This window comes from Clytia hemisphaerica, unplaced genomic scaffold (genome assembly GCF_902728285.1).
Source record: "Clytia hemisphaerica strain Z4C2 unplaced genomic scaffold, Clytia hemisphaerica genome assembly, whole genome shotgun sequence".
In the NCBI taxonomy this organism is placed as follows: Eukaryota; Metazoa; Cnidaria; class Hydrozoa; order Leptothecata; family Clytiidae; genus Clytia; species Clytia hemisphaerica.
The window spans coordinates 381,849-510,278 of record NW_027103829.1 but is presented as its reverse complement, the minus strand read 5'-3'; the positions used below and the strand labels follow the sequence as shown (position 1 = coordinate 510,278).

Below are 128,430 nucleotides of genomic sequence, written 5' to 3'. Positions count from 1 at the left end.
TTGACTCAGCCTGTTCGGTAAACGTCACGAACATCACTTGCCTCGTATTCAAACAATTGCCATGGTGATTATGTCACTTGAGACATTAAATGATTTTTTTATGAGAAAGTAGTTTTAATAATAAAATCCGCTGGGAGTAAATCACCACGACAATAATTTCAAAACGAGGCAAGTGATGTTCGTAACGCATCTCTCATTATAACATAACAAAATATAAGCTAAGATTATGGTATAAGATTGCAAAAGAAACTGAAATTTCCAACCTTTAGACATACCTCAAGGGAAGAAATTTTGGCGAATTGAAATGAAAAATTGGTCAAAAAGCACTATTTTCAAGATTTTGAGACAAATAAGCTTTTAAAGAAACATTTTTGGAAAATCTATTTTTAGTTCGGTAAAGGATACACATCTACCGCAAAAGATTTTTCAAAATGTTTTTCTTCGCCGAAAATAAGCTCTTCAAAGTTGAAATACATACCCTTCTTCTCAAAAGTCTTCATTTTCTTCTTCATCGTCAAATTTTTTCATTGCGATTCTTAAATTTTCAGACTTAAGGATAATTGGCCGAACAGAAAATGTATAACATGCCATCGTTTTGTGGGCTACATCAAGTAGAAATTTATATTTTGTACGTGGCAAATATTAAAAATTCACTATGGTCTGAGCCCTTAAGGTAGGTTGACGCTAATTCGAACTCGAACCGGAAATTCGAATCATATAGAAAGTCATTCATATTGTGTTTTCTTGACGGGAACAAATTCAGCTTCTCAAAAGGGATTCCAACGTGAAAAGTTTTAATAAAACAAAAAGGTAGCTTTTATACCACTATATTTGAAGGTTTTATTAAAAAATTTGAAAATTTATAAATTCTAATACACGTTTCTTATCTAGGTGACAAAATATCAACACGTTCGTTTTCTAACTACATTGCCATTGTAAAGGGAATTCTACTTTTTTTTCTAAGACTAAAGTCAAAATAGTAGCAAACCTTACACATAGCGATTAAGAAAAATATTATTGAAACTGAGCTTTGCTAACAACAAGTAAGATTGCTGTCTTAAAGAATTATTCAAATGCAGAAAACATTTAGAAGCCGATTCCAAGAAATGTGCTTCTGAATAGAACCCATTCAAACACTCCACTTTCACGACGAAAAATTTGTAAAAAAAGTTCCAAAACTGAACCAATCGAAAGTTATATCCTACATAATATTCGCATAAAAACACATAGAGCTATATAAATATCAGAAAAATATACTAATTTTCTTTCTTTCGCTATCAATCTAATTCGAGGAAAATATGTGTGTAGAGTTGACATCACCAGACTTCAGTCGTTCACTCATACGAATGTAAACATTCAAGATACATCCTCAATTCTTTGTTTTCATTATCTTCCTCATGATAGTTCAAGTGATTTTGCTCGAAATACGATGTGCTAAAAAGTAAAGTAAAAGCAATGACTTAATGTTCCTATTGAAAATTTACCACCTGGGACAAAATCTTTTCTAAAGTCTGTTCACGATAAGTGTGCACTCTTTTTTCTTTTGCCTATAACTTTTGAAGGAATTCTTTAATCTTTATAAATTTGGTATCATTGGAAAGATATTAGTGAGTGGAACAATTTGAAAGAAAAAAATCTTTAAAAAAATTCTAAAAATGAAGATGAAAAGGAAGAAGAAAAAAATGAAGATATTGTAGAAAAGTGTTATAACTATCATTTTCACTGAAGTGAATACTTGATCATCGAACGTCATCACTGTGAAAAGATTTCTCAAAAATAATCATTTCGTCAAAAGATATTAAACAAAGTTACAAGCTGGTTGGCGTCTAAAAACGCTGTTTTTTGCTGTTTTCTGCTGTTTTTTGGGGTCAATAACTTATAAACTTTGTATCATAACTTTATATTGAATAAATATTTTGATAAAACTTTTTCACAGTGATGACCTCCTAATATCGAAGAATCTCCCCAGTGAAAACGAAAGTTATAGCACTTTTCTACAAGATCTTCATTTTTTTCTTCTTCATTTTCATCTTCATTTTTAGAATTTTTTTAAAGATTCTTTTCTTTCCAATTGTTCCACTCACTAATATCTTTCCAATGATACCAAATTTATAAAGATTGAAGAATTCCTTCAAAGGTTATAGGCAAAAGAAAAAAGAGTGCACACTTATCGTGAATAGACTTTAGTTCTTTTTTAACAGCGGCTCATTCGCTAATTCTTAAACAGAATAATTTGATTACCCCAGCTACCCATTCTAGTACTTTATTAATTCAATCAAGATTGAAATATTTAAAAATAAGAATTGCAGTCTTACATTGTTTTGGTATCCTTACAGCTTCGTCGTCTTTATACGTGACTTCATGTAACGCATCACGAAATTCGTATTTGATTTTCAACACTTTATCCTCGCCAATGCACGGGTCGTAAAATCCTGATAGTTGTGACTAAAACAATGAAAAATGAAACTTGATCGAGATAATTTCTGTCACCAAAAGAAAGACTGAAAGGGACATCAGACGTTTTATTTTGAGAATGCAACAATTTATAACAAATCCCGTAGCTCCAGCTATTATTTTGTGAAGCGGTGTAATCTCTTCAATGCAAAAATGTCTCTATCTTCAGAACATACCATCTTCACTTTTTAACAGAAATAGCCCCTTCAAGGCTTTGTTTAAGTTACCAAATACTTTTCTTGAGGATTGGTTTATCATTCAAACATATAATCGAAAATAAGCTAAAACACGGAAAAATAAACTATAAGCTCCCAGACCGATTTTTTTGTACGAGCTCGGATTGAATTTGTTTCGTTTGTTTATACCTTGGTGGCATCTGTTGCGAGAAGTTTGGAATCTTTAACCAGGCATTGCACAGGTACCGTCACATCGAAAACTCCTAATAGACTCTTGTCTGTCATTCTAAAGATTAATGAAATTAAAGATGAAACTTTGAAGCTTTAATCAAAATCAAATCAGAAAGTGTCATAAAAACAGTTTTTTAGCTATTTCGAAGTAAGCTTGAAGGAATAAACGAATATAACAGCTCACTGCATCAGGAACAACGTAAGTTTTTTATATCTGGTACGACGAATGTAGAAATTTAGGCGATTTTATAGCGATTTAACCGACGAAGAGGAAAATTTCGGTTTTTTTGTGAAAATCTGGTACAGCGGCCACCGTACCTGCCGTACCCGTTGCGTCGTGCCTGCTGCATTCAGGAAGAATGGAAGGAAATTCCAATCATCCCAACATCATAAGAACCGTTCAAAATTTCAACGAAAACATACCTATTAGAGTCTGGGACAAAGCGACCATACCAAGCTTCCAAAATAACGAGACCTATATAACCAACATTAGTAAAACAATTTATTTATTTTTATTATATGCCATGCGAAGCAGCAACGTTATACTGATTATACGAATTTTGCCATGATATGTGTTCACATATGCTTGTGATTAGGACAGTTTTTGGAAGGATTGTAGAGTTAATTTTAGGAGGTGACCTTAGAAGATAGACTTGTAGATTAGTAGAGTTGTAGATAGGAAATTTATATACAAGAAAAATCAGAGCGTGGAAATTGGTAAAAGAAACAGAGCACAAATTAAAAGAAATTTTTGACGCATACAACAATGATTATTTTCTAGACCTTATCAGACCTAAATTCGTAAATTTTGTACAATACAGCTTTTTGCGTGTGATTTCTTACCGTGTTTTTCTTGTTCAGTATCCACAGATCTTTGGTATTGAGGTAACATCACTTGTATCTGAAAAACAACGAGATAGATACAATATCAAATGATTTACAACGTACTCCGTTAAACTATTGACCAAGAATTTTTTAAGTCTAGCCTAGTAAAGTCTATTCATTCTTCATTATCAAATTTTCAGAAGTTTCTTCAAGGTTACATCAATGAACGGACTACTTTTTCTTGGAATAGACTTTAAAGACGCTGGTTTCTTACATAAAAACATTTAGTAGATTTTCCTTTCCACAGAGCATAATAGTGAATCGAGAGAGTTTTAGGCTTTTTTCATTTCTTACAATAGCTTCTGCTTCTTTTCGTTTTTCGGCGATCAGTTTTGCATTCTTCTCCCGCGTTTCCTTGATCTTCCTGTTGAAACGTGAAAGAAAACATTTTGATCAGATTCAAAAAAAGGTTGATCGGTTAATTTCCAAGCTAACATATGCTACCGTTTCGCTCTGATACGAAAAGAAGCCATTCTATTGGTTAAATTCAATTTATACGTCACTTCTAACATATAAAATGGTTTCATTTTGTTTCAGAGCGAGACATCTAGATTAAACAATTAGGAAGATACCAATTCAAATACTTGATCGAAAAACCTCATTCCATTTTTTTTGGCTAGATACAAGATTTGTAAAAGTCATGCGAAAAGCATTCAAGCCAGAATTTCGGAAAAATAGCAGAAAATCATCAAAAATGCGCAAACGCACGCACAAACGCATATTGATCCCTCAACTGGAAAGTAATTAAAATTTTCCTCTGTAATTCGATGTTTCTCTAATTCGAAGAACATTTCTGGTCCAATGGTCGAATTAGAGAGAGAGAGTCAATGGTAGTTTATTCTTCAGGTAACTTACTGTTCTCTTTGTTCTTTCAACATGGGGGCGATGAGGAGTGCTTTTACGGTGAAGAAGACTAGTACAGGTGCTATCGTTCCATAAAAAACTGCTGTAGGTGAAAACGTCTCCGCTAACATGATTGGGAAGTTGAATGTTTGTGTGTGACGGTGTAATCTAAAGATAGCAAAACATTTAAGTAATTCTCTTTTTCAGTTTTAGCTTTCTACACCTTACTAAATTTATGCCCATAACGATACAAGCGATGTCCGTATCAGTACTTAATATCCCTGACGTTGTACATCGCATTAAAAAATATCTCGTTGACCAAAACTCGTTCGTTGGTGTGATACTTTGATACATGTCACTCATTCACAATAACACCATTTCTTCTATAACAGTCTACAATTCAATAGATTCGAAATTATCCTAAGTGTTTTGTGTATTCTATTCGTTGTTAAAAAGTTATTAAAAAGTCTGCTTCACATACTTTATTTTGAGAGTAACACCGGTGATTTGTCCGACGCTCATGAAAGCACCAAGACGACTAAATGACGTAATTTTATGTTCGCAACCATAATCGAACACTAACCCCATCACACCAAACCTAAAACAAAAACAACAAAATTATAAAACTTATTAAAATTTATTAGGGCGATAAAGAAGCCAGATATAAAAGATACACATTATCGAGTATTCTCCGTTAAACTATTGACTTTGTTATTCTCCGAGATTATCCTGTTTACTGTGCGTAGAACACGCATGTCAGATTATCACATTTACCGCATCGTTTTAGAACAGAGCGTAGGTAAAATGTATGATCGGTTCTGAGATTAATTATCCAGCAATATTTGAGAGAAATATTATCAGAGATTCGGAAATTTTCTAAATAATCAAGCGAAAATGATTGCAACATACTTTAGAGCCACTTTCGTTTTGGTGTCGGGTCCAAATTTATGTGTATATGTCATCATGGCGAGCGAATGCGGTTTCCCGAGCTAAAGTTAGAGAGAAAGCAACAAAAACGTCTTATTTCATTCTTTATTTGTTGCGTGTTGTTGTTTTGAGTTTAATTTGCAGATGATCATAAATAAGAGCCAGTCCGAGAGAATTCAATCCCAAGCAAACCAAAAGAATAAAATTTGTTATTTTATTTGGGATATTTTGGCTTGATGAATGCTCGGACTTATATTGCAAGACTAACCGCATGATCACAACCCATATAAATCAAGACCCAAAAAATCTATGTTCAAAAGTGCTGTTATCAAACTATTCCCTCCTAGAACGTTTACAGGCGCGTGATCGAAGTGCATTCCAAAGGAAAATTGATGAGAAAGAAACCTCAAATTTTCAAAGGGGTAAATTTTGTCAAGGTTCTACTTTTAAACGTTTTAACGTTTTTAAATGATTTGATGGACACGAATAGAAGAAAGGTTAAGATAACGAAAGTGAATGAATGACTGACCTGCAGTTGTGCCATCATACTGTAATTTTCCGTATTTCTTGCAATGGTTGAAGTCATATATGAAGGCGAGCCAGCAGACCATGACAAATAACCCATCGTGTTCGGTGTTAACTGTCGTGCTACCACTATAAATTATTAACAACAAAATACAGATATTCAATGCGACACAAAGAGAGAAGTTTCTGAGGAAGAAGTCAGTCGGGAATATGTTCAAATTAGCCGATTGTCGGTTGCCTAGCCTGATCGATTACTTAGACGATAGCTTATTGCTTAAAATAACCGGTCATCAGTTGTTTAACTATATCGCCCAATTGGTCAGTAGTTATTCTATGTAGAAGTGGCGATTTTCCTCCTCTTTTGGTCATAAACTGAAATTAACCTCAAATGACCGCCGTTCAGTACAGAAATCAGCCATACTCGCTTTAAGTCTGCTATTTAGTTTTCCGAAAGCTTATCAGCTATAATTGGTTTTGGCCCAAATGAGTTTGAGATTTCCATTAACATTGGGCCCTTGGTATCTAGCCTAAGTTTTCACTAAATGGGTCTAGAAGGGCAAATCAGAAACAGCAGCTTGTACAAGATATTAAAATTTAAAAGGTTTATGATGGTATATCAAACGAAAGGGAAGGACAAGGAATTTTGGGTGAAAATCCAGATCATATTAACTGTAACACCATTTAAAAGTATTTGAGCTACCAAAAATATCCATTTTCGGATAAAATTGAACTGATCTTTAACTAGAAAGTTTCAAAAATATCCAAAAACGTATATGCGATGAATATGAAAACGTTCTTATTTTATGGTGATATCGTGCAATAAAAAGCGATGGGAACTGCTAGAAGCTTTCATCAAAAAGTGATAAAAAATTATTTCCTTCCAACTGTCTATCGCCCAGAAAAAGCCAATGCGTTATCTTATGCAGGATATTAGTTATATAATGCAAGAATGTTACCATTAAGAAAGAACGTACACTTAGAGTACGTCAGTTTAGAAATTCTACCTCAAAGTTGGTTAATTTCGCGTGGACGACAAAAATGTAAAAATCGACCTCTTTTTCACCCGATTTGTTGTTAAAAAATGTCTCAAAGTATTTAAGGTATCGAAAGATATTTCATCGGGCCAATACTTTAATGATGCTAAGAATAACAAGAAGCTTCATTGTATTTGAGATATACTCACATGACAGACAGGCAGCCAGACAGAGAATCTAAGATTCTAGCTCAAGCAAAGCTAAGATACCAGCCAAAAAGGAGACACGAAAATTGTCGAAAATTGTCAAAAATAGGTTTTTCTTAAAATTTGAGAGCTGAAAAAGAAAAATAAAAAAGAACTTACTGGCTTGAAGCCCTGCCGATAATTTGTGTTGTTGTAAGTTTGAATTGATAGACACTGTTCCAAACATCTTTTTACCAAGATTTCTGAATGCCTTGCATCGAAAGGTGGGTCCATTACCAACTCCAACCTCACCCTGAGAATAAAATGTTATAAAAGTTAAGGAATAGAGGATTCAGATTATATTTCAATTCGACGATATGACGAATAAAGTTTACTTTTTTTCTTTGCTAGTCTTTTGAGAATATTTCATTCTAAAACATCACTCTCGAAAATAACTAACTTGTCCATCATACCGCTGCATTCAAAATCTCACTGCCAGATTATCTGAAATGGATTTGGAAACGAAAATGAGGGAGTTCATGAACATAGTTTTTTAATCACCTCAGCCCATGTTTTATGTGAAATTAATCGCCGCATAGCAACATTGACACTTCCAACACCATTTCCGTTGCTATGACTCATGGTGCCAGTGATGATGGCTGTATTTTTCGTTGTTAGGGGAGCCTGAAAAAACAATGTGGTGGATAATATATATAATCCTCACCTAAATTCTTATACAAATTTTACATGAAAACATGTAGCCTTTGATTGTAAAGAGTCCCCTCAAATATGTATACGATCCATGAAGGTCAATGAACATACATGAAAAGTTTAAAACCCAGGTGAGATTTCTAAAGTCAAAAAATCACAACTAAGTTCTCCAATTCCAAAATTGATCTCACCAGCGGCACTCTAACTTGACCAACAGGAGACTAACCAAGAAAGACTTTAGACTCCTAGTAGACTCTTAGTTTTCAAGACGTTGTGCATGCAAAACGGATGCAACCTGTTACCTCAATAGATTGATTGACACTCATTCCACGGATCTCAATATTTGGTAACAAACTAAAAGAGGAGTTTGAGTGAAATTACAGTGGTGTTGAAAAACATTAAAACTAAAATAAAATTCAACTAAAAAAATGATAAAATGATATGTATTGACTGAATTGTCTGTCATGTCTTTTACACTGCCCACTTTCTCCAGTGGGATTGAGGGAGGAGGCTGGAGATTTTGAAGAAGAGAAGAACAAAAGTAAAGGGAAATAAATTGACCTACATGAGGCAGAAGGGAATCAAGTGATCCCTGAAATCCTTGAAGGAAACAACAGGAAATCAAAAAATAAAAAGACAAAAAATAAATCAGGCCAAATTTTAGTGACTTTAGGATGTTTACCTTTCTTCATCTTGGTAGTAAGGATCATCTGATTCTTCTTTACTGAATAAATCTGTTGCGTTGATTTGCATTGTGAAAGAGCCCTACAGTTGAAAATTAATGAAATTTTGGTTAATTATTCAGAATTTTGAAACAAAAGAGACTCTTCATATACTTAGAAGACTGAAGAACTTTTAAAACTGTAGAACCGATGGTTAAGCTTATCCAAGATCAACAAAATATTTTGTGAAAATGAAGGAGATGAACTCTAAAATGAGCTAAAAATGCAGGATAGGAACTTCTAGTGCCATTGGCATTATATGAGACGCCTCAAAATTTTCAGCCCTACTGGTAAGGATGGCCCTAGTAGCCACGAGATTGGAATTTTTCTTGGTTGGGACAATTAAGCATATTTGAAATAATAAAAAATATTTGGAAATATGAAGTTAACAGATTGATGGCATTCAATGGGTTAATGTGATCTCTTCTGCTGAAACACCCAAATCACAAACAACAACAAATTTTTTCTTTGACACATTTGCAAAAACACATCATATTGTATCTTAGCTTGTATCTCTGAAAAAAATTTTCCTTTTATATGATATAGAGGATCAATGAGTCTCTAAACTGGAATAAACATATATCAAGCATTGAAAATAAAGTCTCTAAAAATATAGGTATCTTATATAAAGCTAAACAGGTACTAGACATAGATTCCTTAAAAAAACTATACTTTGCTTTTATTCATAGCTACCTTAACTATTGCAACATAATATGGGGTAGTACTTTTAAAAGTAGTCTTAAAAAACTCTATAGTAAACAAAAACATGCATTGCGCATTATGTTTGGTGTAAACAAATTTGCTCCGATTAGTCATCGTTTCAAAGAATTGGGCGCACTTAATATTTATCAATTAAATATCTTGCAAACAATTTCTTTTATGGGTAGTGTCAAAACCAAGACTTGTCCAAAAGCGTTTTTAACCCAATTCCCGACAATATCACACAAATATCAAACAAGATATTCAAAGAATGCTTTTAAAATGCAGGACGCGAAATTAGCCGTAAAAAGGTTTGCAATCAAATACCGGGGTCCATTCATGTGGAATAATGTTCTTAGCAAAGAACTCAAAAAATCCTGCACAGAAAAATCTGAATTATGTTTCAATAAATCAACTAAAAAATATATAATGAATCTTGACATTGAGAAATATTTTTAATACTATCGTAAAAACCTCGAAATGTCTCTTTGTTAATAATTTTATCTTATACTTCTTTCTCTCTTTATTATTATATAAACTATATTACATTTATACTTTTTTTCACTACTTAGTCTGTAAATAAACAAACTTCGCTTCAAGGGGTTAGGTGAAAAGACAGCAATGTCTTCTTTTTACTCCTGCGAATGTTTTTTAGTTTAGGAAAGATTTTTACTTTATCATCAATATTAAGCAAAATTACGTTGTACTATTTTTAGATCTTTTTATCATTGCAAATACTATGCTACAAAAAAAAAAAAAAAAAAAAAAAAATCCGAGAACAACAACAACAAACAACAATAAAAACTTTATATTCACCTTTGGGTTTGTTTTTTGTTGAATACGCCTCTCCTCTGCATCTTTCTGTAATCGTTCATATTCTTCTCTGATCTATGATGTAGGGAGACAGAATAAGTATTTAGCAGAAAAGTTATCTATCCAATCACAATGTACTTTTGACCAACCTGGAACCGCCTCATTGATTGAATTGGAGAAATCCCTCTCCAGGTAATCCAAATAGTCTCTTTGTAAAGGCAGGCAGGACCAGGAAAGATGGTAAATAAAGGTCACAAACCTCGTGAGCAGTTCTCTTTCTTTCCACAACCTGTTTAAAATATCAAAGTTTAAGTCAAAAGAGTAGTTAATTGTACTGAATGTACTGAAGTAAAGAAAATAGTCGAACAGATCAAAGAAACTGTTGAGAATGCAAGTCAACCATGTTGGTAGGATACCTCATGGGAGGTGCCCCGCTTCCATAGTCTGTCATGGCTAGGGGGCCTAACAGAAGACACTGATGAATTCAATGATGCAAGCTTTGTATCTCGGAGATGGAGCGATTGATTCCTCAGCTCATGAATCCGGTGAGTTTATTGTTTCTTTTTCAAAAATTAAATTTATCGAAAATTTAAACATATACTTCACAGTGTTACAAAAAACTATACCTCCCATCCAGCATCAAGACCCTTTTGACCATACAAATCATAAATTGTCCTTGTTTCAGGAGTGGATAATACTAAAAATAAATCGAAATAATTCAAGAACCAAATCATTATGGGATGTCAATATGAGATTGTTATGACTATTAAAAGTTCCAACCCCAAGGGGTTGTGTACATTTGCATATTGCAAGTAGATACATTTAGTAAAAAGTGTTTGTATAAGTCAAGAACTCAAAATTTAAATGTAAAACCGTACCTTCATATGCTTTATGGATTCTTGAAAAGTTCCCTTCTGCTATCTAAAAACAATTGACAATTATTAAACTTACTCGAACAAGTAAAGTTTGAGTAAATGGAAATTTTCAAAAATTTGTGAGGAATTTGAAGTTCCATTAGTTTCCATTACATTAGTTTGAGAAGTTCCATTGAAGAAGTGTTCGAGAAGCTTGATTTAAGAAAAGACTTTATGAGCCTTACTGGAAAAAATTTGACCAAATTTCCTTCTATGTAGGAGGAAAAAAGAATATTTACCTATATCATTTCATGAGATGATATGCCATGGTTGAACTAGAATTTGCAGATTTTCAATTTCCAAACTTAATCGAACTTACTGGAACATTACTTGAACTTTTTAATAAGTTAAATAAGTTTGGCAGATTACTTGAACTCTACTTGTTCGAGTAAGTTTGAGTAAAAATGTTGTTCGGAAAGTTCGAGTAATGGGGTTTGGTATAAATGCACAATGATTATGAAGATTGTTCCAAAAATATTTAATAATATACACTTTCACCTGTTTTCACAAAAAGCTTATTGAGCCATGTGAAAGTATGGCAAAGTATACCAAATTCTGAGGAGACCTATAAACCTGTCTCATGGGAGTATGTCATAAAAATGCTAATGCCTCTGTTAGGGATGCTTTTAACAGAATTTGCATGTTTGCCATCACATCAGAGAAATTTTTAATCTGAGCTTGCTTAATTACTTAGAAAATTAAAAAACTTCACTCAAAAGAAATTATGCATGCAGAGTAATATTAATAAATTTCTTACTTCTTTGTGTTTTTGATCACTGTGCTTGTCTGGGTGATACATAACACACATTCTACGATAAGCATTCTTAATTTCTCCTTCAGTGGCCTAAAATAAAAGAGAACATTTTATAACGTATAGGCCCAAAATAATATCTTTTATTAACTCCTTTCATTTCCAGATAAAGCTTTCCAATCATTTTCCTATTTGTTAGTTGGGCCCCTAAAGATTTTCACTAGTGATAGGTGTTGACAATCTAAGATATGTAAAATTTCTTGAAATTTGTAAATGTTGTTTTTTTAAGTTTTTCATCCACAGCCCTCAAGTGAAATGGTTGGTGAATTTGAATCTGACATAAACAGGCAGGGGGTCGATACTAAAATCTCAGACATTATGTTTAGTGACGTGGTAATATACCCAAATAACATAAAAATCTTTTTAGTACCATGAGGATCTAAAAAAGCAAAAAGGGATACCCCCAGGGATACCCAGACAAAAATTTGAGCAATCAGTGTGTTTTATCATTTTTTAAATCTTGTCATTTAAAGAATTTTTTTTAATTCATAAAATACCATTCAAAAGAAATTAGTTTGTGCAAAAGAATTTTACCTTGTAATAATCAAATTTTCAAGATTGTCATAGATGACAAAATTTATCCACATAAGACCCAATCAGGGTATAAAGGCAAAACCACTAACAAAATAGAATATACAAAATATAATAGGTGAAACATAAAAGATCTGTAACAGTCAATGTAGGTGTGTCCGGCATGTTGAATAAATATCTTCATTTTGCGTCATCGTTGGGTCTAAAAAGTGAGTACGGTCGGTCCTTTTTTGGAGTGTATTCTTGAAGGAAACTGCCAGCCAGCCAGCAGCCAAATCAACCGTGTTTTATGGCTGGTTTTAAATTATGACCTTTGAACACTGTATGCAATGATAAACAAAGTCAAAATGCTGTGAATGCGCTAGAAATCGCTCTAAAAAAATCAGCATTAATAAAATTTTTGAAGAAAGGAAACATTATCGACAGAAAAAGTCCGACAAATTTACCGACTTACCGACTCAATTCTACTTAATTTTCAAGATTCGGTCGGGCGACGCGAAACAAAGATATTTGTGATTGCCGCCTTATTGGAAAACTTCTCGCAATTGCTGCAAAAACCTTTCTCTGCTGGAGTATAGAAGGGGCTGGAAAACGAATATTGATGATAGAATCCTTGGAAACTTTAAAATTGTACTATCTGAAAATCTGACACAACCCCCTGAAGTATAGACCTAACTCTTCATACAAAAATTACTGGAAACGTATATTTGGACTTTGTACCCTATGTTGCACGCAAGCACTTAAGCTAAAGTCCCGCAAAAGCGGGACAAAAATCAGTTTTTTTAATTTTGCAAAAAAATGCCACAAGATCTTTTAACCCTATTAGCCCCAAGCTTTTTTGACTTTTGTATCCCCAGGGGGGGTAGAATCTACCACCCTCGATTATTTTCGATCTAGAAGAGCTATGGCCATGAAATTTGGTACAGATGTTCTCCATCATGATACAATTTTCCAGGAAGAAAAAAAATTTTGATGACGTCATGCAAAAACTGATGACGTCATCACAAATTTTCCACCTTTCGGAAAAAAGTCCAAATATATGGTTTACAAAAATGTCTATTACAGTTGAACCAATAAAGATATTTCAATTCTGTTTGAAGATTCTGAAAGGTAAAAGACTGTTCTTTAACATAATTGCCGGTTTTGCAATATCCATGAAGGGTTTTTCTTAAAATCTATGCTGAAGAAGAGTAAAATTTTCAAAATTTGATGACGTCATAAATGATGACGTCATCATTTTCAAAAATTTTCTTTATATTTTTTAAATTTGTATCATCAATGCCTATCACGTGTCAAAATTTGAAAATGATTGAATGAATAATTTAGAAGTTATCAGCACTTTAAAATTTTGAGTTTTAATTGATTTTAGCTGGGTTTTAATTCATGTTTCATAATAAAGTCATAAAACCTGATCTGGACAACCTATGACCCTAAGATTTTGCACAAGTACTCCTAATAAGATTTTATTAAAAGTCAGAAAGTTTCAAGTCGTTTAAAAAATTTTTCTTTGAGATATAATCAAAAGAACTCCAGCGTGGTAGATTCTACCCCCCCCCTGGGGCTAATAGGGTTAAATTCAGTATGTGAATAGAGCAGTAAAAAATACAACTTTTCTATTTTTCCTTTTTTTGCAAAAGTTCTAAAAATGAAAATAAAGGGATAATGATAATTGAATACTATCCACTGATGATCCGCGGCACTATCGTAAAGCTAGAATCGCTTGGCATACTCTTCGCTTGAGAAGATAATTGGCAGATTAAAGTTTTTCTTGCAGGCGTTCTGCGAGCATTCTCTGCTCAATCCTCAGACCGCGCTAAAAATGGCAGACCTAGCTGCAACAGATCATTTCGATGGAAGTTGTTGGAATGTTTACAAGACTCTTGACAGAAAATCCTTTGTTTTATTGTCAATGATGACAGTGCTATTATTAATTTTGTTAGATCTAACAAATTGATCTTTGTAAATGCACTTTATAGTTTTGATTCCCATTGAAGAATCATATTCTTTTTTTCATGTTATTAGATGCTGTTTTAGAGCTTTAGAGCTAGCCTGCCTGTCTAGGTCTACAGATTGAAAAATTTCACTTGCATCCTGATGGATGATATGGTCTACCAACCTACTCTACTGCCATCAGCAATGATGATAGCCTAGGAATTCAAGCGTTAAACTTTGTTCACAGTCTAGTTTATGATATTTTTGCTGCTTTTTTTTAACGCTTGGCGCAGGTAACTCGTCTGCAGGGAAACTTTCCTTTTTTTATGGAAAAAGCTGACTCTGCAGAAAAAAGGAAAACAAATGAAAATGAAAACATAGATTCATTTAGAAACAAAATGGTTGTTAGCTGGATGTCTAAATACATGTAGTCTGGAGATCCATACTCTCTGTTCAAACTTACACCACATAAGCAAAAATCCCATCAGAAGCTACTCATTGAGAGTATGGTATTTTTGACCCAGTTTGAATTTGTTTACATTTGGTTTGGATTTCGTGCCAAGAAAGCCGTTGATAAAGTTAGCCAATCAGATTTGGTTTAACAGCCAATAGAATTCTGCAACCAGATTTGGCATCTACAAAAATACCCGGCTACTCTGTTGTTTCTATATTATTATTATTATTCGTTTTAACTAAATGTTACATTTCGAAACCACACAAACAGAGTAGACGGGTCTCCCAGCTAAAATACATGTGCCTGATGTTTTGATGTGGTTTTTAGTAGTTTTGAAAGTCTTAAGAGCTTGTGAAAGAGTTTTTATGGTAAGTTGATTATGTGTGTTTGCCTGGGTTTCCAAAGTTCAGAAAGTCTGTCAACAAGGGTTCACATACAGACTGCGGGAGACATGTTACATTTTTTTTTCCCGCAAATTCGTCACATTATGTCTCGATAGCCTCATTCCTACAAAACTTATCCTAGAGGCAATCGAGCAAGAACAATAGAAAGAATCTTTTCTATTTTGTACCGTCAACTGCTCCAACTTGGGACTATCTTACGCAACATGGGACGGCCATTCCACCACCATTACACCGAACTTCCAAAGTCATTTGATTTGAGGAATAAAAATAAAGGAATAATGGCAATTGAATACTATTCACTGATGATCCGCGGCACTATTGTAAAGCTAAAATCGCTTCACATCTTTTCGCTTGATAATATGATTGACAGATTAAAGTTTTTTACCCCCCCCCCCGGTAAGGTCTATACTGTTTGGGACACTGCCAGACTGCGAGGAGCTTCTATTGCAAGTGAGATTTTCCTTCTTTTTTAACTATTTTTGACGGCATAAACGTTGACCCCCTTCCCCCTCAGGGATCATTGACAAAAAACTTTTTATCAGCCCAATAAAAAAACAGGTATTGGGACGAAAATCTTTTCAGCCAATTTCTCTCTGATTTTGTCCACAATCTCCACTGAAAGCATACAATTTCACTAGCTTTCACCTTTGCGCACAAATTTAGCAACTCCAGAAGATTTTTCAAATTTTATTTTTTTTCTTCAAAATCTATCCTATCTTGTAGAGCTTTGAAAAAGAAAGAAAATGAGGGGTCATAGAGGCCTCCAGAAGATAAGTGGTTGTAAAGATATTCAAATTTTAGTGTCAAAAATTTGACTAAAATGTCAAAAAAAAGGTTAGGAAAATAGCTTGGAAAAATTCAAAAAATGTGTCAAAAAAGAAAAAAAAGAAAAAAAAGAAATTTTCCAGTCATGCTTCTTAAATTTTGCATATATATCTCTTTTTCTAGTGTAGCTAGAGACCTCAAATTTGGAGGGAGAATTCTTTGATGGTGTATATTTTATATCAAAATAACGAAAGATATATCTTTTTTTGAAAAAAGCAGACATTGCATTGTTTTATTTTTGTTTTTGAAGAAAATAGCTTGGAAAAGGTTGAAATGCAGTTAGGGAAACCATCTAGGATCCTGCCATTCGATAAGCCAGCAAAAACTAAACGCCACTTGTAAACTTAAGTTTCTTACTATTTTCCATCAAAAACAACAAAAAACATTGCTACTTCCCAAAGCTGGAGACCAAAACAAATTATCTTCCAAGATTATGGCGCCCTTTTGGATCTATTGTTATGGCCATCTAAAATGGTGGAAAGAGTTGCGGAAAGACAGGGGCGCCCGCTAGCTTCGAGGGTGGTAACGCCAAAACGCCCAATATGTGACCCCCCAAGCGATTTGGAGTACATTAAAAATGAGACCGGTCTTGGTGCGGACAGATCGATAATATGTGCGGCAAAAAAGCGGCGAAACGATTTACCGTGCGGTAAAATTATACCTTTGTATCAGCCAGAAATCATCCAAAAATCTTTTCTAAAAATCCATTCAAACGCACTCGATCGGTCACTAAAGAGCACCATTTGAATAAGTGCGGTATTCAGTGCGGTCATGGTGCGGACATTTTGCCGTTCGAAACGTTTGACAGCAAACGAGAAATCATAACAAACAGCATACAGCATACATACAAACGGCGGGGACTGCACCATCGTCCGCTTTAGTCGACGAGGACCGCACCATCGTCCGCTTTAGTCGGCGTTTTGTACGCACGGACCATACGGTACTGTGCGGTCTTCTGGCCGCTTTTTTCAACTTTTACTCGCACAATTAACCAGTCGGAAAGCGGCACGAGCACGACCGCACCAAGACCGGTCTCGTTTTTAATGTACTCCAAATCGTTTGGAGGGTCACATATGATCTTCCAACATAAAGCGAGTTAGTTACCGCGCGAGTTACGTCATACACTCCACCGCAGCGCACAACGAACAGTGTTTTAGTGAATATCAATAATTATAAGAATATCTTATGTGCTTAAATTCAGTAAACTTTGAGTGCTTAATTGAATATTAAGAAGATAAGAAGATAAGAAGATAAAAAATGCGCTGGATAATTTTCATTGTAACAGTTTGGTCAATCATTGTTGAAAGTTTGAAAAAAAATTTCAGACGCAAAAAAAAACTTCAGCCAATTAAAGGCACAGTTATATTTACTATGTTTGCTACATCGTCTAGGCTAAAAAAAGTGTGAAAAGACACGAACGTCATTTTTTAATGAGTGTTGTTATGATTTTTTAGATAGCGGTCGCGTACAGGAACTCGCCATATGTTCCTAACTGAAATGAGTCAAAAAAGGTGGTAGGACCCATTTTCAAGGGGCCTCTGGAAATGGAGGAACAAAAACTTATGAGTAAAGAATAAGTTTTTCTGAAAGGAGAAACCCCAAATGAAAAGAAAATCCATTTCGGCAGAAATATAAACTTTTTTTTGGGACATTCCCATGCTAAAGAAGCAAAAAAGTTAAAAAAACTACATGAAAATGAAGGAACTAGAATTAGCGATTGTGATTTTTGAATTCCTCACCCTTTTTCTGATAAACATACAAAGTTTCAGCCTCCAAATACATTTTCCTCCGTTTCCAGACACATTTTTTCTTCGATAGTTGCAAATTTTTTTTCTCCCGTCGGCAAACAATTTTCAAAATGTTGCAAAACGTTCGGCATTTTACCAATTTGCTGTCTAGCCCGTGTCCACAGTGTTATATACCGCTGGAAAGCTAAGATCACGGGCTTTCATTTAGTAAAAACCGGAACACTTTAGCATACATAGAAAAAAAGTTCCAAGGGTTCAAAGTTCACGGAAAAATGAAACATTTGGTTTGACGTCAACGAAAGTTGCATGACTTCTGGAGTCGCTAACAAATTCACAACTAAAAGTACAGTTTTGAATTAGCTTTGATAAAAAAACTCTTTTTTCATCGGCCAGCCTGCTGTCGTTTCTTTTAAAATGTTGTGACTTCATCGCGTCTTTTTAACTTTCGTTTTGATTAACAGTATCAATGCGGGTATGAACAGACTCAAAGTTGGTGCAAATAGACAAAAATTCAATGATGGGTGGGAAGGCGAGTTCAACGCGATGGCAGACATGATTGGAGAGGATTGTATTTTCGAAGATGTAAAAAGTTGGTTTTGAAAAACTTTGGCCAATAAGAGCAAGGGGGGAGTAACCTGAGATCAGATTGTGGTTGTTTTCTGCCCACCACGCTGTAGCTCTAAAGGGATGGATGAAAACATACAATCTGACGAATATGCAATCTCGAAATCGTAAGGACCGCGTTCGTCTAAAAGGACTGGGGATGACAACAAAGTTACGTGATTGTGTTTATGAATAGGGCGCCGTATTAGTTTTTGACTTTCTGGAGCACAACAAGAATCTTGTTGTAAAACTTTCCGCGGGAGGACTATTTTCCTCAGATGTATAATTTTCAAGTGCCTTCAGCAGAGGTTTACCGTGCACGTAAGAAAATTATGAACAGCTGTTATCAGGTTAGGGGGGAGGGGGTCTGAAGCTTATTGGCCCAATGCCGATAAGAATTTGAACGTTTTTTGTCGAAGACCCCTTACGACCTCTGAAGCCATTAAAATAAAGGATTGTCGATTGTCCATGTCATCGAAGGCCCCTTGACGTGTTAGTCGTGGGAAGAATCGATATGTGGTTAATTCCAGTGACAAACAAAGATGAATGAATCCGTAGGGGTGATATAGTCACTTTTGGTCGGGATTGTGGATGGCGAAATATGTCGTTCTTTGATAGCGACTCCAGAAGTCATGCAACTTTCGTTGACGTCAAACCAAATGTTTCATTTTTCCGTGAACTTTGAACCCTTGGAACTTTTTTTCTATGTATGCTAAAGCGTTCCGGTTTTTACTAAATGAAAGCCCATGATCTTAGCTTTCCAGCGGTATATAACACAGTGGACACGGGCTAGACGGCAAATTGGTAAAATGCCGAACGTTTTGCAACATTTTGTAAATTGTTTGCCGACGGGAGAAAAGAAATTTGCAACTATCGTAGAAAAAATGTGTCTGGAAACGGAGGAAAATGTATTTGAAGGCTGAAACTTTGTATGTTTATCAGAAAAAGGGTGAGGAATTCAAAAATCACATTCGCTAATTTTAGTTCTTTCATTTTCATGTAGTTTTTTTCACTTTTTTGCTTCTTTTGCATGGGAATGTCCCAAAAAAAAGTTTATATTTCTGCCGAAATGGATTTTCTTTTTATTTGGGGTTTCTCCTTTCAGAAAAACTTATTCTTTAAAGTTTTTGTTCCTCCATTTCCAGAGGCCCCTTGAAAATGGGTCCTACCACCTTTTTTGACTCATTTCAACCTTTTCCAAGCCATTTTCTTCAAAAACAAAAATAAAACAATGCAATGTCTTCTTTTTTCAAAAAAAGATATATCTTTCGTTATTTTGATAAATATACTAAATATTTTACAAATATTTTTATATAATAATATTTTAACACCATCAAAGAAATTCTCCCTCCAAATTTGAGGTCTCTAGCTACACTAGAAAAAGAGATATGCAAAATTTAAGAAGCATGACTGGAAAATTTCTTTTTTTTCTTTTTTGACACATTTTTCGAATACACCTTTCCCGTAATTCGTAAAACTAATGCGCGCGCATTATTTTGATGCTCTCCAACGTTTGGTCTCTGGAGGTAAACAAACCAGTTTTTGCCTGCGTTCCCTTAGGGAAAGTTGGTTTTTAGAGCTTTTCTTAAGTTCTGTCGAACAAAATCCCCTCAAATTTTAGTATGTTCAATCTATTCATGATATTATACCACCCTGAAAATATTTTGCCAAAAGAAGGTCGCTTTCAAAAGTTAGAGGCTCAAATCCCACTTTCCCTAACCCCTCGCAGGCAAAAACGCGTTTTTTACCTCCCAAACAATTTTATACACAACGGTGGAGCGCACATTTTCCCGGGCCATTTCTGAAAAATTTGAATTACGGGAAAGGTGTATTTTTCCAAGCTATTTTCCTAACCTTTTTTTTGACATTTTAGTCAAATTTTTGACACTAAAATTTGAATATCTTTACAACCACTTATCTTCTGGAGGCCTCTATGACCCCTCATTTTCTTTCTTTTTCAAAGCTCTACAAGATAGGATAGATTTTGAAAAAAAAAATAAAATTTGAAAAATCTTCTGGAGTTGCTATCTTTGAAAGTAAGTTAGGGTTGGCTAGGGTTTAGAGAGGCTTTTGTCGTTCTTTTTTAAAGGTCTGGAAACGTTAGAAGAACAGTCTCTCTCCCACAAATGTAGCGACTCCAGAAGTCACGCAACTATCGTTGACGTCAAACCAAATGTTTCATTTTTCCGTGAACTTTGAACCCTTCTAACTTTTCTTCTATGTATGCTAAAGCGTTCCGGTTTTTACTAAAAGAAAGCCCGTGATCTTAGCTTTCCAGCGGTATATAACACTGTGGACACGGGCTAGACGGCAAATTGGTAAAATGCCGAACGTTTTGCAACATTTTGAAAATTGTTTGCCGACGGGAGAAAAGAAATTTGCAACTTTCGAAGAATAAATGTGTCTGGAAATGGAGGAAAAAGTAATTGGAGGCTGAAACTTTGTATGTTTATCAGAAAAAGGGTGAGGAATTCAAAAATCGCATTCGCTAATTCTTGTTCTTTCATTTTCATGTAGTTTTTTTAACTTTTTTGCTTCTTTAGCATGGGAATGTCCCAAAAAAAAGTTTTTATTTCTGCCGAAATGGATTTTCTTTTTCATTTGGGGTTTCTACTTTCAGAAAAAACTTATTCTCTGCTCATAAGTGTTTGTTCCTCCATTTCCAGAGGCCCCTTGAAAATGGGTCCTACCACCTTTTTTGACTCATTTCAACCTTTTCCAAGCTATTTTCTTCAAAAACAAAAATAAAACAATGCAATGTCTTCTTTTTTCCAAAAAAGATGGTTAGCAGACAATATCATCCACCAGGATGCAAGTGAAATTTTTCAATCTGCGGACCTAGACGGGGGTTCGGTTATTATCAGTTAGGGTTAGGGTTGGAGCCCGAGAGTCACAATATAAGGCCGAAGGCCTTCTTAGGGGCATCCGTACCCTTTGATCTAACTTAAGATCCCGTAGGGATCCTTGTAGGGGCACCGGTAGGGTTGGGAGCTTTCTTAATAAAGGTCTGTAAATTACACGCTATAAGTATTTGTGAATGACAGCTTTCTGCCGTGTCTCGTTGGCGCAAGCGGTTAGGTATCGGGCTTGTAAACGAAGGTTGCTTGCATTTGGTGGTTCGAGCCGGGGTCGGAGACCACTTTCACCGGTACGGTCAAATTTCACAAAAATACTTAGAAAACAGTTAGAAACACTAGAGAAAGTCAGAAAATCAGGATAGAAGATAGGAAAGTAGAAAATAGGGGGAAAATAAGAGAGGATGCATCCTGGTGGATGATATCGTTTGCCAACCAAAAAAGATATATCTTTCGTTATTTTGATAAATATACTAAATATTTTACAAATATTTTTATATAATAATATTTTAACACCATCAAAGAATTCTCCCTACAAATTTGAGGTCTCTAGCTACACTAGAAAAAGAGATATGCAAAATTTAAGAAGCATGACTGGAAAATTTCTTTTTTTTCTTTTTTGACACATTTTTCGAATTTTTCCAAGCTATTTTCCTAACCTTTTTTTGACATTTTTAGTCAAAATTTTGACACTAAAATTTGAATATCTTTACAACCACTTATCCTCTGGAGGCCTATGACCCCTCATTTTCTTTCTTTTTCAAAGCTCTATAAGATAGGATAGATTTTGAAAAAAAAATTAAAACTTGAAAAATCTTCTGGAGTTGCTAACAAATGGCGTGGAAATATTGGAATAAAATTCAGAATCACTAATCTCCCGTGAAAATATACTTACATCTTTACGAACGTTTAGTATGGAATAATAATCAGGGCTGTTTTCATATTCTTCTTCGGTGTCCGCATCTGGATCCGCCATTTTGATTTGACCCCATGCAATTTTCGCTGTGTCAGCAGAAAAAGATTAATATCCATTCGCGCGACCGCGCGGTGAGAACGCGCTGATTGGCCGAAAGTCCTGCATAAATTACCCAGGATGCATGTGAATTCGCGCCAAAAAGACGTAGCTTTCTACGAATCAAAACAAACCAACAAAAATGGAGGAGAAAAAAGGAGGGAAAAAATCAACCGAACCTGTCAACCAGTCAAGTCCACTCAACTTCCCAACTCAAACTGGTACTGGTCCTACTTCGTATAATCGTTATTTATTCAATTTCTAGTATGTTATCTAATCTGCTTATGCCAGCTCAAGTCTTAAGGCTAAGGGATGAATGATATTGATTTTTTTGGGAGGAGGCGATTTCGACACAGGGATTCAAAATTTTTTTTGAAAGGAAAGCGAAAAGGGGGCTCCATGTCAGGCCATTTCCCCATTTTCTTCATGCTTGATTTTAAATTGGTCTTTGAAAGAATTGCAAGTAACCATGAGCCATTGTAATCTGGGTGTTTTTTTCTCTAGGGATAAAGGGGCAATCTTGGACTCTTTCTGGTTGTTTTTCATTGCAATTTTTTCAGCTCTGGCCGAGGCCTGAAACTCTCTTCCATGGAAATGAATGTATAGTAAGGACATTCCCGGAGTACTTCCTGTATTCAGGAGCAAGATATCCGCAATATACTGTGAGATTCGGTAACTTGCATCAGTGGAGAGGCCAACATGCATAGCCCTCAAATGAAAGACCTGGCTGGTCATTAAAATACAAAATTAAATCAAAACAAAAATAGTAGAGTAGAGCTGCGTAGTTGTATTTTAATGACCAGCCAGGTCTTTCATTTGAGGGCTATGCATAGCCTCCACTGACTGTAGACCTAAAGCTCTAAGGGGCGACGTCCATATTCAAAGTCGCCACGCGTAACGGGAAAAGACCGTTAGTGGGTAGGTATATCGGAATGTTGAGAGTTAGCTGTGGCATTGATGACCAAAATGAAACTCCACTAAAAATTCCAAGGAAAAAATCAAAAATCGCTTATCGTAGCGCTCACTTCTTCGCTTTTTCCTTTAGCATGCTATCCAAAATCCTTTCCCTGAGCAATTTAGGGGTGGTTTCAGAGTATAAAATTCTTGCTTTGGGAGTTTTAAAAACAAAGGCCGTTCAAAAATTGTGATGGAATTTGGCCGTTGTAAACCTCTGAAAATGGCGACCTTTGTAACGTCCTTTGTAGCGGGCCGTTTGTTTTGATTTTAGCGGGAATGAAAGCTTCGGTAAAATTTTGGTCAAATCATGAAGACCGTTAAGGTGGTGGGTAGGTATGTTTGAAAACTAACGGTCTTTTCCCGTTACGTGTGGCAAGATTGAATATGGACGTCGCCCCTAAAACAACATCTAATAACATGAAAACCAGAATATGATTCGTCAATGGGGATCAAAACTATAAAGTGCACTTACAAACATCAATTTGTCAGTTACATCAATATGCCTTCTTACCTGTCTTTAAAAATATAAATAAAAGTAATCACGGAAAAGGACGCGAAAAAAAAAAGACATAAGTGTGAGAACAGAGTAATCAAACTCGTTAGAAAAAGTACCATTAGAAGTCATAGAAAATCAACCTGAATAAATGCAATCGGAATTCCAGAGAACTTCATAATCCAAACAACATTACATTACTATGTCAAACTCCCATCACATAAATTTTACAATTACGTCAGAGTAGACTACGCTCGCCACCGAAGAGGTTTATTTGGAAAGGGTAATTACATTTTATTGTTCGCTTCTTTTTTAAAGATTGGCCGGGTTGGAAAAGTATAAATTTCTTTGTACATATTTTACCTACCCCAAATATTTAGGAGGCTGAGTTTTAAACGAATCGTCAAGTTGAAATGAACAATAAATGTATCAAGGTCTGTTTTATTTACCCCCTGGTGACTTAACAAAAGAGACTTAACTCAATGTTACAATCCAATTATTGAAAGTTTGTCTCGGCCTTTTTATAATGAGCGAGACATACGTTCTCTGATTACGCAATTTTCATATTGACATTTTCGAGGCATTTTGATGTAACTGTTTGTCAGATCTAACAAAATTAATAACCGCACTGTCATCATTGACAATTTAAAACAAACAATTTTCTGTCAAGAGCCTTGTAAACATTCCAACAACTTCCATCGAAATGATCTATCACAGCTCAGTCTACCATTTTTAGCGCGTTCCGAGGATTGAGCCGAGAACGCTCCGCAAATCCTGCGCGGGTGAAAAATTCAATCTGTCATTACGATAGTGCTGCGGGTCATCAATGGATAGTATAGACCTTTTCTCCTTTACGTCCGCCATATTGAATTGTATGCAAAAATTATGGTTGCCGAATTGCCGTGGTGAAATTCCCTTAGAAAGTATGCAAAACATATGCAAAAAGAAAGTATTAAATAAAAACTTACATGCATAATTGGCATTATATTAAAGTGTAATCTTGTAGAAGAAAGATTAAATTTGCTTCTCTTCAAAACTAAAAACAATTATATTCACTCTTCTCTTAGAACAAGCACTTCAAAAGACCATAACATTAGACAGAATCTCAAACTGAAAAATCACCCGCGAAGGTAAAAAACAATCCTTATTCGGCTGACGGCAAATTATTCTCCTGGGAATAGAGCCGCCAAATGATCAAATCAAAACATTGATAAAGTGTGACGTCATAATTACTGCTTTCAGTTTGCGTGTTTTGAAAGTTTGATGTGTGTACTCCGTCTTCGTGGAATTTCTTAATGGCTTGAAAACAGAATATGCAATGTCTTTAAGAACAAATTCCTAAAAGGCTTTTGTTGTTCTGTAAATATTTCCTTTTGGATTAAGAAATTCCATCTTTTATTGTTCTAATGATTATAATATTTATTTATAAGATGCTTTGTTGTCTTTTTAATCTTTGTGTAAACTTGCATATGTTTTGCATACATTCCAACTAAATCCAACCACGGCATTTTCGTTCCTGTATTTTTGCATACAATTCAATATGGTGGACGCAAAGGCGAAAAGGTCTATTCAATTATCATTATCCTTTTATTTTCATTCCTAGAACTTTTGCAAAAAAAAGGAAAAATAGAAAAGTTGTATTTTTTTACTGCTCTATTCACATACTGAATTTAAAAGATCTTCTATGTGGCGTTTTTTTGCAAACTTCAAAAAACTGATTTTTGTCCTGCCTTTGCGGGACTTTAGCTTAAGTGCTTGAGTGCAGCATAGGGTACAAAGTCCAAACATGCGTTTCCCGTAATTTTTGTGTGAAGAGTTAGGTGTACACTGACTGATGCAAGTTACCCAATCTCACATCACGGTAATTACTAAAGTGTTTGCTGTGCTAATGATCATGTGAAAACTAACTGTGCACGCACATATTTTAAAAAAATCAGTCGACCCATGGTAGTTTCGATATTTCGAGCAGTGATGCTATTGAATATAGATAATATGACAAGCAAATTCAATAGACCTTTTCGCCTTTCCATCCACCATCTTGAATTGTATGCAAAAATACAGGAACGAAATGTCGTGGTTGATTTAGTTGAAAAATATGCAAAACATAATCAAGTTTACACAAAGATTAAAAAGCAAAGCATTTTATAAAGAAATATTATAATTATTAGAACAATAAAAGATGGAATTTCTTAATCCAAAAAGAAATATTTACAGAACAACAAACAGGCTAGCTCTAAAGCTCTAAAACAGCATCTAATAACATGAAAACCAGAAAATCACTCTTCAATGGGAATCAAAACTATAAAGTACACTTACAAACATCAATATAAAATTAATAACGGCACAGTCATTATTGACAATAAAACAAAGGATTTTCTGTTAAGAGCCTTCTAAACATTCCAACAACTTCCATCAAAATGATCTGTCACAGCTTAGCCTACCATTTTGTGCGTGGTTTGAGGATTGAGCCGGGTGAAAATTTAATCTGTCAATCATTTTCTCAAGCGAAGAGTAGGCAAAGGGATTCTAGCTTTACGATAGTGCCGCGGATCATCAGTGGATAGTATTCAATTATCATTATCCTTTTATTTTCATTCCTAAAGCTTTTGCCCAAAAAAGGAAAAAAAGAAAAGTTGTACTTTTAACTGCTCTATTCACATAATGAATTTGAAAGATCTTCTATGTGGCGTTTTTTCGCAAACTTCAAAAAACTGTTTTTTGTCCGCGCTTTTGCGGGACTTTAGCTTACGTGTTTGCGTGCAGCATATGCGTTTCCAGTAATTTTTATATGAAGAGTTAAGTCTTTACTGACAAAAGCCTTTTAGAAATTTGTTCTTAAAGACATAGCATATTCTCAGGCTGCATCATTTAAGGCGTGCGATAGCACGCGCACACCTCCGCACACATCTAAAATCCCTAAGGAGTGCTATCAATCACACCCCATAAATTTAGATTCCACTACTAAAAGTTGTACATAGCACTCCTTATCACACGTCTAAATAACAAAAATTAAGGTTTTAGGAGTGTGATTAACCACACGCCTAGAGTTTTCAAATGATAAAGCCTGTATTCTGTTTTCATGTCATTAAAAAATTCCACGAAAACGGAGTACACACATCAAACTTTCAAAACGCGCAAACTGAAAGCAGTAAGTATGACGTCACACATTCTTACCCGTGTAAGAAAATATTAAAACCCCCGTCTTGATATACAAGGTCAAGGCCAACACGTCAGTAAAAGCCGCTGTAAATCAGGGGAATCAGTGATTTGATCATCATTTGGTGGTTCTATTTCCAGGAGAATAATTTACCGTCAGCCGTATAAGGATTAATTTTTTACCTTCGCTGGTGATTTTTCAGCTTATATTGGAGTTTATGTCTAATATTATGGTTTTTTGAAGTGCATAGTTTTTGCATATTTTCAATGCAATCTTCATCACAGCAATCCGGCCACCATAAATTTTGCGAGGAGGATCCTGTAACGTATTTATTTTTTGTAGACAAATAATTAAAAAGATACTAAGGAAAAACTTTATGATGTCAGCAAAACTTGTTTTTTGAATAACTGTAGTTTGGGGTTGTGCCCCACCAGAGAAGAATGAAATTTCTAACAGGTATTGCAAAAATGGGCCTCAGAGCCAGCCAAATATACCAACGTTTTGTGTCAAGACAAGAGTGTCTGTCCCCACAAAGATTCTTGTCCCTTTTCTGGAAACTTTCCACTATTTTTTTCGGGATAACCGGCATGAGATTGGACATGCTAGTAGCTCTAAACTAAAGCTTTAAAATGATATCTAGTAACATGAAAACCAGAACATTTGTGTCATCACAAGCGATTTGAAGTACAAATTGAATGGAACATTCTCAAGCATTCTCAAACGTTCCATAGCGTTCCTGGAACGTTCCAGAACGTTTTAGATTGTTCCAGAACGTTCTAGATCGTTCCAGAATGTTCAGGAACGTTTCAGAATGCTCAGAAATGTTCCAGATTACTTGAGAAAGTTTTAGATTGATCCTACTACACGTCCAGAAATTAATATTTAAGATTACTCAATAAGAACGTTCGGGAACGATTTGGAATGTACATGAACGTTCGCAAACGTTCTGCTATTTTCCTAAATGTTTTAAAACACTCCTAAACTAGAAAATAACAGGAAACGATCCAACAATACTTCCATTGAAATGATCTGCCAGCTTTCTGCAATTTTGAGCTTAAGATTTTTTGTAAAAAAAATAGTCAAAGATCAAAGAATTTACCTTATCTTCAATTGCAATTGATAGCAAAAAAAATGAAGAAGAAGAAATTTGTGGCGTCACGATGGAGCACATGACGTCACCCGCATGGGTGACGCGGGTGACGTGATTAGGCGCTGGGTGTTTAGGCAGCAAGCGCTCTCTCGCTCGCTCTCTCCATTTGATGTGGGCCATTTTGAAGGAGAAAAAAAGGTGTGTGGTTTGGTTATTGAGCTGAGTTGAAAAAAGCCACCCACACAGGACACTGGCAAACTCCCTCACGGGTGAACGATTTCTAATCTATCAATCATTTTCTCAAGCGCAGAGTATGCAAAGCACTTCTTGCTTTACGATATTGCCAGAGAGTTCAAGGGACATTCCCATATAGAAGCAAGAAAGTGAAAAAAACTACATGAAAATGAAAGAAATGTGATTTTCAAATTTCTTATCTTTTTCCTGATAAACATACTAAATTTCATTTGGCAACTTATCAATTTGCAGTCTAGCCCCTGTTCACAGAAAGTGAAAGGAAAGGAAGCTAAGATCAAGGGCTCTCTTTTAGCAAAGCCAGAAAGCTTTAGCATACATAGAAAAAGGTAAGAAAGGTTCAAAGTTCATAGAAAAATGAAACATTTGGTTTAACATCAATAGAAGTTGGATGATTTCTGGAGTTGTTCCCAAATGGAAATAGAAAAAGAGATTGAATGACAGTTTTGAGTGAACCCTTGTTGAAAGAATCTCACTTTTCATTAGTGCTGGTTTATTTCTTCATAAATCCCTTCAGAAGTTTCGCAGTGCATTCTTTTGCTTACAATAAATCTTTGATCATAATTTTTGATATGTATTGTTGTGGGACTTCAGTTTTACTGACTGTCTAGCCATCGACCATTTTGATTTTAAATGGGCTTGTGTGTTTATATTCATTTCTTGCAGGAACAGCACTGGGGTATAGAAAATATAAAAAAATTCCACCATATATTTCAAATCAGTGACTAGGCGCATGGACCAATTAGATGTACTCGCATACATACAGGGAGACATGATTATAAATAAATTGATAGTGAAATAAGTATTTGATCTGGATATCCAGATTTTTGCCTTTGATAACAACACAGTTTTATTGCCCTGGAAATTGAAAAAGTATTCAGCAAAGAGAAGCTTTTACCACGTTTATTTGCAGCTAAAATTCTTAGTATACGTCTTCAAAAACTATACTAAGAACTTTGAACCTTGGCTTTCTTGTCCAAAAGTCCAAAAAGAGTCCAATTTCTACTTACAGTATTTTGATTTTTCACAGAAACGTAAACTATATACTGTACTGAATTGAAAATGACAAACAGTGCTATGATGGATGATCACAAGGATGCGCATGATAACATTTTGGAGATACAACACAAATTTACAGAAATATGTAGCAATCTAAATATTGAGTCTTTCATCACAGAACAAGCTTGGGATGAATTTAGACGTATCAATGGAAACGTCACTCTTGAGGTAACCTTGTTTGCCTTAAACAGAATCCAAAATTAAGAATCAAAACTCAGAATCTCTAATAGATAGAAATATTGAAAACTTTAGGATGGATCAGATAATGTTGGATCAATCAGATTTGTTGTCTTGTCTTTAAAGTGTCCATTTTTATCAGCTTTTCTTGTAGACTTTTCAAAACTGGCTGACAGATTGCTCTTTTATTTCTTAGGGAAACCAGATGCATTGGTTGATATGCTCGCTCTATATATCGATTTTGAAATCCTCTCTTAAAAGTGGGCAAAACCATGCCAAAAACATTCCACTTTCAAAGTTATTGTTTTCTGTACAAATGAGGTAAGTTCAAAATTTGATTGATTGTTACAAACTATGAAACTATGATCAGCTGACAATTTGAAGTAAAACAATATAAAAGATAAACTGAAAAATTTCACCATCATTATCTTGATCAGAAAATAGATGACGAAAGTTTTGATGTTAAAAATTCTATATTTTGTGTACATCTAACACATCCTTCAGGAGAAATAAAATTGAAATTCACAAATCTGCATCTAATGTTAAAAAGTAGAGAGTAATTACGGCAATCAAAATCGTAAAAATTATTGGTATAAAAGTGTTCATTTAAACATGGAGGTATAAAGAAAAACAGTAGTTGAATTTGTTGGTAATTGGTCATTAAAGTCTTTTTAATTTTTCATAAAATGTATCAAAAGAAATTCTAAGCTCGTCCAATGAAATACGACTTTTTAGTAGAACTCAAGTTTGCTCTGAATATTCTATCAGTATTGAAGATTTCTAACCTTCTAATATACAAAAATTAAATAAAACTTTGTCCACGAAACAAGTTATGTTCAGTTTCGTTATCCGTTAATTTTTTTTCTGCAAAGATATTTTCTCAAGTCAGGAAATGAAAAGTTCTTTATAAGCACACACAATTTCAGACTCAATTTGTAGACATAAAGTCGCTGGAGAATTTTGGAGGAAAGTATCAAACAATATTCACCATTAAGAAAATATTGATCGAAAAATCTTATCATTTGAAGGTGATGATGATGGATTGCCAAATTTACAGGGCTTTTTTAGTCCAAATATTTTCTTACACCAATGTCAGAAGCAATGGATCTTGTCTCTTCTAATTTCTAACACTTAAATGAGCCAATAAGATTTCACCTATGGATAAAAGAGCTTATTAAAAATGCACGATATTTGAGGTTATGAGCCTGCATACATCGTAACTTTTTTAATTGTAGGGCGAGCTTGGTTACAATAGCATTTTAACATCAAAACTTTCATCGTCTATTTTCTGATCAAGATAATGATGGGGAAATTTTTCAGTTTATCTTTTATATTGTTTTACAAGCTATGGTTTGGTAGTTATAATAAAATGAGGTCAAAACTTTAAAAAAATGTTGTTATAATATTTTGAAGCTTTTCATTTTCTTTAGTGAATGAACTTTATTATGTAATTTTCCATTGTATGATTTGGATTCTTGAAAGATTTGAACATTTCAAACAAATCTCTTAAGATTTAAAAGTCTAACTCTTAACATTTAGATTTAATATGATTAGCTTTCCTTTTAAGAAAAAGTTTGGTCAGTTAGGCCCTTAGAATAAGAAATAGATGTTCTATTTATATTGCCTACTATAAATAAAGATTTTGATGAAAAATGCATTATAATACAGTTTCTTTTAAACATTGGATTGTAAAAATTGTTTATTTTTATTTTTAGCTTACTTCACTTCTTCCAAAAGGCTCGAAAATGGTTAGATATGGGTAGATATGGACCAAAATTGAATGAAAAGATTGAACAACTTGAACGAAATTTTTCAGTTTCTTCAATAGTATTTGAAAAATATTCTGGAATCTTCAAGCAAGTCTTTCAATTAGATCATGTTGAAACTATCAAACGTGGAAGAAAGTGAGTCTCTATTTATTTTGATATAATTTTCTTTTTTAACTTATATGTTCTGATTATCAGAATAGTAGCTCTCAGAATAGTGTTTTCCGATTTAAAATTCATTTAAAAGAAGGATTGTTTTACATAATCAAATTAATAATAATTTATATAGCTGATGATAGTTTAACATATTTTTCATTTTTAGGAAACATACTGTCAGCAGCAAAGATATCTTTGTATTCTGTTGGACATTGTATGTCAGAACAAAAGGTTATCTATTCTTCAGTTTTTCTGTTTGGGTAGAAGAAAATCATTTTTTAATGTGTCGTTTTTGCATTTTTACTGGTCTATATTTCATTAATCTAGCCATCCACAAAGTAAGACTAGTACTTAGAACAAATATGTTATATTAAAACTTCAGAAAGAGCTACTTTGTTCTTCTCCAGCCATGGCATATGAAGCATTAATGTGTCATCTTTGCTGAGTAGACAATTAGTTAACCACAGTTTAGTGTCTACAATTTATTCATGGGATCATCCCCCCCCCCCAGGAAGATGGGGGGGGGGAATCAGATTTTGGTGCCAGGGGGGAATCAGATTTTGGTGCCAGCAGGGAGTGAAAATTTCAAGCTTGATGGGGGGGAGGCGAATAGGGGGTATATTCAGTCCTCTACCTCGTGGGGGGAGTAATAGGATAAATACAGACCCTCCTGCTGTGCTTGGGCATTCAGGCTTATGAGCCTGTCTTTCTAGGGATTTTGAGAGTCTTTTTTTTTTGCTATAGTAGCTTGCGAATTGAGGCGAGTCTGGATCATCACTTTGCAACCCTTATACAATACGGCTAGGGGGATTTCCCAATTGGGGGGGGGGGGGCACAAATTTTAAAGACAGGTGGGGGGGGAAGGCCAGATGGGGGATTTTAGCTCATATTAGGGGGGACCAAAAAGCTGGAGGACGGACGCCATGTTATTCAATCAAAACTAATGACTGACATGGGGAAATAAGAAGGTGACAGAATGGTTTCAATAAGTTAAAATTGTCAGCACCAAGTTGTGGTCTACTTATCATTTAAGATACTGCATTATTTTGCTTCAGCCAAGGACTTTAGCTCTATCTAGGGTTACCGAGTCTGATGATTATTCAGCTTTCATAAAATGTATTTATTTCCTCGTTTCAGTGAGATACCCTGATATTACTGATGATCTTGTCAATTCATACCATTTGTTATTATGCTGTATTGACCTTGTATTCACAAACGTTGTACTGTTGAAACAGATCAAGAATTGTATAAATTCTGACTTCTCTGGTAAGTGTTCTAAAATTAATCTAAAAATCTGTTGTTTGTGTGATTTTGAAATTCAAACCTATCCGGAGAGTAGAGGCTTTTTAGCTCTTGACTAGCCATTAAGTGAATGAGGGCTTTTATCTCTAGACAAGCCATGCATAGTAGACAAAGCCTTTGTTAACAGGAATTATTTTGCTAGCTGGGATCGAAAGAAGGAACTAAATAACAATGAGTATGTGAATATTCTTTCATTAATGAGATTGTCATTATATTGCTTTCACCTTTTGAATCAAATTTGAAGTGTCTTACTCGGTGTTGGGTGAAAGTTCAATTAATTACTGGAAGAAAAAAGTCAGAGAAGGTGGTGAAACTTTCACTCTGTAGTTCCTTAAGTTGAGATGACCCACTAAGGGACCCAACCCAATTATAAAACTTAAAAAAAAGGAAATTTGTAAACTTTTCGTCTAGTTTTGAAAATTTTGTCTATATGTCTATAAAGGTGAAGTGTTGCAACTCTGAAAATCTTAAAATGATAAAAAGTAGTTTAACTTGAGTATTCTCAGGCCATTTTTCATGCCCTCTAAGCGTTTGGTTATCAGACGCTGCCTCTCTTGAAATTATTAAAATGTTGATAAAAACAGCCTTTTTAGTGGAAAAACACTGGAAAAAGTAACAGGACGCCTTAACAGGACCTCATATCATATACCGTTGGAAAGGTTTTTTCATACTGATTCTAAAAATCATCATGATATGCATCTCAAAATGGACTGGGTCCGTGAAATAAGCCATAGGAGTAATTTACAGACCAGAACGGCTCCCGGGCATACAAAAAATATTTTTCGTCTTCAAAACATGTCATATGATATAACGTTGGAAAGGTTTTCTCACACTGATTCTAAAAAACATCACAACATATATCTGCAAATGGACTGGGTCCGAGTTATGGGCTACAAAAGTAATTTACAGACCAGAATGGCTCCTGGCCATAACTCGGACCTAGTCCATTTTGAGATACATATCATGATGATTTTTAGAATCAGTGTGAAAAAACCTTTCCAACGATATATGATATGACATGCTTTGGAACAGAAATGAAAATTTTTTTCGGGCATGTAGACTGGTCTGTAAATTACTTCCGTAGCTCATAACTCGGACCCAGTCCATTTTCAGATATATGTTGTGATGTTTTTTAGAATCAGTGTGAGAAAACCTTTCCAATGATATATCATATGACATGCTTTGAAGATAAAAATGTTTTTTCTTGCCTGGGAGGCATTCTGGTCTGTAAAATACACAAACAGGTGTTCCGGAAGTGGGTCAGAGGCTTAAAATGTTTCTTACCCCCTAAGGTACCACTGTACCAAATTTCATGCTTTCTAGTCAAAAACGCACAATTGATGCACACTTTCCCTGGACTATTTCTAAAATATGGCCTGATTCTTATAGAAATTTTGTTAATTTTTCTTTCAGGCCTACCAGACAAAGAGGATTTAACCGTCACAGATATTCCTTCAATTTCTATTATTGATGTTCTATGTCAGCTCTTTGAAGGTTTGGCTATTGAAACTAAAATTATTCGAAGACAATACCTTGGTTCCTTGATAGAAGAACTGATAGGGAATGAGGTAATTTCTGAAATATAAATATGAAAATTTGAAAATTTAATAAAAGAGTTAAGGCTCTCACTTATTCTTTTACTTTGATAATATGCTATGAGCAACTAACTTTTGTTTAATCTTAGAGTTTGAAGGGTGTCAGTGGACATAATGCAGGACTATTGGATGTTGCAAACTTAGAATATAACTTGTAAGTTTATAATAGAAATTGCTTTTTTTTGTAAGCATCAACATAATATCGGGTGTTTCAAAAAAGATTGTGAGAACACTAAAAGTGTTATAAATACAAACTTTTTGCCATTCGAAAGAAGAAAGACTAAGTTAAATTTTGTGCTATCATACTTAATATTTGCTTCACTCATTCAAAAGTTATAAAGAAGATTCGAAAAACATCTCTTTTTAACACCTACAGTTTCGAGGGCCTTTCGAATGTTTTAATTACCTAAAGAATGAAAAAAAAAATTGTTAAAATCGAAAAATCTTTATTACAACAGTTACAACTGTGAAGTGACCTCTTGTACAAAATGAGAAAAACTAAAAAAATTGATCCACACTTTTTTCTCAAAAATTATGCTTTTTCGAAAGAGATTTTTTTCGAAATCTCTTTATAACTTTTGAATGCATGAAGTAAATCTAAAGTATGATCGCCCCAAATTTAAGTTGGTGCAAAGCTTAGATTTATAACATTTTTAGATTTCTCACAATATTGATTCAAACTTGAGCACTTTTTTTTAAACATCCGCTATAAAACAAAAGTATTGTAGATGAGCTGTGTTTTTCTCTTTGGCTCCTCAAAAACCTTTCATACCCTTGTAATAATTTTATAATCTGGCAGGTCATTTTATATGCTTTTTAAGCGCCTGGTTATCTGAAGCTGCCCCAAAATTGTGGTAAAAACAGCCCTTTTGAGGAAAAATACTGTCGGTCTGTCTTGTCACTAAATTGTATCATTTTTTCTCAGAAAATATTTAAATGACTCTTATGAAGAACATATAACTCAAGTTGGAGATTTTGATGAACGGATTTTTGTGAAAGAAGATTCAGAATCACATATTGGTACACCAACAAAACGTGTCACTGCTTTCACGGAAGTTGATGAAAAAGAAAGGTTTAAATCTTTAACTTTATATACTAATATAATATCTTTGTTTTCTAAAAAAGAAAAGAAAGAAAGAAGATCCTTCAACAACGTCAGTATGAAGAACTGCATTTCTCATCTTGTGACGATTTTCCATAAATTTAGCAAACGTATTATGCCCATAGTGATATCAGCAATCTATTTCATAATTCTTATTTGTTTTTAGATCTATGGTCAAAAGGAACCTTCAAGAATATTTCAACACAGTGAGTTTGCATTCATTAATCTAATGTTAATTTTTTAAAGGAAGACTAATTGTCGCTCAAGTTGTTGACTTACTTTCCACATCATTTTAACTTTCTGTGACTTAACTTTGAGACATTTTATTACAAAAGTTTTAAACTTTTGTAGGAGGCAGTCTTGTTACTATTCAACCATAACTCCCTGTTTCATTCAATGTCATTGAAAGTAACCATGGATTTGAATTCAAAACATTATATTATTCTTCTAGGTGAAAGGTTTCCCACCGCAAACGCCTCTGACTGGAAGACAATGGCTCAACGCTAAAGAAATGCAAAGGTTAGACCTCCTTCCATTCATTCTCATATAGTGATAGGTCATTTTCATTATCAATATTTTGAACAGATTTTACGTAATACTTTATTACTTTTATATTACTAGCAAAACAGAGCCACAATCCATAATAAATTCAATAGCAAGAATTCAAGAAATAGTAAAAGGATTAAAGCCAGCACCGACAGATAACCTCCGTAACATTTTAAAGTAAGACTGCTTATATATTTGTTGTACTTATGGTAGGGGACTCTTTTTAGTGGGGGGCCTTTGAATTAGTCCTGGCGCCAAACTGACCAAAAGAGTGATGTTACAGGAAAAGTCGTTAAAATGGGTGAAATATAAGCGGTATTTTATAGTCTATTTCGATGGAAAAAAAGATTCATGCCATTGGATAGAGCATGAAATTCTGAGCAAAAAAGTATACTGCAACATGTCTCATACTCAAACGTGCATAGAAAGACAGTTTGACAGTATAGGGCTCGTAGTAGTATACTTTTTGTTCAGAATTTCATGCTCTTTTTTGATGGCATCAATCTTTTCTTTTGATAATAGGAAATTTTTTGTCAATCTCACAAGTGATGCTTATATGGAATGGATTAGAGGTTTTGTTTTTACATAAGTGTTCCCATTTCATGTCAGACGCATATTTAATATCAGAACAGTGTCTTGCTATTGTTATATTATGCTGATTTAAGCAAAAGATTGATTTTCTTTTCCTCTTTCTGACCAATCTTGTTCCACATCCGTGTCAATTCAATGTGAAAGAGCTTGTGAATTAAAATTGACGAGTAAGCAAACAATATCACTCTTATTTAAAAACAAATCCTTTAAATCATAAGTGTTGAAGTAAAACTCATTTGCTTATTGCCGACCCAAAAAAATATCAGCGTTTTGATTGGTCGAGAGCATCGAGATATTTGCGATATTTCATATTTCTCTAGTATGGAAATATGACCGCGTTGACTTTTGGGGGACTGGGTAAGCGGCGGGAGAAAAATCAAAACAAAACAGCCGAAAAGAACTGACTTTCGGATAAACTTGGGAGTCAAAGGGAAAAACGCAACAAAAATATTTTCAGATTAACTTTTACTTTGGAGTTCTTCCATAAATAACACTAAAATCAAATCTGATGAACTAAAAAATTATAAAACTACTTGAGACCACCCAAATATTTTCAGCTTTTGGTATAAAATTCGTCCGTGTGATAACCAAACAGTTTTTTATCAATGCATACAATAAAAAAACTTGAGATTCCTGTATGTTTGCCAATAAGATTTCTCATAACATAGCAAGGGAAGTGAAAGTGTCTTGTATTAAACCAAATGACGAGTGATTTTTATAAAAGTTTTCTCCTAATTTTCGTTCTCGACGAGGTACGTCCTTGAATTTACAACTCAACAATCATTACATCTTCCTTCTAAAATTCGAAACATTTAAAGCTTGACGATAATCAAGAAAATATCCAAATTGTTTTGCTCTTGAAAAAATGTTGTTCTTCAACCATTATTACAAGCATACATTTCCATCATGGAACTCCTTTCCTCTGCTATTCTTTTCCATGCATCGAAAGAAAAACATAGAAAAAGACTGAATGTTATCAATAAAATCAATCTGATTAATCCAATGATGAAGGGTTTCTTCTCTATCGAAACAATACTGTACAACATCTGCATTTTGAATTATCAATCTCTGAAAAATCTCTGCAACTCTTCAAAACAAAACTTCTGGATCGAAAATGATCGAAAATGCTTCCCTGTTTTGTTTTGTGTGAATATTTTCGGCGGGAACATATCGAATGTTTTAATGTTCGAATCTAACGTTCGAATTAGATTTTCGAATAAAAACATTCGAAACTACACCGCAGAAAGAAGCAAGGCGGAAGTAAGTTTTAAAACAAAAACAAAAAGAAATTTATATCAGGACAATTTTTTTGAGTCGACAATAAATTAGTTATCACATGACTTCTCGTGCAATACTCGATATTTTACTCGTTCCGAGATTTTACCGATATTTTTCCTCGCCTAAAGGCTCGGAAAAATATTACGAAAAAATCTCGGAACTCGTAAAATATTTCTCGTATTGCACTCGAAGTCATGCGATAACTAGTACTTATTATTAATTATCTTTCTCATTTTCTATGATTATTTTTTCACAGGTCATTCAAAGAAAATCCTGAGTCGAAACTTTCAGATGAAATAACAAGACTGTCAAATATCTTCATTGAAGAATACATCAAGGTGACATTTCTTTTGAGTGATAGTTATTAGTGTCTTCTTTGCGATTACACCACCTCACAATATTGATTGTATAAATCTTTGATTAATTTTTATTGGATTGACTTAACCACTGAGTAAACATATTTCATTTTCTTTTTCAGCCTTCCAATAAATCTAGTCAAAATGCACAGAGTAATGATTTTGCAAAGACCAGACTTTCACTGGCTTTAGTTTTGTTTTATAAGGTGAGTCAAGACTTACAACATGCCTTATTCAAAATTGAAATCTATTTCAAGTGTTACCTACTTTGATGAGAACTTCGTCGCCAATTTTGAATTTGATTGAGCTACTTCATGGGTACAATTATCTTAGGCTCTCATTGGTCTGTTTGGGTTGAATTGCAAAGAAAAATGAGATTGGTATACCTCTTATTGTATACGTGTTGAATTCTTATTTCTCTAGATTTTGGAAACGTTTTTGGAATTCGAGAAAAAGAAATCTGCATCCGCAGACTTATCGGTAAATAGGTTTTAAATTAAACCCTTTAATCGTTTTGGTTGATAATTCAATAGAAATAAAAACTCTAGAGAAATATTAGATTATCTGGAGAGATATATATCTTTCAAAACGTTATTCAGTAGAAATTACAAGAACTAGGAGAACTTCTACAATAATCTTTAAGATGATTTGGAATTTTGAAATAACCATCTTTATATTCCTAAAACATATTTTTATTTTCAGGTCTTATTTGAAAATGACATTTTTGTCAAAAGTCTTCTATCATGTTGTCTGGAAATTGTGATTTACTCATACAATAATTCAAATAGGTAACTCCTTTTTAAAGTCGAATTATTATCTAGGACTCAACCCTCCTCCCCCTCTTTTCAACTCTCTTGTTTGTCATCAGGAAAATAGTATTAAGCTGTCCCTAGTTTTTCTGCAAACTAGATTTGCAAAGTATTCCTACTTATCCACATGATGGTATATTTCTGTTATTCTATTCAGTTTAATACGTTTTTAATCATTTTTATTTGTTTTTTTTCTTCTTCAGAATCTTCCCATGGGTATTAAATGCATTCAAATTAAAACCATACCATTTCTTCAAGGTGGGTGCATTTGTATCAATCGTTCCTTTGAGGTAATCAGCGCCTCAGGGATGAAAGAACTTGCTTGACTGTCACTATTTTGAAATGCTTTTTTATCGACCGCGCACAGAAGACCAGTGGTAACTTTAAAAGACAGACCTCCGATTAGCGGCCGTTTTCTTGTCAAATTCTTATAAAAAAGTGTCCAAAAGGCAGTTGGACTCAATTAGCAAATATCCTCATTTAGCATGGACAAAAAGTTTAGCACAGAATGGTTAAAAACTAAAACTATTTTCGGATATGAAAATACATGTAACGGCAGCTTTTGAAATCCTCTATTTCAAATATCTTTTTGGTTTGTTTTCGAAATTTTATTTACCAAAATTCAATAACCTTTTATGGACCAGTAAAATTCAGTGTTCCAAGTTCTTCCGTCTCAGACGGATTTCCGTCTCACAGAAATTGTTGTCAAAGTTTTCCGCCTCAGTTAGAAATGGTTATTTCGCAAGAAATAGTGATTTTATTTTCTAGAATAATTCCGTCAGAAAGAAATCTTGTATTAAAACTGTGTTTATAGATATTATTATTTTCGCTGTATGATAGGCATTTTAAGAACATTCTGAGTTGTCTTAATTAACAAATTTTAGTGCCTTTCTAGCCAATCTAGGGGGTAAAAAATCTGAAAATTTTCTGGCCCTTGGCCCCAACCATGGTGGGGCCTGCGGGTGTCACTGTATGCCTAAATATCTCTATTAATAAATTTTCCTTCCACTGAATATTAAGTGAAGTTGGACCCTCAACTTCATAACTACCTCCCCTGTTACACTGTAAAATAAGGTTTAACATGTTTAGACCTCAATGGGAAACCCATGTACTCTTCCAATTAGTGGATTCACCGTATTTTTCTCTAGATTATTGAACTGGTTATACGCAGTGAAGACCTTTCAAGAGATGTTATCAAGCATTTAAACAGGGTTTGTACAAAAAAATTAATGCTTTAGAAAAAATCTCTCATCTGTTGAGACACGTGACAAATAATGTTAGAATTTTTTCTAGAAGGTGAAACTCCTAGGCCATCCAACATGGCAGTTTTAAGAGTGGCAAAATCCTCTGAATGCAATATTACAAATATTGACACAAGATTTTGCTTTGGTACTTTGAACAGCTTTGAATGATATTAGATAACGATACTTCAGCTCAAAATGTTATTTTAATACGTTTGCTGCTTGTTTACGTGCTTCTCATAGGACTCGTAAATTTTCTTGTTTTGTAGATTGAAGAACAGATATTGGACAGTTTGAGTTGGAAAACCGAATCACCAATCTACACATCCATCAGCTCGCTTGGTGTACCGAGATGTCAGGATGTGTCTGCTGATAATGGAATTATGACACCTCTTATTTTCATGTCTCCCACCACTTTGAGAGTTGGGAAAGATGGTAAGAATTTATTTTTTTGCAAACTCTCCTTTATTCTATGAATATCTCAATTTGAAACATGGTCTCTTTTTGTTTCTAGGGCCAATACGAAAGGTTTCTGTCAATGGACATTTTTTGACTTTAAAAATATCAAATATCCAACATATTGGTTAAAAAACAGCTAATATTGTTTTTATGAATCATTGTTCTTGTCTTTCAGCAATACAAGGCTCACCCATAATTTCCATACCGCAGAAAGGAGTGATACCTCCGCCCTCGCCCGCCCGTAGGAATTTATTTGGTTCAGCAGCCAAGACAGCAGGAGAGACGCCTTCTAGCACCCTCACCATCTCAGCACCGCCCTCCAATAACCAACCACAAACACCATCGCAATCACCGAAACAACCTGCACAAAGCTTAAATAAAACAACCACCGCTGTTGTACTGCCTGCTAAAACAAGTAACAGTTATTTTCTTACACAAGAAAAAATTTTACCATTTGATTAAATGTCAGAAATTCTCAAGCGACTAGTCTTTTGGAAAGCCCGGTGAATATATATGTCTTTTATGCCGAGTGCAATATTCTTCATTTTTGTTTCCCAAAAAGAGTTGTTGAATTAATTTTTATTGTTTACTTCTTTGGTTAATTGTCTACTGTTTCGTTCATATAAAGTAACCTTTTATAATAGTACTATTGGTGACAAGCTCTTCTCATATTTGTTTTTAATTGTTTAGTGACACCAAATGTAAATCCTCTACCATCAACAGTGCGCTTTCCCATCATGCTTCACTCACCAGGTTCCAGTCCTGTTCGATTCTACGCACTCGCAAACAAGCCTGGTGCCCAGCCTAAATCTGGTATCATCAGGATTCAGGCTAGTCCGAGTAAATCTGCAGCAGCTAAAAAATTCGGCTCACTTGGTATTTTCTTCCGCAAGCTTTATCATATGACGTATGTACGATTGAAAGACCTTTGTGAGAAATTGGAAATCGGTGTTGATTTACAGAAAAAGTAAGCAGATTTTACTCCTTTTGTGTTCTGTCTTATTGTCCTTGCGGAAGTGCTGCTCAACGATATATCATTAACAAGATACTGGCCTCACTTTCCGGACGTCTAATAGCGTGATAAAATCACCTAACAATTATTTATCACAAGTTGCAAGTCTATCAAGATCCTTGCTCTATTGAGGTTTATTAGGGTTCTAATTTTATATCTTCACTTTTCCAGCTATAAATGATTCTGCTTTCAATTTTAGGATTTGGACGTGTTTCGAGCACAGCGTTGTTGAGAACAATGACATGATGCGTGACCGACACGTCGATCAACTATTGATGTGTGCTGTGTATGTGATGGCCAAAGTGACCAAAGATGATAAATCCTTTCATGAAATCATGAGATGTTATCGAACACAACCACAAGCGTCCAGTGAAGTATGCTTCTCCGTTTATTTTATGACGAATTTTCATATGTACTTTTATTTCGAAAAACTTTTTAAAACCCTTCAATGGCTTGGGCTCTGAATTGCTGAATTTTCCGCCCTATTATAACTAAGGTTGTCAACCTAACCTAGCATAATTACACGAATCTGGTTGGTCGAGAAAAGTTTTAAGATTTAGATGATTTCTATGAAGCTTGTCTCTGCTGTACCTTTCCTTTAAGTATCTTGGTCGAATCATAGTTGACAACTACCTAGGAATCCCACATTTAATTCGTACAATCAACGATTAATCACTCGTCCTACGGACTTGAGTAAATTACAGTTTTCTCCTTGCTACACAATTATACTCAACAGTACAATAAGTACAATCAAGGTCGTAATATTTAGCTAAAAAAGAGATATTCCCACGAAATCTTGTTTATCTTTTTTCGACAGGTATATCGAAGAGTACTCATCGAACGCTTTATAAGAACCGATCCAGCTGCTCCTGCATCCGAAAAAACCGAAACGGAGAAAAACGGGGAAACAGAAACAAGTGAAGAAGCAGCAGAGAAGAAGGGTGATGACCAATCGAACGTAAAGCAGGAGGAGAGCGAGCAAGATGGCGGAGATGTAGTGATGAAAGAGATCAAACAAGAAGAAAAAGAAGAAGAAAATAAAGAAACAGTTGTCAACAACGAGGATGAATGTACAACTCGTGATGTGTATAATGATCTCATACAGTTTTATAATCTGGTTAGTCCGTTTGATTTTTTACAGTTTTGTCCGACCTTCTGACTTGTTTTGTCAGGTGTATTCTAAGGAACTTGCTAACTCATATTTTGATGTCATTTATCGACTTCCCTTGACAATTTTTGACTTGTTGACTACAACAAGTATAAAGAATTTTTATTTTAGTTCAATTTTTGTTTTGATAGGTATACATAAAGAAAATCAAAGAATTTGCATTGAAATTCGCATCGAATAAAGTCACGGTAAGCATTTCTCCAATTTTGATTAACTATTCCTGCGTCCTGCGTGCTCTTTAACGCTTTTCTAATAATTTATGCCACATAAAATACTTTCTCGAATTTACATCAGCCTATAATTCGAACAATTAGCTTTAGAGCTCCAATCTCTTGTATCCCTAATTTAGCGTTCTACATCATTTGACAACAATCGATACTTCGATCATTAGTTTCCGATTGGAAATGCGAATAGGTTTCGATCACAGACTTTCACCGTTATGGACTGTGTTCGAATTCCAAGGACTTCCAGACAGAGATGATAGTCTCTACCTTCATTGATATAAACCACGGACCCATCACATTTAAGCCAATTATCGATTCTTTTTCAATGGATCATGGCTGGATTTAGGTTTCTTGAATGAAGCTTTTGTTGTTGTTTTTTCATGATAAAGACATCTTTCTTTCTTGCAGCTGGACGCTCCACCATTGTCACCTTTACCAGTAACGCGACGACACAATCCTTCACCTAAGAAGCTCTCCAAACAACACCAAGTCTTCATATCTCCTATTAAACCAAGTATGGTGATAACTTATTCATCTTCGTGAAATTCTCGTCTGAAATCTGTTCTGTTAAGATATGAAAGTTTTATTTCCGTGTTAGTAGTAGGAAGAGCTCATAACCCTTTCAGCGTATTTTTTTATTCTCTCTATGTTCACCGATAGCTTAAAATGACTCTGTAAGATGAGTCTACTTGCTGTGGTAATTAAGAAATCAAAACCAGTATCATGTGGTCACCGTTTTCTTTCTTGGCATTTCTTGACAAGACCCCTTCTCATGCTCTAGTAAGTTAAACCACAGAATAAAAACAGATATCCAGACTCTAAAACTTTGAAAGTTGCCTACTTTCTGGTCCTTTTTATGACTATTCCACCTACTTCATTTTCTATTCAGACATTCAAATGACACCGAGGAGTAAAATGCTTTATTGTTTTGATTCTGACTCGCCAAAGGTAAGTTTGAACATCATGACACCATAAATTTCTGTTAATCCTTAATCTTTGTTAACTAAACAAATTGTCTCTTTAAGACTTTTGAAATTATTGGTACTATCATTTAGTACCGGTATTATCATTCGAAATACCGTATCACGAATATTTTTCCAAAAGTTCGCACGATATTCAATACACGTATTTCCTATTAGCGGATTCATGTAAAAAAGTCACGAAAAACGTCGAGAAAGTCTCTGATTGGCTGAAATATTGCATATACAAGCACATTTTTCAAAATGTCCAGAGTATGAGGTAATCTTTGCATGCCTCCGCCAATCAAAAGTTTGTTTACTCGACGTTTTTTCGTGACTTTTGCATGAATCTACTAATAGGAAATAGGTGTATTGTTTTTCTGAGCTCCGATTGGTCAATTTTGCTCAATTACATCATAATTTCGAGATTTGACCATTCACATTGATTTGACGACACACTTTTCACTCGTATGGAATATGAATTCTGAAATGTAATCTAGTCTAGGACCACAAAAAAAAATTTATTTCGGGTATACTTGTAGTTTGCCTACGTTGAGGTTTCGTGAAACTCAGCAGATTTCAGACATTTATTTAGTACTTGCATATATATCAGTCGGCTAAATCTTATATCATTTTCAAAAAAAAATTTATTTCGGGTATACTTGTAGTTTGCCTACGTTGAGGTTTCGTGAAACTCAGCAGATTTCAGACATTTATTTAGTACTTGCATATATATCAGTCGGCTAAATCTTATATCACACACCATTCAGAAACATTCTTAAACCGTCAACTTTTGTATTTTGTTTAGAAATTGGACGAAATCAATCGAATGATAAAAGGTGGAACTCGGCGCCGCGTTAATCTCGACGATCCAGAGACTGGACCGAGTTTAGCAAAACGACCAATGAACGGGCTAGCTAAGCGCGCCCAAGAATTACGTCACGATCAGATGAACGCAGCTCGAATTTTACTAAATAACAAATAATGATGAAAATATGACAAAACTTTGTGTAAATTTCATGAATTCTACAAAAATTCTCAGAGAGACATTTTTTGAGAGCTGGAACTTTTAGACTTATTATTTTGTATATTTTTTTTGAAAGAGTTTTATTCTTTTATGTAATTGGAATTGAACGCGTGTTTTCGTTTTAACTCCTGAAATGTCTAAACTTTGTCTTCTAACTCTTCTTTCTCTTTGGCTAGTCTTATAAAGGATTTTCTGTATTTTAGTGCAACACTGGCCCTGGACAATTGAGAATTTTTTAACGTGCGACACATGAGCTAGAATTTTGATTATGAATTTTAGATGTGTTTCATTATTTCATTTTTCCCCTACACCTTCTATACCTCAAATTTTTTCCTTTTCAAAAACCTGAATATTAAAATTCATTTACTCAAATCGATTTTACTTACCGCTTATATATTTGCTTTTTTTCTAAATTAGATTTTACTACAATAATTTGTGTATATTTTTATCTGTAGCATCTTTAAGATTTTGCTGCACAAAGCTATTTGACAATATATTATGTTAATGAATTTAATGGAAAAACACAGTCTATGAAATTTAAAGCCTTTGATTGAACTTTAATTTGCATTCCCCTTTTAGACGACTGGAAAATTGAATTTCTTTTCTCTTGTCGGCTTGAAATTTTGGTTGCTCCTACTTTAAAGCGATCCAGCTCTTTTTCACGCTAACCTAATTACAGCATTTCTTATTTCATTTAGCGAGCGCTCTCTGGACAAGAAAGCGCTAGAAGATTTAAAAAAATTCCACTTCGTATTGCGTTACGGCTCAAGAGTGTTAGCTCCGTAGTCAGGTAAGTTTTCGGTCGGGTTCATCTGTAGCATAAAATTGACAATGAAAGATGGATTATTTCTGGATGTACCCGACTGAAAAGACAGGAAAAGGGAAGGAAAGTTTGACAAACAACAAATGGACACAAAACAAATATCATTCAGGTTCTTTTTACCATCGATTTAAAATATCTTCTTCTCAATATTATTATATTTTTTTCAGCAGATGATATACTTTAATGGGATAAACTTTCGCGGTTGGGCAGTTATTTTAGTCACACTAGGATGAGAGTTACCTGAATTAAGTTGAAGTTCCCAAGACAATTAATCAAAACTTAAAAACTTAAAATAGACCTTTTTTTAAAGAGGCAGCCATGTTGAATAATTATGTATTCCAGCATAAAAACAATGATACAGCCATGCATAATTTTTAAAATATGCATGATACAGTAATGCAAATGTGCAGAACCAGAATAAGGACCCCCGGTGGTGACGCCCGGATTTTTCCGGGCGGCCCAAATCTAGAGTCCCCTGCCCAGTTGGTGACACCGGTGTAGTTGGCGACCGAACGTCTTTGAACCCAGAAAAGTATACAAAAACAAACCTCTGGAAAATTTCTTTTGGTAGTTAGTGGTCACTCACAAATCGATTTTAAGTTCAAATAACGTCATATGACGTTTGTGGGTGGGTGGGTCAAGGTAGGATGACGCTTTGAATGGGTTATGAAAAACATCGATTTTGAGATAGAGCTTTCATCTAATATATGATCTCTTTTCTATCCAAGAATAAAAAATATAAGTGAATTGATATAAAGTACAGAACAAACAGTCAAACCATAACCAGACAAACCAGACCCCTCAAAAGTTAAGTTCGTGTAACGACGGCTTGACTTTGATCGCTGCATTTTGTATTTTGTTGACTGTTGGACTTAGACGAAGGGCACCTCGAAAATTATCAAATAAAAGGAAAGCTGCGGAAAAGAATACGGAAGTCTCGGAAAAGAATACGGAACTGGTGCGAAGAACAATTTTAAGGACTGACAAACCTCATTCTTCAGAGATACATAACAAAATAATATAAACGTATGCTAGTTTCTACAATAGAAAGCAATATGTCATTTTGAAATATTCAATTATTCATGATAAAATAACTTTGAAATCCAAAATTATAACTCTCCATTATATTTATAAAATATAAAAACTATTTGTCCGCCGAAACATTATTTTTTGCACGCGTCACTCCAGCTGGAAGCAACGAGTACTCTGGGCAAGCATCGAGCTTTATCAGTCTCGGCAAGTCGGGTCTAGAAACCAGTGGTCAAAGCCGCGTTGGTTTGGTTGGTTGGTTGCAACACTCGAGTCGAAAATATGGTGATGGCGCGTTGAGCATGAGTTGGTGTTGGTTTTGACGTTTTGGCTGAAGAAAAAGAATGAAAGTACCAGATTTTTTTTAGTGACGTTATGTGGGGTGGGTGGGTGGGTTAGCTATCAAAACGTCATATGACGTTATTTGAACTTAAAATCGATTTGTGAGTGACCCCTTATCTGCCTTGACCTATTTCCTGTACTGTGTAAAAAAAATTCCAGAAAAGAACGAGTAGAATTCGAAAGATCCAACTTTGCTTGCGCGGAAGCACATGAAAAACCCGGATTTTTCGAAAAAAAAAAAAAATGGCTACCTGTCCTGTGGGCAAAAAAGATTTGTAAGAAAAAACGCTTCAACTCCCACTCCAAAAAATACTTGTCCAAAACAATGAGTATGTTAGAAAGCATTTCTGTAAAAATCAGCTCGATACAGTTTCCTTCGTGTGAAATATTGATAAAAAATGTGATACAATCAGCTTCAAAATTTGATGTCCAGTCTGCGACTGACCAAACTCAAAAAATGAAAAAGAATACTCTACATTGCGATCAAAACATTCCAGACGCGAAGAGAAAAAAAGAAGACTTTACATTGCGATCAAAATATTCAAGGGGCATGCCCGCGGTCTTTAACTTGACAGCTCCAATGCGAAGTTTCTAGCTCCGGATTGAAATAACAAGGGAAACCGGTATATTGAATCTCCGGGTAGACATAAAGATTCCCGCGTTTTTATCAAATGAAGACTCTCAATAGACTACCACTTTCAAAACAAAACAAAAACAAACTTTAGAAAAAAATGGTGACTTGAAGAAAAATTCTGAAAAAACATGCCGAAGGGAAATGTAAGTGAGCTATTTTAAAACAAAAGAACGAGTGTAAATAAATTTAATACGGGAAAGCTTATGAGTTTTTTTATCATCCTGATCAATTAATATGACCTTACCTGCAAGTAGAGCACTAATTTTCTCTTTCTTGCGATCAGTCGCAGACTGGTACGTCGGTCGGGAACTGGGCACTAGTACCGCTCGCTTCAAAAGTTTTTTATTCTAAGAAGATCGCCTCAAATAAAAAATCAAAACAAACAAGAAGAGCATGTTAAAAGTTGTCTAACGGTTGGTCGAAAAGGATTTTCAAAAAAGTAAAAAGTAAGTGAAAAATTTGAATCAAAAAATTTCGGTCGCCAACTGGGCAGGGTACTCTATTTATTTAAACCGCCTGGGCGTCGTCTGGGTCGGCATTTTTCATTGAAGTCTTTTTTGCGATATTTGTCCTCTAATTCAAGTAAAAAGTCATCTAAAATAACTTAAATCATTTTATTTACTTTCTTTCTTTTTTTCAGTAGTGTATCATACAGTTTTACCTACTGGAGAAGTGGACATTGTTAAGTCGTTAAGTGAATTCTAGCTACATAACTTTTCTGTGTGTTTTTCGATTGATTCCAAGAATGATTCCAAGAGGAAATCACGCGCTGGATAAACACGTGCTTGTGTGTAATGTCAGGACCGAAATATCTTTGAAAAAATCTGGCTTTATTTTATTAAATAAAGCTCAAAAACATCAAAAAATTTAAAAAATTGACAATAGATACAATTAATTTACAACTTTAACCAAAATCATAACTATAATTGTCCTAATACAAAGTTAGCATATACAGGTTTTTAATTTTATTCAATGTTGAACGCCCGGTTTCCACCCGGAGCAGTGTGGGCGCGTAGACAGAAAAGGGGCGTTTTCAACCTTTAAATTTTTACCGCCCGGTGATCGCCCGGGTGGTATCCGGGCATTTTTGACAATATATTTATTTTTTCCGCCCGGACGCGCCCGATAAAAATCCGGCGCCCAGTAAAAATCCGGGCGTCACCAGGGGTCCTCCAGAATATCAACCAACCAAATTTTGTCATTCAATTCCCTAGACAGATAGATAGATAGATGGATAGATATTTTACCTGAATATAAGACTCCTAGGAAATATTTACATATGTAAAGTATAAGCAATAACTAAAAGCATATACAATGTTTTTCTTTTTTAATAAAAAATAAAAATACCTTGAACAATGTTTTTTGCCATGGATGTTAAAATGTAACGACAAAGATTATCTTTGAGTGTAGATTTGGATATAGAAGAAAGGTCTAAGTTAAGTTTAGAGTGTAGACTGTTCCAGTCCTTAGTAACAAGATTAGAAATATTGTAAGAACCATAATATGTTACCGAATTTGTGATAGTTAAGTCAAGTTGGAATTCTGAGATTCTAGTTTCATGATCATCACCAAGTTTTCTAAGAAAATTATTAAAATAAGCGGGCAGTTTGCTTCGGAGGTAATCAAAGGCAAACAAGCAGTTCTTGAGAGACCGTTGTTTGCTTATAGGGAGAATTTGGGATTTAATAAACAGAGGAAGCACAGAATCTCTTTGATTTTCAAAGTGAATGATTCGAAGAGCTTTGTTTTGTAGCATTTTAATTCTGTTTAAGCGGGCTTGGGTAGTAAAGCCTATAAAGGGAAAACAATAGTTGACATGAGATTCAAAAAGAGAGCAGTAGACTGATAAAAGCGTTTTATAATCTGAGTTCGGAGAAGATAGCAACTGAACTTGCAAGTTTTTTATTTAGAGATTTTGAGTAGATGAGCATCCCAATTGAGATGTTCATCAATTAGTACACCAAGATATTTAGCATGAGGGGAAGGTGTGATTTTTTTCCCACTTAATCTAAAATTTAAGTTTTTTGTGATATAAAATTTCACTAGCTGTTATAGATGTCATTTTTAAAATTTTAGGGTCAATACTATTTGGACCAGAGACTTTTTTATATCGATCTTGTCAATAATTTTGTAGACTGCCATTGGTGTTGCTGCAGTCAAATGAATTGGGTCTGTAATGGGAGGGTCCATAAAATAGACCTTTTTTCAAAGAGGTCACCCTATTGAATAATTATGTAGTCCGGCAGAAAAACAATGATAAAACCATGCATAATTATTACAATATGCACGATATAGTAATTATGCATGGCTCTATCATTGTTTTTATGGCTGGACTACATAATTATTCAATAGGGTGGCCTCTTTGAAAAAAGGTCTATCAGAGAATAATTTATCAGTGGTTGATATTTTAGATTTGGGTTTTTCAGCTATCGTTATCGAGCCAAAATAATCATTAAAAATTTCTGCAATATCAGACTCCTTGGTGATATTAGTATTTTCATTGATCAAAAGTTTAGGCGTGGAATTATCTTTGGTTGTTGTGTTTGAAATTTCATTTAATGTTTTCCAAATGAGTGATAATTTTGTTTTATTTTAAAAAAAGAATTGTTTCACGTATTTGTTCTTGCTGATTCTGAGGAGTTCTATAATGAAATTTCTATGTCGTTTGTATTTATCAAATTTTTGGAATTTTGTCAGGGTGATCATCCTTGAGTTTTAAATATTCTTTGTGGTATTTGTCCCTATTTAGCCTTGCTTGATCTAAACCAAAGGTAACCCAAGGTTTAGGGGAGATAAAATCTTTAAGAAATTTGTTTTTCATGTGCATGTTGATCAACAAGACTGTCAGTGAGGCTGGAACTTCGATTTTTGGGGATTACGATTTTACCAGCTTTTTAGCGATTTTTGCCTCGCTAACCCAAATCTCGCAACCTCTTTACCTTAAAGGAAGATCGAAATTAGAGTTTTTCAGCGTTCCGAAAAAAACGCAAAGCAAAAGATTTTTAATCTTCACAGGATCGATTCTCAACAACAAAATACATCTTTTGGTCTTTGGGTTTGTTTCTGACGTTTTTCCTTCAAAGAATATCGATCACTTTCCTTTTCCCCTCGAACGCGCAAGAAAAAATGATTAGCTCGCATTCTCGCGCGGGCGATTAAAGATGAGGCGGCAATCTTGCACTGAGGGTGCTACTTAGTTTCCGCCCTTTTTTGCGCCCACAATAGAATGATCCAATTACGGGGGTATTCCAAATGATAAGCGATGTCGTTTTGTAAGTGTTCATTTTCTAAGAGATACAAATAGTATATTGAATATTATTAACTTATTTATTTAAAGTATTTTTTAGCCCAAATTTAAATATCTGGTTGAATAAAAAACAAATGTTAGCAGTTCCGTTTTTCCTCAAACCCCCGGGAAAAGTTTTTTTGCCGACTTAGCTATTTTACAAATTTCAGAAAAGAACTCCCATAGGAATTCCGATACATAACCCGATTGGTTCATTTTGGAACGGCTTCAAGAAAGTCATAATGGCAGATGATTTTAAAAGTTTTCTGAGGAAATGTGTGGAATTTATCGATGTTGATGGCTTGTTGATTCTTTAAAGAAAAAAGATAACAGGTATAGCTTTTTCTAATCCTGGAATATCGAGGTTCCAGCTACACTGACTGTTAGTGAGATGAATGAAAGTTTCAAGTTTTTGATTTGTTGTTATGTTTTCAAATTCATTAGCCCAGGAAATTGAAATGAAATCAAGTAAAAAATCTTCAAGGTCAAAATTGCTGAAATCTCTCCAAGACTCTTTTGTTTTTATGCGTTTGTTAGCTGAAATATCAAGATTAAGAATCTGGGGCAGATGATCTTTAATTGAACAAATAAGATTATGCAAGACATCACTTCGATTTTTAAGGCCTTGTTTACACGCTAAAGTAAAAATGATTCCACACATGTAAATGGGTCAGTGTTTGAGGGTCCGGCAAAATTTCCAGGAAATAGCCTATATGACGGTGTGCGGATCTCTAGGTAAAATTTTGCGGGGACTTAATTTCGCGGGTGGCACTATTGGGTGGCAATATTTTCACGATTTTGTGACTTTACTGTCAAATCATGCATATTTATTTGCGCCTCTTTTATGCAAGTAACCATTCAAATAGTATTTATTTGACATATTTTGAGTTTTGTTTACAAATATTTTGCGGATGAGGCCCTTCCAAATTTCCATTGAGACTTAATTTCGTGGATTTTTGCGGATGACATCCGAATCCGGGAAATCTGCGAAATTTAATCCTCGCAAAAGTTAATCCCATTAAAGAATAGGCTTTGTTGTGAAAATTCATCGTGTTCACTTTAACCGTAGAAATTTTAGCAAGACTAATTTTAGTGTTTTAGCGAGTTTTTTCCCTATTTTCGCTAAAAAAAATCTTGCTAAAACACGCCGAATTACCAGATCGCTAAAATTTATCCGCGCAAAATTTCTGATTATATTGCCTTGATACAATTTTATCAATAAGAAGGGTTTCAATGCAAAGAAGTGCTAGAAAACGAATTCAATCAATAACGTGATTATGAGTATTCGCTAAAATTTATCCACGTTAAATTTCCGAAATCGTGATTCGCTAAAATAAATCCAAAAAAATCAAGATTTTCCTTCCTCGCTAATATACGCTAAAATTAGTCTCGCTAAAACTTCTACGATTAGAGTAGTTGTTCATTTTTTATTTAGCTAGCTCACAACAACAGTAGCTAGTCTGGCAGCAAATTGCATGCACCGCATGGATCACAGAATGGCACATGAAAGCGCTATATAATACTATTTTTTATAATACTACCGTGAAGTAGTATAATACTACCGTGAAGTAGTAGTCATCAAATGACTGACCAATCAAAGCAGCAAAATTTCAAAACAAATTGTGTAGCTCAGCTTGCAGCTCTACTCTACCATTTTGTTTATGATTTTTGTATTTTAATGACCAGCCAGGTCATTAATTTGAGGGTTATGCATGTTAGCCTTAACTGATATGCAAGTTACCCGATCTCACAGTATCTTTTCTAAAATAATGGGGCCCAATGGTTTGCGGCAATGCATTATGGGTTGGGTCCTGTGCTTTTACAAAGCGTTTTTTTAAATTTCTTATCCAACGCGATTGTAGCCTGGATCTCCATCCATGGAGATCCATGCTCTATGATCTCTTCTTTTATATACTGATGACAAAATGGTAGCATGGTTTGGGTTGAAAATTAAAATTTTTCAGATCCTAATGATGGTTGAAAAAATAACCAATCAAATTTTGTTATTCTTTCACTGTTGCAGAGGCTAGCTCTAAAAAAGCATCTAATGACATGAAAATCAGAATATGATTCTTTAATGGGAATCAAAACTATAAAGTGCACTCACAAACATCAATTTGTTAGATCTAACAAAATTTATAATGTCACTGTCATCATTCAGGTTAAGCTCTAAAGCTCTAAAACAACATCTAATACAGTACGTCTAATAACATGAAAACCAGAATATGGTTCTTCAATGGGAATCAAAACTATAAAGTGCACTACAAACATCAATATGTCAGATCTAACAAAATTAATAACAGCACTGTCATCATTGACAATAAAACAAACGATTTTTGGTCAAGAGCCTTGTAAACATTCCAACAACTTCCATCGAAATGATCTGCAACAGCTATGTCTACCATTTTAGTGCGCAGTCCGAGGATTGAGCCGAGAACGCTCGCAGAGCGCCCGCCAGCTTCCGCGCAGGTGAAAAACTTTAATCTGTCAATCATATTCTCAAGCGAAAAGACGCGAAGCGATTCTAGCTTTACGATAGTGCCATGGATCATCAGTGCATAGTACCTTAAGGGAACTTATTTTGGCTAAATAACCCCTGAAATTCATCAAAATTGCTCAAAATAAGGCAAAATAGAACAGATTTACGCTGTCATTCGCCAAAATTAGTTCCCGCCAAAATTTAGAAAAGTCACTATTCGCCAAAATAGGTTCCAGCCAAAATTTAAAAATTTTACGATATTTGCTGCCCGCCAAAATTATCATTATCCCTTTATTTTCATTTTCATGCTCTACTCACATACTGAATTTGAAAGATCTTCCATGTGGGGTTTTTTTGCAAACTTTAAAAAACTGATTTTTGTCCTGCTTTTGCGGGACTTTAGCTTACACTTTCCACCCCACCCTAGCTAGATGGTGGGGTAAACGGTTTTCCAAAAAAGTCGAAAAGGGTGGGTTTACAGGGATTTCTTGGCTTTTGGCGGGGCTGGTGGCAAAGGGTGGGGGGCTTTTTTCGAGAGTGGGGTTGAAGACTTTTTCCTTCAATTTTTATATTGTGTTTTGTTTTGCTTTTAATGATTTTTAATCATCTTTTCAAACTTCTTTTCAAAGTTCTATCCCTTGAAATGATTCTTCAAGATAATGAAAAATTCAAACATTTTTGTTATTTTAGTATAAATATAAAACTGGACTTACTCTGCTTCATACGTGGAATTTTTTTTTTTTTTGAAGGGTGGGATATGGATATTTTGGTGGTCAAGGGCGGGGTTGCTCTGAAAGGGCAGGGTTCAGAGAGTTTCTAGATTTAGGGCAAGGTTGGTGGCAAAGGGTGGGGGGGCTGTTTTCGAGGGTGGGGTATCACCCCGTAGGAAAATAGCTTGCGTGCAGCATAGGGTACAAAGACCAAATATGCGTTTCCTGTAATTTTTGTATGAAGAGTTAGGTCTATACTGTCATTCATTGACAATCAAACATTAAGGAAATTGAAAGCAGTAATTATGACATTGTAATGTTACAACTCCTGTTTTGATCTATGAGTTCCAGCACAACACATTAGTAAAAGCATGTTTTAGCTATAAATCAGAGGGTAAGATCTATATTTTGATTTAAAATATAATGTCATTTCACTGTGTTGCACCCAGGAGAATAATTTATCGTCAGCCAAAAAAGGATTGTTTTCGCACCTTCGTTGCAAATTGATCTTTTTTAAGATTACACTTGAATATAATGCCAATTATGTAAGTTTTATATTTATAGTACAATCTTTTGGCATAGGTTTTATATATTTTCCTACAAAATCCCGCCACAGCAATTGTATATACATATAATCCAAGATGGGGGATGAAACACTTACCCTTGAACCATGAAGGATGGGCTTTTCAGGGTGACAAAGGGGGAGAAATTATTGTATATTGTACAATAACCCAAGAAAGAATTTGTAATTCTGAGTCTATGTAAGGTGTAAGTATGGCAAAAATAATTTTTTTTGAAATAATGACAATGTTAAAGAAAATTTTTTTGTGAAATTGTTGTGTTGTGTTGTCCAGTTAAAATTTCAAGTCCATACCTCAATTGAATCAGAAGATGTCAGAGTTTGTATTTTTCAAAAGAAAATCAAGGCTTTTACCCATGTGAAATTTCAAGGCAATAATTTTTTCTAAGACGATGAGGGTGACCACTGAAGCAACAAAAAATTTCATTGCCTGTGTGTAAATTCAAACCTGAAACTTGGGGAAACCACTGACAACCAGTGAAAACCCACTAGAAATCAATAGAAACCAAGTTGAAACTGATGGAAACTAGTAGAAAACCAGCGAAATACAGTGGAATCCAGTGGTGAAAAGCCAGCTGTTATTTCATTCTGAAACTAATACAAACAATATATAATTATAGGCATAGTAGAAAGATTGTATATATCATCCTATAATACATAATATAACTTTATTACTTGTTTGACTAATGTTGACTCCCTGTTGACATGACAAAAATATTGACAGAGTAATGAAATATGATGCCTAACATAACAAAAACACCAAAAATATTCATTAAACCGAATGGGATGTTGACAGTGTGAATGGATATAAAAAGACTTGACCTTGAAAGTTATTGTCATTTCACGACAAGATGGCATTTGTTAATCAAAATAATAATGCATTCTTCAAATATGATGTCTATAAAGCCAAATTCACCAAAAAATAAAATCATATTCAATATGATGCTATTAAAAGAAGCAATTTAATGCAATCAGAAGTTAATGAGCTCTCTCAGAAAGGGGTTTTAGAGCAATGGCACTTAAAGTTTCACATTAAAGAGTTGAATCAGTGAGTTGTTCTTTCCATTTTAGGTCGGTAATTCAAATAAAAAGTATTCTGGTCTGTGAATTATTTTGGAGTACTCCAATCATAGTTTCTCCCCCCCCCCCCTTTCTGCTGGGGGGGGATTTTTTTTCAAATTTTTTTCCAAAAGATTGGAGGCAAAAGGAAAAATTGAAATCAAGGGAGGGGGATTTCAAAAAGGTGCAACAAAATTTTTCTTGGGGAGAAAGAACTTTTAACAGCTTGTCTTCTGTTACCTTTTTAGTTTTTTTTATTTGTCATTCCTCATATCTTTTTAGCATTTAAGTTTTTCTTTAGATTAGCAATTTATTTTTTTCTCTTGTGGTGACATTTTTTAAAGAACTAGATTTCAGTGTGCAAATGCCAAAGGTGCATAAAAATTAATTGCCCGGATCCAAAGGAAAGGGGAGAAGAGAAAAATTTCAACATTTCTGGGGAGGGAAAACACAAAAGGGGTTGGAAAAGGATTTTTTCATTTTCACTTTCAGGGGGGGGGGGATTTGAAAACCAACCGGGCAGACTAAGATTTCTGCAGGGCTCTGACCCAGGAGGAAACTATGCAAATGGAGTAATGAGATTCATGTTTTACACAGAAATCTGGCTACAGGTATTACATAAGCAAAATGTTATTAGTTGTTCACTTTATTATTTCTTCATAAAAACAATGTGAATATGCTGATTGCTAGCATTAGCCACCGTTGTTTTGAGGCTTGAAGCTTAAAAGAATCTTTCCTAACATTTTTAATTCCTTCGGCTTTGATTTTTCTCCTTTGAGTTATTTCAATCTGAAAATAAACCTGAAAGCTGGCTTGCAGTTCGGTTTTGACCACTGGATTCCACTGGTTTTTCAATGCTTTCCACTGGGTTTCCACTGGTTTTGCACTGGGTTCCAGTGGTTTTCACAGGTCTGAAAGTTCAGATTTAATAGAGGGAGATATTTTCAAAAAGTTAAATCTTTCTTGGAGAAAGTTTATTTTCCACTTATTTTCCAAATTTTTATCGACCATTCTTTTGGATTTTAGGAGTTTAAAAGAAAGGGGTGTTTCTTAAATAATTTATAAACAAGGTCACTTTAGTAACTTATTTTGCCTTTCCATTATTATTAGAGTCAAATCTGGATCTGTACAATTGAGTCAAACCAGTTCGAATACAAAAAGAATACAATTATTGTTGTATATCTAAGTTTTTCTTCACATTATACTTCCTTACTGCTACCTTCAAATAAACACCCTTCCTGGTAGCGGGAGGCGTTTTTCGAAGAGAGCGTTTATTTGAGGTAGTTCATTGAAAATTTTTCCTTAAAAGAGGGGCGTGTATTCGAGGGGGTGTTTAAAAGAATAGGGCGTTTATTCGAAGTAATACGGTATTCTGATAAGATGATTCTAAATACCTTTTATAAAAATACAATATTATACTAAAAGGAAAAAAATTGTGTTCTTTATGAAGTAACTAGCAGTAAACATTTTTGCAGATATTAAAAAAAGGGAAAATTCTATATCAGGAAAAAAATGTTTCTTTTCTTTTTTCTTTTCTTTCCTTTTAGTGTGTTTTTTTGTTTAAGTCTCATCAAATTCTTCGTGTTAAGTACTTTTAAAATCATCACCATAGAACACCTACTTCAATTAGAAGAAAAGGCTCTGTTAGTTTTCACAATCGACTGTTAAAAAGAATAGTGTCATGTTGAAAAAAGTATGAAATTCGAAAAAGAATTGGAAAGGAATTTTAAACAAACACTAAAAGTTTTCAAAATGATTTGTTATTTATATGTAAAAATGAAACGGGAAGAAGAAAAATGTTTGAAAAAATTTGGGTTGAGATTTACATCTATAAATTCTACTTTGTATCAAAGTCTATGATAGTGACTCTTGTAAAATGTTTTACCAAAACCAAAGTAATTATTGATGATGGATGATTTACTTATCATTATCTAAGGTGTTTAATTAAATGTTTTGATTATAAAGATCTCACTAGGCACTCAGTATTATCTATGGAATTCTCAGAATTTATCGATTGATTTTGATAAAGATTACCATATTTTTTATCAAGAACAGGTATGCTTAAAGATAGGTATGTAATATGCATGCAATCTGATATGTTATTGATTTTATAAAGTGGTTAAAATTTAACGCTCTTAACATATTCAAACAAGATATGTATTAGTCTTATCAAAGATACATATGTAGAAAATGTTGTATTCATCGACAAATGAATGAAGAATGTATTGATTTTTGAAAGAAATGGCATTCTGTCAGTTTAGAATCAGTATCAAACCAGGTGATTCTAATTTTCGTCTAGTGTCTCCGTATGGATTATATTGTTTCACTAGCTAAAGTCTACCAAATAAAAGTTTGTATGGTTTATAGTTTTGACAAAAAATTTCACCTTTTTTTTCAGAAGAGATAAAAATTGACAAAATACAACAATAATAATGATCTTTGGTTTGGTGGTGGTTTCAAGACATGACAACTAGTCCGGTGGATTTGATATCCTTCGACGAATTTAAACCTAAAGGTACGAAATATTTTCTCGTATTATTTGTCTGTAAATTTTAAATTGAATTGTCAACTTGGTAATACAATCACCTTTCAAAGCAGGTGTCTCATTATTTGTAGTTTTTCGGATATAATAAGTTACATCTGACGAAGAGTTTTGAGAAAAAATGCTTGCATAGGAGATTTTCAGAAGCATCCAACGATGAGCCATTTCAACAAAATATCTGTTTTCTATGAAAAAGGAAACTGTATATCTCATTTTCTGTTGTGAACACTTTATGTTATATTCGCTGGATACTACTAGATCTGATTAATCCTTTAAATTTAGTTTGGATTTTATTTAACATCTTTATTTTCATTTATATTTGTAGTACCACCAAAAAGCAAACAACGTACTTTTTCTCCACCGCCGTTTCCACCAGCCGTAAAGAGGGAGCCAGACATCCGGCGTGTCATCTTATCAGAATTAGAATACTATCGCCCTTCATCTGCACAATCGAACAATAATTACGCATCCAATCTCGCCTTTCAAGATTTCACTGAGGGTGCAAACAACACAAATCTCAATGGCGGTGTCAATAACAATGCGCTCGAAAACGACAGTAGATGTGTATCAAACCCAGACACTTTAATAAACAATGAAACAGAATCAACTCAAAACTTTACCGAGAACAATAACACTGATGGACCACCCCTTCCCCCAAAGAAATATGGGCGTTCAAGGGCGAATGCACTTGAAAGACAAGTTTCTCTGACAAGAGGTGAAAAGCCAAAAAGAGACGACGAACTTAGTCCAGATGTGTTGAGTAAATCTATGCCGGATACTTTATACTTGTTCGACCCCTTCCTAAGTGAAAGTTTTATCGACGAGCCGACTATCGTCCGGGGAAGCCAAATATCGGACGGGGGTCGAACCGTACGTAGCAAAACAATGGTCGATGATAAGAACGTTGTTCCGACTTTCGATTTGCTTCAGTTCGATATTGATATTGATGAAACCAAGGATGAGACTTCGGTTGAAAGTGAAGTTAAATTGAAATCACCCACCTATCGTTTGAGCGAGCGACGGAAAGTTAAAACTCTCTCGCCTGAAGATTTACAACGATTCGAACGCTCGTCATCAGAGAAGAATCAATCGAATATTAACAAAGAAACGAAAACGAAAACGCTACCTGCGCGACCGCCGAGACCGAAAAACCGCTTTTCATGCCCGCCAAACGTGATTGCGGGGATCGGGGAGAACAGTCACAAAAATGGTTCTGATCAGAAAGACAGCTCGACAGCAGAACAATCCAACAACAAAAACGACATTTATTTCAAAACGGCGTTATTCCAACGTACAGAAGAACGTAACGAGGAAGCAGTAGCTTTCAGTAACGCCATCGCCAAATTACGTAAATTCTACAAACACGAAGATAAATCAACGAACATTGGTTGCATCGCACCTTCAAAAATCGCAAACAAAGCTTTATTGGACTCAACAGTCGAATTCACCATTTATTTCGACCCTGATCCTAAACCCAAAACAATGACGTGTAAACTCTCTTTAACCCCAACAGAAGTTATCCATAAATTCTTCACGGAGTGTTATAACGGTGGCAAAAGTTTTGAGTTAGATATTATCGCTGAACAATACGTTTTGAAATTCGTAGGTGCAACTACTTGTTTATCTGAACAATGCCCGTTATGTGATTACGTCACCATACAAGAATCTATCAAATATGGTTACCGTATTGAACTTGTGTTAGTCCGTACCGGGTTCGTCAACCTTGATTTTAAACGAGACGCGGAAGATGATACGGAAGATTGTCATAGCACGTATTTTAAGTATTATTTCGAAGAGAAGCAAACAAGCAGCTTGTCTATATCAGAGCAAGGGTTATCAGTACTTCTAGAGACTTACGATAGCGAAGCAGCCAGGCTTATGCAGGACGTCTCTGAAAGTCACAAAGTGACTTACCATCCTCAACGTATCATCCAAGTCGTGAAAGCAATCACGAAATCTCTTGCACAAGTCGAACTGTTAACTGTTCAAGAAGGTGTAAACATGTTGTTATCGTTAAAGAAATTCACTGCCCATTCCAAAAGTTTTTCCGCCCAAAGGACAGACGGGCGTAAAGAGGTGGTAGAATTTATGAACCCTATTCATTTTGATCATCAAAAGTTCCATTCTGCACTTCAAACTCTAACCCAGGGCGTTCATTCACTTATACAACTTTACTGCAAATTTTTCAACACTGATTTTAAGATACAGGACTTTGGCTCAAATAATATCAAAATCGATCAAAACGATATATTTGAGCGAATCGATCCACGAACGATTGACGATCGATTCACTGTTCGAATCGGATCCATACACCGTATACCCCACTCTTGGAAAACAACCTATACCGAGTTTGAAATTGAGGCTTCTCTTTACTACGGTGGAAATTTAACTGCAACACCTAAAAGAACAGCCAAAGCGAGAGTTTGCGTCGGCTTTTTTGAACATATACGCTTCCATGAGCTGTTAGAATTCGATGTATCGGTTCGTAACATCCCACGAGAATCAAAAGTAACTTTTAAGTTAATCGGACTTTCGCCGCCCAAGAAGGGTGGAGATGGGCGTACCACCCTCGGATGGGTCTCGTCAAATGTTTATGATCACCAAGGATTTCTCATGTCCGGGAGTCGACTTTTCGGACTGCTCTCCGAAGTACATTTCAATCCAGTCGCCACATGTGCTACTGGATACATCCAAAAACCCGAAACGGTCATTTTGAAAACCGATTTTCAAGTTTATCACACTGAAGTCTTGTTCCCACAACCTGTCCTCATAACGCAAACGTCAATTAACGGGAATCCGTCAACGTTATCCGAAGCTGAAATGACATACGTTACCAAGATCTTACGTAAAGATTCTCGTGTATTGACGCAAGAAGAACGTTACGTCATTTGGAAATCACGTTACGGTTTATGTCACCTACCTTACGCTTTGAAACACGTCTTGGCGTCTTGTCCTTCTTGGGACTCCATCAACGTTACAGAAGTTCATACGATCCTTAGTATGTGGGAAGCCTTGTCACCAAATGAAGCTATCGAGTTTCTACAAGCTGATTTCCCCGACAAAACAGTTCGTGAGACAGCCGTTTTGTGGTTATCGAGTATCACAGATTACGATCTAGTCGACTATTTGCCTGAGCTGGTCCAAGCCATCAAGTATGAAGCGTATCATGATTCGGCACTCGCTCAGTTCGTCATCAAGCGTTCCTTATCAAGTCCGAGTGTCGCTCATTTCTTGTTTTGGCATCTGAAGTATTACACAGGGGATCTTCAGTTCAGCCAACGTTTTCAAATTGTGTTGAGTGGTTTATTGAGTGCTTGTGGTCGGCGCATGCGTGCTCAGCTGCAACAACAAGATAACCTGATGGTAGAGCTCGCTCAAGTCTCTCTGAAAGTCAAGGCGTGTAAGGAGCCTACACGTCAATTATTACTTGTCAAGGAGCTACACAAAGTTAATGAAAGCAACGTCGAATTCCCCGTTCGCTCACCCATCGACCCATCACTCAAACTTGGTGAAATCTTACCTGAAAGCTCGTCGTATTTCTCCAGTCATACCGTCCCTTTGAAAATTTGTATGCGAAACGTAGACCGCCGTGGACGTGATATAAACTTCATTTTCAAGATCGGTGACGATTTACGAAAGGATTTAGTGACTCTTCTTATGTTTCGTGTTATGAATAAACTCTGGTTAAACGAAGGTCTTGACCTCAAGATGATGTTGTATAACGTTCTACCGACCGGCCCTCTGAGCGGCCTCATTGAGATTATACCGAACGCTGCCACGTTCCGTGAAATACACATACAGCATGGCTTAACCGGTTCATTCAAAGACGACTCGCTGATTTTATGGCTTCAACGTTTCAACACTACCGAACAAGATTATCACCGCGCGATCGACAATTTCACGTATTCGGCCGCCGGATATTGCGTAGCGACCTATCTACTCGGTATTGGAGATCGACACAACGATAACATCATGTTAACAAAGAACGGACATCTGTTCCATATCGACTTCTCGAAATTCATGGGAGATGTACAAAAGTTCGGTGCCATTAGTCGTGATCGGGTACCGTTCGTTCTAACACCGGATATGGCTTACGTCATCAACAACGGCATCACACCAACACAAAACTTTCAAAAGTTCATCGAGTACTGTTGTCAAGCTTTCAACATTATCCGTCGCAACAAACACGTCATTCTGAATTTACTCGGTCTGATGGTGTATTCGGGTATACCGTATTTATCTGAGAAAGAAGACCTCTTGTTCGTCCGAAAAAATCTCCAACTCGATCTAACAGACGAAGAAGCCACCATGTATTTTACCCGACTAATCGAGTCCAGTTTATCATCTCGTTCAACCCAACTGAACTTTTTCATACACAACATCGCACACATGAAAAACACCAGCGAGGCAACCCTTGGAAGCGCCAAATCAAGCCCCTTATTTTCGTTTTCTAACAAGACGCATACTCAAGCCAAAGACGGCGTTATCAATTCAGCTCGTATTGTTGATTTTCAGAAACGATACTTACCTGAGAAGCATTATGTTTTTGTTATCAACGTCACGCGGAAAGGCGTCAAAGAGCCAAAATTCGTTTTTCGTCGTTTCGAAGATTTTCAGGAACTCCATGCAAAGTTGAGTTACAAGTTCAATCCTTTCACCGGCACTATTATGCCGGAATTACCGGCCCGTATTGTTCTCGGACGGAGCCAGATCCGCGAGGTTGCGCACCGAAGGCGCTACGAATTAGACAACTATCTTGTGGCGTTATCGAAACTTGAAGATGTTTGGAGTTCTGATATTTTGTATACGTTCTTACATAGTTACATAAAGGATACGGAAGAGGCACGCCGTTTTGCAGAATACGTAGAATTATTAGCGGACGGACCCAAAACACGGATCGGTGGCAAAATCAAAGTTTCAATTGGGTATAAAAATAAAGCCTTACATGTTCTTGTGATGCATTGTAGCGGCTTAGTTCCTGATCGCGTCCAAGGGCTTGCTGACTCATTTGTTAAAGTTCGCATCATCCCTGACCCTTTACACCACTACAAACGAAAGACCCGAATCTGTCGAAAAACTTTACACCCTACTTTTAACGAGACTTTGATTTTTGAGGCGAGTTGGGAAATGTTACGGAAACGTGTTTTGCAAATTACTGTATGGGACAGTAATCATTTGATGGATAAAGAGTTCTTAGGTGGAGTGAATTGTTATTTGTCAACCTTCGATGTGAAGAAAACACAGAATGCTTGGTTCCCTCTAACTGATATTCAAATTTCTTAGAATTTTTAAAATATAAATTCTGACACTTAAAGAATCATGATATACCTCTATATCACGTACACGTTTTTTTATAAGAACATGCAAAATTTTTTGTTCTTAACTTTTTGAATTTAAAGTCTATAAATGTTTTTAACATGCTCTTAATTTCACTATTTCGTGAGTATTTTAGTCCATTTTCCTAAGAAATTGGGTGTTTTAGAGTTCGCAAAGCCTTGAAATGTTCTTAACTTATGTTCTTAACTTATGCCTTATGTTCTTATATAGTTTGTTCTTATAAAAAAACGTGTATATTTCCAGCTAGATTTTATTCGAAAGTTATTTGAAAGTAGAAATCCTATGGAACATTTTCAGGTTTTCCCTTAAAAACAAGTTTGACGATATAGAAAACGTCGCCAATATTTTGAGATCCGTCAGAGAAAAAGAATTTTGCTTCTATGCTCTTGCTCATAAAATTTACTTAAGACGTTGATATAGGGCTGTCCATAGATAGGATCGATTAGCATTGCACAAAGTGTTATCATCTGACCTAACCGGGGAAATTCCCAAATTTTTAGATATTTAAATTCGAAAAAACAAAGCTTCTGCAATAATTGTCATGAAGAAGAAAAAATGCGTCTTAACTAAGTAAATATTTGAGGCCTGTAATTCATTTTTAATAGTTTTGAAAGCGAGGAAAAACCGTTCGTTACGTTCAATTTGATGATTTATTCCTTTTTTGATGATTTATGATCGTATGTTGAAAATACCTCAGTTTTGCAAGCCGATGCCAATTGCCAGTGCAAAAAAGGAAATACATTAAAAATGACTTACTACTTAGTTTTAAACGAAATTGCATTGAAACCAGGCTTTGATTAGAACTATTGAGGGTTTTGCAGTTGTTGGAAATATCGGCTTACCAAACAGGGGTGTGTAATCTTTTTAAGATTGAAAGTTCGAAACTAGTTAGTAAACTTTAAAAAAAAAACCTTTTCATGGAACACTAATTTTGTATCATATTCTATTAAGATTTTGAAATTTATTATATTGTAATTGACTTTTGTGTACATATAGGAATTCGCTGTTAGGCTTATTTTCAAATTTTGAATAATTGGATTTTTATACCAGCATCATTTCTTCGATGGGTTCGATTTTATTTCTTTGAACGAAATTGCAAGAAAATTGCTTCTGTGCCTGATTTGAAATGTGTCTCATCAATAAAACCTAAACGGTTCAACCTTTTATGTAGTTAGCTTTTAATCAAAAAATTTATAATGTATGTATTAAAATTTTATAATAAGATTTTTCTAAGTTATTTTTCACAAATATTTCTAATCACTCCAAGGTTATTCTATGCCTCATTTTTTAATTTTTTTTAGTTTACTCTATTCCTGTTTACTGTATCTGGTCTTGTATACACCTTTTTAACCGTAGTCGCGCGTCAGGCGTGTGAAAAAGTGTTAAAAAACTCGATCCAATCCTTTTTTACACTTTTTTCTATTGTCTTTAGGAGCGAGAAAAAGACTGGGACGGTTTTAGGGTGGTAAAACGGACAAAATAATGCCCGCGGGGTAATTGGCGGCTACGGTCGAAAAGTGTATTAAGTTTGAAAGCAACCTTGTAAAGTAAATGGGTCATTAGGGGTGTAATCATAAGTACTTTAAGTTTAAAGGTTCTTCCACCCTACTTTTGAGATTAATTTGCACCATTTATCTGGTCATTTTCGCTTTTCCCAAGTATCCTTTTAACCAGAAAAAAATCGTCCACTCTCCTAAACGGTCCAATAATAACATAATAAACTTTTAACGCGATTTCCCTAAAATACTTTGATATAGAAAAAAACCGAAAAGGATTACATGCATTCCAACTACACTTCTCGATATTTGGATTTCGTCAGTCGACAGTTGAAGCACATGCATATCACAACGAACAAAGCAATGATCGTGGACCCACGTCCTGTGATTGCTATGGTAAATGATTCATTCAGGAATATTTTCTGAGATGTCAGTATACAACGCAATGTGTTCTTCTCTTCTGTGTCTCAGGAAAGAATATCTCGCTTATCCAATACAGGCATAACTCGTGTAGCTCTAGCAAAACACTTGAAATTGAAAAAAATTTAATTCTATCAGCCAGCCTTACATATGAAATAATTCCCAACACTGTTATTGCTATATCCCCATAATAATGTTTGAGTTAAATATAAAACTTAGTTGCTTCCTTTAAATCTTTTCAGGCGGTGAAGATGAAGCCGTGACTTCTATTTCAGAACATACGTTCAATACAATAATACCCGAATCAATGATGTCGAACAGATTCTCAAGCTCTTGGTTTGTTAACTTCATTTCACTGTTTCCCTGGTTCATTATTCACCTTATATGTGTTTCATAAATTCCAAACACTATTTGAATGATGTTTTTTCATTCTCCGTTCATTTTCTCGCTCTCTCTGTAGTAGAGGGCATTTTGTAAAATCGCTCAAATGTTTTGGTCAAAGCACTTGTTATACATTTTTGGAAAGCTAAGGGGGTAGGGGAATCGAAATTACGATGTTTCCAATTTTTTTTCGGACACTTTGGTTTGATTTTCGGACAAATATGACGGTCTCAGGCAAATATCATAGGGTTAAAAATTGATGAAAATTTTAGCTTGAGAAAACGGAGACCTGTTGTATATTTTTGGAAAGCTCTCAAAAAATTAGGATTAGAGATATATCGCAAGTATAGGTGATTTCAGTACCTAACTCGAGATATTGAGCTTCAAAAAGCGCAAAACTGGACAAAACAGCTGTTTTTGGCTGAAAAACACAGTTTTCAAGGGTTAATAACAAGTTATAACAAGTGCTTCTAACAAAACAATCGAGCGATTTCAAAAAATCGAACAAAATCCCCCCTACTACTGGACGTAAAACTTGGTTTGTGCTCGCTTTTTGCTACCAAAGCTAGTTTGCACTCTTTCACTTCACCCACCTCTGGTTTCTATGCCTTTTCCCTCTCTAAAAGGCTCCTCCTTAAAAATCTTTATATCATGCATTTCATTTCCTGTGAAAATGTGTTCTTCATTTTACAGTGAAAGCTCGAAAGTTGATTGATGAGAAGCGGAAGAATTACCCTTGCATCGCAAATATGAACCTGCAGAGTCGCTCAAAATTGCCTCTTAATGAAGAAAGGTGCGTTTTTATATCCATTCTATCAATGGACTTTTCCAGAAAAAATTTGACTATGGGGAGGGGGTGGAGATATAACATCTTTTAGAAATTTACCTCCGGACATTGGGAATTTTTAACCCCCTCCCTGACAAGCATTATTTGACCCCCTGGACATTCAAAATAACCCTCAAACCGAGAAAATGACCCCCAAGCAGGCCAAGTTTACCCCCTCCCCCCGGACAGGGCAAATGTTGTATATTTTTCACCACCCCTAATGTACGGACATTTTCTGGTAGAGCCCAATTCATGTATGTTTTACGAATTGATACTTCCAATATTTTGAGATGTTTCTGATAATTTTATAATCTGGACACAAAATATTACCCCAGGGGACTGGAGTGTAAATAATTTCCTGATTTTCGATGTCCTGTCCTGACCAGTAAAATGTAGTATGTCCAATCCCATCTAAAAATTTTGAAAAAATCCGTTGAAAAAAAAATCTGCTCAAGAGGGACGCATCCCTGAATGTTGTGATCTGACATGACAAAACATTCAAAACCGCGCTGTCATTTTCCTGAAAACGAAGGTGAGTGATAAAAAACACAAAATACATAGTGTCCTCCCCCCCCCCTTTATAAAGGGGGGGGGGAAACCAATTTTCCAATTTTGAATGACTGAGGGGGGACAGTGAAAATTTGAATAGTAAAGGGGGGAAAAAAAAAGGGGGGGAAAACATCGGTAGTTGCCAAATTTGGTGGGGGGAAGTGTGAAATCACTTCAATTTTATCTCAGCAACCAAGGTCAGTCCACATGATATCATGTGATTAGATCATGATTGAAAAATTAACCAATTTTCGTTCTATTTTGTCTAGTATTCCTTTTGCAGCAAAATTTTACGTTCGTGTAATGGTTGAAATTTGAGAAATTTATACAGGTAGATGGGGGGAACTGATATTTTCAGAATTTTCTGGGGGGAAAGCAAAAAAGAGGGGGGAAACTAAAAAACTGAAAAGTCACAGGGGGAAAAAAAAGAGGGGGGAGATTTAAAAAAATCAAGAATTTGGTGGGGGGAACAAACCCTGGAGGACACTATGATTAAAAACTCTAGATGAAAAGCTTGAAAGCGCTACCATTTACAGAGCTTGACTTGTAATCATATCCACCAACTGACTTAAATATTTGTTTTCAGTTTTTTTTGTAAGCTCAGCTTCCATACATATTTATTGTCTTTCTCCAACGACACGCCACGAAATTTGAACCAACCCCGTTGATACAATTGATAGCGTGATCTTTCTCTACCAGGCTCATCTATAACATTTCGACCTCGTTTTCGCGGGTTGGAGTTCAAGATTTCTCTTTAAACGAATTATGAGTGTATTTCGAGATGAAATGGCAGACATTACTTTAAATCTGGCGAACAGCGTGCGATCGCGCGCTTTTTATCCACTAGCGTAGCGGGTGTGCCAGAAATAAGATACCCTCTTTGATTTGATATTGTAGGCAGTAGAAAAGAGATTTTTTTATTTAAAGCGCTTCATATATCCAAAGATTTCACCAGCTGCTGTAATGGTCTTTTGTTATGCTGCCCATGGATTTTTGAATATCATTTTCTTGATGAATGTTTGCGTAGTATCATGAGACTAAGGAGTAATTTTTGCTGTGAGATCATGATGAAATTATTGATTATCACCATAAAAGACAACGAAGTATTGACTAAACCCTCCACTGTTGTTTTGCTGTCCCTGGTATTCTTTTGAAAGGTAAACAACTTTTCATTATTTAAAGAGGAAGATTGTTCAATGGGACCACATTCGAAAGACATTTCTGCTGAACTTGCATTCTGCAGAAGATTTGATACAAGATGTTTTTGGCTTTTTTTTTTCATTGGCTGCCTATTGGTGGCTTCAAACACTGGTAAGTTTCGACTCTACTATTTCAAGCAGGGGTCTATTAGCCTTCACAAAAACTCGTGTTAAGTTTTTAACCATGTTTTCTTGGAAAGTTTTATTCGAAACATGCTTGAGTCTTTGTAAAATAATATGCGATTGATGTTGTGTTGTTTCTTGGGACCAAAACCCGGGTGGAGTTACTTGGGCAAAACAGGGGTACGGGGATGTGCCGCTGGTCAGAGTACCTTTTTCCACCCCCGACGAGTCCCAGGTACGAAAAAACACCAAAATAGAAAAATTAAGTCCCCCGTAGGGTACCTTTTTGGGGAATTTGGAAAAAACTTTGGAAAATTTTGAGAATTTTTTGAAATTCCAATCCTATTCTCAGGGTCACTTTATTACGAGTCCCACATTGGGTCCATTTTTCGAACTCCAGTGGCACACCCTCGTCGATCGGCAAGGGTAAAGAACCTTCCTATGTAAAAAAAAACATTTTACTTTCATTTATAGCTGACAACAACATATGCAACAACATGCCACCGCTGAAGAATGGGGTTGCCATATATCACGCATACCATAGAATTGTACAAATGAAATGTGATGTTGGATACAAACCAAGCGAAAATGTTTTTCTATTTGTTTGTAAGAACGGTCAATGGATCGATGCTGTAACTTCCCGGGGGGGTACTAGGATTGATGGGTGTCGGGTATGTGCGTGCCAGACCTCTGGACCCTTACCCTTAGAGAGACTGAATTTTGGTGAAAAGGTGACCCTTAGAGAGACTCAGTGTAGAAAAACCCAACCCTTAGAGAGACTTTTTCACAAAAAATTTCTATAATGGGCCAAAGAAATTCGATTTTTAAAAGAATTTCTCCAATTTTCGAAAAATTTCTCTAATTTTTGAAAAATGTTCTCACTTTTTTTAAAAATGTTCTCACTTTTTTGACTTTTCACTTTTCTTTGACCCGAGTTTGTGAAAAAACCGACCCTTAGAGAGACTGATTTTGACTTTTGTTGTTTTGGTAACCCTTAGAGAGACTTTGGGAGGGTGAAAAACCCTACCCTTAAGGCACGCACATACCCAGCACCCATTTTTGCCTAAGTACCCCCCCCCCCCCCGGGCGTAACTTCAGCTGTTTATACAACTTTTACCGATTGTACCCCTTTATAATGAACTTTTATTATTTTTTAACGCGAGACAAAATTGACTTCTTGTTCTACGGGCTCGGTTGAAAGCGAAAAAAAAAATCAAATTTGGTAAGATAGAAATTTGACTTTTAATCGCACGATGGGTTATTTTTTCTTATTTGGCACGCCCTCAAAGAGAGCAATTAATCGTTAATTGCATCCTGTAGAGAGCAATTAATCGTTAATCACACTCTTCAATGCTGCGCCAATGTTTACAAAAATGATTTTAATGTTTTTCTTACATTTCTTTTGCATCGAACGTTTTAATTGCATTCGAAATTCATTTTGTGAGAAAGAAAATCAATAAACGACAATAAAAGAAAGACACAGAGAGAAGAGAAAAATATAAAACTCTCAGTGTAATTTTTGTAATATACTTTCCTAACTGGGAAAAAGTAGTGGAAGCCATTGTGCGATTAGCTCGTAATCACATAATATCTCGTACAATTCGAAAATTGCACTCGTGATTTTTTTGTTTCGAATTTTCCTCGTCCTTTCAGACTCGGAAAATTAATAACAAAAAAATCACTCGTGCAATTATATTCGAATTGCACTCGTTATCATGTGATTACATATACTAACTCGTCATTTAAATAAATGCGAGAGATTGAAAAGGTCAAAATAATTGTAGAACATTGAACTAAATTTGTGTCTCGCCTAGATATGAAAAAAGATAAGAATATATTCTTTTACATTTAAATTTTAAAAATTATCAAAATTCTGTGTTCTTTACTTTGTAACACCCATCATCAGTCATAGGCAGATTGTCTTGACTCGACTTATATTTAGCCAAAATGGGCTACATCCGGATCCTGTTTTGTTTTCACCAAAATTAGTTATCACCAAAATTAAAATAATTGCTGGCCCGCAAAAATTAGTTTTATTTCTATTTTTTTTGATACTCGCAATAATTACCTTCGACAAAATTAGTTCCCTCAACGTATTCCACTGCATTTCAAAATTCATTCTAATTTCTAACACAACATGTTAAAATTCTATAACTCAGAATTTCAAGTACTAAAACAATTATCATACAACTACTTTAGTTCAGGAAATTCAACTACTTTAGTTCAGGAAATTCCTTAAAGAACCCCGTGCTTGAAAGTCCTCCTACATATGAGACTTAATAGCTGTTCAATTACCTATGAACGTGCTTCCCGTTCCTTCAAGTTCCCGAGATAACGGTTTAAAAGTGGCCTTTCTTTCCACTTTCTTAAAGATTTCTATATGTAAAGGTGGCGTCAAATCAGTCCACGGAATATGCCTTATCTATGGAAGAAAGGTCAGTGCACATAAATTTCCAAATTCTGTCGCGATCTTTTCAAACCGTCACAATATTTTTTAAGCTGTCGAGATATTCTTCAAGCTGTCGCGTTTCAGGAAACTGTCGCGATGTTTTTCAAGCTGATGTGTTTACAGAAACTTTCGCGATAATTTTCTAACTATCGCAATATTTTCAAGCTGTCGCGATAATTTTCGAGCCTGTCGCGATAATTTTTCGAGCTGTCGCGATATTTTTCAAGCTGTCGCGTTTCCAGAAGATGTTGCGTTTTCAGAAACTGTCGCGTTTTCATGTGTATTCGTGTCAGGGAATCCTTTTTGTCGTTGTTTAACCTCGTTGTATCAAGCATATGTGTGGTCATGATGTTGGAGGAATTTTCTATGGTAACTGTGGTACAACAAAACGAAATTTTGTTTACAATAATATAAGATATTCACGTGAGCCTGTATAAAATGGTGATTCTGACTCACGCAATTCCCTTGATTTCTCGCCACTACGTCATCACTAAGCCTGTACTATATGCCTGTGGGTGAAAGGGGTGTATTTTGTACATTTTGAATCTTTTTGGAAACTCGACAGCTTGAAAAATATCGCGACACCTTCTGGAACGCGACAGTTTTTGAAAATGTGACCTTTGCGCGCTGACCCTTCTCGGCTTCCATACTTATCTACTTGTTTGTGTAAAAAAATAATGAAAAGGCCAAATGAGATCGCAGACTTCATTAGCTAGATTGGTAATTACTTCTGTTAATCTCAGTTTTCTCACTTGTCTATTTACAGAAAGCAAAAGCTTTCAAATAATATTTTTGGCTCTCTAAGCATTTAAGCATTACAAGGTGATTCAGGAAACAATTATTGCAAAACTTAAGTTAGTTAATTCAGCAGCAGCCACTTAAAATGTGTAAAATTGTAATCTCAGTAAGGAGTCTGCTTTTCTACAAATATGCCTGAACCTTTTCAGCCATTTGTTGTAAACCACTTCGACAATCGTCATTCCTGACTATGTCGTTCTTCGTATGTCAACATTACTGATTCTGACACCTTGGAACTCCTATAACTGACAGGAGGCATATTTTTCAGGGGACGTTTCTTCGATTCCTTTGTTGTAAAGACCCGTGTTTCGGAGGCGCTTATTGTAATTGAGAGGAGGACACGTTAGTCTTATAGATTAGTTTAACGAATGAAGTAACATTCCATATCATATGAGATTGCTCAATCTTTTCGGTGCGGTACCGATAGATCTGTGCGCCGCCCAGATTGGTTTTATGACAGATGAGTATTTTGCATTTTGATATTGATTTTCATTCCTGATTTAAACAAAGGGCGTGCGATTGTCTTATGCGTTTTTAATGATGAGTGAGGTCATTGGGGGCTCACAACAAATGTGATGTTGTTTGGAGGGTCTTTGTCGAGGTCATTGGGGGTTCACACTTTACTTTATACTAAATTGAACGATGTTGGTGAAAACAAACAAGCTTCAATTGTAATGCTAAACTTATTCAATTCGTTAAACAGCACATATAGAAATTGGACTACTTTCATCTCATCTTGTGTAAAGAACTATGGCTATAACACCTTTTCGACCGTAACCACTTTTATCCCACTAAACTCGATCCAATCCTTTTTTGACACATTTTCTATCATCTATAAGTGCAAAAAAAAGACTGAGGCGGTTTAAGTGGGATAAAATGGACAAAAAAATACCCGCGCGGCAATTGGCAGCTACGGTCGAAAAGGTGTATCGGCGCTATCTCCTGGGGCATTTCTAAGTATCATTTGGGGAATAACAGTCCATGACATATATTCACAGACCCGGTAGGATTTTTTCAGCCAGTAGTGATAAAAATAACAGGGGATTGATATTCCCATATTTTTTATGGCTGAAGATTTCAATTCTTTTGTTCTGAGGATTGGTTTATTCGATTATTTTCAGTGGTGACGAGAACAGGAGGATAATTTTTCCCGGGGATGATATTTTGGCCAACTCTTCCAGTGGGAAGGGGTCTCAGTGGGTCTGTGAGAAGGGGGTGTTTTAAGATACTTGATATGCAGATATGCTTGATATGATACTCAGTATAAAATTGCCTTCATATAATCTGCAAAAGCAAAACCCGGGGGGGGGGGTACTTAGGCAAAATGGGTGCCGGGTATGTGCGAGCCATAAGGGTACCTTTCTCATTCCTCAAAAGTCTCTCAAAGTGGTACAAATTCAAAAGTTAGTCTCTGAAAGGGTCCCAAAATCACGAAAATCAAAAATTTCTCTCTCAAAGGGTCACGATTTCCAAAAATTTTGACCAAAATTTGGTGAAAATCAAAACAAAATTTGGAAAGAATGGACCAAAATTTAGGAAAAAGTCTCTCAAAGGGTACCAAAATCACCAAAATTTTGTCTCTCAAAGGGTCAATTTTCGATTTTCGGCTCGGACATACCCGTCACCATCACCCGCAACCTACCGTCACCCCGCAAACCTAGTACCCCCCCCCCCCCCGGAGCAAAACAAATACGCTTAGATAAGATAATAGGCATTTAAAATCCATACAGGGGGTGGACGAACCAGAAAAACTAAATTTTTCAAGCAAAACAATAATTCTTAAAATTGTGTGGTTACCCCCTAAAAAAGGCAAAATTTTCAAAAAATCCTTGGAAAAATTCTTAAAAATGAGGGTGGAAAAGATGAAATCAATGTCAAATTTTCCAGTGACCTGAAATTATAAGATATTATGCCCAGTAGGGACGAAGTTTTGGTAAAAATTACCAATGGCACAGAGGCCCCATCGGGGGTGTAGTTGATCATGGAAATAATTGAAAAATTAAAAACAAAAGTCTAATATTTCTACCAACAGAGTTAAATATTTGTTTCAGTTTTTTTGTAAGCTCAGCTTCCCTACATATTTTCTCTTACAACTATGCGAAATTTGAAACCCTTTGATGATCCGGTTTGGTTAGAGAAAATTAAAACCTTATTTTCATAGATTGATCTTTCAGAAAACCATTGATTGGACCTCGAACCTTTGTTCCCGATCCATAAATTATAGCACGGCAGGACGCTTCGAATATCCAAAGATTTGACCAGCTGTTTTACTATTAACTTGCCCACGAACTTTTGAATATTGTTGATCTGATGAATATTTACATAGTATTATAATACAAACGACCACAAATCTTTACTGCTTGAGCATGCCATGGTTTTTATAAATAATCCCATAAAAGGCAGCGAAATATTGATGGAAGTCCTCCACCAGTGGTAGTTAAAAGCAAACAATTTTTCACTATTTAAAAGGAAGATGGTCCAATACTTCTCCATTCGAAAGACATAACTTTGATTACATAGCACAAAAGACTTGACCTTACAAGATGTTTTTAGCTTTCTTTCTGATAAGTTGCTTTTTGGTGGCTTCAAACACTGGTAAGTTTTTTCTTCTGATAGAAATTCCTTCACCTTAAAGCCTAGTCAATTCGTATAGATCTACCCTGAAGATTAGCTTGATACACCCCTGTGTCACAGACCCGGTGGACCCCCCACCCCGGTGGAAAAATAGGTCAAAAAATCGTCCCCGGTGGAAAAAATATCCTACAATTTCAACCCCACTGCGAAATTGCTCTACGATTTTATCCCCATTGAAAACTGAATGTAAAAAATTGCACTCCAAAGCCATCCCCACTGGAATTTCCGAGCTGGAAACAATAGATCTTCTATCCCCATTGGCATTTTGATATAAATTTTCATCCTCACTGAGGGAAAAAGTTCTACCGGGGCATTGAGACAGGGGTGTCTTGATGTTAACGATCAAAGTCCTATCAAGGCTTTTTTTTCCTTCAATTAACTACACTATTATCGTAAGCTCATTTTAAATTATGCTTTTCGCTAGAATGTTAAGCTAACGAAACCTTTAATTTTCAATAACTTCTTTCTTTCACAGCTGACAAGACATGTGAAAATCTCATTGCACCAAAAAACGGATCTGTCACATACATACATCTGTCACGGCATTTAAAGCTTGCACAAATGTCATGCAAATACGGTTACAAACCAAGCCAAAGGGTTCCTTTTTTATTTGTTTGTGATAAAGGCCAGTGGGTGGACCCATCTTCTGGCGCTACACCAAAGGTTTATACAAGCCTTCCAGACTGTATCCCTGAGTAATGGATTTAAGACAGTAAGACAGATTGTAAATTTATTATTTTTTGTAATATTTTACAATATTTTAACTTTAAGAAAATTCAAAGCTTACACTATTCTTGAATGTTTTTTTCTCGCAATTCAAACCCTCTTCTCTCAATGATTGGGATATGGTTGCTCTACGATTTAGACGTGTTTTTCTATCAAAAATCAAAAATTAAACTACGTGAGGCTGGGTCAGCGATGTTAGAGAAAAGGGGATGAAACGGGCAAAATGGCCCTGTCGGCTGTGTGATTTATGTAGATTTACATTCAGTCAAGAATAGATTCTGACTGAAGACTTCCCGAAACGGTACGAAACTCCAAGTGTCGAAAAATAAATTTGTCTCTATTCTTGATTGATATACCTCTCAACCGATGGTATAGAGCACTTTCTTGAATCGCAAGTCAGATTTGCAAATAGATTTACATTCAAATAAATTATGTATGTGTACCATTTTTTCCGGACACACTGTAGATGCAACTGTTTTGAAAAGTAATTATTTTTTCCACACAATATTTGCATCAAATCTTACTGACCTTGCACATACCCCTCATTCGCCAACCCTAGTTAGTACCCCCCCCCCCCCCCGGGATCAAATCTTACTGACCTTTGGAACGTAGCTCGCTGGAGTCAAAAAACCTTTTTTTTGGTGACATTCTAAAGGGCTTAAACTTTCAATGCACGTGTTCTTTGTGTAAAAGAATGGTTGTTATTTACACTGTGGGATTTTCCCAGCTGGCACACAACGTCGTTTCAACGTTTTTCTAATATTCACAACGTCCATATAACGTTAGATGAACGTTAAAACAACGTTGTGTGTCAGCTGGGTTAGTTCTTTTGTCTTACTCTCTGATGTACTGACACATTGTATAAAGCTGCTAAATCTCACAATCTCTTTAAAAGTCTCCCAAAACTTATTCGAGAAATTGATACTTAAGTCCTATAGAAATCTATATTGCGCGTGCCATAAGCCAGATATATCTTGAGAAAGAATCTCCCTTAGATGGCATAATTTTGGGTTAAACGTCAAAGGACTATCAAAATAATGCATTAGTCGCCGTATTATGCTTATTATACCACTTCAAAGAGATTTTTATCAACTGAAGAGAATTCGGATTCGTTTCTCCTGATCTCTGAAATAGCAATTATCCTTGCAAGTTTGACATTCTCTGGTTTAAAGATTTAAGGATACTGGTTGGCTCTAGAGATTTTGGTTCGTTGTGTTTTGATTTTTGTAATATATTTTTTCTTTAAAAGGCGACCAGGCATAAGCCTCAATAGAGTTGTTGAGAATTTCGTTAGCATTTATAGCTTACGGTCCCTTACGGCCTTAAGTATGACCTTATAAGTTCCAATGAGGATAGTGATTTGCAAATCTCTTTTTTTTTTGAATTTGAATGTTTTTTTCCCGATAGAAATGTCACTTAAGCAGTAATATGCAAACCAGTGAGATATTAACCAACTAGTTTAAACCATGATAACTTTCTTTGTTTTCATGTTTCACAGTTTTCGAGTTCTGGCGGTAAGTTTTATTTCAAATCCAGCGTTTTGTGTAAAAACCAAGCGGATCCTACAAAAGAGATTCGACGTAAGCCATCGGCTTTATCTTATTGCATGCATACAAACTCACTGTAAAAATATATCAAGGAAAAAACTGATATGATAGCTTTACGTTCATAAACGAGGAAATATTTCATTCTGTTGTCAGTTATGTGCCTACTGACGTTTCCCATATGAATCATTTAAAAGTAACTCGTAAGTAAGCCATAAGAGAGGTTCAAATAACACAAACAGGACCGCCAAGTCAAAGAGATGTCAAACGTCTCTCATTAGAGGTTTCATGTTTCTAAATGACCTATCCATATGACATCACGAATTTTCTTCTTGTACTAATAGGCATCACATAAGAACAGAGAGCGACAGACTTGATTAATCGAAGAAGCATCAAAGAGGATGAGAGTGTCTTGACAATTTTTCTCCGGTAAGCCAAAAGAGTCGGCGAAAACACCCCTGTCTCAGTGACCTGGTTAGAAATTTCCATCCAGTGGGGTTGAAATGAAAGAGCTAAATGTCCAAGGGGGGATTCTATTTTACACAGTTTAAAAATTAAAATTCTAAATGTACATTCACTTTATCAATGGGAATAAGTATTTCAATGGGCTGGAATTTCAGGGCTTTTTCTTCATTTTTGGAGATTTTTAGCTAGTTTTTCTAGTGATAAAGGGATCGAACCTGGTTACTTAGGGATCTTTTAAATCACTGGTTTGATTTCACTGGAGTCGCTGTTGAAGCTCATTTCTATCCAGGTTTCCAATTTTGAAGAGTTCTGAGTATTCCATCGTTTTGCTCACTGGGGCGTTGAAGGATAAATGGAGATGTATAAGAGTCAGAAGTTAACTTATTTCAAATGGGCTATAACATGATATTGTTCTTTGTTCCCAATGATCATGAGAAAAGAAAATCAATGCTCTGTTGACAGTCTAGCGTGTTAGAGCGAGTCACTGAAATGTTCTCATACACGTTTCTTTATAAGAACAAATTATATAAGAACATAAGGCTTCGAGGCCCAAAAATTTAAGAACATTAAGGCTTTGGAGACTTAAAACATGCATTTTTTTAAGAAATTACATCAAAATGCTCAAAAAATGCTGAAAATAAGAACATTTTAAGAACATTTTTAGGCTTCAAATCCAAAAAGCTAAGAACATCCGAAGGCTTCGAAAATTTTTGACGTTCTTATAAGAAAAAAAACGTGTAGAAATTTCTCATTTCGTGATATTTTGATCTTTATTTTGATTCTATCAAAGGGCAAAAAGCTATTGGAATAATATTTTGGAAAAAAACATAAACAATTGTTTTACGTCGTAACCGTCAGCTATATGGTTGATTTTCCCTTTTGATACTTTAACATTGATCATTGAAAATGAACCATAGAAACTGTTGCTAGGTGTAGCCAAGTAAAAAGAAATAATGGCTTTTATTATTCATGTCCAAAGTTTGTTCAATTTTTTATGACTGGATCTTTTCGTTTAATAAATCGCGTAAAAAGGTTTGAAGGGTTGTTTTCCAAGTCTATTTCGGTGCAAAGCTTTCCATCGCCATTTTACAATAAAACTTTTTGGAAAGGCATCATGAATTAGTGATAAAAGTTGAGCAACGAAGATCAAGAAAAATCAACAAGTTGACTTGCTCGATTTTATCTTTCGTTTATTTATTTTTAAAGCTTATATTTGTTTATCTTTTATTTTGTGTGTTTTTCGCGTTTGCTGGCTTTTTAGACCGATATTCTATTTTCAGTAAAAGTGCATGTGTGTTTTTTTACCCGCTCTGCAAGTCGATTGCGTTATGTGAAGCAATCAATAAAACACCGTCAATCAAACAAGCATCTTAGATTGCGTTATGCGAAAGCTGCTGCTCCAAATTTAGTATTTTGCGCTTTCTGTCTCAAAGCTTTTTCTGAATCTGTCATTCTTGACAACACGCAAATCACCAGTGATAACATGTTTGTGAAACTTCAAGATTTTATTTCTTATTGTGTTACCTAATTTGTGTGTCAGAACCGGTCTATTTTCTTCATCGCGGATTTTGTTTGGTAAAAGAGATACGATAGCAGGGTGCTTTAGAATGAAGGAAGGTGTATTATATTTCATACACATTTGCCAATAAATCACCAAGCTTTTGAATCGCGTTTGGTATGTTGGTCGTTTGGACGTTCTGTTTCAACCCCTCAATTGAAGCGGGAAGAAGGGATTTAAAGAAAATTTCGCGAAAGGAGGCATAGAAAATAGGGGATATATTGAATGAAATTGGAATGAGGCCTTCGCCTATTGTGTAGGCGTGTGTATTTTTGTATCTTTGAACTTCCACTCGAGAGATCTGCTCTTTATCATTTTCCATTTCGAAGACAAATTTCAATTACTCTTAGGTGCCAAATAAACGGGGGGCTCGATTAAACGGAGGGGGGGGGATTGGAAATTTTTCTGAAATTTTAATAAACGGGGGGGACCTAATTGCCGGGGGGTTGGAGATTGTACTTCTGAAAACGCAAAAATAAGGTAAATATAGGCTAAAATCAGATATTTTGGAGCAAAATAAGGCGACTTCTTCTTGCTAACTGAAAATATTCTTAAAAATTATAAACGGGGGGTCCTAATAAGGTTCGGGGGGGGGGTGGAGAACTTTCGAAAAATTAACAAGCGGGGGGGGGGGGGGGGCATTTATTTGGCACCTAAGAGTATTGTGGTATTTGAGTGGAAGGAAGTCAGCTGAATGAAAAACAAGCAAACTTTGGGGATCAGTTTTTTAAAGAAAACTAAGATGCTAAAAGGGGATATGAAGGATTTGTTCGATATCATCAAGTCAGAAGATTGCGTAATAGTGATGTTTGCTTTAGCAACAGGGCGAATTATTTTAGCTCATATAGCAGCTTAGTATAGGATCACTAAAAGTAGTTTTAAATTGATCTCATCAAAAAAGATTGTGTTTTTATGGGATAAAATCCTAGTCCACTAAATAAGATAAATGTTTAAAATAGAATTTAGCACTTAAGATAAATTGATTCGAGTATAGGTTTTAATAGTTTTCTTCTTGTATATCCGCCAACAAGATTAAATGAATATTTTACAGCAACTTAGAACCAAGGCAAATGGAACGTGATGCGGCTAATAATGGCTTATAGTTTAATAGGGGATGTATTTATAGGCCTGGGTACGAAATTAGCTGTACAGAATTGTAGCCGATTTGATTATGGTCCATTTTGTCGGGCAGTCGCCCATTATGAATCTTTTACGGTAGGCACATAGAATTTATGGTTATTGTCATTCAAGACATAGGGATTATCATCGGAATGTCTTTCCTTCTTGCTCAAGCGTAGTGTAAGGATGTGGTTAACATTGCCACATGCGTGAAAAATCGTCATGAATTTTGATAGACAAGTTGACGTATAAATGACGTATTTTCCCGTATTACAGACAGGATTTCATCAAAATGCCTCTCTCTTATTATTAATGGGTCATTTTACTAGCACTATCACTTCAATGATCAAGTACGGCGATGTTTGTTTTAAAAAGGTCTGGTTTGGATTATGTTTAAATTAAAGGGTACATGTTAAAGTTTATGGAAAGGAGGCGAGACATAATACTTTATGGATTGAATTGGTTTCCAAAATGATTTCATTAGAGTAGAAGATTTTAAGTATCAAGTTTTTGGACCTACCCCGGTGGAGGTCCTATAAATTAACCTCTGTCCGTTCGTCCGTCCGTCCGTTCGTTCGTTACCAACTTTTCTCGAGATCGTTAGTTTTTTCTGATTTTTCCACAAAGATGTGTAACTATAAACCCTTGAATGTGACGGAGCCCGATTTTCGAAAAAAATGTTTTTGGGCAAATTTTGGTTAAAAAACGGCTAAAAAAAGGGTGTTTTGGACTTAATGAAATATTGGATCATTGTTTTTTTTCTGATTTTTCAAGCAGATTTGTGTAAAAAATAGTTTTTCAGCTCAAAAAACGCATCTTTATCTATAAGAATCTATATTAATAAGCATACATCAATGTTCTTAGCCAAGTTAGTCAATTTTTTGATGAGTTTTTTTTTGCTCACAAAGTCAGGAATATCATGAAAGAATATTTCAAGAGCATGAACTTTTGGTTTCTAAACGTTTTTTTAAAAGAAACAAACAACTAATTTTAATATATCGTCACTATTTGTGTTCTGAATAATGGTTTAATTTATTTATTATAGTTTATATATATGTGTTAAATACATAACCAGGTAGGTCCGTAAAAGTATTATTTGTTTTATATAACATTACAGGGGCCCCCCCAGCGGTTTGTGTGAATGCGTGAATGGGCTTTTTTGGTTGCGTGAATGCGTGAAAATCGAAAAAAAATTGCGTGAATGCGTGAATTGAAAAAACTTGCGTGAACGTGAAAATCCATATTTCTATTGCGTGAATGCGTGAATCTGCCCTGTTTTTTGCGTGAACGCGTGAATTTTTTCCTTTTCACAGTTTGTAGAAAACCCCAAGGTGCGCACCTATCCCAAATTCAAGGGATGGCAGGTGAAGGTGCACAAAAAAATCAGCAACTTTCAAATTCTCTATTTTATAAAACGATTCATGATTTAGATGCGCTTTCTAGCAATCTAGACACCTTAAATTTCCAGATTTTTTCGCTCGGGCCAAACATGTATTGGCCCTCGAATCTTAAGTAACTCTAATTTGCCCTCTTGAAAGTGTTTGTTTAAGATAAAACCATGGTTATGCATGACGAGTGATCCAGGGCCAGGACCAGGGCCAGCCAGGGCCAGAGCCACTGGGGGCAGGAGGCGGCCATGACTTCACCACGTTTTTGCAAATAAAAAGAAACTTATTATAAAGAAATTTTTACCCATGATGTAGATTTTCGATAACCTGATTTCTTGGCAAAATTAGTCTGAAATGGAGTCGTATTTAAGCACATCAGAGGGTTAAAATAGAAATTTTCTCCTGTCGGCGCAAAACATGGCTGCGCCTCCTTAGTCACTATGTTTTCGGCCCCTCCACGTTAGGAAATTAATTCGCGAGCCCTGATTAAAACCTTTCTTTTTAAATTTTTTTGATCGCTTCGCTCGCAACAAATGTTCATTCTTTTACCTCACTTTACAAGCTATCAAGCGATCGTACCTTGCCTCTAACGAATTTAGACTACATTCTTTTTCAATGGTGTTGAAGAGAGCATTTTTAGCCAAACGCGAGTGATAGAAATGCAAAAATTTCCTCTCTGTGTAAACCATGTTTGCGCCTCCTTACCCCTGAGCTAAGCATCATGGTGTCATACTCGAGTTTGTTTGACCTATTTTTGATAATGTTTAAGCTATTTTTTGTACAAAAATTCGCCTGCGGCGCATATCTTTTCACTTACTATCGCGATCCGTTAACTGCAGAAGCTTCACCTTTTCTAAACGATCGTGACAAGTTAGAAGAATCAAATATTTTGCGTAATTAAAGTTGAAAAATTACGTAACGCTTTCTATTTGGGGGCTTCTTATGACGCTACCAAACACGGTGTTTTATAGTCAGGTCTACATGGAAAAAATCACTACTGAGTTAAGTTTTTCTCAAGTGCATGACCAGATCCGGTCGAATAATATCTCGAGTACAGCCTTGTCATACTTTTTTTTGCAAATCGAACGTTTTACTCCATAATGGCGGAAATTACGTAAATTACGTAATTTAGCGAAATGTGCAAGACCTCTATTTTTGACATTTCCCCCGATTTTTCCGAAAATTTCCCCGATTTCCCCAAAAATCGGGTTTGCGTGAATTTCGAGAAAAACTTGCGTGAATGCGTGAATTGCGAAAAAATTTTGCGTGAATGCGTGAAATTTGGGTCGGCTGGGGGGGCCTCATTACAGCAAATATCGAACAGTGTCACGACGAGCAGGCTTTTTTTGGAGTTATATCATCGTATTATGGATTTACCTGGATTTACATTTATAAGCTAACGTTCGAAGGAGAAGGTTGGATAGAAAAGTACGGGAGCGAAACGAGTGTGAAAATCTTTCGTATAACTTAACTTTCGTCTTTGGCTTGAAAAGGAAAGACTTTTATGGAAAATGTTGAAGGAATTCTTTATCCAATGTTGACGTACTTACCCCCGTTTTAGTTTCAGAAGCATACTTTATATGGATTAATACTAGTATCAGGGGGATAGTATCTTTTAATCTTTTTTTGTTATTATGTATCGATTATTTGTCTTTATAAAAATTGGATTAACCTAGCACTAATCTCTAAGGTGGAGTGCGTTATTTCCCTTATAGGAAAGCGAGTCTTTTAAAGGCAAGTCTCTCCGTTGCATATTTTTGAAATTCTTCTGAGGCATTCCCCTGAGAGAGATCTATTGGTAATATTTTTTGGTATGTATGAATACTGAACGAAATCATTTCGATCGTTTTAGACTTTAGAGTGTAAGCATATCATTGCGTGGATCGAAATTCGAATTGCTGGTAAAACAAATTGTGATGTGTTTAGGTTTTTTTAGATTGATATTTTTATGTAAATGGTGGTCGATGATAAAAGACTTACTTCCATCTTCCATGAATGGTGGCATTTTGCTAAAGAATACCTTAAATTGCTTTAAACTCTCTCCATTCACATACAGTTTGCGCTTATGATCATTAATGTGAGGGGAAATTTAGTTTGTATCCTTTGTGTTTTCTTGCATAATGTTGTTTTAATTCGGGGTTGACTTTGGTTAATTTCTTAAAAATCAAATTATTATTTAACTGAGTCAAAAAACAATTCAGCGCTCAGAAAATTCAGAGAATTTTTAAGTCAGATTTTTTGAGAATAGAGTTTTTAGTACGACATTCTGACATTACTCCAATTACTCATTTATTTTTTTCCTTAGGGGCTCTGGCCATAATGAATTTTTAATATTTGCCACTTACAAAATATAAAGTTCTACTTAATGTAGCACACAAAACTGTGGCATGTTATACATCTTCTGTTAGGCCAATTAACCGTGAGTCTGAAAATTTAAGAATCGCAATGAAAAAATTTGATGAAAAAGAAAATGAAGACTTTCGCGAAGAAGAGTATTTCAACTTTGAAGAGCTTAATTTCGGCGAAGAAAAAACATTTTGAAAATTTTTTTGCGATAGTATGTATAGATGGTGTATCTTTTATCGAACGGAAAATTCTTCTATAAGCTTATTTATTGCTTCAAAATCTTGAAAATAGTGCTTATTTTGGCCAATTTTCCATCCCAATTTTTCATAGAAAAACAGACATAACTTTTGATGCATTAATTTAGAAAATTTTCCGAAAAATTTAAAACAGTTCAATTCTTTGCGGACAGTTTGAAAAAACTTCGAAACAAAAAGGTTAATTACCCATTAAAACTTAGCACTTTTTATAGAAGAAGGTGATGCAACATATTATTAACGTCATTTTGAAGTTCATAACGTCATTTTTGCAATTAAATTCTTAATTACTACTCTTAAGGGATTTGATTAAAAAGCAATTTATAAAGGCAATTCTTTGTCAAAAGTGTTAAAGAACCTAAAACATAACTTTTATGTTCAAATACTTAAATCAATTTTTCGACTATGGTCAGAGCCCTTAACAACCTCGATCCCTGCGTATTATCAGCTTTTTGATTCTTACTGATAGCGCTAGATAATACCCTGGCATTGGCTGGTTTTCGAACGCGAAAGATTACGTAATTCAAAAACAAAACGTCAGATTTCATTCGTTCTTCTTTTTTGAGGTCGTTGCATTGCAGTGTAACTTTGTAACGTCAGAATATTTCATGACGTATTGTTTTGAGAAGTTCCCCCTCTCAGAGGGGGAACTAGCATCAGCCAACACCAGGGTATTCTCTGGCGTCATTCAGTAACGTAAATAAAGCCTGGGATACACGGGGACGAGGCTGAGCCCTTAATACCGATGAACCAATCTAAAAACAGGCCAACACCGATGTACCAGACGCCCCCTCATCGTATAGTTGTCTATTATTATCTGGATACTAGTTTTTATAAATTCATTGCTTTTGATATAGTAGAATGAAAAGGTCCATACCTACTATAATACATCATTAGCAATTACCTAGATGATAAGTGAACGAAGTTTTTTTATTTTATAAAAACTAGTTTCACCTCTCTTAAAATTCTCCCGGGTATTTTAACACTAGTTTTTTCAGGCCAGCCTATCAAATTTACCATGAACTTTACCAAACATTCATATCTGCTGACAGGGTCCAGTTTTTTACAGCGGCCCACATCCGCGGCGGCACATCACCGTTGACCGTCAAGGTAAGTATCCTCCCCCGGGCCAGTATCCCATGAATGATCAAAGGAAAATCCAAAAGTCAAAAATCAATAAACAATATAAAAAAAATCTCACAGAATTTAAACAAACAACCTGCTTTAAAAAGTTGATGATAAAAAATGTCAACAATCTGGTCTGTAATTTGATCGCTTTCTTCTTTGGCTGCTGTGTCGAAATTTTGAAAACACGATTGAAAAACAAAGTCATTGTCCAAAACCACCTATAAATTCACGTCGATCAAAAATCAAATCTACTCTATTTATTTTCCATTTTTTGCTCGTCAGTGGTTTGGTGTTTGAGGATTGGAAGTCTTTTTATTTTCTTTTTAATTTCTTTTCGTTGAATGGCGAGCTGTGTTGGAAAATGATCCTGACACCCACAAATGCTCACTAACATTAGCCCAAACTGAAGATATCTTTCCAGTTCTAGCTATAATTTGACTATGATCCATCATATATATAAAAAGTTTTTGCTTGCAGACTTGTGTGTGATGATTACTTTTAGATCACTGTAACAAATAGACAACTCTGGTAATTTTTCTTTTATTTATAGACTAGATAGGGAATGAGCGGAGGAACCTTTGAGTTTGATGATGGTGGCTATTATTGTGGGGAATGGAAAGATGGCGAAGCTTCTGGTTATGGCGTGTGTACTGGACCTGAGAGTTTGGGAAAATTTGAGGGACTATGGGAAAGCGGAATAGAAGTTTCTGGTGTTTATACATGGCCCAATGGTACTAAATATAAAGGACAATGGAAGGAAGGCCAAAGACAAGGCTTTGGAAAAGAGTATTTTTGTAGTTTGGAATATAGCGGAGAATGGATGTGTGGATTGAAGCACGGAAGTGGAATCATTCTAACTGGCAAGAATAAACGACCTTGTTTTGAAGGAACTTGGCGAAATGGTTTACAAGATGGACATGGTGTAGAGATCTACAAAGAAGGAGGTATATAATTTTTTCTCTGAAAAGAGATAAACTTCTACGTTTTATTATATCAAACATACGATACTAGTATAATCTACTATGATCAATTGGGGTCATATACTTTCCTAGCCTCTAAACTGCAACATTCTCTGGTCCTTACTTATTATATATACAGTATATCAGAAAGTCATGTTCTAACTTCCTGCCTAGATTACATTGGACTTGTATTCTATTCTATCCAGCTAGCATAATTTACAGCTCTCAGACGAGAAGAGTCTGCTCCTTAGTCTCAGAGGCTATGAAATGACGGTAGTAAAGGAAAGGAGTGCATGAGCTTAGTAAATTATGGTGAATCTCATACCAATCAATATTCACTCAAGACCTTTGTTGTGATAAGTCGTGTTAAAGCTTAAATATGATATGTTTTGTAGTAAAAGGTCAGTAAAGATCAATTCTTCAGAACATTTTTTTCTTTTTTTGGCCATTGCAAAATATTGTGAACTTTCATACATAAAGGTTAAAATAAATTGATTGAAAAATAAACATTAGACTTTGTACATGTACAACATACAGTATTATCAGATTGTCCAGTGTTAAATTTATTTTCAAAGCAACAATGTTATTCTTTGTGTGTTGCTTCTTGTACTCTTAACTTCCTTCTGCATATCAAATTTCATGTCACTTAGATCCTCTGTCATTTCTATTAGAAATAGAAAGTGATACATCAAAAACAATAAGCATCTCAAAAAGAGTTTTTACTTTTTTACTGTTTTCATAATGTAATAACATATTAAATGAAATTTCCATATTAAATGAGGAGACTTTGTGTAACTGTTTCTTTGTTACCACTGAGGTCAATCATAAAAGATAAAAAGATGTCAAAAATGTGATGAATTTGTTTCAATGTTTCTATAATTCTAATATCTGGCCATTGGTTAAAGTTAAAGTTAAAGTCTCATATTTTTTATCATTAACAAAAACTTTAGGAATTCAGTCCACAGAAAGGCACAGGGTAAATTAAAAAGAAAATGTTTTCAATTACATAACATATTTAACATCACAGAGTTAATCTAGAATCTATCTAACTTTGATATTTTGTTTTACAAAAAAATGTGTCTAGTCATGTGAATTGTTTTGAATAGAGGTATCTTGAAAATGTCTTTGATAAATATACTTAAATATTTGTTTGAATTTATTTTTCCTCACAGAAAAAACCCTGACCATTGTTTATTAAAACAATCCCTAATATTTTGAGTGTCTTTTTTTAAAGAAACTGGTGAAAAATCACAATATTAAGTACTTTTGAATTTGTCTTTTTAAAATATATCCCATAGGGCCTTTTGAATTTATATAGTCTAAGCTACATCCTATTTAAAGAAAGTTATTTTTCCCTAACAGTGCTATTATATTCTGACAGTTGACAATTTATTCATCATGCTGGAAAAATGTTTGAGCTTATTAATGTTAGTTTGCTCTTTAGCCTTCTATTATTTTCAACTAGACATTCATGGCAGGATTTCTTTATTAAAATGAGATAATGAGAGGCTCAAAAGCTTAAAACGCTAAGCCCTGATGTTTTGTAAACAAAAAGCTTTCTATTGCATGATAGCCTTTATTTAAATGTCATTTTTTCATCGCTGCTTGTATTAGGGAGGGAATTTTATTGAATTAATGAAGCTCTTAATACATGTTCTCATTTTTCATGACAATAAATTAATTGAATTTGTTTGGTTTATCCCATCTTCAAAGGCTTAGAAAGCATTTACAATGTGATCAATTCTCTGAGCTTTTAATTGGTAGATTTATGTAGATGGTGGAATTTATGTTTTTGATTTTTTTATAAAGAGTCCTAAGGGATTCTAGTACGACCCCCCTCTGAGAGCAAACACCTAGATCCTTTCCCTTTCTGCAGAAGTTTGAAGTCTTGAGATCTTGTCAAAGAAACAGGAAAGACTCAAAGGTTATTGGTATTTTTTTAAACTTTTAAAGGATTCTTTGCTGGTCAATGGAAAGAAGGTTTTCGTCATGGCTATGGTATTCGTGGTTGGGCTGATCTGGATAAACTTCAAGATGGCGCTGTATCTATCCGACAAATGTTATCAAATAATATCAGCCCTCGGAGTAGCAGAGGAGCAACAATATCAGGCTCTTCAGAATTTGAAATTGAAAGACCGGCTGTAGTGACAAAAACTCTCTCGTCACCAACATTAAATCACCAATCTACTTTGGATATTGTGACAGGGAAATTGGAAAATGATATTACAGATGTTCAAATCCCTGCAAAGCCAAGGTTAGTTCGGAGCTCTATTAATGTACTGATTCTACTTTGTTTTTCTCTCCGTGTCTCTAAAGATCTCGTGAGGAAAACAGAGAATAAATCCTATGTTTGTCAAAAAGATTTTCAACCTCATCTTTTTTTCCTCTCTATGATTCTATGATTTATGAGAGATCTTTTAAGGAGATCTTGTCAAGTAGTAACTGTGTCATCTTTTTAAACCCCCCTTTTCTATCTCTGGTAATTGTTTTTTTGTATTCTAAGCGTTCTTAAGTGTTTGGCCACAAGAAAACTAGTTGTGTGAAGAAACATGTTAATATCTTGTCAAAATTAAAAAAAAATCTTAACACTCTCATGCTAATAGAGTTATTACAAAAATAACGGTTTTTTGCTTTTTCATCTACTTTTTAATCTAGATAGCTTCTTATACTTTTAGAGAATTTTCTCCTCTTTTCTGATGTTAGAGAGACTTCTATTTTTTTTGCCCTTTGGGTTTTTTCAAAAAGAATCTCTCCTTTGGTCTCTTGCTCCTTTCTTTTTTACATAATCTTTCTCTCATCTGCTGTTATCGTTGACAATATTCCTGGGTTTTTTATACGTTTTGTAGTGGTTTTTAACTCGCCTCTCCTTTTCCAAATATTATTCCTAATACACAGCTTCATCCCTCAAAATATTTCTTTCTCTGAACACTAGAAAAAATAACGGGATACTTTTTATTATGAGGGAAATGAACCTCAAATGGTCTGAAAACCACTCATAAAAACCCAAGCAAATCTCTTTATGAATTCTATGTGCCTGGATGATACATTATCTACTTTAAAAGCACTCCATAGAGAAGAGTTCTAAATACCTTTGACAGTTTTAAAAACAAAGTTATCAAGTTTCTCCTCCCATGTTGGTAAAAATATTAAATTTAAGCCTTTATTAATGGAAAAAGTGCAAAGCTTTTAGAATGTAAAGATATGTCTGGTATGCTAAAAAACGTTTGTCTTTTGTCATAATGACCTTTCAAAATTAATAGTTTGTAAAATTGTTATTAAAACCGAACGTTCTTGTGGCTTTCCACGGTTAGTAACAGATAACCTTCTTCACCGCCGTATTGAAATTAATTCATTTGCTTTTTTAAACTCCTCTGCGTTGTATATCAAGTTTTCTTATACAAATGCTTCTTCTATCAGTTAAACCCGTTTTTACTTAAAAGAGGTATCCAATCCAGTGCGATATATTGGCATGTTACTTTTACACGTGTTCGAAGCAATGCTAGAAATCTAAAGTTTTGTCATAAACGTGATTTGTCAAAGAGGATGTTTCTGTAGACATTAAGAAGTACAATGTTGTTTCCCTTATGATGTAGACATTTTATAAATACACACTAGGCAGAGCTAGTACATGGAAAACAGGAAATCATCACTCTGGTGGTCGTTCAGTCTTGAGCGTATCCTCTTTCTCTGCGTTATAAAATGAAAACCAACCTCGCCCTTATCTGTCACCGTGTTACATTGGTTCTAATTACTGTCAATTTTAAAGAACTCTCCTCATAACTTGATTTTAAGGAACAGTCAGTCTGTTTCTCTAAAGAATCCTGCATTGTAACACGCATGCGTAATTTGTCGTTCTTTAATCTATATGTAGTGAATTCCCGTGATAATCAAAGAGGAATGAATTCGTAGGGGTGGTACAGTCACTTTCAATCGGGATTGAGGATGGCGACATATGTCGTTCTTTATGAAATTTGTCGTCCTTTTTGTTTATTTTAATAAATGAAGGATTCTTTAGATAAACCCCCTTAGTGAATTTTGCTCGGCTGTTTTAACTATATTACTCTGAAATTGTCAGCCTCGCATGCTCTTAAGATGATCCGATCTAACTCACCAAATATTTAAGGCTTAGAGTTCCTTGATATTATATGGCCGAACCAAACTAGTTTATTCGGAATAAAATGTGAATTACAATTTTTAAAAGGAGTATGCGAATTAGGCCCGTGAAAACTTCTATTAGGTTAGGTATATGAATTATAATCTACTACTATAGTCTACTAGTTTACTCTAGGGACAAGCTTTAGGAACAGCATTTTTGAGTGTTCGACTTTTAACCTGTTATAAATTCTTGTTGATAGGATTCAATTTCATGACTCAGCAAAAACAATCCAAAGATGAAAATATTTCTCAGTGTCTCCAATCGTTGTTTTAATACTTTTTATCTTATCTATTCGCTGAGTTGGTTTTGTAATATTTTTTCAAGAGAGAGAATCATTTTTAAAAATAACTAACGAAGGAGCTGGAAGAGCTCAAACCTTTTGTTTCTTTCCATTTAATCAGATTACTGTCCTCCTTCTGTCTCCTTGCTTCAGCTCATGTGATGTTCACACTGTCAATCTGTTTAAATACATTCATAGATGAATTACATTTCCCTGGAATTTCGGACGCGTTTGCCTTATTCCGTATATAGGAAATCCGTATTTTTTTTTCTCGGCTCTTTTTAAAAATGTATATTGCAACAATTTCTCATCATGATGACAGTAGCATCTGTGACGGCTTTCAAATTCGAAGAATATAGATTGATTTCTTTGCGAAATATTTTTTCAATTCAACATCTTGTAAACGAAATACAATTTCACACATCAGTCTCTCAAGCCTTCCTGGAAAAGTTTGAGAAAGAAGGCTTTCCACCTTACAAACTGCTATCTTAGGAAAAATGGTAATTAATGTCGAATTATTCTGTGCTGATAGACTTTTTCATAGGAAAGATGAGAGAATTCAAATCGATGTAAATAAATTCATTCTCAGTTCAAATTCAATCACCAGTATTGATTTATCATGATCGTCTTTTAGACATTATTGATCTTTTTTGACCGTACATTTGACTTTTCTTCACCTGAGAGGTAATCTATGTTCGTTGTAGACATTTTACTACTAACCTCTTACCGTAAAGAAAATGGTAGCTGTTCACTATGGGCTCAGCTTAGAATTTCACCCGTAAAAGCCTTTCAGCTTTGATAAAGTTCTTTGAAAGTCTCTTCCAGATCCTGTTCAAATTTCATTATTAACAGTTGCTCACTTCCGAACATTGCGAACTCTTTCAACTAACATTATTCTCCCCTCTTTCTTTAGACAACGGGTCAGTGTGTTTCAAATGATGATCAACAACTTCAAGAAACCTGAACTCATGGACAGTATCGACGAACACCGTAACGAACTTTACAAAGGAGCCTGGGAAGGAGACATGAGACACGGCCCTGGTATCTGTTTCTACGAAGATGGCTCCAAGTTCATTGGTCAATGGAAAGACAACCATCGTCATGGTTACGGCTTGTTTATTGATCACCTTGGTGAGAAAAGTGGCGGCAAATGGTATAACGATACTCTGATATTGATGACGCGCCGAAACAACATTAAATTACCAATGGTCAAAAAGAAGATCAAGCGCTCCGTCCTCGATGCGATTGAAGCTGCAGAGAAAGCGAGCAAGAAAACTAGGCTAGCTATCACTCGTGGGCTAGCAGCAAGGAAACTTGCCGAGGAGGCAGAGACGGCATCCATGATAGCAGCTGGAGATGCGGAAAAAGCGCAAGATTTTCGAAGGAAATTTACATTGCATCCTCTGTTGAAAGGTAGGGATGAATATTTATTTAGGTACCTTTTGACGTTATCTTGCTCTTTAACATCTCAAAATCTAGGTTTATGTTTTCTTTCTTTTTGTGAATAACAACCTACTGATATTGCTTTGAAGTGGTTACGCTTTATATTACAACAGTTATTTGATTCGATCATGGCTGTTTATAAAATATACCGTATCATAGGTAATAGGTGCATTTTAAATACTGTTTTTTACCTCTCTTTCTCTACAGAATCGCTGAGAAATTTGAATCATAACCTCAACGAAAACAGTGATGATAGTAGTACAGAAAGTCTCAATCTCAAACATAAATCAACACCCAACCTTCAAGTCAACGATTCTCCTAGTGGTTCCATGCGCCGAAAACGACATTCGTTCTCGTCTTTAATCAGTAACCAACACGAACGTATCCACAAGAAATCGTCGTCTTTTCTCACACCTTTGAGTAATGACAGTACTGAGAATATAGATTTAGATGTTTTACATTCTTTTCAAAAACACCCTGCATCCGAATCAGCACTTTATGCTGCCATGGATACTACGATCGGTGCCGGTGCTTTTAACCCTTTCTTATCACAAATGGTGTTGATGCAATATAATGATGCACAGACAAGAATCACAAACTCTTTAACGCGCGGTGGAAGTGCTCTCACGGGCAGATTAGCACAAGAGAACTCAAACATGTTTGCATCGACTTTTGTACCCATGGCTGCCCGTAAATCGGATTATGACAATACTGACGGTTCTGCTGATTCGGATAGGAGTTGTGAAGACTCTCCTAGGAGAAGTTCCTCAGCTAACGAATATTTATCAAGACGTTCTAGTACTGCTTCCGATGGTTCAACAATAGCCAAAGACGCCGGTTTCTGGCGTTCGGTAACAGGAATGAGTCGTTCGCGTTCCGGACCCATTTCGCCGTCTTCCAAGCCGAAGCGAACGCTTTTACATCCGAGCGACTGTGCGCGTAAACGGCGTTCAGGAGTGGCGAATATGAGTATGGATTCGGGAGATTCGATCACGAGTGAAGACGTTAAGACGATCGAAATGAAAGGTAAATTATTGACCGGAGATGAAGTGAACTATAGTTACATTGCACTTAACACAGGCATCCAAGGTAAAGATAGCGTTGTTTTATACACTGACCATCCAAGACCTAAATTCCGTTCCGACTTTTCAATATCTGAGAAAAACATTAGTTAATTCCTCGACCGGGTTATACCGGACACTTGTCGGCGAGGTTCCTCGTGTTTTGAATCCAACTTCCAAAACCGGAATCCCGGAAATCGATGGACGCCGGGACTCGATTGACAGTGTGGGACAGCCGACGGGGAGTCTTTGTTAGATTCAAGAGGTTATGTTAAAAATGGTAGCACGAGTAGTAAAGATAAATTACCTATTTCAAGGACTTCAAGTAAAGGTGTCCGCTATTCGTTTAGCCCGAGTTTTGAAGACCGAGATACGGACGTACCGGCGGAAAAAAGTCCGCTTGTTGATGATTGTAAACCACCGCCGACGTATGACGATGTTTTTGATAAATCAGTGAGAGAAAAGGAACACACTTCGTCCATACGGATTTGCCATCGTAACCCTAAACAAGTTATCATAACTTCGGACGAAAAACCAGCAGAATCTAGCGCTCCGCAAAACGAACAGCCAAGTATGGAGATCCATATCGAATCGAGTGTCGAATCTAGTGTTGATTCTAAAACGAAACCGTCTGCAAAGAAAGGTTTAGCCGGTTTGTTAGCGAAAACTTTGTGGCGTAAGAATAGTAGTCTTTCTGTACGTTCCACATCTACGGACTCAGGCTACAAACAAAGTTTCAGTCTGGATGATGCATCCGTAAGCGCCCTTTCTCCTAAAGCTTTACGTTATTCACCCCAACCGCCCGTTATTGATGAAAAAACCACCCCATACAACGAATCTTCAAAATCGACTCTAAACACGACTGTAGTCTCGATTGAAAATGATAAACATCGACAGTTAAACACATGCGGTCAACAGACCTCGAAACGCGGTAGCTTGAAACGAAGCAGCCTCAAGAAACGAGCGAACGGTGGAAACCTCAATACAGACGAATTTGATCAAAACAGAACTATCGAACAAAGTCCCCTTCCGGGACGGAAAATTGAATTACCGACTTTTTTCGACCGGGATGGTGGTAAAGTACCGTTAAACGGAAGTACGCAATCGGTAGACCGACAGTTTAACAAACGAACAACCACGAACTCTATGGAAGAAGATTACGTCATCCTTGACGAGCAGAAAGACCATCTGAAGAAAATTGGAGACAGTAAAAAGGTAGGCTGCTTAAAATTCATGTATGGTGATATTTCGTATTTACAAAAGGGTGTCCTTTCTGTCTTTACGCTTTAGAAAATGGCTCGAACTTTATAAACCTTCCGAAGATTTTTGTGTTAGAGTTTTCTATCTTCTTTATCGGGATAAATTTCCATTGTAGCAATATTCGCTGTTTTCATTGCAGAATCATTGCAGAATCGGACTGTACACATTAAAACCGCTTAATTATTGAGTAACCCAACGTCAATAGAAAATTTCTAAAAAAAGATATCTTTTGTCAGGACGTATTGATAAAATTGTATTTGTACATCCTTCCGCAATACAGCTTAATTGCTTTCTGGTCCTCAATTTATCATTTCTAAATACCAAAATGACCGCGATTTTTTTGAACTAGAAGCCATTCACTGAGACCACACTACTAACAGAGTGAGTTAGCATGGAAACAAACAATTAAAAAACAATACAACAGATCGTTTAATTACTATAGTTAGTAATCGTTCAAACTATTTATTTCAGCAATTAACTCTTAAGAGCTATAACGATTTTCCCCTATTCAAAAAATATCAAACACTTTAGGAATTTGTATGTGTGCTGTGTTACGTCTAAAGTCCAAATTTGTTCTAGCCCTATCAATAGATCATACGAGTAACCCGGATATTTCACTCTCCAAAACTTCACAACAAGGCCAACAGACCGTCTATCCTTAATTAGTCTGTTTTAATCACTTGGTGAATACTCCTAGCCAACTTTTCCTACTGTCTTAAATCACTTCTCATTATACTTTGAGATGTTCCTTGTTCAGAAAGATATCTCGTCGTGTTTAATTTTTTAGAAGAAAATTCTGCTCATTGTAACTTTGTCTAGTTCATACACTTTTTAAAGTGTATTAAATTTAGCGTTTCTTAAAAATGCCTCGGTGTTAATAAAAGATGCACGATTTTTTTTATAAGAACTTTCAAAATTGTTGAAGCCTTCGGATGTTCTTAAATTTTTGAGTTTTAAGCCTAAAAATGTTTTTTAGATGTTCTTATTTTCCCCATTTTGTTAGTGTTTTTGTCCATTTTCTTAAGAAATTAGATGTTTTAGAGTCCGTGAAGCCTCAAAATCTTCTTAAATTATTCTTAACATTCTGGCTATCAAAGCCTTTTGTACTTATATAGTTTGTTCTAATAAAAAAACGTGTATGGACTTGTCTGGGTCATTTCAGAGTAGGATTTCGCTTTTTTAAGTCTTGATTATCAACATAATTGTATGCTGTAAGTGAAGAATGCCTGATTTTTTTTTACTTTGCGTAATTTTTGGTTTCTAAAAGTTATATATTGGAATCAAACCGCAACATTTTTTACGTCAGGTAGAAAATTAAAAAACAGATTTTCACGTGATATAATAGGACATATGGCTTAATTGCCAGGCAGCCAGCAGGCCAGGTTTATGTAGTCATGGGAGTAGGAAAATTTTTGATTAGGTCATTAGGTTTTAGAAGCTCTTCATTAGATCTTCTTTAACTGCAAGATTGCGTAATTGATGATGAAATAGCGTAAAATTTAATTTGTCAAATCGAAAGGATTATTCGTGGTATTAATTCTTTCAACGACTGGTTCTCAAAAAGACGCGACCAAATTTAATCCATTAAAAACTAAAAGCTCTTCGGCAGTTGTAGGAATGTCCTTTATATTTTGTTAGCATATTTGGAATAAGATTTCGATTTTTCATGAAATTTTCTACGTTAAACGGCCAGTGGTATCCACCTTTAAACTTCTCTTAGTTAAGACACCCGCGCATCTCGCGATGGACGGCTTGATTTACTTCGAGAAGCATGTTTAGATCAATCTTGGGCAATTTCGACCTAACCTAACCTTGATATCGACCAGCTAAAATTTTGAAATGAAATCCATTGGTTTTTTATAAATAAAGAGGGAAACTTAGAGGGAAAAACCTCGATAATTCTATAAGAAGGTTGTTTTTTCCAAATATGAATTCTAACAACCTTTAGCTTGCATTATCATATATTGGTGTGAAATCTTTTTTTAAATTATTTTTCTCTTTTATTTTTCAGTTCGATACAACCGGCATGCTAACGTGGGTGTAACCAACATCGTGTATTCTACAGACCAGATGAGAAACTGGATTTGGAAGACCAGATCTATTTTTTATCTAACGTATACAAATTTATGTAGAGATACTTGAGTGATTTTAATTTATTTTACATTTTTGTATAACTGTGACCGTCGGTAAATTTATGTAAATACGCGAGCTTTTTTATTGAAATTGAATTTATTTTAAAGTTGAAGTTTCCAATTTTACAAATTAAAAAAAATATGTGAAACATTAGATATTTTGTTTCGAATTTTCTAGGGTCTGCTTTTGACTCTTATTCATCCTGGTAACAAATTCTCGGGTGACAATGTTTGGGCATGAGTAACTTTTAGCAAAAAAACACCCAAGAGCTTTTATAAAGTAAAACAGAGAGGTGTCTATGGGACCTTGAAAATGAATTCAATTTAACGAATCTAGTGAACTTTGAAAAACAAGCATGATCTGCGTTAGTAGTTTTGTGTTCATGTTCTTTTATGGCTCGGGTTGTAACACCATTTATCACTATGCCTTTTATACATTTTTTTAGGGAATCGTTCTGTAACAAGAAAGCGGCAAATCTCACACTTGTCACGCTGATCCTACCATTTTAATCAATTTGAGTACAGCCAACTCTCCCTCTCAGGCAAGTTACGGCCTGTGCAAAAATTAACGAATCAAATAATGCGTGACGGCCAGTTGTTCCACCCCCTTTTCGGGAAATTTTTTTGGTTTTTCTCACTCGTCATATTAATGCCTTTTCAAAAAGTCCTGGGCCAAAAATTGTGTTTCAGCCATTTTGGTAAAATTAAGGAAAAACACTTTTTGCTGACGTCAGCAAAAATTGAAACTGCTAATAACTATTGGAATATTTATCCAAATGAGCTCAAATTTGGTACGAAGGTAGGGTTTATAAATATCTCTCGTTTCAAAAAAAAAATATCTCAAAAAATTGACGACGTCAGCAAAAATCAGCAATTTTCTTTTTTCCTCAAAAAATGCTGACGTCGTCAATTTATAGGAAAATTATTTTTTGGAAATAAAAGATATTCATGAACCCTACCTATGTACAAAATTTGCGCTCATTTGGATAAAAATTTCAGGAATTATTGGCATTTTAAGTTTTTACGTCAAAAATATCCGTCATTTCCATGGCAATCAACACAAAAATCCAACAAATCATAAAACTCGTGACGGCCAGTTGTTCCACCCCTTTTCTGGAAGAAATTTTTACTGGGTTATGTTCATCATATTAATACCTTTCCAAAAAGTCCTGGGCCAAAAATTCTGTTTCAGCCATTTTGGGAAAATTAAGGAAAAACACTTTTTGCTGACGTCAGCAAAAATTTAAATTGCTATTAACTCCTAGAATATTTATCCAAATGAACTGAAATTTGGTACGAAGGTAGAGTTTATAAATATGTTTTATTTCCAAAAAAAAATTTTCCAAAAAATTGATGACGTCAGCATTTTGTTAGAAAAAACGAAAATTGCTGATTTTTGCTGACGTCATCAATTTTTTGAAATTTTTTTTTTGGAAATGAAGGACATTTATCCACCCTACCTTCGTACAAAATTTGGGCTCATTTCAATAAATAATCCAGGAGATATTAGTATTTCAAATTTTTGCTGACGTCAGCAAAAAGTGTTTTGCTTTAAATTTCCCAAAATGGCTGAAACAGAATTTTTGGCCCAGGACTTTTTGGAAAGGTATTAATATGAAGAGTAAAAATAACGAAAAATTTTCCTATAAAAAGGGGTGGAACAACTGGCCGTCACGGCCGTCACGACTTATCAAATTTTTTGCACAGGCCGTAACTTGCCTGAGCTAATTCGAATTTTCTGTAATTCGAATTGAAACATTGGTCACTTCAGCTGAACATCGAGTTTCAAGTCCGAAGGGCTCGAGGTGAAAAAACCCTTCTCAGGCAAGAGAAGTTGAAGTCACTTATTTCCCACCCAAAACTCTATTTTTCTATATGTTCACTGAATACAATCCAATCCACTCTCCAGCGGCAATTTCTATTTGTTATAAGAACTCTTTATTATAAGCACTATTCCCGCGTTCCTGTGTCCAAGGAAAGACAGACGCTTGCTAAACCCAAAACGCGCATAGAACGCGCCGTAATCATGACTAATTTCGTGTTTTCATTTCCCATCTTGGCCCTGCGAGCTTGAAACTCAATGTTCAGCTGTAATGTAAGCTTTTTTTATAGACTGGATGGTGCGATTAAGTTGCCCGGTAGTATATGGTCGAGGGGTAAATCACTTCGAAAAAAGCGTACGAAATGATTTTTGATTTTTGATTTTTTTGTGATTTTTTTATTTTTCTGTGATTTTTTGATTTTTTCTGTGATTTTTTGATTTTTCTGTGATTTTTTTGTGATTTTTTGATTTTTTTTGTGAATTTTCTGTGATTTTTTTGTGATTTTTTTTATTTTTTTGTGATTTCTTTTTGATTTTTTGATTTTTTTGTGATTTCTTTTTGATTTTTTGATTTTTTCTGTGATTTTTTGATTTTTCTGTGATTTTTTTGTGATTTTTTTGTGATTTTTGATTTTTTGCGTGATTTTTTTTGTGATTTTTCTAAGAAGTGTACGAGATTTTTTCGAGTAATTTACCCCTCGTATATGGTAATATCCTTTTGCTTTACAGTCCGCCAGATTTACGTTGTTTTTGCCAGGTAAAAAAGAATGAAGTAATGTTTTTATTTGAAAATAAGGGATTCAAAATTTGTTATTGATGTTTGTTTCTCATTCACAATTATATTTTTCAACAACAAGTAGCTTTTTTCTTATTTGGATTTTAAACATTTTTCTTCAAACTGGACTCTCGGCGTCATCAAAAATTATTAGAAAGCAAAGTTCAGCCAGAAGTAGACTCTAGTCTAGCTGTTATATGTAGCTTCATAGAAAAAAGTCTTGTTAGACGCAATCTTTGAAGCCTTTTTTATCAAAAGGAAAAATTATCGTTCGGAAATTTGCTTTCAATTAGCAAGATTCGCAAATTTTTGCAAATTGAAGCTTATTAAATTTTTTAAAGAATCGAATAACAAATTTAAACATTTTTTGGGTAAGGTTAACCAAAACAAGCAACATGCTGAATGGACTTACCTGATGATGAGATTCAGATAAAAATAGGACCAACAGCAAGAGAGTAAGAAAGTGTAGTGAGCCGTCCAAAAAATTAGAAAAAACTGATGAAGCAATTTCACTCCAAAACCCCATTTTTAGGCACATTTTGGCCTAAATTTGCTCAAAAAAATGTTTTTTGAAAATAAGCCTTCATCAGATTTGAAATATTAATATTACCATGAACATATAAACGACTGGACATCCATCTCCTTTGTCTTTTTGTAGAAAAGGCTGCTAGCTTCGTTGCCGCCTCGTTAAAAGCATAAAATGAAACAATAGATTTTGATGATATACCACTTGGGAGTACCTTGCTAACAACGTCAAAACTTCGACAAAAGTCTCTGTTGTTCTACTCTTCTCAAGTCTTTTATCTATATCATAACAAAGATAACAGAGGCAAAATCATCGTCAGCTTGTCAAAACTCCGACTAATATTTCTAAATTTTGACTTAAAAGTGTCTAATAGTTTTAGAAACTTTGGCAAGCTATTTTTTTCAAGTCATAAAAAAAATTATTGAACTGACAAAAGGGATTCAAAAGTATACACGCAGTTGAAATTCTGCATTTTAGAGTTGAAAATGTTGATAAAATATATTACAAACTTGTGAAAAAATTCGAAAGTAATTTTTTTGTAGATTGGGAGTAATGTTCAAGCTCTATCAATCCTTTTACCTAAATAATTCAAAGAAATAAAATTATGACGGAATATTGTCGGATTTTTCATACCAATTTTGAAATACAGGCGGCAACGAAGCTCGCTTCAAAGAGACAATAAAAGATAGATGTCCAGTCGTTTATATGTTCATGATATTACCATTTTACATCAAAGTGCAAAAAATCAGAAGAAAATATCAATCCAATCGCCAGAAATGCTCTTTTCCCCTAAAAACGACATAAGGGAATTTCCCCAAATAAGAAGATCCGATTTTTACCACCAAAAAATTTTTTACGAAAAAAACAGCTTCGGCCACTTTTTATAGAACCTTGCCCTCTATCTTTATGCATAAAATCAGAAAAAACTAATGAAGCAATTTCACACAAAGTCCTAAAATCCCCATTTTTAGGCACTTTTTGGCCCCCAATTTTTTTTCGAAAATCGGGCTCCGTCACTATTTGGGAATCACAAGTTTGCATCACTGTGCCTAAAAAAATAACGAGCCTAACCCGAGAAAAGCTGGTAACAGACGAACGGATGGACGAAAGAACATCACCCACCGGGGTAGGTCCAAAAATAGTCTGAATCGCTGGCATCAATAGACATTCAGACCTAGAACCTCTTCAGGATAAGCAGAAGCCTAATAGAAATGTGTTTCAACAGAATGTCTGCAAGAAGTACACTGTATCGATTCTGTTTTACTTAAAACTAGAAAACGGAAAGGCCTTTGGGATACCTAATGCAAGAAAAAAACTCGATTCAAGTTTGTTAACTTCTCGAAATTCAGAGGAAGGGTTAATAAAATGTTAATATTTGGGTTTTATGAAGCATTGAGGTACGAAGTAGAAGGATCTGCAAAGTCAATGAAACTTATTCCTCTTTATATCTATGTTCATATCCTACAGTTCTACAGATTTAATTCAAACGATAGAAAATGCCAATCGCTAATCTATTTACAATCACCTTAAAAAACATAAATAAATATGAAAAAAAAAACCAGGAAATCTTTTAACCCGCGGGAATCATTGCAATTTCGCCCATGACAAAAACAACACCCTGTTACCAGTCTGTTAATTTTTGTGGTGGATAAGCTTCACTCTGAGAACCTAAATATCGTTCAACATTTTACAAAAAAGTTTTTGTAGGACTCCGTTTTATTAAATTAGGTTATTTTTAGTGTATTAGGCTCTTACAGAAAGTGTTCGTACATAGGGGTGGAGGATATATTATTGTCCGGACTAAACATGTTCTGTTTTGGGATAATTTTGCTGTCTGGGAGCAATTTCGAATTTCCAGGGGTTCAAATGATGCTTGTTCGAGGTAGGGGGGGGGGGGTGTTAGACCTTCTGTCCAGGGTGTCAAAAGTCACAATGTCCGGGTGTAAATTTCCAACCTCCCCATATTCATTTATCTATGGAAAAGCCCATTGTATTGAAATCACAGATCTGTGAAGCCCGAAGGGCTAGATTTGCGGCTTTTATCGAAAAGTGAAGCCAAGTTTTGGTAGGATTTCCTACCAGAGTCACGTGACTAAAATATGCAATTTCACCGGTTTGAGAGATGTGAAACAGCGTTTGCCGCCTACTTTTTTTGATCTCGCGCTCCGAAAACAATTAAAATGCTAGATCCTATCCATTGGCACGAAATTTAAAAAGTCAAATTTTTGCTTCACTTTTTTTTGTTGGAGAAAGCTTAAAGTTGCCTATCTAGCCCTTCGGGCTTTACAGATATCTGTGATTGAAATTCTAGCGAAACGTTATTTTTTGAAACAGTAAGCACAACTATTGAGTTTCAAGACCGAAGGGCGAGAGGCAAAACTTTATCCCTTCTCAGGCAAGAAAAATTGAAGCCACTTATTTCCCATCCAAAACGCGCATAGAACGCGCCGTAATCATGACGACGGATTGTATCTGGGGGCACCTTTGTTTTTGAGGACTAAATTTTTTGAAATCTAGCGATAGTTTCAATCCGGCATTTGTGTAAAACTACTAGCGGGCGTTCTGGATGGGAAAGAAGTGGTTTCATTTCCCATCCAGGAGTCTCGCCTCTAGCCCTTCGGACTTGAAACTCGATGAGCACAACACTAGAGGACAACTACTAATCAAATATAAACACAAAATCTAATCCAGAATATAATAATCGATTCAACCAATATTTGTATTCATCATTTTAATACGGTTCATTCCGCTAGAATTCCTTCTATTTTACTTTCAATTTCAATTTGTTGTGCTTGTTGCGTATCCTGTTGAACAACGTGTTGCTGTGGTTGAGGTGTGTGTTGTTGCTGACCCAACGGATAATTAGCGACCATTTGGTGATGTGTTTGTTGAGTCACTTGGTTTTGTTCTTCAATGTGATGCGCGTCCGTTGCTAACACATTATTCGTTCCAGGCTCTTGTCCGTGCACTAGAGTGTTACCTCCTTTGAGAGACGCTCGATGTTCATTTCGCAGACCAGAATCGATTGCCGTGATACACTCTTTGCGCCATGTTATGTCAACGAGGTTCGGACCACATGGGTATTTATTGAAAGTGGCTTCCTTGACCGCCGCTAATTTTTCAGGATCCAGCTGTTGTTTATTTTGCGCGCGCCCGAAAACGCGACCGGTGCAGTTTCGATTGTAGCGTTCCTCTTTGGAGTAAATAGCGAAAGTTAGATTCTTGGCGAAGTTAGCACGCGATCGACTTTCAATGAAAACTTTCTCGATAACAGAGGCTGGAATTGGTGGAGAAAGCGAGTGATTGGTTGAACTGCTGGTAGAAGGTGTATCAGCCAATGGAATAGTGAGCTCGTCTGTATCTTCGTCTGTTTGCGCTTCCGCAAGAATGTAATGCTGATTGGTACTGGGTACCCAGAAATCAACTGCTAAAAGAAAACATGAGAAAGAGCTAAGCCATTGTACGCAATATCTTATTAAGTGGTGAGGCTCACCTCAGCACCAACAGATCGAACAGAAAATGGAATCGACTTCCTTAAAAATAACTACTTTTTCGGATAACGTATTTACTTTTTAAATATTTTGTCAAAATTCTCCAAATGCAACGAAATTTTACCCCTAGAAAGGTAGATACACTTGAAGATGAGCAAAGTTAATGACAAATTACACCCACATCCGCCTGTTTTTCCTTTCAGCATTTTGAGATCGTTTGATGTAGCTTGGGTAAGTTGTTGAGGATTACGACCAGAAAGTGTCAAAGCGTAGAACTCTTGTTGTTGTTGTTCTTTGGCTGCTTGTACGAGAGAATAAGAAGGAGGGAAGCCTTCCAACAGAACGGCTGTTTCCCCTTCCGTGTCTTCATCAAGGTCGGTCTTTTGTTGCTCATGTTGCTGAGAGGTGTCTAATAGAAGAACAGTGAAATACATACAACATAATGAAAAAGCTTAAAAAATAGACGATAACATAGAATAGGCATTTTCATAAACCATAATATGAAGAACAACGAATGCCTAGGAATTATAGAAAACTCTTAGAAAATATTGAGAGGTCCATTTTCTTCGTCATAGAATGATCGGAGACACAAAGATGCACTAAACAACAGACAATATTCGTGACATCATCTATGAAAGGATCTATATGTGACAAAGGGACAAAGCACCATCGTGTAAACGGGTCCCTATTCTTTGAAAAAATGAATTAATATGATTTTACTGTTTTAGATCTTTTATTAGAGGAAAAATTTTGAGTACCGTTCATGACTTCTTCGTATTATGGGAAACGAAAACGAACAACGAGCTGAAACATACCAGGCGAGTTCTTTTGTTCCGATGGATTGGCATCAGTGACATTCGATTGTGGATTAACTTCAATGGTTTGTGTGGCTGCTGGCAATTCAGTGGCAGGGGGTAGAGGGTTCCCTTCAGCGTCCAAGGGAATGTTCAAATGTTTGATCACCACATCTATCTTTGAATGGAGTGATTCAATTGACTTCATCAACGTATCTGCAATATGGAAATAAATTTATCAAAATTTTATCTCAAGAGTTGTAATAAGTTGGTAATGAGTGATCACCACTGCTAATTAGTTAATATAGAAAGGAATGATCTTAAAACTCAGTAATAAAATTCAAAATTTATATTATTAGAAAACCAAAGAAAGTGGCTAACTTACTGAGTTGAGTTATTTGTGCAGTATTTGAGTTACTGTTATTGCTGTTATTAAAGCTCAATGTTTTGATATGAGATGGGATTTCGATATGGAGCCCTGCATTTCCCTGAGGGAAAACCATTTGTTGAGCATTGCTTTGTTGCTGGAAGGCTGATATTTGTTGCAGTTCTTCATTGGAAAGTTGAGCGTTTTGGTCACTTAATGCCTGACTAAGTTCTATTGTTTGATCTAAATAAATAAAATAAAATAATGACATATATACATTAAAATCAAACAGGGATAGTCTTTTTTATTATAGTTTCAACCCAACAAGAGATGGAGCCCAGAAGTCCGGTTTTGCAAATCAATGACATTGTGGTCATGTGGCCAATTCTAGACAGAAAATGTCCTTATTAAGGGCAAAGATGTTGAAGAGGTGTTTGTAAAATTGCATTGAGAAAAAGGTTTTTCGGTTTTTTAAAAGTGATTTTTTCAATTTTTCGTTGCTCAATAACATAAAAGGTCTAAAATAATATGTAAAAAGATCCTGCATCGAAGCCGAAACACAAGCCAGAAAAGGATTACAAAACCCCTGTTGTAAGTTTGTTTACATATGACTTGATTTTAATATCTGCATTTCCAACAAAAACCAGTTGAAAACAAAACTAAACGAGGCACAGTGGGCCTACTTATCGCGAGGGTGTCAAATTACCATGTGTTCAATAATAAAATCTACTTTTCTTTTCAAAAGCAGCAATAATTGACGAGAAAACGGCAATTTTCATTATTTACTTTTTTTATTTTTCTGCTGATTCAACAATTTATCGTTGAAAAAGTTGCCGTTTTTAGCAACAATTGCCGAAAAAAGAAAAATTTGCCATTTTTATCTTAAACACCCAACTGGTCAGTGATTTTAACCCTTGAGACTAGAAAATTATTCAAAAATTGCCTGTCCTTGAAAATGGAGCACACTCTGTCCTTGAAAATGGAGCACACTCTGTCCCTGAGATCTTGATGATTTTTACCATATATATACTCTGCAAACTAGCATTAGTTAGGATCATTGAGATTCTCTAGATTTTTTTACCAATCAAATCATTGATTACGTGTGCGTGCGACTTAAATTCTTTTGAACGGAGATAATCTTACTTTGGAACATAGCTGAATTATTTTTGGGTCATGTTTGAAAACATTCTTTTAATCCCAACATTGATTGGGCCACAAAATTTTGTATTTTCCATTCAAAAACTTTCCACGAACATGCCCGAGCATGACCTGAGATGTTCCAGACTTTTCAAGTTCAATATTGCACCGAGTCAGTGCTGCAAATAACGGCGGATGCCGGGTAATTACCGGTTATTTCGTAGTTTCTACCGGCGATTCTGAAGCTCAATTTTTCATTTTGTCCGTTTAAAATTTAAAGATTAGAGGCTTAAATTAATACTTAATAGCGCTTCTAATTAAAATAGGAACAGTTTTTAAATTAAAATAGGTGTTTAGCCAATCTAATAATTCAATAAGTCAATCTGTAATAACAGACTACAAAGATGGTTCCGCCAGACCCCCTGCTCGTTACACTCGAAAAATTACCGGCCAACTGAAATTGCCCTATTTGCAGCACTGCGAGTAGAGCTCGAAAATTTTAGGCCATATCATATGGGTGGTCGTTGGTGCCATTACATTGACTGACGATTAGAAAAAATCCTTAATCAAAACAAATTATAATGCCATGAAAAATATCTACATGTGGGGATAAATCCAAAGCCCTAGCCTAGCTTACAAAACTAGTGGAAAAGAAATAAAGTCTCACCACTGATGTTGACTTCTTCATTCTGTAGTTGATTTCTTCCATCATCTGCAATGTATGAGGTGACATCCATCTGCTGGTCAGAGTGTCTCTTCATGTGATCAAGAAATGCAGGGATTCCAGTGCATGTTGCATTGCATGTTTTGCATTGAAACTCCTGCTGTTGGAAAACATCACTCTTATTCTTTGAGCCATACCTGTTCTTGAGCTTCAGATTGTTCTTGTGAAAACGTACATGGCTCAAATACGTGCCATGGTTTTTGAATGTCTTTCGACATTTTTTGCATCTTCTTAGCTTATCTTTAGGTGTAGAATTACTTCCAATTTTTGCATGCAAAACATTTGTAGACAATACAGTGCTGACCAACAGAGGTTGACTAGAATTACTTGAATGATTAGAACTTTCTGAGTTTTCCATTTTGGTTCCCGAGGTTAAAACGAGCTTTTCCCTTCAAAACGCGAGAGGCGAATCATCAACGAAATGGAAATTCAAGATGGTACCCACGATTCAATAATGACGTCATGTACACGGTGACGTTGCGCCATCTAAACCGTACGTAACGTAAACGGCCAAAAAAGGAGGGTCCTATAAGAAACTTTTTTGCTAGAGGATGAGCAGAAGCCTAGGCGAGTGTGTGATAGCTTTGGTGATCCCTGTGTGATCAAGAACAAGTGAAGTCTCTTGAAATCGAAGCTCTGTAACTCGAATACCTCCTTATCTTAACAACTAGAACAAGTTTTATCGTCCTTTCAGCTAACAATGCCTTATAAACCTTACTCCATAACTCGAAAGCTCCATATTATCAATTAATTCGAATAAATTTGTGTCCCCCATGCGCGTTCGAGTTATAGAGACTCCACTGTATAATTATCTTAACACAACTAAATAATCTCCCCTGGGGCTAATAGTAGGGGCTGCAAAAAACTGTCCAAAAATCACTCATATTCGAAAATATAGCTTATCATGGTCTTCAGGTCGGATCCTTATTTTCCAATATCCGACTTTTTAAAGAGTAAAATTTCCATCAGCTTTTCAGCTTTTAGTGTAGTATGCTATTGGTTTTGATCCAAGTGAACTCGACAGTGCCAAGGCATACGCCTTCTTGATCTGTAAAGGTGGATGGACGAAAAGTTGAATGTAAACAACAACGGTTTGGAGATCGGAGGAATAAAATTTAGATTTTGGCCTACAATGTACTAAATAGATGACTAGTATGCCTCAATGCGCCATACACGCTTTTTTATAAGAATAGTGTACTTTGAGTGAGGGTCAAGTATTCTTAAGAAATTGCCAAAATTGAGGGTGAAATATTCTTAACGTATTCTTGCTTTTTTAGACTTGACTTTTCTACAAACATGAGAAATGATCAATTTAACAAAGGAAGCAATTTTTTTTGTTAACCAAAAACGACTGCTATTCTTTTTTAAAAAAGCGTGTATTTGTTCAAACTTATTTTGCTCAGGAATAAAGATTTGAAAGTTTGAATCAAATAAAAGATTCATTTTATTTTTTGAGCTGAAATATGCATGTTTTGCCAGACTTTGATTCATCATTCTTCGTTATTTAAAAAAAATCATCCCAATTTACCAAAAAATCGTATCATTTCGACAGGTCAGAATTCTTATTTGAACCAATACCTACACATTGTAGGTATTTCTAGGTATTTTAGCGTTTTGCCGAATTTAAAGTTTGGGCGAGAATGACATTTTCAGACTTTCTACTTTATCTAATCGGATGTTTCTTTGGGAGGGGTTCTGAAGGAAACATGTTCATCTTTAAATCAATGCAGTAGTTTATTTTAACAAAGATAATTAATTTCTGTTAAAACAAAATATAAACAATTCATTTTCAGTGTTAAAATTATTCGTGATGTCAACAAAATCTGATTTTTAATTCTCAAAGGACATTTACTGAGCAAGTAGGATAAACGAAGCAAGTTAAGGCCCGTAGAATAAACGAATCAAATCATTCATTAGCGCAAGATGGTCTTGATACCGCTAACCAGCTCAAAGATCAGCCTCAGGTTCATGAATTATTTAAAGATGGCAATTTACATTTAAAAATAATTATGACTTTGAATAAACACGCAACCAAACCAAGATTACAAGATTCATTATACGTATACGGGGCATTAAATTTATTTTTACAACATATAAAACTACTACATTCGAATTATCACGTGGTGTGTTTTAACCGTTGATGGATTTGTAGACGAGTTTACGCGTCTTGAGAACACTCCACTTGTGTCGTTTGTAGTATAATAAGATTCCAGCCATGAATGAAAGAATGGTCAAGACCTGAATCGAAAACAGATAATGGTGTTAAAATTGTTTCCATTTAATTATTTTTGAAGAAGGACCTGCTCAATTTTAAAGACGAAGAATTAGAATAGTTGTCATTCATTTATGTGAAAAATGGTTGAAAAAAGATAAAACTGAATTAAAAAACACCAGAAGGAAAGCAATGGGAAAGTAAAATGACCTCACCTTCATTCCCATACGTTTACGTTCGTCAAAGTGAGGTTCTATGAAAGAAAACGGAATGATCAATTCACAAGGTTGTTGTTAAACTATTATATATTCTTCAACATCACTTTAGACAGCTACAGAAGGCTCATAGTCAAGACATTTTCTCTTTTCTTTTTTTTTGGGTGATGCTCTAATCTAAGAAGGTACTTTCTATAAGATAATATTTTGTGGAGCTTCAGCAGCAACTTACCAGTTACGATTTTTAATAATGTTAGTTCCTAAAGTGGCTCTTGAACCGTAGATATATTTGCTCTAACCTAAGGAGGTGCATACTGTAAGATAATATTTTGAAAACTTACCAGCAGCCCAGACTAAGAAAGTGCTGACATCTTTTGCCATTTGAGCGACTGTAGCAGGGGTTCCTGAAAAAAAACAACAACAATTGTTTGAAAGTTTACTGTTTACGTCAAAGAAAATCTGCATTGAGGGAAATGACTGTATCACTAGCTAAACTACAGACACTGAAAATTCAGAACCATTTCACTAAATGTTAAACATAGTAAGTATATTCTTAACCAACGACAAGAAATTCAACAAACAAATCTTACCATCATCATATTCCATGACACCAGGATATAATTGTTGAGCCATACCAATAGCTTGTCCAGGGAAATACACATTGTACGCCTGTCCTTCACGTAAGTCAATACCTGCCGGTGGATCCTCACGGTATCCAGTCAACAAAGCAAAAATGTAATCCTGAAAGGTAAAAGATGGATTGATTGTATATTAGAATGCGCAGACAAGTGCAACCTTTCCAAAAAAATGTTAAGTTTGATTTGTCTACAGAATTTTCCTCTGGTACTTAGCACATAGAGAAAGTGTCTACTTCGCATCTATTGTTTTATTTTCAAAACAAAGTTAAAAAGCATGCGTATATTTTTATTTTATAAACTGTTAGCCATTATTATACCTAAAACACAAAGAGGAATGAATACGTAGTGGTGGTACAGTCACTTTCAGTCGGGGTTGTGGATGGTGAAATTTGTCGTTCTCTTTGAAATTTGTCGTTCTTTTTTTACGAAGTAGGCACTTTTTCCCCTCTTATAGTGAAAGTGCGCGTTCACATTAACTGATTTTTATTTCTGGCAAGCATCAGAGTCATTACTGAGGTTAAGCATACCAAGATAACCACGACGACAGACGAAAAATGTGATAGGCTAGTGAAAATACGATATTTTATTGGTTGAAACTCACTAGCCTGTTAAATTTTCGTTCGTCGTCGTGATTTTACCGATTTACTTAACTTCACTATTAACACACGGAAATAAAATATCAGGAGGCTTCCAGCAAACAAAGAACATATTTCTCGATCGCATTTATCCTTCCTTTTGATAATATTGGCACTTGGGAACGAATGAGCAGTTACTGAAATTTTCTGCTCATTAGCTTTAACGTGCCTGGAAGTTCCACCATCGGCAAGGAATCGTGACGGGAATCGTCGGAATTTGTAAGATACGTAAAAAAATTGTTTCAAAGTTAATTCAATAAGAAGACATAAGCAAATATTGATTTGGCTCAAAATTCACACATTTTCAAAATACTCAAGAATCAGCTTTTTAGTGTCATTTTAATTGCACTCTATTTATTGAACAGAAAGAATCTGACATTAACCAAAAATAAAACGGTTAATTGAGATTTAGAAATGTGCCTTACTTCTCCGCCATGACGAGCGAGAGTTATCATACTCAAATCGGGTGGGTATGCACCATTATTGGCGGCACGGGCGGCTTCCTCGTTAGCATATGGTTGTGGGAAGTAATCGGATAATTTTCCTGGTCGTTCAAACATGTTACCATCTTCATCAGGGCCGTCGACGACTTGGATTTGTTCAGCTAAAGTTTTGGCTTCCTCTTCTGAATGCGAGACACCGACCAAGTGACGATAAGCGATGTATTCCATACTGTGACAAGCGGCGCAAACTTGTTTGTATACTTGGTAGCCACGACGAATACTATTTGGGAAAATAAAACAAATAAAAATTCATCAAAAAATGATTAAAGCTTTCAAGCAGAATTTTTGCTTGGGAAGTGTTGTTGAATAAGAAAGGGTGCTAAAAGCCTCAAAGTTCTTTTTAAAATCAATTATCAGCCCAATTACCAATACAAATCGTTTATAATAATAATAATATATACCTTCCTATACCTTCCAATACAAATCCTTTATTAGAATTTGAATTTAAGTTGCTCCTAGCAAATTTTCAACTGCACATTTCTTTTATAGAACTCGAAAAAAATAGCAATTTTGTACTTTTTTGAAATACAATTCAGACTGGAATACAAGTTGTTCCGAAATATTCAATACATCTAAGAATGCAATTTAATTACCACTATCTTAGAACAAAAGAATTTTTTTTCTTAACAGTGAAACGAAGATGCGATACCATAAACAAAAGGAATATAAATTAAGCAAAATAAATTACGATAATTAATAAGAGAATATGGATACCTTGCGTGGTCAAGTGATTCTAATGGTCCAGAGTGACTCCATTCATATTTTGGTGGATGTAAATTATAATCACTGGCGTATAACGTGGCTCCCGCACCAGCTACTGTGGTAGCAAGTGCACCAGCGGCAACCCATGGCTGTCGAAAAATAAAAAAATTGGTCAGTTTTCCAATATGTTCAACAAACAAGAAATTGATGTTAAATATACATAGACGGTCAGAGTTGAAAGGATTATGTACTTAAGTTATGTGACCAAGTTTAATTGCAAAAAACTTAGTAAAATTAGAAACTTAGTAATTTACATGCAACCATGATTTACACAAAAATGTAAAAAATGTAAACATTAAGTGTATCTGAGTGTATAAACTTTCGCGGGGATCAAATTTTCACAAATCACAAAATCTTTTCCGAGAAACATGTTTCACGTGTAAATATATGCTCAATATGTTTCGCGATTCCATTCAATTATGTCTAAAGAAAAGGGTTAAAAAAAGAAAATAGCTGATTTCGCTTGAAAAAAACAAACATCTAAGTTGAAAAAATAGTGACAAAAATAGTGACACGTGTTCTTGAAAAATCTCAACAGAACTTAAATTTTGCCTAAAAACTGGGAAGTGATAAAAACGGATTCCGTCCGGATTGCCATGGATTGCCCCGGATTCTCGGGGATTGCCACGGATTGTCTCCGGATTGGCACGGATTGCCTCCGGATTGCCTCTAGGGTTCTAGGAAAATTGCCCCCGAGAAAATTGCCCCCCGGAAAACTGCCCCCGGAAAGTTGCCCCCCGGAAAATTGCCCCCTAGGAAAACTGCCCCCTAGGAAAACTGCCCCCCAGAAAATTGCCCCCCAGAAAATTGCCCCCTAGGAAAATTGCCCCCGGAAAATTGCCCCCCCCCGCCATCTTTTTTTCCACTTTTTTATAAAATCCAATGAAACTTCAAATGGCCATTGTAGCTGTAAAATTAAGTAGTTTTGAATTACTCTTAGGGTACCTAGTAAACGGGGGTCAGCGGGGGTGGATTGGAAAAAAGGCTAAAACAGCATAATCCGTACAAAAAAGAAGTTTCAGATTCCGAAAAATTGATAAGCGGAGGAGGGGTTGGATCAACAATGTCCTGAGTAGAAAATTTTCGAAAAATAGATTATTTTGGTGGGAACTTTTTTTGGGGAATACTGTAATTAATTTTTTAACTGTGGATGGAATTAATTTTAGCGAATGACAGCGCAAATCTGTTCTATTTCATCTTATTTTGAGCAACTTTGTTGAATTTCAAGGGTTATTTAGCCAAGAAAACTGAAATTTTAATTTTGGTGGGAACTTATTTTGGCGAGTTAGTAAAAATTAGTTCCCTTAGCTTAAGATAGCACGGATAGGGCGCTTAGGGTTAAGAAATGGGGAAAGATTTTTTTGAAAGTGATTTTATTACTCGACTATCTTTCTCCACCTCATACAAAACTTGTAAAAGTCGTTTTTGAGGCGTCTTTTTTCTTTAAGAAAAAACTAAAAACTAAAATATGCAAAGCAGATCAATGGTCAGCGTGAGGAATATAGTAAGAATAAAGTTATCCATTCCTTATGACCAAGAAATTTTGTAAAACCATAAAGAAAATACTTGAATAGCGAAAGAAATACAGTATAAAACACATTGAAATTGACTATCGCTAAACAGAGAAAACGCTTTCTCTGTATTCCATGGTTAAACCACATTATTCCTTATAAAAAGCGTCAACTTAATGAAAATTACGACTGCAACCTGCAACCGTTGGACCAAAATATAGCCCCAAAATATTCTAGATCTCTTAATCCGTTAAGACGCGATCACGTAAAATTGCATAATCCAAAATCTCCCAAATGTTGAAAATTGAGTTAGATTTAGTTTCGAAAAATGGAAAAATAGGGGGCAATTTTCCGGGGGGCAATTTTCCTAGGGGGCAATTTTCTGGGGGGCAATTTTCTGGGGGGCAATTTTCCTAGGGGGCAATTTTCCGGGGGGCCGTTTTCCGGGGGGCAATTTTCTGGGGGGCAGTTTTCCGGGGGGCAGTTTTCTCGGGGGCAATTTTCCTGACACCGCCTCTAGAAACGCCGGATTGCCTCTAGAAACGCCGGACTGCCTCTCTTAAGTCCACCGGGATGAACCGAGGTGAACTCATCTGTTGATTGAACCTAGTGACCCATCTGGTGAATCGAGGTGAACCCAATTAACCTAGCTTGGAACGGTCAGGGTTCATTACACTGTCAAATTTTTTTTTTCATTTCGAATTGACCTTCCTTGATGGAGGAAAGATGTAGAATAGGAGCAAAGATGACACAACTAACTAAGAAGCTCAATAAATTAAAGATGTGGCACCATTTTCGATGCTGGCTCTTATTGAAGTTGAATTTAATGATATTTTGAATTAGTCATCTTCATCAATATGTATGGAAGGTAGATAGGGCAAGTAAAAAAGAACTGAAAATATTTTTGATTTTGAATTATGGCTCCTGCCCTATTGTCTACACCCTTCTGACCCGTTCATTGTGAAAAAATATTTCCAAAAGTTGGTAGCTTTGAAAAATTGATGAGTTCATTTTGAACATAATTCTTTAATTAGATTCGTTTTCCAGCAATCTAGACACCTTAAAAATTGCGAAATTTTTATATTTCTCACTTTGCCTCCTCAAAATGAAAATGCTTCCTACGGGCCTGGACTTTTTTTTTTTTCGGAACGTAATATACTAGAGAAATTAAATACAAGTCGGTATTGAAAAATATAAATTATACTATATACCGGAGCCTGTCCCGGCATGGATCTTTTGGATTTAAATAAAATTCTACTAGAATTATGGATTATGTATAAGAAAGGAAGAAAAAAAATTAAACTTCATCTTGAGGGAGTCGTACTCTACCTCTCGATCCACGGATGCATCTCACTGTAGATCTAACGAGCGAGAAGCATATGATAGTTCTAATGCTGTTAGTAACTTTTGAGAAAGTTTCATGTCTTTTGTCTGCTATCATTTCAGCTAGACGCTTGTAAAATAACGTACATTCACGTCCCATCGCCCCATTTGCCGCAAAAACAAGCGGAGAAAAAGTCCCATTTTCGGCTTGCAAAATACGTTCACCATATTGTCTCTTCTTTTCGCGTTCATTGGATGATAAGCAGTTCTCAATTTTTGAATTGGTGTACCTTCGAGCAAACGGGTTGAAAACCCTCACATCAAAAAATGCTCTTTGGCCAGCAGTCCAAAAAATGGACTTTGCGAAAAAACTTTGAAAAATTGAAAAATCCTAATTTATTGTTCTTCAGGAGTTTCTAAAATTAACAGAAAACCCCTAAAATTTAAATTTAAATGCAATATTCGGACCATCTTGAGGCATTTTGGCTGGGTCAAAATCAGTTTTTTTCAAAATATTTTAGTTTTTATAAAGTTCTACGTAATTTAACGTAAATTCAAAACCGCAAAAATGTAAAGAGATTTTGCCTTTTTTTCGAGTTTTACCCCTTCGAATTCATGAGAACGAATTTCGGCACAGAACATTCTCTCTAACTTGTAATTAGACCCCTGCCCGCAGAGTAAAATAAACTTTCTTGGTTTCTTAGACCATCATGGTCGAAACATATTGAGATTTTAATGTATTTTAACGTTATAGACAGAAGAGTCTCTTTAGCTCGAACCTTTATAACTCGAATGTCTCCTTAATACAAGCAGGTTTTTCTCTTCCCTTCGTTGACAATGCCTTATAAACCCTACTCCATATCTCGAAATTTCCTTAACCCCTCTATCAACTCGAACAAATTTGTATTTCCTACGCATGTTCGAATTATAAGGATTTCGAGAGCGAGAGGTCGTGGGTTCAATCCCCACTCGATTCGTTACCTTTGAGAAAACTGGGAAGTACATTAGTGCAGGATCCGTTGATTCATTACCCATAAGTAATACGCACTTGATTTCACACAGTGACTGTTGATGGACTAGTTGTCCGAAATCGGGGCTTCGTTGGGCTAATGCCTCTCCCCAATGTACATAGCTTAACAGTTCTCTCAAAGTTAGCGGGTTGGTTGGAGATTAGACACTAGCTGTGTCTCAGTTCGTGGCAATTCCATTGATTCGTAGAATTCAGGTACCGGATGGTGAACATTGAGCACGTCGCTCCACTCGTCTACTACGAACTAGTGTAATAGCAACGAACCGATAGCGCAGTTGGGAGAGCAATCGCCCGGCAAGCGAGAGGTCGTGGGTTCAATCCCCACTCGATTCGTTACCTTTGAGAAAACTGGGAAGTACATTAGTGCAGGATCCGTTGATTCATTACCCATAAGTAATACGCACTTGATTTCACACAGTAATTAGATTTTAATATTGATTTTATTTTTGTCATGACCTTTATTGTTTGTTATGACCGTTATGACTTTTCTAACTTTGTTAAAAAGACGCTTCATAATATGACATGATTTTGGGGAATTAAAAAATGACCCGTCCAATTATTTTTGACTTCAGGCTGCTTGACTAATAGCATTCGAATAGCTTATCGAACACAGTAAAACGTTGAATTGGAGAGCGTCAGTGTTTTAATTTTTGCTAGCTTTTTTAGCCTGCAGTCAGTGGCGTTGTGGCAGGGGGGGGGCGGGGGGCCATTCAGCGCGCAATCAATGCAGAGAAAGTAACCAAGACGACAATCCATGACAATCCAAGATCTTGGATTAAGTTCAAAGTTGATATTTTAATTCCCGTCGTTGAAAACACAACTCAGAAATGTCATAAACGCTTTTTAAAAAGAATCAGTGATAGAGAATCAGTAAACATTAATAACATTAAAATCCGTCTATCATTTCGATTCCATTGAAGCATAGAGATAATAGATAGAGACAATAAGAGCCAGCATCAAAAAATGGTGCCACATCTTTAACGATTTTTTGAGCTTCTTAGTTAGTTGTGTCATCCTTGCTCCTATTCTACATCTTTCCTCCATTAATCAAGGTCAATTCGAAATGAATAAAAATTTTTGACAGTGTAATGAACCCTGACCGTTCCAAGCTAGGTTAACTGGGTTCACCTCGATTCACCACAGATGGGTCACTAGGTTCAACAGATGAGTTCACCCGGTTCACCCAGGTTCACCTATGGTTCCCCTGGTTTTCTAGAGGCAATCCCGGCGGGCTTAAAAGAGGCAATCCGGCGTTTCAAGAGGCAATCCAGCGTTTCTAGAGGCAATCCAGGGCTTAAAAGGGGAATCCGGAGGCAATCCGTGGCAATCTGGAGGCAATCCGTGGCAATCTGGAGACAATCCCTGGCAATTCGCAAGAATCCAGGGCAATCCGGACGGAATCCGTGTTTTATCACTTCCCCTAAAAACTTGCCTACAAAAATATTATACACTTAGGCTATTGATCAAAGTGATTCAGTAGCAAGCAAATACTTTGAGGACTTACCAAAGAAGAAGATTTCTTGGAAGTTTTTGTACTGTGTTGTGCAACCGAAGATTTTACAATCTGAAAAAAAGTGTTAGAATGATTGATTAGGCGAGACCAATTTAATTTGTTGTTCTACGGGCCCGACCGACCCTATTTTTGCTAAAATCAAAAAAATAATAATATTGAATTTCCACTACAATATATTTTACATACACACTAATTATTTGTAAGAATTAAACTTGAATAAAGCTGAAAATTAATTCAAGAAATTGAAAAATCATAAAAAGCATTCCATACACTAGAATTTTATTATGATATGAAAAACAAAGTGAATTTTTGATCCAGATACTTTTTGGAAAATTTTCTCGGTACCTTACCAACCCTGATAAATGAAAAATGTATTCTTATATTGCCGACCGACCTGGACCGACCCACCCATATTTTTCTAACGATCCGTCCGTAGAACAACAAATTAAATTGGTCTCGCCTTAAAGCAGATTAAAGCATTCCTATCAACAGGAGCAGAAATTAAGGTCTCCTTTGATCAAATTTTGTCCCCCCTGAGGTCATTATGCTGAATTTTCCAACAAAAAATTCATCCATGGATTTATTATAAGGACTCTGGATAAACATTCGATGCGAAAGACAACTGTCATGAATGTGTTATTATATATACATTGAATTCACTTCATTGTAATACAAAGGGCAAAATTCATTAATATCTGTGATTGCATGCCCAAACTCTCTGTTAGTGAAGTAGTTTGTGGATTCCAACACATTAGCAATGTTGTGACCTCTCTGGAATCAATGATTTTCCCTGAGCGGAACACCCATGTAGGGTTCATGCAGTCCACCGAACAAAGGGAACCCAGGACATGAACATCAGGCCCTTTGTTTTAGTTTTTTTACAGCAAAGCAATTGAAAAAAAAACATAGAAGTTGTGGGAATGTGATGTGAATAAATGTAGTACAGTAAGGCCAGTCAACTAACTTTCACCAAACTTTATAATGTTCCCTATAAAATATAAACAAAAAGATATGTTAACTTCTCCCCTCCAAAGGGTCCAGTTAAAAAACAAAATTCAACAACGAACAGCAAGATACATGCACCAAATGCCAACCACAATGTCCAATCATATCATAAAAACAATATTTCCCACCATCATGGTTGTAATAACATAAATTACATTTAACAACCACGAGCATTACATTATCATAATAACAATATCTCCAACCATCATAATCATAATATATAATACTAGCCGGTACCCGGCGTCGCACGCCGGTTAAGCTGTAGCTGAACGCAATAAAAGTCCTTTGGATGGAGACGATTTTTTTTGTTTAAGTCAAAAGTTATCAGGAAGAGCATCGTTTACTGTACCAGTGTCGTCTGAAACAACTCTGAATATGCCGTCCAGTTGAAATGACAATGACAAAAAAGTGGGAAAGTCTCAAAGAATAGTGCAACTTTTTGTTTTTATCAGATTGAAAAAATAAGACAATTCTAAGTTACTTATACTTTTTTAAAACCCTTGTCATAACTTTTCGATTTAAACATGTAAAATGACGTACACACTTTTTGACAGTAGCGACTACTTGAATGTTTTTATATGAAGAAAGAGATTGACTAATTTTCCCTTTTTGCTTTTTATCGCCTTTTGAATGTTGTCTTTGTTTGGTTTGACAACAGTAGCGGCCTGGCTTAATTTTCTTGGTGGTGCAAACTATGAAATTGGCGCCCCTGGTATTTTTGTCCTTATTTGCGCCCTCCATCATTAAGTGAAAATACTAAACTGTAAGAGCAGTGACTGGTTGAAAGTAACGCCCCTAATCTTTGAAATGGAAATTTTATACCAGGTAAGTCGATTTAGTCTATATTTTTGCTTTCTAAAACTCTTATCAGAAAAATTACCTGATAATCTTTAAACTTTCGCGCCACTGGTGTTACTTATTCTCTATTAAAGATCAATACAATGGCTGAAATAGGCCAAAAATTCTAAAGTTGGAAGGAAGGGTTATTTGTAATTTTGGAGCCGCAGGCAAAAGATTTTGGTGTAAGAAAGGTTAAACAGCTTAAAAGATCTTCTAAAACGGAGAAAGTTAGTCAACAAGTTTTGATCATTTTGGCAATCTCTCATTTTTTGGTTGAGCATTCTCTTTAACCCCTGGTGTTTACACAACACTTCTCTTACTTCTGATTCAATATTGATAGAAGTTTTGAAAAAATTCAAGAGAAAGGATGCAAGAAGGTAAAATAAAACGCCGCAGGCGAAAAAAAATTAACATTGTACTTATAGATACGCCAGATTGCCCAATTAAACATCAACAAAATTTTGGCGCCCCTTAAAAAGCTCTTTTGGCGCCCCTCTCAGATCTTTCTGGGTGGTGCACTGCCAGGCCGCCACTGTTTGACAAACTTTTTGATTGTTATGTCTGGTTATGTTTTGATTTACATTTGAAGTATTCTTTTCTATTAAAGGAATTTGTTTTGAAAAGAATTCGAATGTCATTAATAAATACGATCGTTAATTACATTCGAAAAGAATTTAAACAAAAGAAAAGAGAAAAACAAAAAAACGGGCATGCCTAGGCAGAAATTAAAATTACTAAATGTAGACGGGCCTTAAATTTCAAAACAAAGGCTGAATAAAGTCTAAACCAGGCTCTATCCGATCTGTCAATCAAAACAAACTTATCGAGAACAAAACATTGCTTGTGAAATCGAAAGTGACACACAGACAGAAAACAAAATGACATACGCGTTATACTAATAATATATAGATGATAGTAGTAACATATCAAAACCAAGAACATGACATTAATGCATAACAAGCATTAAATGAATAAAATAAACTTCTCATGATTTTGTGTAAATAAATATCTCACTCCTTCAAGCCAGTCTGTTGAAAGACTGTAATTCGCGCAAGGAACAAATTGGGGTATTGCGATATTGTAGTAGTGCACGTGCTACCCTATCGATGTTCAACGATCCTCTGTTGGTGTTTTCCAAGATAATGCGTTTGGCTCTCTTAACAGCAAGCTCAGCCCGGCCATTTGATTCGCTGTGATGAACCCCCCATGTTTTAAGAAACGATTGAAACTTGGTGGAAAAAAATTGTGGACTGCAATCGCTGACAATCTCTTCAAGCACTCCATAAGATGCAAAGAGTGTATGAAGGTTTGATAGAAGAGACGAGGTTGCAGTCGTGTTAGGTAGATGGTAAATATTGATCCAGAAACTGTAACGATCGACTGCATTGAAGTTCATTCTTCCTTGTTCAACGCCAAAATATCTCCAACGTGCAATGAGTGCGCACCCTAGCAATGGACCCAGTGAATTTTTTCCCCTCGTCTGACCTCCATCATCCATTTTTCAAATAAAAATATTCCATAAATATTCCGACCGTGTGTTTTGAGTGGTTTCAACTTATGACCTTTTAACACTGTAGCCATTGACACAAAATGACGCAATAATGATAAACAAATTTAAAATGCTGCGAATACACTATAGAATTGCTCGTAAAAAAATTAGCAATAAAATTTTTGAGTGAAGGAAATGTCATCGACACAAAAAGTTTACCAACTCTCTGACTCAATTTTAATCAAGAGTCAGTCAGGCTTTGGGAGAAACAAAGATGTTTTGTGATATTGCCGCCTTAATTAGATTTTTAATAATTTTTGGGTTTATAGTGGTTCAGCAATCAGGCAGTATAGACCTAACTCTTCATACAAAAATTACGACAAATAAATATTTGGACTTTGTACCCTATGCTGCAAGCAAGCACTTAAGCTAAAGCACTTAGCGGGACAAAAATCAGTTTTTTGAAGTTTGCAAAAAATGCCACATAGAAGATCTGGTATGTGAATAGAGCAGTAAAAGATACAACTTTTCTATTTTTCCATTTTTTTGCCAAAGCTCTAGGATCGAAAATAAAGGTATAGTGGCGTGGTGACAGGGGGGGGGCCAGGGGGCCAGGCCCCCCAGCGGTGCCCTTTTGAGAAGGGGCGCCCAAAAATAAGGTGCGTCAAGAAGGATTTTTCAGGCGCCAATATCAAAAGATTGACAAATAAAAAAACAAAAATGGCGCCCCTCATCACCTCAAAAACTCAAAATTTTCTGGCTTGCTTTGCTCGCACACTCCCTTTTTTGTGTTCATAATGAGCGTATAGAGAGGGGCGCCAAAAACAAAAAATCCTTAAAAAAGGGCGCCATATTTGCCTTGGCCACCCCAGAGAAATTTTCCCACCACGCCACTGGGTATAATGATAAAACACCTTTCCCGTAATTCAAACTTCTCAGAAATTGCCCGAGAAAATGTGCGCTCCACCATTGTTTATAAGATTGTTTGGGAGGTAGCTATAAGCAAAAAGCTTGTACCCAAAAATTTTAAAAATGTCAAAAAATGAAGGTCTTCAAATCTCTCTAAAACCTATTTTTATGGGAAGCTATGGTATTTTGTAGCAAAAAGCAAAAAAAAATAGAGCTTAACCTCGCTTTAGAAATTTTTTATCGCATTTTTTAGGTTTTTGTAAAATCGCAGGCCAAAATAGGAGAAAAAATCATCAAGTTTTGCATTTTCTTCTCATTGACTTCATTTTCAACCCCTACTTTTAACCATTTTTGAAATCTACATAGAATTTCCGACAATTTGATATATAACATGCATATGTTCCCGAAAAATCAACATAGGCTAAATCTGAGCCTGCTGCTACGGTACTGAAAAAACTGCTTTGGAATGATGTCCTTATTACAGGGTTTTTTTTCAGGTATAGATTCAAAAAACTTACCAAAAGGCCTCTTTTGCAAGCTGAGTCAACTTTCTATAGGACTTGGACTGGTTAATCTATGATTTGAGGCTTTCAAATCCATTTTTTCACTGACTAGTACTAGGTCAGAGTTTTTGTCACGCCGTGACGGAAAATTTTCAATAGCCTGTAAAAATCTATGAGAGTGGAATCAGGCCTTAATTTTCTCCATGAAACATCAACCATATAGTGTTAATCAGAAACCTAAAATAGAAATTCAAAAATCAACCCACAAGATTTTCTATAGCCCTTTTTAGTTTTTGTCACGCCGTGACGGAAAATTTGGGCCTATGTCAAAATTCCCCTATCTTTTCGTCAATTGTACTTGAATTGAGATTTCTTTGCTTGAAAATTCTTCAAATAGGTAGAGTATATCAGAATATGCAAAAAATAGAGTCAAAAATGCAGAATTACAATGAACTAGAGGTCCTGCAAGGTGGATTTTCTCATTTTTGATCAAAATGTTTTGTAGACTAATTTTGGAAAAACCCGGTTTTTTTTTAGGATTTAGCTCATGTTTTAACTTTCTAAGTTTATTTTTCTCATTCTAGCATGTATTTCTGACAACTTTACATTAAAATTATAATATTTCTTACAAATTCAGGAAAATAATTACGTATTTCTCATTTATGATTTTTAGCGTTTCATCACTTTTTTGGCCAAAAATGGGTCATTTTTAGGCCGAAATCCAAAAAAACCGGAATATTAACTTGAAAATAACCCTATCATGTTATATATCAGTGGAAGCGGAATTTTGAGTAGATTTTGAATATCCAAGTTTCATGTCCTGAAAAAGAACTCAACTCAAATTATTATGCTTTAACAGCTAAAAATAGACATGGGTACGAGCTTTTTGCTTATGGCTAGGTAAGCAAACGCGTTTTGCCTGCGAGGGGTTAGGGAAAGTGGGTTTTCAGCTTCTAACTTTTGATAGGCAAAAAATTTTAAGGGTGGTATTGTATCATGAATAGATTGAACATACTAAAATTTGAGGGGGTTTTGTTTGACAGAACTAAGAAAAGCTAAAAAAAAAAAAATTTCCCTAAGAAAATGCAGGCAAAAACTGGTTTGTTTACCTCTAGAGACCAAACGGTGGAGATCATCAAAATAATGCGCGCACTAGTTTTATGAATTACGGGAAAGGTGTATTAAATACTATCCACTGATGATCCGCAGCACTATCGTAAAGCTAGAATCGCTTGGCATACTCTTTGCTTGAGAAGATGATTGACAGATTAATGTTTTTCATCCACGTGAGAGCTTGTGGGCGTTCTGCAAGTGTTCTCGACTCAATCCTCGGACCGCACTAAAAATGGTAGACCTAGCTGTGACAGATCATTTTGATGGAAGTTGTTGGAATGTTTACAACCGGACGTTACTAATCAATAAAATCGATTAGCGATTAAAATTGATAGCTAATTGATAATTAATCGATTGATTAAATATCGATTAAAAACAATAATCGATAAATAATCAACGCCTAAAAAATTGTGAGTATTATATCGATCAGATACCGTGAGATCGGGTAACTTGCATCAGTGGAGGCTAACATGTATATCCCTCAAATAAATGACCTGGCTGGTCATTAAAATACAAAGTTAAACCAAAACAAAAATGGTAGAGTAGACCTGCGAGGGGAGCTGTGTTGTTGACAGAAAATTGTTTGTTTTATTGTCAATGATGATGACAGGTTATTAATTTTGTTAGATCTGAGAAATTGAATTGATGTTTGTAAGTGCACTTTATAGTTTTGATTCCCATTGAAGAATCATAATTCATATTCTGGTTTTCATGTTATTAGATGCTGTTGTAGAGCTTTAGAGCTAGCCTATCAGGAAATTTTCTCAAGATTTTATCGAAATCTCTCATTAGGAACTTGATTCCAAATCAGTGTAGCTGGAACCTCAATATTCCGAGATTAGAAAAAGCTATACCTGTTATCTTTTTTCTTTAAAGAATCAACAAGCCATCAACATTGATAAATTTACACACATTTCCTCAGAAACTTTTAAAATTATCTGCCATTATGACTTTCATGAAGCCGTTCCAAAATTAACCAATCGGGTTATGTATCGTAATTCCTATGGGAGTTCTTTTCCGAAATTTGTAAAATAGCTAAGTTGGCAAAAAAACTTTTCCCAGGTGTTTGAGGAAAAAACAGAGCTGCTATCATTTGTTTTTTATTTAACCATATATTTAAATTTGCGCTCCAAAATACTTAAATAAATAATTTAATAATAATAATATTCAATATACTATTTGTATCCTCAGAAAATAAAAACCTACAGAACGACATAATTTATCATTTGGAATACCCCCATATTTGGACCATTCTATCGTGGGCGGAAACTAAACGTGGCACCCTCTGCAAGATTGCTGCCTCATCTTTAATGCCCGCGCGAGAATGCGAGCTAATCATTTTTTCTCACACGCTCAAGGGGAAAAGAAAAGTAATCGATATTCTTTGAAGGAAAAATGCCAGAAACAAACCCAAACACCAAAAGATGTATTTTATTGTTGACAATCAATCCTGTGAAGATGAAAAAATTTCTGCTATGCGTTTTTTTTCGGAACACTGAAAAACTCTAATTTCGACCTTCCTTAAAGTAAAGAGGTTGCAAGATTTGGGTTAGCGAGGAAAAATTGCTAAAAAGCTGGTAAAATTGTAATCTTCAAAAATTCAAGTTCCAACTTCACTGCTAAATTAGGCGGCAATCACAAACATCTTCGTTTCGTGTCGCCTGACCGACTCTCGAAAATTGAGTAGAATTGAGTCGGTGAGTCGGTAAATTTGTTAGACTTTTTCTGTCAATGTCCTTTCCTTCGTTCAAAAATTTTATTATTGCCGATTTTTTGCGAGCGATTTCTAGCGCATTCGCTTGACTTTTTTATCATTACATGCGCCATTTTGGGGTCGGAGAGGGGGGAAGGTCCTATTCCGAAGGGTATACAATTTTCCCCAGAAAACCTCTTCTACATTTTACAGATCATCTAAATAATGACGTAATGTTTCGAGCTCCAGCGCTGACCCTAACTGATAAGATTGAAATAATCAAAAAATCGAAAATATCGAAAAGGTCAAAAAGGAAAAATCGAAAAAGTCACTTTTGGCCATCCACAACCCCGTGACCGAAAAGTGACTGAACCACCCCTAGCGATTCATTTCTAATCGTTTAACACGGGAATTAACTACATTTGTGGTCTAAAAGAACGACAAATTACACATGCTTGTTGATGTCTGGTTTTTTAACTCTTCAGAATGGGACCTTTCTCTGACTGGTCAGATGTCACAGTGTTCAAAGGTCATAATTTTAAACCACATATTACACGCGGTTATTTTGGCTGCTGGCTGGCTGGCTGGCAGTTTCCTCCAAGAATGATGCACTCCAAAAATGGATGGAAAAATGGAAACCCGAAAATTTTTACGACCGACCGACCGACTCACTTTTTAGACCTTCTTAGACTTAGGTTAGGAGGACGCGAAATGAAGATATTTGTGATTGCCGCCTTAGCTTAGGCAGAAAAATAATTAGGAAGGTGACATACTGTAATTAAAAAGATTTTCTCCAGACCAGAATTTGTGTCTGTAACAGCGGGGCCGACGACACAGGATTTCCAAAGGCAAAAGTTTTCACCAAAATTCGAAATTTCCAAAGGTGAGAGAAGAAAATGTATGAATTTCCAAGGCAATTGAATTAAAGAAAGGCGAAAAAGAGTGGAATTTCCGATGCAATTTGCAAAAGTACATGAATTTTTATCGGATTTTCCGACCACCACTGGAAAAGAAAAATTATTTCCGAGGCTAGAAAAAATTAAAAAATGCACGTCTCGTCCGACGGGTCGGGGGGTAACAAAACTTTTCTGGAATGGCCCATTGTACGTTAAAAAGTATTTGTGACTTCTGGAGTTTCAAGGCTAAATGCTCTATAAGAGCTTTGAAGCCAAATCGACTGAACGCTCCTCTTGAGTGACAATCAAATTTTGTCAGGAATTTCGGCGCGACATTATGTTGCTGTTGGGAATTGAGAAAAAGATTCACCGTGCCATCGTAAAATTCATTTGAAATGAAAAAACTAAACTCAAAATCTCACCTTCTTTGCCGCGTTTTGGAGTAGCCTTGCTCTTGGAAACATTTCCTGTAGTTTAATGTTACAAAATTCCAGTTAGTGTTTTGTAGTTAGCTGACATTTACTACCTTATGCAACTCAAGGTTGCTTTTCTAGCTTTGCTCGCTTACCAGTCGCGTTCACCGTGAGTATAAACCGCTATCGTTATATAGTACTCGGTTGTGATAGTAAATACGCTTAAGATTACAGCTTATAATTACGTGATTGCAGTGTAATACAGTTTATAAATATCAAAGTATGTCATAGTTGTGTTCGACTGTTGGCTCTCGCTTGTCCGACAAAATGGCTACTCGACAATCAGGGAAGCCATTTTTGACTTGCCTCGTAATCAAGAAATGGCGTTTTGCGAGGGCGTAAAATTGGGTGGTTCAATTACGGTTAGTGTAAAACGCAGGTCACAGGTCACAGGTCGCATGTCACAGGTCACAGGTTACAGGTCACAGGTCACAGGTCAACAAAATGCAGACCGGAAAAAAGATAATAAGATCATAACATATACATAACATAACATCAATACATAACGAAAAAGTAATACACAATTGAATAGAATAACAACCTAGTGACACTTACTTACAAAAATAATGACAAAATCATAAAATATGAATGCCTAACAAGACAAAAGCACGAAAATATTTATCATGCAAAATGTGATGTGGATGGTGTGAATGGATAAAAAATGGCACCAAACAGAAGCTTGCAAGGTCCCTAAGAGAGTGGTTTTAGAAGGATGGAACTAATTAATTATTCAGTTATTATTTTAATTTTTGACAAAAATATTAACAGAATCATAAAATCTGATGCAAGAAAAGACAAAAACACGAAAAATATTTATAATACAGAATGTGATGTTGATAGTGTGAATGGATATAAAACGGCACCAATCAGAAGCTTGCGAGGTCCCTAAGAGAGTGGTTTTAGAAGGATGAAACTAATTAATCATTCAACTGCGTTTTACACTAACCGGTTCAATTACTGCATGGATGGACCGCGACCATGATTCCTTATTGATGGCAAGATAATGTAGTACATTCACCCGGACCAACCCATGCCATGGTGACTGAAATTGGGTAGTCAGTTAGTAGGCTGCTAGTCAGCACAGCGAAGAGCGTCCTTCCACCCCTCTAGTGTCGTTCATGTAAGTGGAGCGGAGAGGGGGCTCGGTGTGTCCGCGCGCCTGGGCTGACGCAGCTGCAATGATCTACTATATAATATAAAAGGCAGGGTATTTTCATTATTACCGATTTACAGAAAAAAGCCAAGCTATGAGTATGACGCACACTTTTGAAATGTCATCTTGTACCCTCTGCACTTTGATGTCATTATTCACAACCTCGTTCTCTCTGCGCATTTCCAGCTTTTTGATACTCACTACACACTGATAGCGCTAGATAATTCACTAGGGACTATCAGTACAAAAATAGATAAAATAGATTCAAAAGTGTACACGCAGTTGAAATTCCGCACTTTAGCGTTGAAAAATGCTTTCGAAATACATTGCAAATTTATAAAAAAATTGGAGAATAATTCTTTTGTGAATTACGAGTAATGTTCAAGCACTGTCAACCCTTTACATATGAACTTGATCCAAAATAAGTTTCGGATGCTTGGCGTTCCTGTGGCAGAAGATAAGCTTTACGGTCACAGCCAGGTTATTTGTTACTTAGGTATTGAAATAGACTCTGTGTCGTCTACCATTCGTTTGTCATAGGACAAGCTAGTTAAACTCAAGCATCTTGTGTCATCATGGTTGCAAAAGAAGAAGTGTACAAAGCGCGATCTCTTATCTTTGGTAGGTAAGTTGCCTTTCGCTTGTAAAGTCGTTAGGCCCGGAAGAGTTTTTTTGAGAAGGCTAATTGATCTCTCCACTTCTGTAGAAAAGTTGCATCATCACATCGACATTCCTTCCAGTGCGCGGCTTGATTTGGCTATGTGGTCAGAGTTTCTGTAAATTGGAATGGCATTTCACTTATTCCTGATCCTCCTTGTTTGGCCAACTCTCTCTCCTTTTTCACAGATGCTTCCTTTGTTGGTTTTGGAGTTTTCTTCTATGGACAGTGGATTTCATTAGCTTGGTCATACAAGGTTTCAGATTTCACTCATGTTGCTGTGCTTGAACTTTTTGCAGTTTTTGCAGCAGTTGCTACCTTTGAACAGAATCTTCTCAATAAACCAGGTAATCATTTACACCGACAATGAAGCCATTGTTTCTGTTTGGACATCAGGTTCTTCAAAGGATAAGCAGATCATGAGTTTGGTCAGGGAAATGTTTATTATCACGAGTCGTCTTAATCTTACTATTCGCTTCCAGCATGTGTCAGGCTTTTCTAATACCTTTGCTGATCTTCTATCACGTCTTTAGGTCGAAGCTTTCAAATAAATCTGTCCCAACTGTTCCCAGTCACAGCAGTCATCCCGCTATGGGTTATAGAGGTTTTGGACAAGACATTGCTACACTCTTAAGACAGTCGCTTACTCCTTCCATTGAATAGACATGCATGACAAGTATTCGCTCTTATGTTAAATTTTGTTTTTCATCACAGCTAAGATGTTTTCCAGTTGAGGAATCATTGTTGTGTTTGTTCATCTCATTTAAACGCGGTATTGCCGCCAAGTCAATCAACATTTACATGTATGGAATCTTACACCAAAATCGTATGCTGGGTTTTGATCTTTCCTTATGTCAAATGCAAATTGTTTTTCATCTTCTCCGTGGAATACGTCGTAGCCAAGACCACCAAGGAGACCAATCAAGGTCAACCACCTGAAATAGATTTCAAGCTTTCTAATGAAATATGACCTTCCAGTTAGGGAAAAATGGGCTTTTCCAGAAAAAATCTTTACCCCCACTGTTGAGGATATTGATTTTTCGAAGTATCGAATCCCCTGGATATCCTACTTTATTAGTAAAGACCCCCTGGATATCCACTCTTAAAATCATGCTCAACCCCCTCGATATCCTTTCTTATAAAGATGCTTACCCCTGGATATCGTATTTCTTATTTGAAAAGACACTCTACCCCC

General features: G+C 35.5%; 6 protein-coding genes, 2 long non-coding RNA genes and 1 other non-coding gene across 10 annotated transcripts; 6 read left to right on the top strand and 3 right to left on the bottom strand.

Annotated features, from left to right (window-relative positions):
• Positions 1-1,366: 1,366 nt before the first annotated feature.
• Positions 1,367-22,236, bottom strand: LOC136806792 (dnaJ homolog subfamily C member 11-like). The gene is made up of 20 exons (XM_067063370.1): positions 22,118-22,236; positions 11,817-11,903; positions 11,024-11,066; positions 10,772-10,842; positions 10,405-10,434; positions 10,149-10,220; positions 8,594-8,676; positions 8,214-8,265; positions 7,762-7,884; positions 7,381-7,513; positions 6,046-6,170; positions 5,499-5,578; positions 5,071-5,187; positions 4,602-4,757; positions 4,041-4,110; positions 3,705-3,762; positions 3,285-3,336; positions 2,820-2,916; positions 2,316-2,445; positions 1,367-1,434 (listed from the first exon to the last, which is right to left on the bottom strand). The coding sequence occupies exons 1-20, from the start codon at positions 22,196-22,198 to the stop codon at positions 1,406-1,408; spliced, it is 1,689 nt and encodes a 562-aa protein (XP_066919471.1). The 5' UTR covers positions 22,199-22,236; the 3' UTR covers positions 1,367-1,405.
• A 6,975-nt stretch (positions 22,237-29,211) lies between these two features.
• Positions 29,212-45,552, top strand: LOC136806791 (retinoblastoma-like protein 1). Its single transcript, XM_067063369.1, has 26 exons — positions 29,212-29,410; positions 29,616-29,740; positions 31,135-31,323; positions 31,508-31,572; positions 32,479-32,607; positions 34,057-34,211; positions 34,328-34,392; positions 35,164-35,310; positions 35,507-35,546; positions 35,792-35,859; positions 35,962-36,063; positions 38,012-38,093; positions 38,234-38,317; positions 38,535-38,591; positions 38,814-38,899; positions 39,124-39,178; positions 40,069-40,131; positions 40,431-40,596; positions 40,796-41,035; positions 41,311-41,587; positions 41,832-42,006; positions 42,450-42,749; positions 42,932-42,988; positions 43,433-43,538; positions 43,914-43,972; positions 44,792-45,552. Exons 1-26 carry the CDS (start codon positions 29,246-29,248, stop codon positions 44,966-44,968), a joined length of 3,234 nt encoding a protein of 1,077 aa, XP_066919470.1. The 5' UTR covers positions 29,212-29,245; the 3' UTR covers positions 44,969-45,552.
• A 12,802-nt stretch (positions 45,553-58,354) lies between these two features.
• On the top strand, positions 58,355-63,919 carry LOC136806790 (phosphatidylinositol 4-phosphate 3-kinase C2 domain-containing subunit alpha-like). The gene is made up of 2 exons (XM_067063367.1): positions 58,355-58,467; positions 58,820-63,919. The coding sequence occupies exons 1-2, from the start codon at positions 58,416-58,418 to the stop codon at positions 63,775-63,777; spliced, it is 5,010 nt and encodes a 1,669-aa protein (XP_066919468.1). The 5' UTR covers positions 58,355-58,415; the 3' UTR covers positions 63,778-63,919.
• Positions 63,920-65,592: 1,673 nt separating this feature from the next.
• On the top strand, positions 65,593-66,917 carry LOC136806789 (uncharacterized). Its single transcript, XR_010846611.1, has 3 exons — positions 65,593-65,723; positions 65,990-66,083; positions 66,822-66,917. It is a non-coding gene; the product is annotated as an uncharacterized lncRNA (long non-coding RNA).
• Positions 66,918-74,417: 7,500 nt separating this feature from the next.
• Positions 74,418-75,492, top strand: LOC136806846 (uncharacterized). The gene is made up of 2 exons (XR_010846618.1): positions 74,418-74,667; positions 75,182-75,492. It is a non-coding gene; the product is annotated as an uncharacterized lncRNA (long non-coding RNA).
• Positions 75,493-85,770: 10,278 nt separating this feature from the next.
• On the top strand, positions 85,771-96,679 carry LOC136806788 (junctophilin-1-like). Its single transcript, XM_067063366.1, has 5 exons — positions 85,771-86,178; positions 88,147-88,447; positions 91,543-92,042; positions 92,280-94,348; positions 96,405-96,679. The coding sequence occupies exons 1-4, from the start codon at positions 85,797-85,799 to the stop codon at positions 93,245-93,247; spliced, it is 2,151 nt and encodes a 716-aa protein (XP_066919467.1). The 5' UTR covers positions 85,771-85,796; the 3' UTR covers positions 93,248-94,348; positions 96,405-96,679.
• Positions 96,680-102,299: 5,620 nt separating this feature from the next.
• On the bottom strand, positions 102,300-106,574 carry LOC136806786 (uncharacterized). Of its 2 annotated transcripts, none has more exons than XM_067063364.1 (5): positions 106,105-106,574; positions 104,319-104,543; positions 103,955-104,149; positions 103,321-103,548; positions 102,300-103,075 (listed from the first exon to the last, which is right to left on the bottom strand). In XM_067063364.1, exons 1-5 carry the CDS (start codon positions 106,517-106,519, stop codon positions 102,390-102,392), a joined length of 1,749 nt encoding a protein of 582 aa, XP_066919465.1. In that variant the 5' UTR covers positions 106,520-106,574; the 3' UTR covers positions 102,300-102,389. The 2 variants fall into 2 exon arrangements, with proteins under 2 accessions (XP_066919465.1, XP_066919466.1); XM_067063365.1 differs by having other exon boundaries at positions 102,300-103,072.
• Positions 106,575-107,876: 1,302 nt separating this feature from the next.
• LOC136806785 (cytochrome c1, heme protein, mitochondrial-like) lies at positions 107,877-125,557 on the bottom strand. The gene is made up of 8 exons (XM_067063363.1): positions 125,374-125,557; positions 116,495-116,554; positions 111,079-111,215; positions 110,287-110,584; positions 109,179-109,329; positions 108,930-108,992; positions 108,589-108,626; positions 107,877-108,399 (listed from the first exon to the last, which is right to left on the bottom strand). Exons 1-8 carry the CDS (start codon positions 125,413-125,415, stop codon positions 108,292-108,294), a joined length of 897 nt encoding a protein of 298 aa, XP_066919464.1. The 5' UTR covers positions 125,416-125,557; the 3' UTR covers positions 107,877-108,291.
• Positions 115,251-115,323, top strand: Trnaa-ggc (transfer RNA alanine (anticodon GGC)). The gene has a single exon. It is a non-coding gene; the product is annotated as a tRNA-Ala (tRNA).
• Positions 125,558-128,430: the final 2,873 nt, after the last annotated feature.

Excerpts from the sequence above, each read along its gene's own strand:
- LOC136806792 (XM_067063370.1), bottom strand. The coding sequence starts at position 22,198 with ATGGCGGATCCAGATGCGGACACCGAAGAAGAATATGAAAACAGCCCT. Across the intron at positions 8,266-8,593 it reads TACTACCAAGATGAAGAAAG|TTTGTTACCAAATATTGAGA; the intron begins GTAAACATCCTA and ends CTCCTCTTTTAG. Across the intron at positions 4,758-5,070 it reads GGTGTTACTCTCAAAATAAA|ATTACACCGTCACACACAAA; the intron begins GTATGTGAAGCA and ends TGCTATCTTTAG.
- LOC136806791 (XM_067063369.1), top strand. The coding sequence starts at position 29,246 with ATGACAAACAGTGCTATGATGGATGATCACAAGGATGCGCATGATAAC. Across the intron at positions 29,411-29,615 it reads ATGGAAACGTCACTCTTGAG|GGAAACCAGATGCATTGGTT; the intron begins GTAACCTTGTTT and ends TTTATTTCTTAG. Across the intron at positions 43,539-43,913 it reads CATATCTCCTATTAAACCAA|ACATTCAAATGACACCGAGG; the intron begins GTATGGTGATAA and ends TTTTCTATTCAG.
- LOC136806790 (XM_067063367.1), top strand. The coding sequence starts at position 58,416 with ATGACAACTAGTCCGGTGGATTTGATATCCTTCGACGAATTTAAACCT. Across the intron at positions 58,468-58,819 it reads CGACGAATTTAAACCTAAAG|TACCACCAAAAAGCAAACAA; the intron begins GTACGAAATATT and ends TTATATTTGTAG.
- LOC136806788 (XM_067063366.1), top strand. The coding sequence starts at position 85,797 with ATGAGCGGAGGAACCTTTGAGTTTGATGATGGTGGCTATTATTGTGGG. Across the intron at positions 88,448-91,542 it reads CAAATCCCTGCAAAGCCAAG|ACAACGGGTCAGTGTGTTTC; the intron begins GTTAGTTCGGAG and ends CTCTTTCTTTAG. Across the intron at positions 92,043-92,279 it reads ATTGCATCCTCTGTTGAAAG|AATCGCTGAGAAATTTGAAT; the intron begins GTAGGGATGAAT and ends CTTTCTCTACAG.
- LOC136806786 (XM_067063364.1), bottom strand. The coding sequence starts at position 106,519 with ATGGAAAACTCAGAAAGTTCTAATCATTCAAGTAATTCTAGTCAACCT. Across the intron at positions 104,150-104,318 it reads TGCACAAATAACTCAACTCA|ATACGTTGATGAAGTCAATT; the intron begins GTAAGTTAGCCA and ends TCCATATTGCAG. Across the intron at positions 103,549-103,954 it reads GGAACAAAAGAACTCGCCTG|ACACCTCTCAGCAACATGAG; the intron begins GTATGTTTCAGC and ends TTCTTCTATTAG.
- LOC136806785 (XM_067063363.1), bottom strand. The coding sequence starts at position 125,415 with ATGTTTCCAAGAGCAAGGCTACTCCAAAACGCGGCAAAGAAG. Across the intron at positions 109,330-110,286 it reads TCGCTCGTCATGGCGGAGAA|GATTACATTTTTGCTTTGTT; the intron begins GTAAGGCACATT and ends TTTACCTTTCAG. Across the intron at positions 108,627-108,929 it reads TTTCTTAGTCTGGGCTGCTG|AACCTCACTTTGACGAACGT; the intron begins GTAAGTTTTCAA and ends TTTCTTTCATAG.